Source organism: Rhamphochromis sp. 'chilingali' (assembly GCF_963969265.1).
Source record: "Rhamphochromis sp. 'chilingali' genome assembly, chromosome: 18".
Taxonomy (NCBI): domain Eukaryota; kingdom Metazoa; phylum Chordata; class Actinopteri; order Cichliformes; family Cichlidae; genus Rhamphochromis; species Rhamphochromis sp. 'chilingali'.
Genome location: NC_137945.1, coordinates 8,229,142 through 8,373,320, shown reverse-complemented (window position 1 = coordinate 8,373,320; position 144,179 = coordinate 8,229,142). Strand labels below are relative to the sequence as shown.

At 38.6% G+C, this 144,179-nt stretch overlaps 1 protein-coding gene across 1 annotated transcript; it reads right to left on the bottom strand.

Annotated features, from left to right (window-relative positions):
• Positions 1–28,273: 28,273 nt before the first annotated feature.
• LOC308385800 (cadherin-12-like) lies at positions 28,274–131,696 on the bottom strand. Its single transcript, XM_080864944.1, has 12 exons — positions 131,210–131,696; positions 97,990–98,400; positions 79,108–79,402; positions 74,749–74,868; positions 72,398–72,565; positions 69,787–69,974; positions 51,699–51,952; positions 44,790–44,926; positions 41,301–41,422; positions 35,229–35,346; positions 32,513–32,764; positions 28,274–29,530 (listed from the first exon to the last, which is right to left on the bottom strand). Exons 2-12 carry the CDS (start codon positions 98,233–98,235, stop codon positions 29,019–29,021), a joined length of 2,412 nt encoding a protein of 803 aa, XP_080721070.1. The 5' UTR covers positions 98,236–98,400; positions 131,210–131,696; the 3' UTR covers positions 28,274–29,018.
• Positions 131,697–144,179: the final 12,483 nt, after the last annotated feature.

Below are 144,179 nucleotides of genomic sequence, written 5' to 3'. Positions count from 1 at the left end.
TTAAAAAAATGACTTAAAAAAACAAACAAGAAAGGTCTTATTTAGTGATTAATGCAAATACATTTTCATCAGTATGCCTGGAGGAGGTCAGGAGAGTGCTACAAATTTGAGTGCCTACAGATATCTGCAAAACACAGTGGATGATATGTCTGGTTGGGGCTGATTTTCACTCTGTGGTGTTGGGGATTTTGTCAAAAATTGATGAACACAGAAGTACTGTCAGATTCCATCTTTAAAGTGTTTAATTACTAATGTCACCATGATGATCCCAAACATAATGCCAATTTACTCAAAGTACCTGGATAGAGAAAAAACAAACAAACATAAACTGTCACGCTAACTGGCCATGCAATTTGACAATGACCCCAAGGACGTGAACAAATCTACAATTGGTTGGCTGAAAAAAAGAGGAAGAATCAGGCAGTTCCAATGGACCAGCCAAAGCCCGACCCAACTGAAATGTTTCGTATAAACAAATGCCTACAAACCTTGATGAACAACATCATAAAGAAGAAGGGACCAACATTTGTACACAACAATGACCGAGATTGATAAAGCTGTCCATAAAATGTTTTAGTTTTGCAAACTACTGCATCATTGGGCATACTTAAGTTTTCACAGGACAGCACAGAGTCCTACAGAAACTTTTTCACATGACTCTATAGATGTTTTCAACCTGTGTTACTCTGTCTAATGACCATACAAGTAACCAACATTCAACATGCATTTCCTGGGAAAAGAGAGATTTATGGAGTTAATTTGCAGCTGCTGCTGAACCTCAAGGAACCCTGCTGCACCATACTGCCGATCCAATTAAAAAGTTGTAATTATGATGACCAACATATGGGTTCAAAAGAATGCATAAGCCCATGTGGTGTAAGTGTTGATGTGTGAGCACAGAGTCTCTGGGAGTCTTGTGGAGTTCCAAACCTTGAGGCAATGCAGGTAATATCTCAGTTTTTTGCACTGAAGGTAATATCTTAGTTGTAGTCTGATATCAGTATCTCAATGCTTTCTTCATCAACTGAGCAGACATAAACACATGGCTTGTGAAATTATTTATACTAAAAAATAAGCAGTTTACGACTGCACATTGTCTAAATAATTATATAACAACAAAATGAACTTGACTCTCTTTCTCATCTCATCTTGTAGATTGTTCACTGTCAGAAAACTGAATGCTAAGCTCTGAACCTGTGACCTGGTTACATCACAGTCTATCCAACTGAAATGTAAAGAATGACACTTGAACAGTCTTTCAATATGTTAAATATGTGTCTGAAAAAAAATGCACTTCTTGGACTATAGTGTGACACCTCAACAAAATAATCCCACACATGTTGTTATGCCTTGAATGTCATAATAAGTTTCATGTAAGGTGAATTTGGTGTAGCAAATCCACAGACATCAGACAGGTTTAAAGCATGCATGCATAAAAGGGTTATATTTTCACTTTCTGTCTTAAAATACATGCAACCCAATGCACTGCATGACTTTTTATTTTACTTTACTGTTTTTCAGAGTAAAATCAAGCATCCTGTTACCCTTTAAATGTAGGTGTTATTAACATATTTTTCCCCTTTCTAATCTGTTTTTTATTAGATTACTGGGTCAACAGCCTATTTATGACCTTTTTACATTACAATAACATTTAGTCACATGGACCAAAACAATAGTGTCTACTCTTCCTAATGAAAATCTCAGTATATGAATCAACCCACGTTGATTAACCTTAGAGCTGTCCATTTGTGTGCCAATGACATTTCACATGTTTCTTTGAGATTTACTCTTCATCTGGTTCAAGAAGTGCCCATATTCTGGCACCTTCTGCACTCTTTTCTGCAGAACCCATATGCTCTAGTACAGTCTATCCTGTCTGAATGATAATTAAGCATCTTTACACATCTGAGAAGAGGTTGTTGGAAGCTAACCTCTTCTGTGACAAGGTCCAAGGCTGTATGCTTATTTTTCCAATCTGCAGTCCACCTACAGTGGATGGCCAAAATAACAGGAAAAAGCTTGCAATAAAATGCAATCCCAAGCAATGCTATAAGCTATGGCCACAAAAATCTCATCACATTTTTCTGACACAGTCTCAATAAAATCTAAAACCTGCTTGTTATTGTAATGCTGCTGTATGTGCTAAATGTTAAGCCTGTTTTCCACCTTGTGGTCGAATCCTCTTCCATATATCTTACAAATGTTCTTAGACATATTTACATAAGCACGGGAGACTGGTTTTATTCTAGTGTTTCATCTGGACTTGAATTCATGCTGATATGCGGTGGCTGGCATTCTGAAAAAGCCCCTCAGTGAATGATTATTGTCCATAGTGAGGCGAATTTTAATTTAGTTTGCTTTGCAAAACAGCACCAGAGAGATTTCCACTGTTCAATTAGATACTTCACACCTCTCAAAGAAAAGGAAGGATTCAGGAAACAAGGGACCTAAATTGTAAAGGGAAGATTTCAGATTTATTTTGTGATTTATGCAGCGTAGCAGGATACCGGCAGGTTTATGTGGTTTACATATTAATGAAAGATTTTCCAGATTGTAAGGCTTATGAGCACCGGGTGTATCTCCTCACAACTTCTAGACATTTTTAGTGTTACCAGATTATGTCAGAGTTTCAATATTTGTAGAAGTTTGTCTTTTTTTTTGTTTTGTTTTAATATAGATATATTTAAATAAGGAGAGATTACTTGGAAGAACTGAACATGATTTATTGAGGTAGAGAAAATAATGTATTTGTCGATTACACTCCGATGAACCAGAAGAGAGTCCCGGCAGTGACTAGATTTAGGACAGGACCCCCCAGAATCTAGAAACAGGTGGTGGTGAAGATGAAGGCTGAGGCTTGAATAGAGCTCTGTCTGAGGTGTCTAAAGGTTGAAATGGGGTGAAGGTGGATTGCATGAAAGAAGTTTGAAAGTGGGAATGACAGAGAGCACAGATTTAACCATGTGAAGCAGAGGCTGATTGGCTCAAAGAAGGCATGTATGAAGAGGACTGGAGTAGAGTAATGAAGTCAGTATTGAGATTAAGGGGAAAGTGGTATTCATGTAAAGAACAGAAAAGCACTCAAACTCCCAGGAAGGCCGGCAGATGAGATCTTCCTTACTACTCTTACACATGAGCTTCATATAAACCAGCCATGTGAATTGGTCTTGAAAATAGGCGGGGAAATATAAAGCTAATGAACATTTGTCATGCAAAAAATAAATAAATAAATAAATAATAATGCTGTCATAAAATTAGATGTCAATGAAACCAAAGACAGCAGACTTGATGTTTAGGCTATCTAAAAAGTAACTTCACCTGAGGTGTCATGTATTTCAGAGAAATCGGTGTAAATAGCAATTGAGAGATCACACACAAAATATGCGTGGCATCTCTTTTATGTGAGATTTATAGCCGACACTCCTTCAAGTATAACATGACATGAAACACCACTTTCAGTTTAAATAAATCCAAAAATGCTTTTCTGTTATCAATATTCAGACACCAAACAAGCCATACCTGTCAACGCACAAAACAAGTGACAAGTCTTCACAACAAGCAACAATTGTGCAGAAGACTGGAGATCATAAAGGTGCTCTGTTCCCTTGGAGGAATTTATAGCTCAATAGGGCAGGGAGCTTGCAGCAAGGCAATTTCCTGGCTCCACCAAAATGGTTCGAGACACGGGTGTTAAAGCACCTGTGGGGGGAAATTCGGCCCATCACCAAAATCTCATTAGCTACAGCACTGCATGTTGGCATTACAATGAAATGGCAGATACTTCCATTTTAATTATTCAGTGTTTGCAATAAAGTTCTTTAGTATGTCCAGCGAGGAAGATCATAGAGCTTAAATGAGCTGAGCAAGTATTGAAAGAAAGTGTATTGCAATAGCATGGTTGCTTTTTATTTTGTGTAAAACGCTCAGTACAGCAAGGTTGAGCAATAAAGTAATATACCTAATGATTGATGTGGGGGCTGTGGTGTATTTTGTTATTATTTTGCTGATACACAATAGATTTTATAGATATGACCAATTTTCTTTTTCATTCAATTCACTTCAAAAGTAGCTGAAAACGTATCTAGTATATCATATATTATTAATTTACTGTCATTGTCTTTTGACATTTTGCGGGTTGAGAGGTCACATAAATTGCAGTGTTTTTGTTTATAGGTTGACCACCTCACCTTTTTGGTCCAAACTCAGCTTAAACTTCACTTATCTGAACAACAACTTAGTTGTGATTCTCCTTGTGCTCCAACATAGCCTTTAAGGAACTTTGCAACTCCTGAGTTTTGTTGGTAAAATCTCTAAACTCAGTTTCAGTGTTGGGGTCCTGAATTTTTGAGTCTTCCTCTTTCTCATTGATGACCTTTAACCACCCAACATCTATGAAAAGAATAAAAAGGAATAAAGAATAAAAGAGATGCTTACACCATTGCCAAACCCCAGTCAGTCTTTTTTTTTTTTTTAAATAAAAAAAATTTTATTCATATAAATTGCTGCTATAATAATTAAGAGGATTAATTTGATTTAATTAAATTGCAAATTTTTTTGTTTTGTTTTGTTTGAGGTTTTTTTGTTTTTTATTCAGGAATAATAATAATAATAATAACAATAATAATAATAATAATAATAATAATAATAATAATAATAATAATAATAATAATATATATTATATATATTATTATTATTATTTAATGACAACAGTGCACTGAAAGCAACTAAAAACATTTAGAATATGTATAAATAAGTGGACTTTCTTTGGACACAGGCTGGTACACGAGTTGAGTGTGTTGAGTAGAGGATGCACCCTACTCCTTCATTGTGGTTGTTGGAAATCCAAAATAACAAAGGTCACACAAAATTTCAAATGAAATCCAAAGCATGAGGTAAATCCAGGAACACTAGGCAATAAATAGGAATTAATCGAAGGCAGAAGCATGCAGGAGTAGACACGATAACACAGCAAAAAACAAAGGAATATAGAGCTACTATAGTGGTAATATGGAAAGTACTTGTAAGATTTAAAAATAATACACAAACTCAAGGAAGAGACTTAAATATAATCCAATGACATGGGGGAAAGCAAACACAAAAGAAAACCCAGAAGCATCCAAATATAACAACAACACTACATCATTGCAAAGGCAAAAAAAAACCTCATGCACAAATCAAATATAGGACAGCACAAGAAAATAAAAATACATGAGCAATCATTACAAGACTTATGAACACTGTCTTTGTTTGTGATTAATAATGCTGAAATCTTTGAGTTTTAGGATTGGGCAAAGATTTTCACGGACACTTTCAGATCTGCTTACTGTAGGTGATTACATACATCTTTTCAAACAGTATGAACAAAAGCCCAAGATGCTTGTGTAGTTGGAGGACTTTTTTTTTTTACATCTAATTATTGCATCTTCACTCTGAGAGTGTAGTCGGTAGTCATAATACATAAATTATAAATAATAAAACTTGCAACACCTAAAAAGTTTTTAGCCAAGGAAAGTGGAAAAAAGAAAGGAAAAATATTTGTTGAGTAACCTGAGGCCTTTTCTATTTTGAGAACTTTGTTCCTGACCTGAAATCCAACACTTTCAGTCAGCCCATATAAAATAACTTCATCCTAACTTATTATTACTATGAGAAGCACAATTAAGAAGTACTACCTTAGGATTTTGCAGTAACTACAAGAAGCAGTGACTGTGTCACCTTTTTTCGTGTCCTAAGAGGGATAGTGTGCCTCTCTATATCTTTTTTTTACAAACATCTCTCTGTTAAAAAACCAAAGACATAACATTGTGAAAACTTGTAACACATGTTACATGGATAACAGCATATTTCACATGGTGATATAATTGGAAAAAAGACTTTATATTTACAACATTCATCAAACAGCAAACACAATCGACTTGTTTTCAGCTGTTTCGCCAAAACCACTGAAACACTTTGCTTTCCTTTATTTTTTTCTTACCATTCAAGTGTTGCATAAGAAGAACCCACTCGGGTCACCATGCTCCAGCCTCTGCAGCCTTCACACAGAGAGGCTGCTGCCCTTGGCTCACACCTCCATCAATAATTACTCGGCTTTAAAGCTTACTTTTGGAAAGCTGTGGTCTGTTGTTAATTTCCTTCTGCATGAGAAGCATGTCAGTGGGTACCCTGTGGTGTAATTCACTGCAATGAGGTGATTTTCAGACTAAGACTAATATGGGGTTGGGCAGGGTGAAGGTTTAGGAGAGGACAGTGATGACACATCAAAAAAGGGCTTTACAGTACAGGCTAAGTCAGCTGTATTTGCTTTCAATTAGTTCCAAAACTTTTATTTGTATCCCTCACCAAGTCTGGATGTTAGGAAGTCTGACTTAAAATAATAGCGCAGTTTAAATAGCCACCGACAGAGAAGGAAAGGAGCCTAGCTTTCAGAGATTGTCGGTTGAGTGAAAGGATCCCTTCTTGACGTCTAAACTTTATTGAGGCTCAATCTTGTAGTGTGGTAAGTGAATCTACTTTAGCACACTCACAACTAACAAAAAGACAGTACTGAGAGTATCTCCACAGCGGATCATTGTTTTTGAGAAGAATACTGCTCCCTTGCCTGTCTTGTCACTAAAATAGGGCAGCATCAGCCTGAGATGCTTTGAACACTCTGACATGATTTCAGGAGGCATCTTAAGGGAACAGAAATATAAGAAATTATCTCTCAAAGGTGTCGGAACAAAGACAAAAAAGTTGAGGACTGTTGAAAGTTTATTGCTCTGAAGCCAGTGTATAACTATTTTCAGCTGCACAACAGCTGAACGTTGTCAGTGGCTAACTGAGATATACAAACCTGCCCACAAGCATAAACATAACATGATCGTCATTACAGAGAGAAACTAGATCCCATCTCCACAGAGAAATATATTGATGGGGAACTGTGGAAGATAGCAGCTAGCATTTTCCCAGATTCATACGTCCCAGACATACAGTATTTGGAATACTAAAGTTTTGTAGACACATGTTGATTCATCTTTTTTTTCTTCTCCTTCAACAAAATAAGATGCCATAATCTGCACTTCTGAACAGGCTTGATTTTTGCATCGTGCAATCTCTCATTCTGCTCTCTTCATTATCACCATTCACAAAATCTGCATATCTCGGGGAATTAAAAATAATTTCAAAGAAACACAAACTCAGGACCTTCTTGCTGTGAGCCAATGGTGTTAACATCCATGCCCAATATTACAAGAACAAAACATAGCAGCCAATATGTCACTCTCAACAGATTGCATAATAAGGTAATCATATGACTTTCATCGAGAATGTGAGAGTTCAAGCATCATCTGTCTTTTGCACTTTTCGAGGTTCTTTATTTGTCACATGCATAATTACACAAGTATAACACACAGTGAAATGTAACCTGACACGCTCCTCGACATGTGCAAAAATGGGGGGGTAGAGGAAGAACATTATTTTTATATATATATATATATATATATATATATATATATATATATATATATATATATATATATATATATATATATATATATATATATATATATATATATATATATATATATATACGGAAGAACATCTGTCAAGCATCATCTGTCTTTTGCACTTTTCGTTTACTTTCTCCTCTCTCTTGCTGTTTAGTCACTAAAATCTCTGCTTAGGTTTAGGTAACAAAACCCATGGGTTGGGTAAAAATACTCCTTTTCAGTACAATAAACACGCTTTAAATGGCAAGCCTTTCCCATCTACAAACAGACCTCACTGACATTTCCATTGGGAGCATCAACACAGATTCATCGTGTCTATTTCAGACGTTGCGGTCTCCTATTGAACTGTGTCTGACTACTACACTCTGAAAAATTACACCAAAGGGGTACTCAGTGCATTACAATGTTAGGCTGATGGGTTCTGACCACGAAATCATGTGACAACTAAGTCATAAGAGTAGGTTGTAGCAAGTTCTTTCTTTGAAGAATGGAAAGAAAAAGTAACAATCACTCATGCACCCACTGTATCTGTGGCAATAACTAGAATACTATTACTGAATTCAGCCTGTTTCATCATGCCATATGCACCAGATTGACCTTTTTAGTCAAATATAGCAAGCGCACAGCACAGCAAAGCTCTGCAGTCTTGAGCATTTTTTTACCATCAGACTTTTCTGACTCACATTTTTGGCCATCAGACATTTCTGACTCACAAAACTCCAACTGCAATATGACTAATACGAACTTGTTATAAATGTAGAGCAAACAGGTCTTAATGTGTTTTTTGGTACAGTAGATAATTCATTCTCAGTGGAATTTAAACCATGATTATAATCTGGAATGAGTCTCACTTCATTAAGCAAATAACCATCTGCTTATGAACACAGCGTCTTAGAAAAAAAAAACAAGACAAGACTTTGTGGGGAATGCAAAGCAAACCATACAAAATGTAGCAGTTAGACTGCAATTGTTAAAAAAGGAGGTGTAAAAAGTTGGAGACTGGCAGTCATGGATGACCACACTGATCTCCATATCTTCCAAACACAGCCTTGTTCTCTGGGGTCACCTTGTCTGACTGCTCTGGTGCAAGGGGCTTCATGCATAATCCACCATTTACTCCCATGCTCTAAAAACACAAGGCTTATAGACACACAAAGCTTGAGTTACGCCAGCAAAGCTCATGTTCCTGTGTTGATTCACAACTAAAACACCCAGGTGGCAAGTTGAACACATGAGGGATAGACACAGATAAAGCTGGAATTACTTGTGTTCTTACAATGTGTGATGGATGCATGCAACCACACAACTGAGATACTTAGGTAATATTCATGTGGTCTTTTGTATTATGTTTACGTTATGCTCTAAAGCTTCTGTGATCATAAGTTAACTAATTTGATATTTTGAGTTACCTGTAATGCATGACAGCACTAGCTATAGCCCAAATGGTGGCATAGACTTTGCTTTGCATTGTTTGTTATTTTATATAGGTATATGTTATATTGATTATATTTCTGCTCTTTCTGAGTTACCTGACCTCCGCTCCAGTCCTTCCTGGTTTGGCTGAAAGAGGAGGCTGAGGGTGGAGCTGGTTTAAATGCAGAAGCCAATAAAGTGGACTGAACCATCTATTGTGATCATGCAGGGGGAATGGGGTTCTTCTTGAATGATGGTTGGCTGTTATCTCTTTAGTTTTCACCTTTGGTGTATATAATGGTTTATTCATTTGCTATATAACTGGAGCTGTTTCTCATTTGAGCAGGTCAGTTTGTTGAGTTATGTTTTTGTTAAGTGACTTTTGAGTAGCGTTATGTTATGTTAACCTCTTTTACGGGCCCACTTGGTTCTTAAAAACTTTATTTTTGATATCTTGAATTTTTGTAATCATCTTGTCCTTTTTGGGGGTATAATAAAACCCATTTTTTGAAGATTACATTTGTGCCTGTGTGTTCCTGGCTGCTTGGATCATGACACAATGACATGATTTGCATGAAGCCTTGGAGAAGAGAAAACTGAACAACCTGATTATACTTTATTTATTTCTTGTTTTATAAAAGGGTTTAGCACGAGCTGACAGAAATCCAACCAGAATTGTTTGTTGATGTAACTTGTTATGCAAGTAAACAAGATTCAGGTGCTTGAAAAATTAATTAGATCTCAAGATTGAGTCATTTTTTTCATAACTGCGGTATAGCTTCAAAATGGTAAGGGGAAAAAAGAAATGCAACCTTGGGCTTTGTTGGTAAGAGACAATCGAGAGACTTTTGGAAAAACAATAAGTCCCCTCATCCTTCACCGGTCTACAGTGACAATGGGGAAAAATACTTATTTTATGATCAAAACTGTGAAGTTGAGAGTGAATGACAGCTTCATAATGCCTGAGTGTCAGTGGTCTTATTGAACCTGTTCTAGAGATTTCTCCAGGGCAACTCTACCAAATTCATGCACAGCAAATCCTACATTTCTTTTAGTCACAACAGTACCAAAAGGCCTCTTTGGTAAATTTCTCATGCTTAGAAAACCTTCATTAAAAAAAGCCAGTCATGTCTGTATATTAAATACAACCTGATCCTGATACAGGCATCTCTGCAGTGGATGAGGTTAACAGGCTTTAGTAGTGAGGTGACAGATACTTAAGAGAACATTAGCTAACTTTTTTTTTTTTTTTTTTTTTGGCCTGTCCCGTTTGGCTCTTTTGCCATCAGAATTGTTGTCTAAAGGCAAAGAAAGATGCCCAACGGATTTACTTTACCAAACTGACCATCCCAGCCTTGCCGTAATGGTCCATTTGATTCACCTTTTATTGTTTATTTTATTTTCACTTACTGAATACGGGACAGACTTGACTGGGGGAAAGAAGGGGAGAAAGAAAGAGGGAAAGAGAAACAGCTGAGAAGAGGGACGGGGGAGAAGGGCAAAAGACAAAAACCAACAGAACGGGCAGAGAAAAAAAAATGCATATATCAATCACCTGGATCACCTGCTGAGAAAGAAAAAAGAAAGCAAGCAGAAGAGAACAAGAGTAATAGAATAAACAACATCACAATGATAAATGGGAATATGACAGTAAATACTAAATGTTAAACATTATTGTGCAGCACATAAGATCAACAGAACACAGTGTGCTTTGAGGTAGGAGCCAAAAAGGGTGTAGTTTGTGGGTGTGATCACCCGTGTGTACACCTGTGAGCATGGACGCGCTTGTTTTTTAAAAGGTTCCTTCATGTAATAATCTGCTAGAGGGTGTGGGGGGGGCCACAGCCCCGTCCTCCAGGGCGTGAAGCAGGTGACAGATACTTAAGAGAACATTAGCTAACTTAAAAAATGCATAGCACCATATATACAGCACAAAGGCAATGGCTTCCAATATCAGCAGCAATTTAAATCCAATATTCCGGTATATCCAGGAATACTTAAATTGGTTATTATGGACATGATGGCATATATTTATATATTCAGTGTTTTGAGGTACATCAAGTGCTTGTTCCTGTCTTGGCAGTTCTCTGGAGATCATTGTCATGTGTGAGCACTTTATATTAAAAGGACTGTTTGTGCTACTGTTATAAATGTGTGTTTAATCAACTCATGAAATAGATTCTGCACAAAATTCAAAATAAGCAGGCCAATGAACATAAGGAAAACACTGGGAATGATAACAGGCAAATAAGAAGACAGGATGACAAACAGCTATGATCATGGCAGAACTACACCAGCAGGTTCTCATGACTAAACCATCATACCATTCATTCGTTCCTAGGGTTTGAATGTCACCTATACAAGAGTTTTTGAAATGTTTATCTCTGAGTGTATCCACTGTTGGTGATGGAGAAAGTCTGTATTAGCAGGTAGGAGGCCTTGATTGTTGGCTAGGTAAGTGGAGTGCAATTCTTTTCTACTATTAAGGTTCACTTTGTCTCAGTTTTTATTCACGTTTCCAAATATGGCTCGACCAGGATAACAAAACGGCCTGGTTAGAAAGCAGTTTTGTTATCAATATGGGAAAAGATCAATAGTTGTTTTAAATGATACCACATTGACATAGACAGACAATCTTTTGAGTTCATTTTTGATGAGGATCATATCATGGATACGCAAACAATACACAATTCCATGGAGGGTCACACAGACACAAAGGTAAAAAGCAGAGGGTGAAAGAAAAACTAAACCATAAACCTAGCACCATGGCCCTGTTTTGATATTCATCTGCTTTTGCCCAAAGTTAGATGTTTGTCTAAAGTAACTCTGGTCTAAATCCAGTGAAATGAATAATTTCTAGGCCATAACAATAATACATGCTGAAATAGTCAGTCGAATCCACGGAAAGCACTAAGCATGTCTTGTAGGAGTTTGTAAACTTAAAACTGGCCCACAAACTCAACTGGCAAAAGTCATTATGCCACAACCGACTGCTATAGTTGTTTATCAATTTCTATTGATGAATTATCCAAAAAAAGAGTCTTCTGATGCTTTGGATGTTCTAGTGATAGAAGGCAGGCAGAGTTCTGTATTTGTCAAATCTGATTGAATTTCATACTCAACCGATGCATTAAGACCATGGAGAATCGAGTTATTTGATATCACTGTGAAATAACTGTCTAATTTTGGAAACCCAGTTTTATCACCATTTTTCTTTTCAGTTTAAAAGGCTGAATAAACATCAAAATGACCAGTTATTTCTAGAGGCACTGACCAAGGAAAGAGTGCTCAAAGCTCGATCTTTTTGGCACGTTTACTCAGAGTGATTCATCCACATGTTTCATCAGTCTGAGAGAATACTTGCACCATTATCTTAATCGCTATTCAACACAGGTGGTCTAGTAGCTCACACTGTGCATCCATAAATACAAAGCCAAACATGTTCTTAAAATTCAAGGGTGTGAACTAATCATGTGATTTTCTTCTCATGCTTCATCCCCTGTGTTATTCCATGTTATACCATTAGTTTTGTTTTTACAGTCCACATCCAACCATAAGTATTGTGTTTTTATGGTACGGTATAGCTCATATAATATTTAGCATCTATAAATTCTGAAAAACAGGCCGAACAGTGTCACATTTTACAGTTGCCAAAAGTGCATCTCAAGGGTGCAGGCGTGTGAAACAACCTAAAGCTTTATTTTTATCTTTTGTTTTTGATAGTGAGACGGGTTCTTTTATTACAGCACAGCCAGCATTCAAGGACAGAGGATCTGTCTCCATACAGTGTTTTCTTTTTTTTTTGTTTTCTGAGAGTGGTTTATACGTTTTTACTAAGTATGGCACTGTGATGATATGCTGTCACTCTTGTTTCCTTTGTCCCGATCAAATCAAGTTTCACTCAGCCTTCTTTTTTCTTTTCTTTTGGTTTGTTTGCTGTTTTCTTTGCTGTTGTTTCTTCACAGAGTGCTTTAGATTTTCTGTATATGCACTTACTATGTTTAAGAAATTTGAGGTGTCTATGTGTTTGAAGAATGACAAATTGAAAAGAGACTGGGGAACTAATCATAACCGAGCACCAATAGCTGCTTAAAATCTTTGCAATAACAGCTTTTGATAAAAGTCCTTCAGACATTTAGACAAATGCTGCAATTCAGTCCTAAGCAAAATTTGTAAAACATCTTTTTTCCAACACCAGTGTTTGATATGTTTACCTCTATTCTTCTCCATAATTTACTGGCTAGTTCTCTATCATTGAATTGGAGATTTAACCTTGTTTGTTACCACTTTAATCTGCAGATTCCACTTCACCATTAAGAGAACTGCTTTATTTATGCTGCCTGTGGGATGCATGAGATTCAAGCCATAACTAAACTCCCGTTTTCCTCTTTGAAGTTGATATTCAGGGTCGACCAACTGTGCACAACAAATTTATGCCTGGTTTGCTTTGAAAGGCACCCTGTTGTTCTTTCTCATTTTAGAAAGGTGTTCAATGCATATTTCCTCCCTTTTTATTCCTTTCATTTACTGAAGAGGGAAAATTAGTTCGCTGATATTAACACATTTAAATGTAAACACAAGTATAACATTCAGGCTCTCTGAAAAATAGTTGTGATTTAATGTTTTGAATGAAACTTAAATAAAATCTTCTGTCCTCATCACATTCTTCTTTGCACCTAATTAATTGTTGAAAGTCTATAAATGCTCATCCTACCATCTCAGAACATTTACATGACCGTATCCTTGAAATGTTCAGTTTAGTTCCATCACATCTGAAACTTGATGGAAATGTGCAGTTAGACTATTAATAAAAATAAAAATGAAAAAAACAAACAAACATGTATGTTCCCTTTATTTCTTAGTTTTCTGTACATTTGTCAGCTATGTCACACTTAAATGTCAAAATCATCAAACAAATGTTCATTTTAGACAATGGTAACAACTGAGCTTCTGTGTTATTAGTATTTATACAGTAAATATACTTCAGAATGACTCACAAGGTAAAACTAATGTTATATATGAAATGCTGCATAAATCTTTTTTTTTTTTTTCAAAATTAGACAGAGGTGTTATTTATATGCAAGACCTCTTTAGACACATGGTTGCAACCACAACATCCGAGTAAATCACCTGCTTATTACACCCCCATTTGACACAAAAAGAGATAAACTAGCATTTTGCAGAGCAGCATTTCACTCTGTCTGAACCCTGACACAAACCACATCTCTTTCAAACAGCAAATATCAGTGAGACAGGGACTGCTTAACAAAATGCTGCCAACCACAATAATTTCAGGTTTGTTTGTTTTTTAATTTTTCTTCGTTTTTTTTTTGGGGGGGGGGCACACCTTAAAATTGTTTACCTTGTACTTGACTTAAAAGACTTAAATGAACTCTGTAATTACAGTGCAAACCTTGCATAAACATTGGCTTTTTCATTCATTATAGAGTGAGGCAGTTTGCATAGGATACACGGTTTGTTGAGTTTGATTACATTCTTTTTAAAGCAATAAAAATTAGTTTCATCCTTTTTTTTTTCTTCTTGAACTGGTAATGAGAGTCTCATCATGCAGAACAGAGTTACACTGCAAACATCTGCACTTATACCTGAACGAGGTGGCCGGTTTCGAGGTTACTCTAGTCTTCCATTCCCTCTTTCTCCCCCTGGCAGTTAGTTGGTAGTAGTAGTGTGCATCTCATCAGTGAACAAAACTGACATGGGTAATGAGTTTCCTCATTCCCCCTTGGCGAGTATCTATTTCAGCAACGAAGGTGCTTTTGGCAAAGTCGAAGTCATGTCTCTTTGTGCTCTCTGTATCATTGTCTCCAAACAATTGAGCCAAACTAATTTTCAATTATCCCAACCTAAATAGAAATATAGAATACCCGTAGTAATGACTCATAAACCCTGATAAATGCTTTGTTTCTATACTTAACACGAGGCTTGGGGTGTTTTATGTGGTCTTATTTTCATTTTATTCCTAATAGGACCAATCAGTATTGGTATGCTGCACACACAGGACAGCTTCCTCCTAAAAGGTAGTACCTGCAATTGCTGACAAAATATCATATAAATGATTATGACTATGATTATGTATGATGCATACTGCTGCTAGAGAGATTAAATTAATTAATAAACAGAAGTAGCCTGTATAGAAAGACTTTCTGGGAGTATGTTTGATGCCAGGTCAAGAACCTAAAGCTCAAATCTAACCACACCACGCTGTCCATCTCCAACGATCAAGGTCAAATAGATATTACACCTTGAGCGTTTTAACGTGGAATCATATAGATCAAAATCTGCAACATGTTCACCTCAAAACTATCTTAACTTTTAGAAGCAGACACACTTGAATGAGAATAAATGTTTAAGTTATCTTCCATATCTATGTACAGATTTTTAAGTTACCTCACATGAATACAAGATAACTTCTTAGAAACATTACAGATGATTCCTGGTACTAAAAACTGACACAATTCAAAAAGGAAAAGAAAGAAAAACACAAACAATAGTTAATTAAATAAATAAAATACAAAATAGATGACACACTAGACATCACAATAGTCGTCATGTCATCTGAGACACTTTATTATATACTCCTTCTGTTATCAGTCCTTATTTCCTTCATAAATGCCTTAGTTCTTGGTGCTGGAAACATGCGTAGAGATTTTGCTCCATATTGATACAATGGCATCACAAAGTGAACATGACAGCGAGTGAGCTCATTGTCATGTTCAAGAAACCAGGTTAAGCCTTATGACAGGGTGTGTTATCCTCCTGGAAACAGCCATCAGAAGATGGGTACATTGTGGTCAGCAAGATTACTCAAGTAAGCGGTGATGTTTAAACATTGATTATCTCATATAAAGCTTCCCAGTGGGTGTCGCGAAAATCCCCCCCCCCCCACACACACACCGTTTTTACCACCACGGTCAGCTTGAACCTTTGATATGGAGCAGGATGGAACTTGCTTTAATGTTGTTCATGTCAAATTCAGAGTCTACCATCTGAATGTTGCAGAAGAAATCAAGACTCATAAGACCAGGCAGCACGTTCCTATCATCTGCTGTCAAACTTTGACAAGCCTGTGTGAAATACAGTCTCAGTTCCTGTTCTTAGCTGAGAGAAGCAACACCCAGTGTGGTCCTACGCTGCTGTAGGCCATCTTCTTCAAGGTCAGTGGTATCATGTTCTTCAGTATACATTAATCTAAAAAGTGGAAAGACAAGAGGATGTTGCCTTCCTATTAGCTTGAGGTAGTCTAGGCATTTTCCTCTGATTTTGTTTTTTTTAGAACTGCTGCTCACTGGATAACCTGAAAGCTATGACATCTTCAAAGTCACTCAAATCACCTTTCTTCCCCATTCCAATGTTTGATTTGAATTATGTCTTGATTATCTCTACATCCCTAAATTTTGCATGCGATTGGCTGATTAGATATTTGTGTAAACGAGCAGTTGAACAGCTTGAACGAGTTTGCCTAACAAAGTGCTCAGTGAGGGTATATAAATTCTTGCATTTTGTTGTCCATAAATTAACTAAACTAAATGATCTTTTTTACTAAAATATGAAATATTAAATTGTCAAAGTGTGCCAAAAAGATACATGTATTCAACGATGAAAACATAATTACTATTATCAAGCTGTCTGAAAAGCATTGACAGTGAATGTCATTTTTCCCAGCAGCAACTGCAGAAAAGCAAACACGCCATGTCTTTGTGCGGTAGCTGGGAAAGGCAGCTATTAGCAAAATAATGAAACAAGGTAAATTAACATCACTTAGTTTCTTTACATAGCTTTTATTATCAGATATTTCAATAATTATCGTAAAATTTCTCTCACAAGCAATGTTCAAAAGATTCCTAGTTTCTTGCAGCACATTCAGAGAGATAGTAAAATAAACACAAGGAGAGAAATGTGGTGAAAATAATCAAATAAAATGAATGCAAACACATTGTTTCACAATTCACAGAAACACAACATCTAAAAATGCTATGGAAGTGATTAAACACATTTCTTTGATGAGACACAATGGGAAAAACTGAATTTTAGGTGAATAACAAGCTCAATAGATTCTAAAAACATGCACAGTGGCAGAGGAAGATAATTAGTAAATTTGATGCACCTATTGTTAAGGTTTTCCCCATAACATTTATTTAATCCTCGATGTAGGAACCAGGACTTTGGTTAGAAGAGCAAAGGCCTTTGAAGCTAATATATCCAAACAGGCATTTGTGATGTAAGAATTTTAAATTAAATTATTTGGCCTGAAGCGATAAGAGGAACTGACAGACTCTCTTTTGAGCTTTTCAAAACTTGTTTTGCAGAATTCTGAAACATTCAAAGACAAGATAAAAAGACTGAGTCATGCCAAAGTATAACAAGTTGTCCAGAAGGATATGAAACCAAGGATTAGTTTCTCTGTTGCACTTTGTTGCATAGAGTTTTACTGCAAATACCCTGAATGCTACTCTTCAGCGATGTTACATAATGTGGAAATAATAAGCTTACAAATGAATTACTTTATTCACAGTTCTTCATCAGAAATGTTATTTTGCTCCTGAACTGGTCATGATCTCTAAGTGGTCCCAGGGTTTTGATATTGTTGGATTTAGGATTACTTTTTTTATTATTTGTTTTTTGTGATTTCTACTTGGGTCTTAGATCTGTTTAGTTTAGGTTTGTTTAGGTTTGTGTTAAGCATTTAAGTCTTGGAGTATTTTTAGTTCTATTTGCTCTTTGTATTTGTTGAGTTTAATTAGTCCCCTTAGTTTTTCCTTCAGTGTCATCCTCTTATAGATTCACTTTCTTAAGGTCGTTCATGTTTCTGGGTTTTGGTTTGGTTGTCACGCAGTCATGTTTTACTTGGTACTCTTGGCCTCTGTCTCCTTGTTTAGATTTAATTTAGTAATCCTTCCTGCTTCCACTTCTCTGATTACTACATGTGTATAAATAGTCCAGTCCTCCTCAGTTTTTCCTTGCCAATGTGTTTCCTACTATTTGCTCCTGCAAGACTTGTGTTGCTTTGATTATGGACTTTACTGACTTTGTGATTTTTGTTTTGGACTTTAAATGTCCTTTTTGTAATCTGATCACATTTTATGTATTTTTTTAAATTCAAATTCAGATTTTATTCGCCACATACACAATCATACACGGTATGACATGCAGTGAAATGCTTGTTGCTGTGGAATGCCCGACCATACGGTAAAAATTTACAGAAAAAAGAAATAAGAGTTACATAACAAGATTTAAAGAATAAATTAGGAATTGAACCCAAGAAGTAAAGTCTGAACTAAGAATTAAAGTTACATTTTAAAAAAATGTTCAAATAAGCAACTTGAAGATTTTTTTAAAATATACGGTGTGCAAAGTAATAGTTTACAGTAAAATAACAAGTTACTGAGGTATAGTAATAAGCTACATTATTGTTATTAGAGTGCATGTGCAGTGGTGTGATGTATGTCCTACACCTGGTTCAGAGACCAAGTAGCCTGAGGGAAGAAGCTCCTCCTCATTTTCTCTGTTTTGGCCATACGGGAGCGGAAGCGCTTCCCAGACTTTAACAGTGAGAATAATCCGTTGTTGGGATGGGAGAGATCCTTCATAATGTTCCTGGTTTTGGTCTTGCACCGCTTAGTTTAGACAGACTGATGCAAATGATGCGTTCGCCCGAGCGCACCACTCTTTCAAGAGCTCATCTGTCTTGCTTGGTGCTGTTCCCACACCAGGTGCAGATGTTTCCCATCAGGATGCTCTCAGTGGTGCAGGAGTAAATGCGACAGGTAGAAGTCTTGAAGTCTTCTGAGGAAGAAGAGATGCTGACAGGCTTTCTCGACCAGGGTGTTATTGTGACAGGCGCATGACAGGTCCTGGGTAATGTGGACATCCAGGTACCGGAAGCTGTCCACTCTCTCCACTGGCATGCCACTGATGTTTAGGGGCTCATAATTCCTCGCCTGCTTTGTACTGAAGTTCACAATCAGCTCCTTAGTCTTGCTGACATTTAGGAGGAGGTTGTTCTCCTGGCACCAGTTCTCCAGGTTCCTAATCTCCTCCAGGTAGGCCTTCTCGATGTTGTCAAACTTGACAGTGGAGGTGGTATGTGATGTGGCTACACAGTCATAAGTGTACAGTGAGTACAGCAGGGGGCTTAAAACACAGCCCTGAGGTGCTCCAGTACTGAGTGAGATCAGGAGGGAGACATGTCTTCCCACCCTTATTGATTGGGGTCTGCCTGTGAGGAAGTTCAGGATCCACTGACACAGTGATGAGCTGAGTCCTAGGTCCTTCAACTTGGTGAAAAGCTTTGAGGGAATTATTGTGTTGAATGCTGAACTGTAGTCTAGGAACAGGACTTTGATTTATGTGGGACATAAATCAAATAATATAACACAACACTGAAGCTGGAAATACTTTATCTAGAAACTTATACACTTTAGATATAAATTAATAATAAATGTAATAATAAGGATAAATAAATGTTTTGCTTTGTCGTAGTATCCTCAAAGAGCTGAACAAAACCCACTGCCATCTAAACTTGTTTACATTCCCAAACTACATTAGCTTGAAGCTTTACTGACCAGTAGCATCTCATGTGTTAAACAGATGTAGCCGGGGGAATTTCATTGAGCACAGGGGTAATCACAGAGATTGTGTAATCCAGTGTATATTATGTGGCTGATATAATCATTTGGTTGTTTTTCATTAGACCGCCGTGTTTTCGAATTTTGTGCACTGACCTCAGTGGGTGTTGTGGGAAATCAGCAGACCACTCAAAATATATAAAGCAAGGGTCATCACTATAATAATTCAAGCTCAGTCTTCCTTCATTCTTCTACATCATATGCGCCATATCTTTAACATTGATTCAATCTGTCTCCATTTCATTTTCTCTATCCGCTGTGAGCCTGCTATACCTACAGTAGATGTAAATAAAGTGTTATTTCACACTTCTTCTTTTTTTTTGTTTTCAATCTGTCAGAGTTTTTTAATTTAAATCAACATCAGATAGGAACTGTCAGACAAGATCTATGCTTATCAACATGAAGAAAACTGTCAAACGTGGGAAATAAAATGTCTATCTTATAAGAATCTGGATAATATCACAACACATACTGATGATGCAATGTCAGTGCTGTAGTTTTGAAATACAAACAGAATAAAGTGTTACTAGACAATTAGAGCACTAAAATGAACAATTCTCTCCTAAGCAACAACCAAATCTGACACAATCCACAGAAGACTGAGGAGAGACCATTGAAAATAAGTGTCTCAACACTCTATTCCACTTTATTCCAGTGCCACAAGGCTTTAGGTGCACGGTAACACATAAGTGCATAGCCAATGGTATTTTTTTTGGCAGAGCTGTAACCAGAGAGTATGAGAAAACTGTCTCACAAGAGGTACAGTAAGTCTTCAAGCAATTTGTGAGGAGAGACTCTTCTGACTCTACAGAGGCTGATGACTTGTTCCACCACCAGGAAATCAAAAAAGTCTTGCAGAGATGGCATTAGTAGTCCTTCTTCATCTACAGACTTTATTAAACTAGAGGCAATGGATTCATAAATGCTAAATAACATTTTTAAACCAATAGGAATGTGTATAATTTTAATGAGGGCATGATAGTTGCTTCTGGGAATTACAGGTATGATATCATTATTGTTTGTTTCTGTGTGTTTTTAATTAAATTGCATTTGAAATGAGAGGTTCATCTACACACACACACACACACACACACACACACACACACACACACACACACACACACACACATATATATATATATATATATATATATATATATATAATCCCAATAGAATGTTTTATTAAAAAAAAACAAACTTAGAGGTTTGCACAGCCTTGACACAGTCATGTGCTCTTGGAGTGCTCTCTGGTATTAATCAGTAATCTGTTTAATTTCACAGATCTCTGGTCAAATCTCTTCAAGGAGTCTGAGTCTTCCACACATTTACTATATCAGCGGTGCATAGAAGGAAGGCTTCAGGCAGGATGCTCTGCAAAATTCAATACTTTTGGAGCTCTCACTGTCAGCAGACCCACATCCAAACTGAGTGTCATGGTAAAAAGGTTAAATGCAGATTATTTGTACTTAAATACCACAAGCACCTCTGTGGTTGAAGAAGAAGTGAGAAGTGCATTTTTAAAGCATCTTGGCCCAGTTCTTTGGAAGCTCCACGACTTGGAACAGTATAGAGGAGACATGTCTACAAAGTTGGAATAAACTCCTTCGAGCATGCAAAATGCGCGCATCCCTACCATAATCCTGTACTTTATCAAGCAATGTCAGGTTTTTGCACAGGGAACCAACTTCAGTCCCTCCCTCTTGCAAAAGACACAAATGAAAATGTATTTATTTTTTTCAACATTATGCAAACATTCTAAGAAAAGGATGACAGTAGACACAAATCTGTGGGCAATGTTGTTTTATTTGATACACATTACATGGGGACAGCTTTGTAGTAGCTGGCTTGGTAATAACATGCACATTTGGCTCTCACCAGCCTAACCTGTTTTGTATTGGCTTTAAAAATAGCAAGCACTCCACTCCCTTGGGGCAGATACCATGTAGAAAATGGTCTGTGTCTGTTAGTGTTAGTAACGCACACAAGGAGCCGACTAAATGAATATGAGTTCAAGCAATGTGTACTCTACGTTCTAAGACTGAACAGAGCACAGAGTATATGGCCCTTAAGTCATTCAGTGGTGAAATGAGAAGGTGCTTCTCCTTAGTTAATGAAGTAGCAAAGACAATGGGGACTGAAATATTGCTATTTAGGGATTCCTGGTTGTAACAATTACATTCTGTGCCTCAATTATATGAGAACGTATTAAAACACTGACACAATAACTTTCCCTTTTAAATCCAAGCCTATTTAACTTTGTATTTCTTATTGTTTTTGGATTGTCTTTTTTTATGCTTTTTATTGTGTTTCTGTCATTTGTGAGGTAATGTCAAACAGTATTTTCTGCTTGTCAAAAGATGGACAAGAAAGACAACCATTTGCAAGAAGAGGTAAAAGGTATGTGTTACTGGCCTAAAAGTTGACCTTTTTAGGTTGCGTTGTACCATATTGACCTGCATTAGAGATACACGGCCTTTTTTTCTATTTATATATAGTGTCACTGCCTTGAAAGAATGAGTCAGGGCTGGAGTAAAGTACTAGCTGTGTGCTGAGTCATGGTGGCATTTAATGTTTAATGCATTTGTTTCCATTCTTGTTTATCGCCGAGAGCAGTAATATCCAGGACCTTCAGAAATCAAGAGTAGTCATTGAAGATTGAGCTGAAGATCAAAAATAGAAATGGAACAAACTTTGATATGCTGGTTGTCAGATTACAGAAAATCACTGAAAACAGCTTTCGATGTAATATATTTGTTTTTATACGGGAGATGTGAGAGTGCTTTCTCATTTTATTCAATTTGATTCTCCTTTAATTGTTTTTATTTCCCTTGCCATTGTTCTAATGTACTTTGTAGCCTCTGCATAGCACTTCAATTTGGCTCTGTGCTTATTTTATCGTATTGGATGTCTGTTTATCTTAGACTCAGTCTATTCATTTTCATTTCACACTAAGTAAGCAGCAGTGGGATTACAGGGACAAGACAAAGTTTAGTAGAAGGGACTGTATACTACTCCATAAATACATGCAATCGTGCCATATTTAGCTCCCCGGGTTAGAAATTGAATTATCAGAAATTTTTTCGATCAAAGTCGCCACAGAATTAATCCTGATTTTTTTTATTTAGGTTTTTAATTTTCTTGGCTTTGGTGCAGTCACGCTGCCATTTTCACAGAGTAGAACATGTAACACACAGAGAGAGACGATTTAGTTCGACTTCTTATGAATCACACCACAGGTGGAGAACAGTGACAAGCTGGAAAATAAAGATACTCCATACAACAAAAGAATTCAGGTTATTTTACACATGGTTTTGAAATTTGTGGATGGGTTCAAAAAGTTACTTTGTGGCTTAGTTTTATAAAACCATCAAAGGAAAAAATTACTGTGGTCTTTGTTTCTATTCACTGGCTGACTTTTTCACCCAGTTCTTTTCAACCCAACTAAAGATAGGAAGCCTCAAACACATCCCTATGTTAATTCCAAGTAGATGATCTGTACATATGCCTAGAATTTATAGTGTCATTTATGGTGCAGTCTGTCATGATTCGGGATAAAAATAAGAGCCGTTTTTCACCCTTTTGAAGTAAATGGGATTTGATACCCATGCAGTACAATACAATTAAGCATAAGGTCTGAACCTTTAGACAGCAATTCTCCAACATCATGTCAATAATCATTTTCTATTTGGCTGCGATCAGCTTCACTTTCTTAGTTGTGCCATATATCTGGTACATCTGGGTGTAAACTGCCTATTTAAAAAGTTATTTCTGTTTCATCATTATGTCTTAATTATTCCATAACAAAAGCTAAAAATGTTCTTAGAGTGCAATAATGACTGCTGTGTTTACCTATATTCCTCTGTCTCAAGGTTAGCAGCAGCTGTCACTGCATAATTAATAGGGTTAACAAAAGTAAGTGGCCAAAGATGCGCAGCTTTGCACACTAAGATCAGCAAATTCCTGTAAAGCAAACCTGTCAGCTTAGTGAGAACTCAGTGGCAGTAGTGACAGGCTTTTTTTGCCATGTACATATGAAATCCACTTTCTAAAAGCATCCTACATGCAGAATAATACAAAGTGACTGGTATTAATTAGCGCACGTGCATCTTTGAGCCTTATAATCCCTGAGGGGTTCTTTAGTAACCGAGGCATATTTCCATAGCCAACTCCAAAGTAATAACAGTACTCTTGGTGATGTGTATTCATTTATTTCGTCTAAGCAAATAGTTTAGTGCCTACAACAATAGGGGAGTTGATTTAAAAGGTGTCTTGACAACTCATGATTGTTGAATCATGACAGCTATGCTCTCACAGGCTAATATGACTCAGAAAGTGAATGCTGCACAAACATCTTAGTTCAGAGCCAAACAATGGTCCCAGAGCATGAATGTCCCGTATATTGTGATATTTTTCTATGTTCCAGAGTTACAGTTTTGTTATTGAAGTATTGACAAGTAACTTGCAACCAAGGGGACATTTTCATTTTATGGAGTTACTTAACTCATTGTGGAGTACTGGCAGTAAAAAGAAAAGAGGAGCAAGAACAATGGGACTGGACAGTGTTCTTCACCGGGGCACAGAAGGCTGAACCCAGTCCAACATAAACAGTATCAATGCCATCACTTTTTTTTTGTTGGCGGTAGTAATGGCCGCTTTCCCCTGAGCTATAGCATAGATTGTGCCAGTTCTCTCATGTTTATGCAGGGGATGGCATCCCCCTCATTCCCACACCCACCACAACCCCCTGTTAGTCCTGATGTCTCTGTTTGGTTTGGTACACAGACTGTGCCACAAGACAGAGTGAGTCACAAGCAGTGTTGGAAATGCCGTCCTTTTAGAACAGCCACACAGGGGAATGGGGTGTTTATTGATCACAGTTGGTTACTGTATCCGCTCAAATACTGTGTCACCAAACTGGGGTTGTAGCAAAGATTTGTTTTCATTACTGGGTTTTTTTTTCAGTTATCCATTCATTATCCATTCATTTCCTTTTACTTTTCTGATTCAGGTTTGCGGTGGAGGTGGAGCTTCTCCCAGCTGTCACTGGATGACAGGCAGGATACATCCCAGACTGGTCATTCGTCTGTCACAAGGCTAACACATAGAGACAGACAAGAATTCACACATATTACAAATTTAAAATCGCCAGCTAAACTACAACAAGAAGAATGCACTTTAACTGTGGGTGAGAGCCAGACTACCTTGAGATTGTAAATGTAGTGAACATGCAAACTCCACACAGAAATACCCCAGCTGGCTCTTCCTGTGAGACAACAGTTCTAAGTAGTCCACCACCACCATAGTATTTGAACTGCTGCCACCAAATTGACCCCTGGCATAAGAATGCAGCTAAGATTTCTTTTCATTTTCTTTTTCAAAAATGAGCCACAATTGCAATAATTCTTGCATTACACCATCAGTTAATACAGTACAACAAAAGTGTCACGATCCTGGGTCTTAGGACCCAGTGTTTTGAGTTTTAGTTCATTTTGATGTTTATAGTATGTTTAGCTCATTAGGCCTCCTATGTTGATTTGCTTATTAGTTCCCCCTTGTGTTTCAACCCATGTTAAGTCTCCCCTGCCCTTCATGTCTCTCTGTGCCCCCTCTGTTCTGTTTATGGTGTGTCTTTGCATGTTTGAGTTTCTTGTTTTCTGTCACCCTGCATTGTGCATTATGTTCTCATGGTTGGTCTTTTGTTACTCCCTCTAGTCTAGTCTCTTGTGTTCAAAGCTGAGTATTTCCCTCTGTGTATTTTGGTTCTTAGACCTCTGCCTTATGGTTTGTCTCTGTTTCTTAGTTGCTGTCTCCACTGTGTCTAGTTCGCGTCTCTGTGTGATACTTCCTGTTTTACTTTGAAGGTCCATGCCTCATGTGAGTGTTTCTAGTTTTGCGTCTCTGTCCTGATTTCTCCCAGCTGTGCCCTCCTTCTGTGTCTCATTCCCTCGTTATCCCTCTGTGTATTTAAGCCCTGTGTTTCTCTTTGTCAGTGTCGTAGTCTCCATCATAGCTGTGTGATTTTTTTTTTTTTTTTTTTTTTTTTTTTTTTTTTTTTTCTTCTTTCTTTCTTCCCCCTGTGGCTCCTTGTGCTTTAGTTTTCCCAGTTTAGCCTATTTTGTATTGTTTTTCGTGTCCCACTCCACGCCAGCAATAAAGCTGTGTTTTTTGAGTTTACCTTTTGTCTCTGTGAGTTTGCGTTTGGGTCCTACTTTTGCCTGCACACAGCCGTACTGTGACAAAAAGTGCACAGCCTTGAGCCTCTGAGGCTGTATTTAATCATTATGCATATATGCTCATAACTGTTCACCATGTAGAATTCATATATTTTAGCCTTTTAGGTAGAAAACATTTCCAGTTAGCACAAAGCACAGTGCTTCTGAAGCTGATGGGAGGGCATTACTTTAGGACATAAACTTTAAATAATTAAAAGACATAAAATGGCAATATTTTACCTAAAAATCAAACTCAAAATGGACCTTGAAAGGTAAAATTCAGATGGTTTAGGAATAATCTAATGTAATATAATGAATACCAAATAGTTTGTACCAAATTAGGTGCCAATCCATTTGGTAGATCCATGGCTAAAAACCTGAGGCTGTTATGGTAGTAGCAATAATGTGAGCTAGATGAGAATTATTAATCGTAATGCCAGAGTCTGCAGTTTCTGTCTACTAAGCCTATAATTTGCAGAATATTTTTGCATTGCACTTGCAATTTTGCAAATGAAAAAATTCACAGGTTTTAATGGTTCAAAAACTTGTTATATGACAAGAGCACAAAATTAACATATTGCATCATAGGCATAGTTGGAGTAAACTTCAGTGGTGCAGCTAAGCTGTGAGGAAAGCTCAGTTCTATAATTGACAAATTGCAAAATGACAAGCACAAAGCAGCATTATTGTCATCACTGTCAGTTGTGGACCACTATCCGTAAAAAGGACAGAGAGGGTGTAGGAGTTAACTTATATCACTGTCGTTGCAATTGCTGCTGCCTGCAAGGATCATAGATTACCTAATGTCCATTTAAACACATCGCTACACATTTACTGAAGCTCTACCTTGGTATACCTGTTGGATGTGACAAAGAGAGACAGAAAGTGGAATCACTTACATCCATCAGTAAAAGATCTACCTTGTATGTCACTGCTTTGGCTTTCATCCAGACCTTCCATTATGTTGTCACCAGAGCATGCCAAGAAAAAAACCAAGCCACCTCATTCAGTTACTGGAGGAATAAACCATTCTAATACCCTACTGAAGTCTCTGTGTTACTTGAAATGCTTGCACCTTGATTACCTTTGTTCAGTATGGCCAAATCCAGAAACACTCTCTTAAAAACCTTTATTTCAATCAAATGATCAGAAAGTAATTTCTCAGGTGCAGGAAGGTTGTGTTACTTTGGTGGTGAGACCTGGTAAAGAGACATGAAGTTGTGGCAAAAAGAAAGTCTTTCAGCTCTAAGGTTTTAAATGTTGGGACATATTAAAATGGTCTGGTCCTTAAAAGGTCTTAAAATTAGTGATATACAACCTCAGATTAACATCAACCCATGACATACCACACAGTGTCATTATTTATTTAACAGAAACTAAGCTGACATACTGAAGCAGCGTGAAACAAAAATAGTGCACCGCTTGATTCAGTAACTTATAGAATCACCTTTAGTAGAAATAACTCCAATTGTTTGCCGTTTCACCAACAAGTTTCACATTGTTGTGCAAGCCCACTTGTATTTATAACATTGCTTTGGTTCATTAATCTTTATTGGCATTTGTTTATCCATACATCTTTCTAAATCCGGTTGAGGTCTGGACTTTTACTGGGCCATTGCAGCACATTTGTTCTTTTCTTTCCCAGCCATTCTATTGCAGATTTGCTGCTGTGCTCAGGATCATTGTGCTGTTGCATGACCCAATTTCAGCCAAGCTTAGCTGTCACACAGACGGTCTCACATTTGTCTCTATAATACTTTGGTCACTTGGTTATAATCTTTTTCACTGTGAAAGGATGGACTTGAAATGGTTTGGAAACAGCTTTACAACCCTTCCAAGACTGATGGCCATCAACAATTGCTTGCACAACCGAATGCTCCAAACCAGCAAATTGCCAAAACCTCTGCTTTTATAGAGGTGCTCACAGTTGATGATGATTAATCAAACAAGTACATTTGATTAGCAGCACGTGGCTTTTCTTAGTTTTACCACACACTGTTTCTGCATTTTGTCTTATCTTTTCTTAAAAAAAACAATGAAACAATATTGTATTTAACTCATTTTAGCCCTGGTAAGGAGTAGATGATTTTATGTCCTGAAACATAAACTCTTTGAATTGAAATAGGGTGCACTTTTTCACCATGGCTGTATGTATGCTATTTAAACATAATGACATTTGATGGCTAAGTTAGTTAGCAACTCACATTATGAATTTGCCGGTGCGTAGTACTGTAACATCACCCACTGATAGCTAGAACTTACTATTTACACATGTATAATATATACAGCTTCACAATTACACCTAATGTACCTACCAAGAGTGCTCAGGTCCATTCATACAACTTCTAAGTTCACCATAAATCAGACAGTATTATTTTAATCAGTGGTAAGTGAACTTTCATAAGTAATAAATAGATGGAGAGGGATTCTATCCAAGTGTGGTTTATTTAACAAAACAGTGCTTACATGACTCAACTGCAGTATTTAGCCCTAATTTCTCTCTCTCTCTTTTTTTTTTTTTTTTTTTTTACAACTCTAGTACAAGTCTATTCACAGGACCCACCTAATAGAAACATACATTTTCAAGTGGGCCTCGATTAATTACAAAATCCTCAAGTGTCTCCAAAAATAAAAATACAGATTGATGACTGAGAGATAAATAGATAAATACACAAAAATCGAATCAAACTCAATCAGCCAATAAATAAATATAACAATAAATAACATTCAAAACATCTTTGGCCAAACTTGGGCCACCTCATTGTCCCCACAGAGTTACATTGGTGTTGGTAGATGCTTCTGCCAGTCAGAGCGCAGTGCTGACTGAATTTATCTATGGGGCTCAAAAGAACATCACTGGACATGTGGCATGAAATAGCAAGTGAAAGAACAATTATATTGAGGCACTTTAAAGGATGTTGTTGGAAACGGCAACATTTCCGTGTCTATGCGTAATCCCCGAGAGGAAATAAAATGTAAGACAAGAAACAATATTCAGCCGAAAGGAAATTGAATGACTGCTTAGCTCATGTACTTATGTTATCATATGTTCTTTCTTTCTATTTTTTTATTTTATTTTTTGAGACAATTTGGGGACTGAGCATGGTGAAGCACCAATGAAATAGAAAACAGTGAGCTGAAAAAAAAAATCCCCAAAACATTAAAAATGGATAACATGGGAAGAAAGTAATGATGAAACATTTGAGCCAACAAAAAGAATATTGTTACATATTTGCTTTTTGAGTCTGTGAACAACATCAATGTGCGTTCTCTGTGGTTGCTGAGTTCGACTGAGTTTCTGACTGTTCCCCGAAAATCCCTGCCAGTGTCTTAAAGCGGGGCCCCCAGTCAGTGAGGTAATCATAGTCCTCCTCGAGGTCTATTGCGAGGGACTCAATGGAGCTTAGCGACTCAGCTACAGAGCCATCTCCTTCGTAAGCGTATGTCGCTAAGGAGTCGTACGGCGGGGCTGAGTTGTCCGTGTCATGCTCTTTCAGACGCTGGTTGATGAAGTCTCGGATGTCTGCGCTGTCCTGAGAGACAGGCGGCCTGGTACCTCTTTTCATCTCAGGCTTGACATCCCTGCGGTACAGGTTGTCTTTGACAACCTTGGGATTGCGAAGTGTCCCCATGTCAAACGCGTGCGTGTCCTCTTCTCCTCCTCCTTCATCATCGTAGTGAATCACATTATCCCGGATGTCCTCTTTGGATGACATAAGGGTTTCCTTCTTCTTCTGCCGTCTCAATCCCACGTAGAGAACTACAATAACTAGGAGAACAAATCGAAATGTTTCCATGTTAGATTTCCCAAAAAAATCAGGTTATTTGTGAGAAAAGTAGAGCCTCTTAGAGGTATAGTTTTAACCATTTACAGCTCAAAATATGTGTTGATCAGAGGTATGAATTTGGATTACACAACAGTAAATGTCATTTTAAACAGGACCCCTATAGTCAAAAAAAGATGATTTTGGCATGTCTTAATTTTTACTTGGCTCTACATGAGAACAGATACTGCAGCTGAGATTGGCTGTATGGCAGAGTAGCATGCAGAGAAACTGTGGCAACTTAAATATTAAACCCTATATAAAATTTACTCGACTGGATGGACAGAAGGGTATCACCTGAGTCTCCCTCCTTCACTGAGTCCAGCTGGTTTTATGCTTAATCCTACTGAAAATATTTAATAGGATCAAGATTTATACACAGTGTGGCCCAGAGTGTTCTTTTTTTGAGTATTGTGTTTTAAAAAAATATATATAAAATGCTATTAACATGCGTACACATGAAACAAAGATGATGAGTATGCTAGCAAAGAGGATTAGTGTAGAAATGTGCTCGGCAAAGTGCAGGTAGTATGACTCTAGATGTTTAATCTCATTCCAACATAAGCCATACGTTTTGCCATGCTGTGTCATACCCACGATCAAAAGCAAGTGGTAATATAGAGCACAGGAACAACAGTTATAAGGGGTAAAAAAGAAACCCACGATCCCTGTTATCGTTGTCATTTTTTGTCTAGACATCTGACCTGCAAATCAATGCCTTCTTTTGCCTTGGCATCTCAAAGAATAAGATGTACTCACTGCAAAACATGCTTAGAAAAAAATAGCACAGAGCTGTAAACATTGTTGGAAGTGAAATTGTACCGCTGACAATATACCCAAAGCAACATTTTGTTTTTTCACACAAACCATCAGAGATTGCTCGAGGTGCTGCATATTTTAGACACCATAGTACCGCTGTGTTATTTTCAGCACGGTATATTTCCTACTCTCTCTTCACTCCTGTCAGTGCAATCTGTCTCTCTGTGTCTGTGTCCCCTTCTCAGCCTAGTCATTGAAAACTGCAGTAAAATGTGGGGGTTTTTTTCTCCTCTGGGCTTTTAATATACAGCTGCATCTAGGAGTAAGAGCAATGGGCAGGAAAAAGTGAAATCATTCAAATGAAATATTCCAATAAATACATTCAGACTGAAAAAAGCCCTGACTAGGTCGCCTCTTTTCAACCTCTCTGTAGCTCACTTTCTCTCTCCTTTCTTTTACTCTCAAGTTATTTTTATCTTCCTTTAAGTGGTGTTCCAGCTCCCCCCAGTGGCTCATTTGTAGACTTTCACAACAGACGGTTATTACAGGCTTTGTCATTAGATGCAGCCGATCCACATCGGTTTGGGAGACATAGCAATGCAGATGAACGCCTGGCTTGTTTAATTTCGACTCCTCGGTTTTTTTCCCCTCACAGGACAACTGGGTCATCCTTACAAATGCTGCACAGAAACTAAGTGGCTCTATGGAAATGTTCTCAGTGGGAGTGCTGATTTTCTCTGCCTCTTCCCTTCTCAGGGACAGCATGACAGTTTGGCATCAGCCTTAGCCTTGGGGGTGGGTCGACTTGGAGCTTTGAAGACATTCTTCTCAAATGAAATGAACACACCGACACAGCTCTACAGCACAGTGCCACAATGTGCTTTTATGTTCAATCACATATAAAACAGTGGAAGTTGGGCTGATATTTCACATGAATACATTCATGAGGGTAATGAAAAAGGATTAATGATTAGGCATAGGTGGAATTTAACAGTGGATTCTTCGTGCACCGTAAATTAGAAGGAGATAGAGAAAAGTAAATACAGCTAAATTCAAAGGGCATGGACTTCCAGTTTAAAACAAGGTCTTCTTTAACAACCGACCATCCCACGCTTATAATTCAGAAAATGATGCCATAAACCTACATTTACTTCCTCCCAGCTATGCAGATGAGCTCAGGCATTAATAGCAGAGAATTAGGAAGGAGTTTTACAACCATGACCTTGTGGGAAATGTAAAAGCTGTAGCTTCTGAAACAGCCACAGGGCAGCAAGATTGGATTTAGTTTATAGAGCCGAGCGACCCTCCCTTTAGTCTTTAACATCTCATTGAATGACAATATTCACATGGGTTTGATAATTAACTGCAGACACTCCTGGAGAAATGCCAGCCCAACTCTGACGGTCAGCTCAGCATGTTTGGAACCAGGTATTGCCAGACACAAGGGGAAGTATATCTGGAGCACATGCATCAATATTCTTTGATGCACATGCGTCTAGTCTCACAGGGTTTTCTAAAACATTACAGTTTTCTTTGGTTACATTCAGATCAGAATTTGGCTACTAAAATCGCAGGAATTAAAAAATAAATTCTCAACTTTTCAGAGCCTGCACTAAAGGAATAGTTGTAGAGTGGAAATGTCAATAGTTTGATATTTCATAAAATGTCAGCCCCTGCTTTTCTTTTCTTTTTCTCACCTCAGAAGTTAGAGAAGATCAATATTTCTCCAAGTCCTGGCCTCATTATGAGATCGCCAGGCAAACAATGAAGACTCCAGACTGTCGCTGAACCCAGCCAAGAAAGAGTCCAACCCAGGAAAATTGGACGCAATGGTTTTTCATACAACTTAAACATATGCACACTGTGTGCCCTTGAGCCTCTACAGTGATAAGAAGCCATCAGACCTTTGGACGGAGCAGTTTTGCTGGACTGCCTCCAGCTGTTATGAAAAATGATGTTATATTTCCCAAAATGTCAAACTAGTTCACATTTTAATAGAGTTTATAGTACAAAGGATAAATATAGAGCAGACTAGGACTTATCCTCCTGAAATCCCATGAAATATTTTCCACAAAGAAAATGACTACTAACTATAACTGCCATAAATATAGTCATATTTCACACAGTTTGGAGTTTTCAAAAGTTTGAGAATAAAATCCGAATCTCACCGAGCAGGATGATGATACATAGAAGTATAGCAATCAGCGCTCCTGTGCTTAGACCCACAGGAAGAAAGATGGCCTCTGCACTGCAAGTTAACAGTGAACCGTCCGATTCACAGCCGCATACACGGATGGTCAATGTGCCCGTGCTGCTTTTGGGTGGGTAGCCATTATCTTCAATAACCACAGGGAGGAAGTAGATCTCCTGTAAACGTCTTCGAAAGCCGCTCCGCTTTGTCACGATTCCAGCTGTGTTATCTAAAAAAGACAAGAGCTTTTTTAAAATGTCATCAAATAAACAAAAGAGCTTCAAACACAGTCATTGATTCTTTGACAACATATGTAGTCTTGGATTTAAGAGATCTTTTTTTTTTTTTATGGAAAGGCCTGAAGTAGTGCAGCAACTGCTTATTCCTTGATCTGTGCAGGCTTGAAAGTTCTGAAATATTCCTCCAAGTATAACCTCACATCAGTCAGACAATCCTCTGAGCTGAATTACAACTCTCAATGTCCAAGTTTGAGAGACGAAATTTTGCCATGTCTGATAACTCTTTATGTGTGATATCAAATCCTCTCAATTTGTTTCTCTGAGTGAGATGAGAAACTTCAATAATTTGCTTCGAGCCACACCCGAGACAGTATTCCTTGAAACACCACAAAGGGTTTTCTATCTAACTGCAGAGAGTTTGTAATTATGTATGCATGTTTTATTTATGATATCTTGTTTTACAGGTAGTAGATAATTTTCTATTATAAATAATTTGGGTCCAGGCTGACTGGAAGCATTTGCAGATCTCTGTCAACACAAGTAGGATTTGGGAGAAACCAGGAATGTTAAATATTAACTTTTACGTGTTCGCTGAAGTTGACTTGCTGGCTGCACCAGTGGGGGGAGACACATGGTTTTCAGTATACTCTCTCACATCTTGATGTAATGACATCACATGTGTACAGCTGAGGCAATAACTCAGATGTACATGTTTTTGTCAAACTAAACTTAAAGCAAAATAGATTAAATTATGATTTAAAATATTGTTCTGCTAGCTTTGCATGTATTATCAAATACTCTAAGTCTATAATATACAGGCTGACTATACAGTAGCAGTTCAGACAAGTCTCACCATCGACGTGTCCGATTACTACTGAAATGTGATCGCTTTCTTTAAATCATCTGTAACAGTGTTGGCAGCATTTAAATGGAGACGTCTAATGATTTAAAAATTGTTACTATTATTTATGAATGAGTACACTTGGAGAAAAGTTAAGTACGCATTAGTGAGTGTGCATTAAGAAATGTATTTTCTCAGACAACTGGGAAATTCCTTTTATTTTTTATCTATTTAAATCAATAAATATTGATTTACTTTGTAATGTCAAATCTGATGTATCAGTTGACTTTGTAACCATTTTTTGGAAATTACTTTGGGGCTGAAAACTATTAGAACAAAGACTCCGAGAATGAAACTATGAAAAGAAACCACTGCAAGCCAAGCTGTTTTTGAGCTATGTGCAAAATTGTAAACTTCATTTTGATAGTGGCACCTCCGTGTGCGGCACCTAAAGTTTTGTGGTATGAATATTCTTGGCAACAGGGAGCCTGTCGTGAAATGTTTGTTTTTATGGTTCTGACTTCATGAACCTTTTGCAGCATGGATAAATAAAGAAATAAAAAGAATAAAATAAAATAATAAAATAATCTGAATAATTCCAGTGGGGTTACTGCTGCTTTGTTGATTACACTCCTAAAAACACACAAAGGGAACAACTTGGGATGACAGCCAAAGGTGTAAGAAATTCAACTTGAATAGAGGTCGACAGTGTATACGAGGGAGAGGGAACATGTCAGGTTAAACCTGCCTGCTTCTGTCTGCTACAGCTAGACTGTCTGACCCCTGTCAAGCCAGGTTTGTTCCAGTGACGAAGCCTAGCACTTTCTCTTGACAGGAGGTCAGGCGTTTTAGCACACCTTGCATGTTGCGCACAAGCACGATTTTGTTTGTGCACTCTCTCCCCCTGTCTTACCCAACCTGTCCGCAGAGCCTGTGGTGTTTGCATTTCCTGTCCCTACCTATCAGATCTCACTTTGTATCTGGAGAGTGTGCTTCTGAGGCTTCTGGCAGTCAGGATGCTGCAAGACACTGTGTCCAAAAGGTAAAACTGGATCAGAGGTTCGGACCAGTGCTTGTCAAGGATGGTGAATGCATTCGTTTCCCTGGCCTCATCCTGCCATGTCCCACTTTTCACTTTTCATTACCCGTCTTTCTGGTTAGACTTCAAAGGCCTCAACCGGTGCAGACTGCAGAGCTTCACATGTGATATGTGGCCTTATCACAATACAGTGTCTGACTGCATGTGTTTGGGTTATTTTTAGCACTGAGACATGCCACTCAAACCTTTCAATGAAAAGATGATCTGAAGTCTCTGTGCTTTTGGGTTTTGTTTGGAGACAGGTTTTTTGCAGGCAGCGACTGAAGAGTAATATCTCACTTGAATGTACAACCCAAGGTGATTTTTATGTCACTACCCCAGTATATTTCAGTATCATCATTACTTTCACTGTCACTTTAAAGTGTTTCAAGTGCAATTTCAATTTATCTCTGAAAAAGGTCATCTGCTTTCTAAGATTATGACCTGTTTGTCAGTATTTCATAAACTGTTAAAGCAGGAGACATGTTTCAAACTGTACTCATTGGTCAGGTATGTCAAAACAGAGAATACGTACTTCCAAAGTCTCGGATGGTAAAATTCCTGTTTTTCAGATCTTCTTTTGGTGATCTGAAGGAGAACTGTTGTCCAGCGCTTGGTAAGTCCTGGTCTTTTGCTCTGAAAGATTGTATCACCTGCAAAAAAAATAAATAAATGAATGCCACAGGTTGACAATAAAACTATTCAAATCAACTTTTTTCCTTTGCCATTTATGTGTATTAAACGTTGGGGGATTTTAAGAGGCTTGCTCTTCTCCTGCCTGTTGGTTAGTGGAAGACTGGCAAACCGCACACGCAGAAAATTGACTGAATTTGCACAGTTTGGAGGTGAAAATTATCCATCATTGAACAACGTCTAGTCGTTTTAAACTGCCTGTGTGTCAGACCTGCCACTGAATTGTTTTGCCGGACGTTTTTAGCACTTGATTGAAAACTTGTTGAAATTGCTAGATCACCTCATCACATGAAGTGATGGATTAACTTCATTCAAAACTGCTGGAGCTTGTGCAATGGTCATGGAAAGAGGCCAGCTATTTTAAATTGCATTTCTTTTATAGTGCATCTGCTTTAGGCATAGACAAATGCAGGAAAAAGACACAGTTTGATCAGTCCGACACCGACTGTTACGTACTACTGCACCTCAGCAAACTGGATCACTTACATGTGAAATAGAGTTTACTAATAGAACACCATGACAGCCACTATCCCCTCTGCACTTTCCTGTTAGACATAGACTGCTGATTTAGCCACCTCTGTGCCAGGCGGCTGACTGCTTTCTACTTTCTTTTGTTCCCCAAACATTTCAGAGATATGTCTGGAAATGGCCTTGCTGCCAATCCAGCTGTGCAATCAAGCTGCTCTTCACTTACTGGATTTAACCTGCGGGAGACCCAGTGCCCTGGTGCTGGCTCCCCCACCTGCAGGAGCCACGACTCGGCCCCACTGCCCTGCTACCCTGGCTGCGTTGTGTCTGAGGTTTTCCCTTCTCAGTATCTAAATGAAATTCCCTCCAGGGGAGTAAACTTGACACTAGGTGTGATGAGCACTCTGCTGAGGTCCTCGCTGCAGATGTACAGTTTGCACTATTGAACCCCTGCAACCAAATTAGCTTTTTTATGAATAAATGAAGCTACAAACAGACCCATCTTTTTTCAATAAATATAGGCAATTTTGTCTAATGGCCATCAAAAGACTGGGAAATCGTGTTTTGCAGTGTATTCCAAAGGAAAATGACTTAAACTATATCACATAAAACCTTCAACTTTGAATTATGTAGGTGTACTGTGATTGGTCCAGAAATATGGGCAGGTTGTCTAATGAATTGCAAGAAGAGAACCCAAATGGAAACTCCAAAACAGACTACATAACAAAAGACGGGCCTTTTATTGTGGCTGATTCAAAGTCCACCAGAAAAATGTAAAACTGAATCCAAAGTAGGCAGAGAACACAGTGTAAGTTTAAACAGACACTGCAAGAAAGAGTGAAGGGAAGCCATGAAAGTCATGGTCATGGAAGTGAAGACAGCTGGGGCAATCGACACAGGTGTAGACAATCAAGAAAATGAGACAGGGGAGGAAGTAAAACTAAGCACAGCCAAAGTAAAACAAGAACTAAATCCACAGATAACTGCTACACTGAACAAAAGCAACATTAAGGAAAATGAGCACAAATAGAAGACAACAGAAACATTAACTAGAGCATGAACACAATATGAACGAAAACCTAAAAATGCTGATGTGCAAAAAGTTCAATTATGCAAGAGCGAAAAACAAAAGCAAACTGAGAACGCAAACTCAACAAAACCATAATACACGCACACTTCTGGCTCCCTACTCTCTGCAGAGAGGTCAGGTGGAAAAACAGGGAAAATCTAAACCTATATGCGACAGAGGAAATATAAAAAATCTTCACAAGTAGCTCCACTTGACCTGCTGCTGGGCATCCAACACAAAGCACAGTAATGTGGTACATGTAGAGAGAAAATTAAGAAGTTGAAACAGGATTACAAGAAAATATCAAAAGTAAAAGGTGACTTTGCATTACCAACCATTGGCCAGGTATTACATCATTCCAGATTTCACTATTAGAGATGCAAGAGCAAATAGGGGGGGAGGCTAGGAAGGTATGTCGTTCCCAGGAGACCTCCCTTGTGGATACTTATCCCCAAGTAAAGGATGAAAGAGGTTACGGTCTTTTAGCATCAATTGAATTTTAAAATGCATAAAACCTTAGTAAAATAGCCTGTATTAAATGTTGGCAAGTATGCCTCCATCAGCTTTGGCTACACAAAATCTCGCTCTTATTTAAAATGTGTTTTAGTGCACCACTATCCCTCTTCTTTACCTATCAAGGACCACAGTATCTACTACTACTGTAAATCCATGTCACGCAGTATTAACTGACAATTAGCTTCACTGCTGAAACATCAGAACCTCGTATCACCTATTTAAAACAGCATTTATTATATTTTTCACAAACAGAAAATTAATTATAATCTGTCAAGTGTAAATCCACCTTACCTTGCTCTCAAAAATGCTTCACCTCTCCTCTTGATCACAAGTAGAGCTGTTGCTGCAGTAACCGCTTATTATTAATCCTTTATTTATCCAGGTAAAAAATCTCATTGAGATTAAAAATCTCATTTCCAAGAGAGACCTGGCATCATGGCAACAAAAGTCACATACCACATAGGTATATAACATTTAAAACAAATACAATATCCCATACAAACATGTGTAGAATATACCGGGCTCTATTATATATATTTTAATGGTTTTTAAGTGTATCCTGCTTCTGCACTTTTGCATACAGCAAGATGAGGGTGTCAACTAAATGCTGTAAATGCAAATGTAATTGTTCCAGCGAATCAGTGTGATTCATTAGGTCACTGTTTTAATATAGCATTATCAAAAACAAAGTAAATATAACAGAAGGAACACACTGTAGCGCCAGCTGCGCTAATATGTAGGAAGTCATTTGTTTTATATTCCCTTTATGGTTGCTTTTCTCATTTCACACTTGACCAGTTGACTCTGAGTACAGTAAATTATGGGATGTGGAAACGACCTGCTGTCTAACTTTGCCACAACCCTGATCTTCTTTATATGCAAAACTCAGTTGAAGGTTTCAGGCCACTCTCCTCCCTGCGTTCTCCACACACTTACATAAAAACAATCAGTTGCTTTTCCTGCTTGCTTGGTTTCATCCAAGTTACCAATCATTTTGAATTGGATGTTGTGCAGCAGCACGAGACACTCTGAAACAAGCTGTTTTTACATGTTTTTAGCCGTGTGAGTGCAGACAAGGGGAACATATGATGGATTTTACAAGAGAGGCTCTGCGGTTCTTTTTTGTTAAATCTTCCAGCTGTGCTGTGCAAAACACCTGGAAGGATCATGCTGTGGAAGAAAAAGCATGCTCCGGATTTGAGGAAAAAGAAGCTCCAGAGAAATAGAAGTGCCAATTCAGGGTCACTGGAGCCTTTCCCAGCTGTCATAGGGCGAGAGGCGAGGTATGCCCCGGACAGGTCGCCAATCTATCACAGGGCTAACAGAGAGACGAGGATAACCATTCGGAACTATGTTCGAATTAAAATCACAAATTAACCTAACATGCATGTGTTTGGACTGTGTCGGGAAGTTAGAGTACACAGAGGGAACCCATCCAAACATAGCGAGAACATGCAAAGTCCACACAGAAAGGCTCCGAGGTGGATTCAAACTCAGTGAAGCAGTAATACTATACACCACGATACCATGCCACCCACGGAGATGCGATGTTGTGTTTTATATACAGGACACTTCTTGCATGATGTGACCAGTTCACCTGAATATATGAATGCCTTGATATTATTTCAACTTGTTTACTTTCTTTACCTCCCTAATACATTTGCACATGTATAACAGGTCTATATAGAAAAATAATAAATAAATAAAAATCGTAATCTTAATCTTGTTAAATAAAGGAATTTCAAAACAAAAAAAACCCCAAAACAACAGACCGAGCAAAATAAAAAGCTGATTCTATCGGTTCATCTGAAGCAGAATCAAAGCAGTCATATAATTGAACATAATGACCTCCTAATCCTTAAAGCTAGGGGCACAACCTCAGGAAAGAGAAACTATGCTCAGGGCACCAGATAGCCACTCATATCTGCACATTTATACACTCTCCTTAAACCTCCCATAAGCCACCCGCAAGTCCACAGCCGCTAGCCTGAAAACCTTTTAAAGGACGCATTGTACACCTCATTTCTTTAGAATGTGGATCGAAAAAAAAAAAAAAAAAAAACACCCAGCACGCCCCTGCGGGCGGTTTATCCTTCAAGCTCGGGTCCTCTACCAGAGGCCTGGGAGCTTGAGGGTCCTGCGCAGTATCTTAGCTGTTCCCAGGACTGCGCTCTTCTGGACAGAGATCTCCGATGTTGTTCCTGGGATCTGCTGGAGCCACTCGCCTAGCTTGGGAGTCACCGCACCTAGTGCTCCGATTACCACGGGGACCACTGTTACCTTCACCCTCCACATCCTCTCGAGCTCTTCTCTGAGCCCTTGGTATTTCTCCAGCTTCTCGTGTTCCTTCTTCCTGATATTGCTGTCATTCGGAACCGCTACATCGATCACTACGGCCGTCTTCTTCTGTTTGTCTACCACCACTATGTCCGGTTGGTTAGCCACCACCATTTTGTCCGTCTGTATCTGGAAGTCCCACAGGATCTTAGCTCGGTCATTCTCCACCACCCTTGGGGGCATCTCCCATTTTGACCTTGGGACTTCCAGGTTATACTCGGCACAGATGTTCCTGTACACTATGCCGGCCACTTGGTTATGGCGTTCCATGTATGCCTTGTATACATGGCGTTCCATGTATATATATATATATATATATATATATATATATATATATATATATATATATATATATAGTTTTTTTTTTCAATCTTTTTAGATTGAAAAAAAAAAAGTTTGCTGCCCGCACAAAGCCTTGCACATCATTGAACATGCTATGTGTATCTGTACTACTGTGCTCACATTATGCTGTGAAGTGTAAATTGCATATTGGTCCAGAACTGCCTTCCGATTAGGTGTGATTAGATGAATTACATGCTCACAGGTACATGCTTTAAACTCTAAAGACAAAAACTTCAAGACAAACATTTTCCATGAGGAGATAAATGATAAAACATCCTTCCACTATCAAATACTGTTCATCATCCTGCACAGTGAAGCCATGAGCAAAACACGCTTTTGAGTGAAGGTTAACTTCAAATGAGAAACCATTCACGTTAAATTTAGGAGAAAAATGACAATTTTGTTTTAATTCAGTCTGGCAAGCAAGAAACATGACAAATTCACATGCCAAGGAAGACACTGATGTCTTCAAATGAAGGGCATGGGCGTTTTGATTGCAACAGACCTGACGACCAGCAAAACATCCTTAATGTGATGAGGTGTCTACGGTGATTTGATAGACTGCCAAAGACGCTGTTCCCTCACAACGCTAACTGCATATAGATGCTAGTTAATGGGCTAATTTACAGGCACAGGTGGTTTACAATCCACACAGGCAAATTCTCCACTGCATCTCAAATATATTATCCGAAATGTGCTCGAGGTTGCTGATATGCAAAGCGCCGCTTTGCTTTATGAACTGAATCCAACTCCATGACTCAGTCAGTTCGAGATTTTGATTCATACTCTGTACTACTCTGTAAGTGTTCTCGGAAAAATCCCCTGAAATAAAAGCTTTTATTCAAGTGACCTTGAGTAAGATGCAGTAGCTGGTTAGATATCAATGTGAGAGCGAAATGTGTAGCATTCCAAAAAGCAAAAACTTCCTCTAAAAAGTCTGAAATTATTTCTGCCAAAGTTGAAACAGGGACACTTTGTCACTATTCATAAAGAAGTATCCTTCATATTCAATTTGACATCTTTAGATAACTGTCAGTAAATGCTGTAAAACCATACCCCCCTCTATGGGGGAACACATATTCCAACAAGCAGATGTTATCTCACTATAAATTAACACAATTTAATGAGTTCTGCCTAATTCCTTCAGCACCTGTCAGACAAAAGCAGCAGCTGTAAACATACCTGTCCTGCTTTAGCATTTTCACACACAAAGGTCTCATAAGGACTGGCGAGCTCAGGGGGGAACTCGTTGATGTCCAGCACTTGGACAGTGATGGCTACTCGACTGGTCAGAACTGGACTGTCTGCAGAGAGAAGCAACAAACAATTACATGAATACAGAAACAGAGACATTTTGGGTGTTTTGTTCACAGCACTGACATCATGTGGATAAATTAAGTACTACCATCTTATGACAAGCCAGAGCTCGAAGGTTTATCACTGTTGCAGTAGCATGGTCAAGTGGTTAAAGAGGCTTTCATGCTTGAGTCTCCTTGAACAGATGTTATAGCTGCTTAGCCACTGCAAGTGTTCAAATTCTGGAAAACGTCTTATGTGTGTGGAACACAGTGATGCATAAATGCTGTTTTATGATGCTTTTGACTGACGCTGAGAAGGAAAATAAAATAAATACATGCACTAAATTCATCCCATGTGTTGCTTCTAAAGCACACCTCATATTATTGTATACGGCCCTTTCGAGAGGACATTTTTTATTACAAGCCTTTTTTTAAAGGTTCTGTTATGGGTTTGAACCATAAGATGTGCATCCCATTCTAATTAGTGTGTGAAAGCCCCTTCGAGTGGGAATAGCTTGAATCCACAGTTGTTTGTTAGTGTTTCCTCACAGAGGGGATACAATGGGGAAATGTTCTCTTTGTGTGAGAGCCCAGTTAAGGTAAACTTTATGGATTTGATGTGGGAATAGGCTTTGGTGCACATTGGGAGGCTTAGCGTGTTCTCGTTTGTGTGAGTGCCAGTGCATAGGTTGGTAGGTTTGTGCGTTGCTGGGTGGTTGAGAAAAAAAAAAAATGCAAGGGCGGGGGGATTGGAGAAGCAGCCACGGCTCAGTTAGCAACCTGTCTCTGACCTTGATGGAAAAAGCAATCTTCCCACCAAGGTAAAAATGACACTGATCATGGGATTTGCTGCTTTGCACTGACTGAACTACTAACACGGATGCTCAGTTGGCAAAAAGGCACTATCGCTCGCTTGTGATCGAGAACTCTATTTATAAAAGTGGGGACAACTTAAAATATTTCCATATCAATAAATTCTATATTTCTATATAGTCTCAGTGGTTTGAGCTAGTTAAGTTTACAGTTTTCCCTCTCATCTAATTTTAAAAACTCATCTCCATAACTGTTGTTATTATGAGTGATATATCATTCAGCCCACTAGATGGAGCAATGGCACAGTGGTTATATTTGAATCTGACTTCGAGCAGCAATTTAGCCCAAACATATGCTCTATTGATTTACTGAGTCCTGTATAGTTGTACAATGCTTGAGTGATTTGCCCTGAAGTTACCAGCTTATACTGTTTTTCTAATGCACATTTTGCATTTTTTATTTCTCATTTTAATTTAAAAAAAAACTTTATTATTGCAAGCAATCAACCACGGATCTATAAAATGCACTGCAGAACACTAATAAAAAGAAATCATTCTGAGTATCTGTCTGCTAAAAGTGTAACTGCAGATAACATAAGTAACAAAAAAACAAATTGTGTTGACTGTCATTTTTTTTGAAAAAAAAGAAAAAAAAAGAAGAAGAAAGATAGTAAGTGTGCTTCCTAATTGCCCCATGTCATGGTTATTACAGCATTGAATATATCTCTCCCTTGCCTTAAAATTACCAATGAGTTTAAATGCCAAAACACAACCAGTTAATCTAGCCCTGGCTCTTATTTAGCACGCCTTCTGTTCAGCCCAGTGTCTCAGGGGAACAGCACGCACTGCTCTCATTTTGCTGCATGACTGCAGTGTCTACAGACGACCAGACGGATCGCCAAGGTCTCCGAACTAAAGTGTCTCCAGCTCAGGTGTTGTGACCAGGTGTTTATCGCCGACGAACAAAAGCATAAATGCAATCCAGCAACTCTGTCGATACTGCTGGATGCTTTCCACCAAGTGTAACGGGAATAAAAGGTGTGGGCGGATAAATGTTAAAAAGCATTAGCGGCAAGAACACTCGGTAGATACCGAGGCAGGTCAAATACAGAGGTCTGCAATAATTTACTGTTTATTGAAAACTGCTGTGCAATACTAAATAGGGCTGCTACAGACTGTAGATAAGTTAGAACAATTATTTTTTTTCTCTGTGTGTGCGTGACCTCTCCTCAACAACTGGATTTTTTTGTATGGGCACTGAAGGCATCCTTGCTTTAGTATTTATTGTTGTTATCCATGGTTTAAGACCTGAATAACAGACAGCAAACATGCCAACGATGACAATAGTATCCAGAAGAGTGGAGCCATAACAGCCATCCAATACCCAGAACACAAAGTACTGCCAAATCTAACTCAAGGTCAAACACAGATTTGAACTCAAGCTGGGACACAAACTCTGGGGTGCTGGTTTTATCTCTGTTCTTGCTGCACCAGTCCAACTATTATTTTTAAACACTGGCTCTGGAAGTTTTGTTTATTTCTTTTTTTGTTATTGTCAGTGAGTAACATTGTCTGTAGATGAACATTGATCCTCTGAGAGGGGTGGGCAGAGGTCTGGATCAGAGCCCGACTTGTAGCGAGGTGATAAGAAAGGAGTGAAGCGCAGGTGGGTGAGGATAAAATGAGCAGAACTTCCCCCTGATTCCTGCATCTAGTATGACACACTGAACATGTAACTGCCTATTAAAACTTCCATCTCGCTTCTCTTCCTCTTCATCTGTGCTGTTTCCTCTCAGTCTACCTCATCCTGCAATTTCTTGGCACTTATGCACAAAAGCCACACAAAGAAAGGCGCACACACATTGAAAACAAAATTAGCATGTCACTTCCATGACCTTGAGGGGAAGTGACTAATATCAGTTTCCAAGGCAACAATGACTCAAGTTTTAACAGCCCATATTTCACAGTCTGTCCTAATGAATATACAGCATGTGTAATTTTGATTGAGCACCAGCCTGCCTCTGGGATAATGACTTTGACGGTTCTTAGCAGATTTGATGACTTGATGACGATGGATTTGCTTATTTATCCAGAAATTTGCTCCACTTCCTTCATAAAAACATAATTAGCTTGATGACATGTCTTAAAGCCACAGCTTCACATTAGTTCCATCCTTTTCCGAGCTTGGCTCACAACATGCTGCGATGCCGCTGCGTCGGCGGACTGTTAAACTGTGGAAGGTTCACGTTTTATTGCGGCGTAAGTAAAAGTTGACTCTGGCAAGACAAGCTCTCTTCCAATGCCAGTGACATCAAACGTGCTAAAAGAGGCAGTTAAAAATGAAAACAGAGTTAAGGCAAGTATGCTAGAGGAGACAATGTCCTGAAGACACATCCCTCTGGGAGAGCTATCATAGTTTATAGATACCTATAAACCTTTCCAGCAAAATGGGATTGAGTATTGACTTGAGTAAAAGTGCATTAAATCCTTCACGCAGATTAAGGTGGGGGAAGGACAATGACACCTGCGTGAATCATAACTGATCTCATTGTCATACTTACTGAGTTTTGTCGCTACGATGGAGATATTGTGTTGGGCGATGTTTTCTCTGTCAAGAAGTTCGTTTGTAGAAATCGTTCCCTCCACTGGATCAATGTCAAAGTAGCTGTCCAAGTCGGTCTTCCAGTCAATGGAATATCTGAAAGAAAACGTTAGTTTAAAGACATCCATTTGCAGCACAAACCAGCAAATTAAACCACAGCGATTTTCCTTCTAGCTTCATGTATATGAGTTAGGTGTAATGTAATGTTGGCGTAGCCTTCATTACTCATTCTGAATGGTCATTTCCAGGAAATGTGCTGAGGATCGCATATACATTCCAATCTAGTAATGGGGCACACGTACTTTGGCCATGCTGAGCTAACGGTTTTCTTGGGAACATAAATGAATTTTGGGCACAGTTGAAACCGTATCAATCTCTCATGCTCAATGAACAACAAAGGCATAAAGTGTTGGTTCGATGTCTGAGAACAGAAGGCATGATGTCCTCTCTGTGAAATGCATCTTTGGTCTTACTGAGTTGCTCTGAATGCAAACTATGAAACACAAAAGAGATCTGAGAGCAGACCGCATGGCAGTGACAGCGCCATTCATCACTCCATGCTATTTGATCTTAAAAGGCTATTTTTCATTAATAATTTTGTGATCGTCAATGGCGTTCCAGCAGGAATAAATAGATTGTCTTTTTTCATTCTCATTCACAATTAGGTCAGTTGAGATGTAATGGGAATCTGGTGCCTTACTCATGGTCATTTCTACAGGGCTGATAGTTAATTTTTCATGGGAGTGAGTCCGCATTCACTACATACAGAAAAGGCTGTCTTTGCCACTATCCTGGTAAAAAAAAAACATTTTGTTCCATGCCAAAGTATTTGATCTTAAAAAGCTATTTCTCATGAATATTTATAATGCTTGTTTTCCACACTACAGAGCCTCAAACTGGACTTGACTCAGTCATTAAGAGAAAAAAGCCTGGCTTACATTTACACCCTCAAGTCTTTTACTGTAATCAGGTTGATAACAACACCACTTGAGTAATATTTTCTATGAGCTTGGGTTCCATTAAATTTTCAGTTTAGTTTTGGGTCAGTCGCCATTTTCTCTTTAACTCTGCATTGCATGCGGCCTTGAAGCGAACATGATCGTGTCAAAATAGTTTAGTGTGAGTCTCTTTGATAAATATTACAGCCAAACTCCCATCAAAAGTTCAAAAAAATCAATAGGTGTAATTTTTCCTCAGGGTAAAACATTTTATTTTTATGCTTTTTGTGGGGAGAGGGTATCATTGTTGTCAACCTGCTAGTCAAGCACATGTGTTGCTTTCACCGTGGCCCATGCAGTTGGTATTACAAGATATCGCATGTTCATTAACAAACAGCGCTGGTATTCAGTTCAACGACACAATACGTATCAACACATCAGTCACAGTTTCTAAAAGTGCATTACAAAGATGAAAAAAACATTAATTCTGTATTCATGTGGGACAAAAAGCATGTAAAATAGTTTTACTTGTAATTGTCCTAATCTCTGAGTTATCTTTAAATAGAATAGAGCTCATCAACAGCTAGGAATAAGAAATCACAGATATAAAGAGTCTATTTAAGATCAACTCAGTGCAGACAGCTGTAGATATGAAAATTAATTATGGCGTTATATCCTTCTTTGAATTGCGATGATGTTAATTCACTTCAGTGCACATTGCACACAGTGCACAAGGTGATTTAAGGGAAAAAAGGAAGGCATGTTTCAGTTTATTTTCTACAGTCGTTGGTTTTTAGAGTTTATGGTTTTACTGTGGTAGCATTTTAAAGTCCATGACCAATGTGCCTCTTCAAAGTCTTGTGATCTGTGTTACTGCCTTTTTTAGGCAGAGGCCTTTCCATCTTTAAGTTCTGAAAACTAACACAAGCTGTAGGAAGCTCTATAGAATCAGCCAACAATGCACTATCCATGATGCCCTTTTTGTCCCTGCAGCTAGAGATAGCTTGACACTATACTGCTAAATAGTGTTACTGGTCGAGTCTAAATGTCTAAAAGCATTATTCCTTATGCATGATGGGTCACTGGGTCCGTTGTTTTGAAGTGAAGAATGTATGGCTCTCTAAAGGCACACAAATGAACAATGTCAGCTGTGGTATTGATGAATATTTAAAATGTTGGAGACAAAGTGGAGATCCACAGAGTAGAGGGCATTCGTTTTTTGTTGTACAAATCTTTGCTTCTTCTCTTCTTTTGTTTTCCCTGGGATGAAATATTCATAATAAAACAACTACTGTCCATGCAACATGTTTTTTTTTTCCCATTTTTTGCGTAACACTCTGGTAATTCATCTCTGAAATCCATTACTATAAAGCAATCCACCTGAATAAGAGCAGCTAATATGTTTTAAAAAGCGAAAGGGTTCTCATACATTTTTAAGAATGCACTCTTTTGTCTTTGCAAAGGACAGTCTATTGTTATCCACCACTGAGGTTTAATGGTAGAAAATGGGGCAGCATGAGTAAGTGTGCGTTCTATGTATGTGTGTGCGTGCAGTGGCGGGTGCATATCGAGGCAGAGAGATTGAGAAAGAAAAGGAGCGTCTTGCCTTGATTATAAATCAGAAGATGAGTGAGGCATGTCAGATCTATAAAACTGAGCTGTAATGTTAAAATGTCTCACCTGATAATTACCCAGGAGAGAGCAGCAGCGCCTTATAAAGGACCCTTCAGCTTTCATAAACTAGGTGGTTGATTTCAGCGTTCAACAAAAAACTATTAAAGAGGAAATTAAAACCTGAGTAATTAATTCTAATAATATAAATTAGCAAAGGGAATGAATTTCCATTTGTTTTTAGTACCCTTGTAAGGTTACATGGATATATTATGCTATGGTTTACACTTTTCTTTCATCTAACACATTCTTAGATCTATTACTTCTGAGCAGTATTTAATGCAAACATGTCATCTGCATTGTCCAAAGCAGACTTACTACAAGCTACAACACTGTGAAGTGATGATACTGTATGCATTTATGTAGAATCCACAGCCATGTATGTAAACCTTGATTTATTGAAAACATGTTTTGTTCAGAATGTCTTGAAAATACTTTATCAGCAATACTAAACTGATACAACAAAAGGGATTAGATTTGAGAAGGTAAAACGTAATTCACTGTACAATCTGGGTTTTGATTGCATGATACAGTAAGTATTTCCTTCACTGTTAAAAAAAAATGATGCATGCAATCTTAAATGTTTATATAGAAGTCTATGGGAAAACAACCTGCACCCGACAAAAATAAAGCAAAAGAAAAAGAAAAAAACAAACAAAACAAAACAAGGTATGAAATCTGTTTTGTAAAATCAATTTTGTAAATTATGCAGATTTTTAAGGTCCACTCTTTGTCACCTACAGTTTTAAAAGTGATTGGTGAAAATGTTCGTCCTGTTCCTTCTTAACTGGACTTAAACAGTATGAAAGGTGTCCAGTAACAAGTCCAGTGTCTTAGTTGTTGCTAGAACTGCAATCTTCTGGACAGAGACCTCTGATGTTGTGCTTAGAATCTGGTGGAGTCTCTCTCCCAGTTTGGGGGGTTACAGCTTCTGATGTAACTAATACCACTGGGATCACTTTGGACTTTACCTTTCACATGTGTTCCTACTGTCTGCTCTATCAACCACAAGCTGATGCTTTGGCAGTCTGGTGGGTTTTCCAATGCTCTTCTGAGCATTGGAAAACGGTCATGTTCACGTGTTGACTTATATACCTAATCGGCTTGGTTGCTATAATGCCTGATAGGAATTTGTGTTCTGTGGAGAGGCAGGTAATTGGCTGTTACCTGCCTTTAGGGGATCCTTCATGATCAGGATTGTTCTGCCTTGTCTGGATGAATACCTGCTATTAGCAGCCCCTTATTCGTGCTGCCAGGCAATCATGGATCGCCAAATCCTCTTGAGAACAAAGGGCAAAAATATCTTCCAATTTAACTTTTTTTGTGATTTGTATGTCGACTACAGGGGCCATAAATGAACAGGCTGGATCTCAGGAGGAGATAGCTTTTTCATAGGCTGGGCTTGTGCCGGGTCCCGGTACTGTCCAGTTCTTCATTCCAGAAAGTGGATGTCTGTCTTTGTGAAGTTGACTGGTTCTTGTTCTGGGAGGTGTGCTCTTAGGTCCAATAGCCACTTGGAGTTTGTGTTGTGTGACAACTCTTTTTCCCACATATTCTTCAAAATTGTTCCGTTTCAGCTCCGGATCGTTTTCAGTTGGGTTGATACCTTGTGTTTGGCCATAATCTTTAACCTCAGCTCAGTAGATGCATTGGTCACTGCATTGCTTTCTTCTGTCAGGGCTGGCTTATTATGTCCATACTGCTCACTATTGTTCCCAGTGTGCTATCGCCTCTCAATGTCCAGCTTTGTAGTGTTCTTTCAATGATGTTATTACATTACTGATTTATTCCCAAATTGTCTGCCTTTGTTGGCATAATTACATAGGTTCCTGCTGCTTTATCCCTATTTGTTATCTGCAAAAGAAATTAAACATAACAACAGGTATCTCTAATGTTCAGCTTGAGAGGCAGGGATCAATACATTCAGTTTAGTTTAATGAGTCATTATAAACTATTAAAAACTAAAGTCACTAATTTTTGTTTTGAAAGTACACAGAATATTTAAATATACTTAATGACAACTCTTACAAAGTTCAAATAGGCTGCTTATGTTGTGTAACATTACCGGCAAGTGTAGACCTGCTAACAGATCATCCTAGCAGGATTTTAGATGGCAGTGTCAAATGTTCTACATAGACTGATTGGGCTTTAGACTGATGAGTAAACCTGACAAAACTCTCAAGATTAAAGCTATGATGACACTGATGAATGAAGACTGGAAACACCGATGAATAGAGATCTAAAACCTTCAATCACCGGCTGCAGAATGACAGTACTTCCCTATTTAACACTTTTATTCTCAAGAGAATACCAAGGGCAATTTGGCTCAATAGCCTGAGCTCTTGAAGATGGATGCGCGTTTAGATCCTACCATACTTTACTCAAGTATTTAGTACAAATTATAGTCTGAATAATGTCAACCAATGTGTTTCTTTTAATGGCAGGGATTTCTGAATCACGGGAAACACTGTAATGTAGCTGTGTTGTCAAGGTTCTACATAAAACCATCATGACGATGCAAATTTAGTATAATTAAGTTGGCACAAAATGCATAGCATCTTGACAAGTCTGTTAATCTTAGTAATTAAGAAAAGAAGTAAGTGTTGTTCATTCAGCATCATATTCGGTCAGTGGCATAACTGATTGCATGAAAAACTGATTTTCAAGTGCAGTTTGTCTCTGAACATTCCTACAAAAGAGAAATATTTCGAATTATATACAGTGCTGTGCAACATTCTTCAGGCACATTTTTTATTTCTTTTGTTCTTATATTTTAAAAGTGTCTGGACTTCTTTAAAATTTCTTGAAGATATTTCACCTCTCAACCTCTCATCTGAGAAGTTTCTTCAGTTCTAAGAGCAACTGGTGGAGAGTCCCAGATTTTTAAGTCCTGTTGGGAGTGTCCCTAAGAGGATCCTGGACCCCCTGTTGTTCCTCTTCCTAATCACACAAGCAAAGGTGTGAAAACAGGTGTGGGTCACAATCAGCCAAAGTTTTGGGTGAACCTGTTGTGAGACCTTGCCCCACCCTATCATGTGACTTACTGAGAACAAATGACCTAAGATGTGAGTGGGCATTAAAGTGTCTGGGAAGGGATCTCAAAACTGGATTATAGATGGCAGACAGTTGGTGTCGTAAGCCACCGCCTCTGTTTGAAGATGGTTGTTCACAGTGGACATAGATGGCTTTTTCACTCCTCTTTCAAACCCTCTGTCTTCTCTGTCCAAGAAGTGGACATTGGCATTCTCAAAAAAATGGCCTTTGTCCTTTAGATGCAGGTGTACAACTCCAGATGCTCTTCTTTCCAAGCTCCTTACACTACGATGACCTGGATGACTGAGAAGCCTCACAGATATGCTTCTTATAGTTTATTAAACTGTGAATAAGTATAAAAACACACCTAATTCATGTCTTCACACAACTTAACATAGAAACTATTTTAAATTGTATCTTTTGGTACCTTGTTACAACAGTTTAGTTGACTATACAGAAAATTCCAAAATTCCAGGCTATATTTTACCCAATGGTAGTGGGCATGTGATTAAAATTGATAGAATTATGAATGCAGAAAAGTCCAGCCAGATTTTAGTGGATCATGCAATACCATCTGGAAAGCATCTAACTGGCAACAGCGTTATTTTTCCAGCACAAAAGTGATGCCTTACATGTTATTAATGCAACAAAAGTGTATCCTGCTCGAAAAATGTGCCTCTTCAAAGTCCAGACCTCATCATGGCAGACAACATCCAGAGAATTGTATTGTATGCCCTTTAACAAGACTGGAGAACTATGCCTGAAAACTGCTTACAGAAATAACAAGAAACCTTGCTTAAGAGAGTTCAGGCTGTACTGGAGTTACTTATACTATCTGGTTACACCAAATATTAACCTTTGAATTATACTCATGTTTTAATAACTCAGTGCACATATTTCCCATTTTTCTGCAGAATATAAAGAAATGAGAGGTTACTCAAGACATTTGTGTAGTACTGTGGAGACATATGTTTGTGATTTAAATACAACCACTTCCTGGGGCATTAAAAACAAAGGTTTTCCAGACAGTTTCCACTGTGTGCAAAATATTTGTGGCAGTTTAACTTGAAAGAAACCTGAGACTGGCTTACCCTTTGATAAATCAGATCACTTTTCCCACCACTGAGATATAACAAAACTGATAAAACTGAACTGTGATTAAACACCATGTGCAGAAATATATGTCTACAGGATCTACTTTTTAATCCTGAAGAGTTTAACTTTACCTGACTGGGCTGCTGCTGGCATCCAAATCCTGTGCAGTCACTGCTCCGATGATGGTCCCCGCAGGTGTGTCCTCATACACATCCATCACATAGGAGGGCTTATTGAACACCGGAGGCTCATCCACATCCAAAACGTTAATCTTCACTGTTGCTGTGTCTTTGAAGGCCCCAGAGCTCTGAAATCTTGGATCCAGGTGAGCGTTGGAAGCATCTACCTTAAAGGTATATGCCTTCTTTGTTTCATAGTCCAGAGGCTGAGTGAGGGGAAAAAAGAAGTAATTTTTACCTCCAACTTGTTTGCAAATCATAATTGTGTCATGTGTTTGCACTTCTGATCTAATGCACTTTTGGTGTAGTGTTCATCATGTACGTGCTAAGAGCTCTTGAGGAAAATGCTGCAACTCGATATCAGCATCGCTGTTGACAGCAGTTTCCTCTCACTTCATTTTTGTTATATTATCATTTTCAAGCATGAGTAACTGCTATCAAATGTCAACATCAGTCTTCACATTCAATAAAAAACAGCATTACGTGTTATTTCCTGTATTTATTCAGTTTGGCAAAACACATTCAAGCGGCATTGTTCACACCTGCCTGTGAAAAAAGCAACAACTGATATGATAGGAAGGATAATGATTGTGTGTATGCTTGTTGTTTACATGACAGGTCAATTGGCAGTTAATAGTACAGTAGCACCAAGTTCATGAGACACATATTGCAGGTCCTGACCAGGTCAACGTTTCCCCCCCCTCAGGGTGATTAAGTCAAGCAGCACTTATTTGGTTCAGCAGGACTTCACCCCACATACAAGAGTTCTCAAACAATAGCTTCAGAGTTCATATGTTCTTCCTACTTGAGCGTCTGACATATCAGCTCAAGGTCAATTAGTGAAAAGCGAGGGGTGGAATGAGCGGCCTCGGCATGTCTGCGAATGAGGTGTACACATCCGACAGCAATGACACCCGTGTTCGTGCTTCTGCCTGTCTCCTGCCCTCTCATGTGTGACCAACCGTACTTGGCGAGCTTGCAGTTGGTCACGCTCTACTGGCCGGGAGTCACATGAGAGACATTCCTTTCTGTGTATTTCAAATTGACTAACATGTAACCACTATGGCAGCAATGCTATCTCCCTGCCTCAGGTCTTTGGCTTCTCTGGCCTGCTGTTTCAGAAGACACCAAGTGAAAACAGCTGGTAATAGGGCTGCAAAATGTTCTTATGTGAAGAGACAGAGGCTGTGGGAGAGTGGGTAAGCTGGAGGATGCCTAAAATTGAGGATTTTTTTTTTTTTTGCCATGCAAAATGAATATGACTAAATCATCTGTCCAAATTAAATGCACATGAATTAGCAATGTAATTAGAGTCCAACCACTAGAAATAATCAGAGGCTGTGCAGTCATGATTTCACAGTGATAACAGATGCTTCTCAAGCCCTCTGTCTCTCTTCCATCTCCACGGCTTCACAGTCTTGCACTTGCAGCAGGTGTCCATAAAAAGAAAAAAAAAAGAAAAAAGAGAGCAAGAGCACTATGTGAAGGCAAGCCAATCTGAAAGCAATCATTGACCATCAACCACCATGATTGGTTTGATTACAGTACACCAGATGCAACTGGCTAGGCACAGCTATAAGATTCTTTAACAGGAAATACACTCTGTCCCTTTCAATCACTCTCAAGAGGTGACAACATCAAGGGAAGACAGAGCTCCCTGAAGCAACAGTCTGGTGTAAAAACTGAATTAATTGTGGGTGTCAGTCAAATTCTGATCGCCGCAATCAAGCGAGAAGTTTCCCCAAAGTTACACCGACACCTGCAAAGTAGTCTGAAATGTACAACAGTCAGTGTTTACTGAGCTTCCTGCTGTGAATTCCTGGAAACCAGCATCAAAAGGAAATCTCTGTGCTTTTGTTTCTTAAAAAGTATGTTTGAGAGAACTGAAATAACTGCACCAATAAGATATTTAAAACAGTTCTCATTACCTGAATTTATACGATTCAAACCCCGCATAAACAAAGCAAAATGAATAACATACTAATAATAGGCCCTCTGGCATAGTACATCATACTGTGCCTGGACCGGCATCTGTAGACAGCCATGCATAGTTCAACAGTAATACTTGCACAGGTGGAGAAGGAGGAGGGAAGGCGGTGGTGGGCCTGTGGACAGCAGGAGGTGTACGCCCGGCCTCATTAGCCAGAATCTCACTGGGGATAGGGAGAAGCTCTGCTTTCCATCTCAACATGCTGCATCACCACAATTAGGATACAGGCCCAAAATCTCACCCTTTATAACTGTCTAATTTTCTTGTAATCCGCAGCTAGCTGAGGACAGTCTTGCGGGATGCGATGAGGAAATGCTCCTTTCACACACCGACTTTGCCACAGTTTTGACACAAATCTCCTAGCAAGCGCAGCTGGTGTCTTGGAGCTCCAGCTGACAAATGACTTTGCATAAATAATGCCTGAAAACAGTTGAGCATGAGCAATGCTATTTAATTGCATGTGGATTCAGGCATTTTAAATGTGACTGTTTTAATAAGGCACTCTTAAACTGCAGCAACGCTTAGCCAATTTTGTCAGACTCAAAAAGTTACCTTGCTATATCTTAAAACTGCTGGTTGGTTTATTCGTTATTACTACATATTTATCACATATGAGTTATGATTCACATATTCTTGTTTCTTTTTTTCTCAACTTCTTTGCTTCTGCAGTTATACTCTCTGCATTTGCATATTTGCAAATGTTTTAACATTTCTCACAAGCCACTAACTACAAGGTGCTCTCAAATCTGTGCATTCACATTCACCCTCCCATTCACAACAGCTTTGTTTGACAAAAATTCCTACTTATTAAGATGTCCCAGGTTTTATGCCAAGAAATTAATAGTATGGTGCATTTCTTTGAAAGATGTGTGTCTTTTCATAATTATGAAACACTCACCTTTGTTAGCTGAAACAGCCAATGTGGCAACTAGAAAGTGTTTTAAATGTCATAAAAATATTCCTGCCCTGAATCATTTTATGCAACATTTATCACATTTATAACATTTTGCTCATTATGAAACTTAATTAAGTTCATTTGACATGTTTATTCAGTGTGTAACAATTCAACAGAGTGGAAGACTAAAATATAGTGCACAGGAGACCAGAAAAATAATATAAAAAATCCAAACCTTTTAATACCCTCCCCATCATATTGTTTTAAGCTTACCAAACACTGCCAATAATATTTGATTGCACAAAGACCCCCCCAGGATATTTTCTTCTACAGTATCAAAATAAAGAGCAGAGCTCTCAAATTCTACACTAGCATTTGAAAACTAAAAACACACAACAAACACCCCGGCATGATAGAGCACCTATTAGTGCTTTATTATGGCTTTATTATTTTTTCTTTTTATGGAGTACTATGGCAGACGACTGAAAGGTTTTGATATCGAGTCTCCTATTAAATGAAAAGAGATGACAACACGGGGGCAAAGTGCAGTTCATTTACTTCACAAATGGAAGCGGGAGATTAGACAATGCATGGACAAACCATCGAGCAAATTCCACAGTGCAAACAGTAATGTTCAGAGCTTCACGGCCTTTTAAATATGTCTGAGACACATGATGGTCCAAGTATGTCTGGGATAGCTGTGGTTAAATTGGAATAAAATGGGACCAGGAGGGGGTAATGAGAAACTCTGAGTTAATGAGAAGACGTACTAATGTGTCAACGCTTGACTTGGGGAGAATCAAATCAGACCTGCAGGCCATAGGGGAAATTTCCCAAGAAGGAAAAAAAAAACAGCCATTCATTCTGTGCCTGCATGTATCATTTTAGGTTTTTTTCTCCCTCTCCTTCGAAGATGACCTACTTATGAAGCCAGCTCTGTATTGCTAAGTATTACCCATATCCACACATGTATATTGTCCATAAACAAGTTGCATACCATTCAATTACATGTTTAAAGTGTCTCATTATTGCTTCAGTTGTTATGCACCTTTTTATGGGTGACTGCAGACGCAACAAGGAAGCGTATCAACGGCGGAATTTGTAAGGAGGACAAACCAAGTTCCTCTCATGTCAGTGCTACTGCTCTTCAACATCACAACAGAACATACTTGAAATTCTAGACATGGCGCAGCGCCCTTTGATATGTAAATGTGCACCTTCATTGCACTGGCAGTGATACTGAATGAAGGAACTTTATTTATTTTTTCCTTGCCAATTGAACCTGTTATGTTCCAAGGGAATTTGTTAATTCAGAGCTGGGGACTAATCACAGCATCATAGTCTCACAGGTACAGTATTATCCTTCACACACGTTAAAAAGTCCTTACATCGACAGATTCCCATGTGTGAATACAGAACAATGGATGAGCTCGTTGACGATTTATACTGAGATATTATAAGGGCAAGTCCAACAAAAAAAGTAATTTACGTCTCACTTGGCACTCATTTCTGTTTCTACTCGCGCCTTCGCAGCTTTCTCTCTTAACAGCATAAAGTGTTAGTTGCAGCTGTTGTTGTTTTTTTGTTTTGTCTTGTTTTTTTTTACCTTGGTGGTTATTTTAGGGATGTGAGAGGCAGGATGATATGCATATTTAATAAGTTCACCGTTTGTTTGTGCATTCACTTCAGTATACTGTAACAATAGCAGAGTTCAATACTCTTCTTCAACTTCAGCTATGCTCACCTGCTAATGGGGGGGGATAGTTTTCTGCCAATAGCCGGGACTGTATCTAGTCTTTCCCACTGACGAATCATTATCACAGCACAGCAAGCCATTAGAGGGCTGATTTTATTTGTTTGTGCTGAATGCCTGTGTTACCTGAAGAGGGCCGAAGATTAAATGGGTGAAAAATCCAACAGTGTTGGTTAATCTGTGATGTGCAGAGCGGCTTTAAATCCGTTTAACCACAGTATTATATATTTACAATACTGCTTATGAATCACCAACCCCTCCAACCCCCTCGAGAGCAAATCAAAGTTAAGCCAAACATGCCCAGAATATTACACATTTCTAATAGCAGCCGCGTGAGCCAACATATTTCTCTGAATAGCAAAAGTGCGTGTTGTCTGGATGCTTATTTCTTGTGAGATCAATACCTTCCGAGCCTACATGACAGCCAGTCCAATAAGCTAAACACATTATTTGTTGGATACAAAGTCGCTTCAGATTCCACTGAGATTGTGAGATGAGCAGTTATGAGGCATGGTTTGTCGCCGGTTTAGTAGGGCTGTCTAAAATGAATGACACCTTCATGAAGTCACCGCAATCATTGACTGACAGTTCGGCGAAATTCGGCCATGCAGAAGAATACTTAAGCCCTGGGGCCACAATTGTGCTATCAGCAGTCAACTGACCACAGAGCACAAAGAGCTTATCATCAGTAGAGAAAAGCTTACATGCCCCAGAGAGCCATTTCATGTCCCTGTGAATACCAGGGGGTCCTAACACTGCGGAGAAGAGCTGCTCACTTTATTGTGCTGCCATCAGTCACATCGGTTTGTGTCCTTGGCTGCCTCGAAGCATCTCCATCCCCCCAGTGTTCACAACAGTGGAGTGCCATGTGAGAGCCTTGCCAGCAGCTCTGTCCACACTGCAGTTGAGTAGAGTGACTGTGAAAGACTCGCGCTGCCACTCTTAATAGGACAGGGTTAGCCATGAGATGAGCCCCGAGACACTAGTTTAATCTATAACACCCACGCCTCCCCAGGCCACCGGAGAGAGAAGGCACTTCATCGACTCCTAGCACCACCTCAGCCACCTCTTTGTCACTCTCTCTCCTCTTTTTCTCTTGTTGTACGTATTTGCTCACAGACGGCACATGCAAACACAGACGTGCACACACATTGCTCCCTGCTTGGCGTCTCGGCAAGGTGTTATTCATGTGTTGGACACCTGAATCTCCCGCTGTGCTGACATATTGTTTCCTGCTTCCCCCCATCTCTGGACTCCTTTTACACCAGGCCTAAAATAACTCATTTCACCTCCTACTGGAACATTCGGCACGTTAATCAATAGATGAGTTTCAACTCTTGTCTTTGAGCAGGACTAGGTAGTATCATGCCACTCCGTGGTCTCTGTTTTTTGGGGGATTCTTTTTGGCGTGTATGTTTGTCTGTTTTTGTTTTTTATTTGTTTGTTTGTTTGTTTGTTTGTTGGGGGGGTACTGTAATTATCCTATACAAATATATAGGTTATGAGCATTATATGTTTCAGATGGTTTTACAATACAATGACATGTTATTTCAAGACATTTGAATGAATGTGCCTTTGTCTAATCAGTCTTCTTTGTTCTTTTGCATTCAACCAATATTCTTCACAGTTTTTGGTCCTTCAAGCAGCTTGTTCATTGTGTTTGTCGTTTGACCTTTTTTTTAAGCTAGTATCTCAGGGAGATTGAAAGGCGCTAACAGCATTCATGCTCTGAAATGATTACTGTTCAAACAGCACAGTAATGACATGTCTGATGAAGAAATTAGACTGCAGTCACTTTATGGCTTCAGTAAAATTAAGTCCTTAATTGATGGCAGGAAGGCTGAAAAAAAAAGGCTTCTTCTCTCAGTACAGTCAATTGACTATGGGGAAGTCTAAATATGGACATTTTGAGCAAAGGCAAACCAAGCAATCAGTCGAATTTGTTTTGCTCCCTATTGGTGGCACACTCTTTTCTTAAATGCCATGCAACACTATAACATTAATCACTTGAACATGCTGTTCTTTGGGAGCAGAAAAAACATGTCACCTTATGCAAGCTGGATGACTTTGACTGCTGCTTTATTAACTCAAAATCTTGAAAGACATTCTTTCTATTTACATTTAAATACATTAAATAATCCAGCTTGTATGCTAACATAGCATCTATAAGCAAGAGTGATGGAGTCTTGAATCTTATAGACTTCTTGTATGAAGTATTATCTCAGTTAAAACTTTTCAGATATGGTCTGAAATTTGCTTGTGACAGCATCAAGCATTGATGCAGATTTGTCAGCCCCAGAAAAGTGCTCTTTGATTTGGTAAGTTTGGACGCCAGTGAACTTACTTTCATGTTCAAGAAACCAGTCTGAGATCATTTGAGCTTACTTACAATGTGGCCATAAAGGGACAGACACAGTCAACAACAACAACCAGGGAAGCTGTGGTGTAGTGTTTAAATCATGCTGAATTTGTACTAAAAGTGTTCAAAGTGTGCAAATATTGCATCAACACCACCAGCAGCCTGTTGTTGGCAATATGGATCCCTATTTTCATGTTTTTTGCACCAAATTTTGACCCTAAATTTGACTGTCAGAGAAGACATTTTTTCAGTCCTCCGTACCATCCAGTTTTGGTGAGTTGTGGCAAATTGAAGGCTCAGTTTCCTGTAATTAGCTGACAGGAGTTGTACCTGGTGTAGGCTTCAGCTGTTCCATTCAATCTGCTTTGTGTTTTAAAGATGCTGTTCTGCAAATCTCGGTTGTAACAAGTGGTTATTTGATTATTAGCTCCAGGCAGTTTGTCCAGTCTCCACTGACCTCTGGAATTAGAAAATGATTATTACCCTGAGAACTCCCACCCACTCAATGTTTTTTCACAGTCTTTCAGATTCTCTGTAAACTGAAAGATTTTTGAATGGGAAATGCCTGTCTGATACCAAAAACCACAGCACATTCCCCTTTATTCCCTATCCCTATATCCCTGTTTCTCAGTTTGAACCTCAGCAGGTCATATTGACTTTGTCTACATGGCTAAATTTACTGAATTGTGGCGATGTGGTTGGTAACACAGTGGCTGGTGAGTATATGCTAAGTTTGAAACCTTCAAGCCATTTTTTTCTTTGTCAGATGTTTCAGCACCAAGGACAGAGTGACAAATGACACCTATGTTCACGGACTCTGTAAAACTAATTATTTCTTTTATAGTAAGCACTAAACTTATTTCTATGTAAAGTGTACTTTTGCTATTGTTGCATGTATGTTTCTATAAATGTGGCACAATGCAGCACAGAATTTAAGCACAAATGCCTACAGCGTGGACACATTTTCTGTGTATTTGGTTTGTTTGAAAGTTGGTATTCTTAAGATGAAGCTTGTCTAAAGAGTGTCTAGTTTACGCTTTGTGCTGTTTATAAGTTTTCACTTTTTCTGTGCATTTTTATGCAATGATCTTCCAACACTGCCTTGACAACCAACTTAAATATACTAACAATAATCTAACAATCCTAACTGATGACTTCAAAATCCATGGCAACCGATTTTTAATAGACTGGACCATTAAAGCTGAGGACAAATCTCTATACAATATGTATTTCATTAATCCATTTTCACCCTCATGTTTGTAGAGCTTCAGCGCAAAGGTGTTAGGCTTGCCACAGAGAATAATTGGAGTTCAACATCTTGTAGCATCAAACCACTGATTAATAAACTTACTCCACTCTTGCTAAGGAATAGCCAGACCATGAACATAAACTATAGAAAACCTTGACAACCAATCAAAAACGATGCCAGACATGACACCATTGTAACAAAATATCCAACAGCAGCTCAAAACACTGTAATATCCAAAGAACCATATCATATTTGTCTTATCTAATGATGTGTTAAATTTATTTATTTTATTTTATTTTGTCTGAACTGCCAGGCACTGGAGATGAAACATAGCCATTTGGCTAACTCTGGCATATTTACATTGATATGTTCAATAATATAGACTGCCCCTTTTAAATAAAAATATTTCAATTCAAATTTATTTAAAAAAGGAGATTTGCCAGTAGGATGCCCAGATACATGTAGGTGTAAGGCAAGATGGACTGGCATGGAAATGCTGTTATCATCTGAGGTTACAGGAAATCTGGCTGAGCTGTCCAGATTTTCCCTAGCATATTGCATACATATGGTAAATGGTAAATGGTAAATGGCCTGTATTTATATAGCGCTTTTCTAGTCCCTAAGGACCCCAAAGCACTTTACATATCCAGTCATCCACCCATTCACGCACAGGTGATGGTAAGCTACATTGTAGCCACAGCCACCCTGGGGCGCACTGACAGAGGCGAGGCTGCCGGACACTGGCGCCACCGGGCCCTCTGACCACCACCAGTAGGCAACGGGTGAAGTGTCTTGCCCAAGGACACAACGACCGAGACTGTCCAAGCCGGGGCTCGAACCGGCAACCTTCCGATTACAAGGCGAACGCCCAACTCTTGAGCCACGATCGCCCCCAAACATATGTTCTAGATATATTATTTTACCAACCCCAGTTGTCTATATATACTCATGGTTAAGCTATAGATACAGCAGCTTGCAACTGAAGTCGTCTGTACTTCTCTACAGTGGTTTATGGACCACTGTCGCTCTCTGTGGTAATGGATTTGGAAGTGGTGCCAGAGGTTTGCAGCAAATGCTCTTTATTCAATGCACTGTGGCCGCTGGGGGCATTCAGTTTTTACAGGGAGGAGATAGTCCTGTATTAAAATAGATTCCCTGAATGTGAGCCAGCAAATATTAAGCCACACAAGCTGTCATTAAACAATGCTGTTCCGTTAGGCCTCGCACATTTCAATTACACATATCTGCCATCTTTTTTTCCCTCCCAGGAGAAGGCAAATAAACAGGCAAATGGACAAACAGCATTCAATCTGACTGAAAACTATTCTAGCGTCGTAACCCAAGGTTATCATGCAAGATCTCTCAATGTGTGGGTGTGCGAGTCTTCTCCATATACCTATAGTGGTATTTGAACACACTGTGTGCCACTGCATGCTTTTCCATGTACAGTATGTCCCTCTGTATGCACACATTTGTCAGTACGTCTCTTTGGGAATTCATTGGTGGATTTACCTATTGTCTCCCATAATCTTATGCTTTGCAGATGGGATGTACAAATTCCCCCTATGCCTCTGTGCCTCTTTTTTACCTCTCTCCCTGTATTGGTAGACTGGGAAACAGATGATCATCCTTTGAACCCAACACTCAGCCTGATCCTCTTATCATAGCCAACCTTCCTGAGTCTTTAATTTGAGGTCTGCCAAACTCTGCTCTGTGCACAATGTGGCTCTTGTCTCTACCCCACTGTTTTTAATGTGTGTGAGAGGAAGGGAAGTAAAAAAAAAAAGACAAGAAAGACAGAGAGGGAGGGGAAACGGTAGAGTGAGGGGTGATCTGTGCACATTTGCACACCTGTCTCTAGGGATAGTCTATCAACCTGAAAAAAGACAAGTCCGTAGGCAGGTCAGTATTCTGGGGAACACAGTGAACAACTCTTAAAGGCTTCATCTCTGGCTACCTGCTTCCCACGCCTTTCCAAGGCAATGCTCATTCTTCCTCTTTTCTCTTTCTCACTCCTGCTAATATCGTAATACCAGATGGGACGGAGCACGTGTTGTTTGGCAAATTACCCTGTGGGGGGTCTGGTCAGTTAGAGGGGCTCAGAATGCCTCCCTTCAATGCTGGCTTTGTACAGAACCATGCTACTGTAGGGGATACATCACAATGCTGCATTGTTGTTATGGCAGCATATCAAACATGGGAAGTAAAACAATAGCAGGAAAGATGCATCCCTGCCATCCATCGAGGCTATGCCTGATGTAAACAAATAACTGTCTTCATTTACATTATAATTGCCTCCTGTTTCATTCTGTTTTTCCATTACTGTCAATGAGAAGGTCACGATATAATGATCTACAGCTATGACTATATCCACTATTCGCTTTCAGTGTACAGACGCGTGCCTATGATCTACACACACTGGTTTGCACATGTTCATGCACACACGTATAGAGCATACTGAGGGAGCTCTTACACTAAGCAGTGAATCAATTACTCACTCAGCTGCATATTTTTGGAGGATCAAAGGATCACACACCTTTGTGTAGTCGTGTGCTGGGGCATGTACTAAAAATGTACCAGTTAACGAATACCTCAGTCTGATAGATCAGAAAAACAAATGCAGATTCGCATTCCCCCAAAGAAAATTTTAGACACTTACATCAGAAAAAGCCTGAAAGGCACAAAATACAGACAGAATTGGCTGCACCTTTTTTTCAAATACTTCTGCAATCAGATGAAATAAATGCTCCGTCCCTGAATAAAATGAGAGACAAAAACGGATCTGTTGTAACTCCTTAGCAGTGATTTTTTTTTAGTGAAGAAAGCAAGTTTTAATGTGAAACCCACTTCTTTAACTTCTACAAGTGATTTTTCATGTGAAGGAAGACTCTTTTTATACACAATTACACACAACCAAAAATAATTACGAGACAAGAAAAATTTAATGACATCAAATGAAATTAAAATTAAATGTTGCTGTTAAATAAGTATTTAAAAAGAAACAAAAAAACAGAAAAAGTTGTGGCTTATCGATTACATATGTTCCAACACATTTAAATGTTTTCTATAAAAGCATGCTAAGCATAATCTTTAGTCACTGACATTTATATTGTCTTCTTTTCCACAATGCTGACATTTTCTGGCTTTTTCATCATGCAAATGTAGCTTTCCTTTGCACTTTTTTCCCCCCTTTTCTCTTGAATCTCAATACCACTGATAGAAAATGCCATTTAAACTCACCACAGGGGTCTGCTGCATCCTGCTAAAGTGAAATGACTAGGGACTAGGGAAGCACTTGGAACACAGGAACACCTATGCACGGCTCCTCTTTGTAGACTACAGCTCGGCTTTTAATACCATCCGGCCATACAAACTCCGTCCCAAACTCCACCAACTGGGACTTAACTCCTCTCTGTGCAACTGGATTGTGGACTTCCTCACTAACCGTAGACAGAGTGTCAGAGTGGGTAAGAACACCTCTTCCACCCTTGTGGTCAACACCGGTGCCCCTCAGGGGTGTGTTCTGAGCCCTCTGCTATACACTCTCTTCACCCATGACTGTATTTCCTCCTGCGCGTCCAATCTCATTGTTAAGTTTGCAGATGACACTACAGTGCTCGGACTTATATCCAACAATGATGAGACAAACTATAGGACAGAGGTGCAACAACTAGAGTCATGGTGCCACGACAATAACTTGGTCTTAAACACCAAAAAGACCAAGGAGATCATTGTAGATTTCCGGAAGAGGGGTCATAACAACCATCTGCCTCTCTTCATTGGCAGTGAGGCGGTGGAGAGGGTGAGCAGTTTTAAATTCTTGGGGGTAACTGTGACCGAGGACCTGTCCTGGGGCAACCATATCACCTCAGTTGTACGGAAGGCCCAACAGCGCCTCTACTACCTGAGGAGACTGCGGAGCACACACATTCCCAGATCTCTGATGTTGAACTTCTACAACTGTGCCATCAGCAGCGTTCTGACGTATGGATTTCTAGTGTGGTTCCCCAGCTGCACCAAGGCCGATCAGCAAGCACTCCAGCGGGTGGTGAAAGAAGCTGGCAGAATTATTGGAACAAGTCTGCCAGAGATCAGTAATATCTTCCCCACTCGCTGTCTGAGGAGGGTGCACAGTATCCTGCGGGACCAACATCACCCTGCGCGCCACCTTTTCCATCTGCTGCCCTCAGGGAGAAGGTACAGGTCTATACAGGCCAGAACATCCAGACTGGCCAACAGCCTGTATCCACAGGCTGTGAGGCTCCTGAACTCTCTGCCCCCCTCTCACGGACAATAACCATATCCAACTTCTTAATAGCAATGAACTGGTCTGCATTGGTGCATCATATCTTTATTCTCTTCCCCCTCCTGCCCCCCCCCCCCCCCCTCTTTCTTAAATAGATAACTATCATATCTGATATCATATCTCACAGTACAATAATATTGAATGGGTTGCATTGTTGTATTTTGTCATGTTTCTCAGGTCTTTGTCTGAATTTCTACGAACATTATTGCTAAGGATTGTCTTATTGCATTGGAGTCACACTGGGTTAAATATGTACACTTGGGTTTTAAGGGGTATTTATTATTTTCTTCTTTTTTTTGGGGTTGTATGGAAGCCCCAAACGCAATTTCATTGTTCTTGACAATGACAATAAATAAATAAATACTAAATACTAAATACTGAAATACGCAAAAGAATACGAAGGTATCAGTGTAACAATAGACTTGTGTCAGCTGCTAAGTGATTGAGAGCTGATATTTCTGCATGTTTCTTTGTCCGTGCGTTAGAGAGAAAGCGAGAATGCATGAAAAACTTTATATGAGTGCATCTGTGTAGTTTCTTGTGTGGGTAATTTTAACTTTTACACCTTCACATTATTTGTTCTCTATTGTTACATGACACTTTCTGAGATAGTGAGCCAAACATTTGCCAGCTGTTCCAGTGATACTGGCATGATGGCAGAATTGTGGAAGCGTGAGCATTTCTGTTTATTATTTATTGTGTTATGGCTCCAAATGGCAATGAAAGGTATGAGTTTGTGCACTGCTGAAAACAACATATTGCACAGTATTAGTTAGGCCTGTAATGCTTGATGCTTTCATAAAACAAAACAGAGTGGAGAGGCAAACAAATCAACATCAGGAAGCTCGTGTTTCTGTGTACATAGGCACTTTGACTTTGATTTTGATTAATATGGCCCGATGAAGGCAAAAAATCAATCCAGTGGTAATTAAAGTTATATAAAATTCTATTAATGCACTTTTTTGTGATGCATGCCATCATTCTAAAAGCTGTACCTTTTAAGAGATGGCCGGTGAAACCTTAATGAGACTGCAATGTGACTCTTCTCTGCCCATGCAGCACTCACCCACCCACGGCAATTGACTTGAATGCTTTCAATGTCCAAAGAGAAATATCATCCTTTTGCTGTGGGTGTAAGAGTGACATTATGTCTATTTATGTGTGTTAACATACGTTGTTAACCAGATTTATCACAAAGAAAGGGTCACAACAGAACAGAGCATAAATGATTTTAATGAGGATATTCTGACTTGAAGAAATTTAGAGGTTTGCTTTTTTGTGTCACAGCTCTTTGTCTAAATCTAAAATTGGATTTTTCTCTCTACAGATAACACAGAATGGCTGAAAAAGCAAAGAATCAAGGTGCTGGAATGACCAAGACAAAGTCCAGAACTCAGCCTGATTGAAACACTTTGCTGGGACCTTGCTTTTGGTTCCTTGCTGGAACCAAAATTCCTCCACAAAGATGTGACGAGACTGATAAAGTCATAGAAAAAAATTATTACTTCAAGTTATTGCCGCTAAAGGTGGTTCTACAAGCTGTTGAATCATGAGGTGTACTCAGGCGTTAAAGTGGACCAGCAGAATCCGGTACAGCGTTCCTGCACCTTGAATTAATGAACATTTAAATCTGATAGACAGGTTAATGCATATTATTGCTGAATGAGTTCATTTTTGTGTCCTGCAGCCTGTGTCCTGTAGCTGGCTGTTGCTTTCAGTAATGGCACGAAGACACTTATTCAGCAATGAGAAAATAATGAAAAGACCTGGTCACACTCTTTTTTTTCTTCTCATCTTTGTGATGTATTTAAGGTGCAGATGTAAATACACTCGATCACTATACAGCATCTAGCTAACACCACAGAAGTGGAATGAAAGTAAATGAGAGTAAAGGAGGTAAATTGTTTTAAGTAATTTCAAATGTAACTTTTCAACCTGTTTAAAAATGACAAAAAAAAAAAAACACAAAAATGTTTCTGCACAGTTCTGCTTATTTTTTCAAAGGGTTTTAAAATCAGACACTGGACATTTGATGTATACTAATTTTGTGTTATTCAAATCCAAAAAATTGCAATGGATATTGGAGTAGCAGCACAGGTCACATTTTTTTTTGGTGGTCTTGAGCAATACTTCTGATGGTCTTTCAAAGTTTCCCTTTGGACATTGGCTGCTTCTTCATTTGCTTTCATTTGCTTCTACCTGACTGTTTACAGAGGAATGTTTATTTTGGTTTCTTAAGCCACTTACCACTTATATTCAAGTATAAAAGAGGCACCTCATTGGATAAACCAGTGTTGTCTCTATACATAACAAGCAACTTTGTAAAGACTTAAATTAAATCATGCCAAATTTGTAACTTGCTCCCTGTTACAAAAACACATCATTTGTTCTCATGTTTTGTTGGATTTATGATACATTCTGTCATAGTTTTGCATTTCAGCCAGTGGTGTTATGGATCTAGGAAAAATGAATGGAACTACAAACGTAGGTTTTAATTTACCATGTAATGCAATGTGGAAAGCATCTGGTTGGCAACACCTTGATTTTTCAGCATGGCAATGATTCTAAACACACTGCCAATTCAGTCGAACTATACCTGCACAGAAAACCCCACAATGGTAAGCTTTTGGTCATGGATTGGCCAACACAGAGCCCGTATCTCAACATTAATGTAGCAATGTGAGATCATCATGACCAACATCCAAAGAAAAGCTTTGAATGTCCTTCAAAAACTAGTTACTAGTCCATGACAAGAAAACTTCAGGTTCAGACTATCTTAAAAAGCAAAAAGCAAAATTACATAATTTCCTTCATTAGGGATTAAGAAAGTATTCTGATTCTGATTCAAAGCTGGTCATGGGAAATACTGACTTTCATACCACAGAGTATCAGGACCACATTAAGAAAAAAATATATACATTATTAATCATTTTGAGAATAAAGTCAAAATTCTATTTCAGGAAAAAAGTTGAAATGTGAAGATTCCTGTTGTGGTTTTAAGAAAAAAACCTGCAGCTGTTATGCTCTATACAAAGTGCCCTCTGTAGTGAAATCAATTACACTTACAGTTACAAGGAAATTATCCCTCTTTTAGCACATAAATACTATGTGGTGATAATTATAAGGACGTTGAAAAAACGGTGCAGAAATCTGCATCTGCTCAGAACAAAAAAAGCACACAAACTCTGAGTTGGCCAGATTTGTACAAAGCAAAATGGCTGGCAATGGACAAATGCAAGGAAACAACGGTTACACTCTTCTGCAATAAAGAGAATGTATGTTGTATCACACAGCACGACAGTGCCAAGGCATTTTGCATTTTGTTCTTAATGTGGCCCTAACACTCCTTTGTACTTTCAAGCTAATCAGACTTGTACAAACTCTGTTTTCCCCTAACATAGTGTGTCTCCATGTATGCACATTTCAATAAATCACTGAACTTATTCCCCATTTCCATTCCCCGTAGGTGGCTGAAGACTTTTGCACAGCACTGTCTATACATATTTAAATGTAATAATGGATTGCATAATCAGTCTTAATATAGCTTCATTTTAGCAGATTAGAAGTGATTGCGCTGGCTGGACCATTCTATTTCTCTCTCTAATTTTAGTCTGTGGCTGTAATGGCCTTTTTTCACCTCTTGCAGTTACAGGCCCCCCTCGAAAATGTGATGACAGATCTCAGTGGGTTTATCCTAGGAGTAATACATTTCACTAATATCACTATGTGCCACTTACCATTTTGTGAAGTGATATCATGGCCACTCTAATGCTGTGTGTGGTGAAAGAAGTTGGTATTAAATGAGATACTTTTGCTCTGTGGTTCAAAACAGCCAGCAACCAAGACCTCTCGCTGTGGGTCACAATGCTCTCGATGTATTAATCCATTTAGCAGAAAGAACATATGGCATACTAAATGAGCCTTGACGTACCTGAACATTTTCACTTATTTGAATATTGTTGCTATGGCCTAAAAATGCTACAAAAACCTTTTGCAGTGCTCAAAACTCATAATCACACTACTAAAAATATTATCCATGTGGACATCCTGGGTGTAAAGATAACAAAAAACAATGCATGATGGCAGTAACGCGTTATTTGTAACGCGTTACTGTAATCTGATTACTTTTTTCAAGTAACGAGTAAAGTAAGGGATTACTATTGCAAAAACGGTAATTAGATTACCGTTACTTTCCCATAGGAATGCTGCGTTACTAAAACCGTGATTTTTTTGCGAGAATGTCTCATGACAGTGATGTAAGCGAGTGCGCCGTTAGTGACAACAGCTGTGTGCAGATCAACAATGGATAATATATCGAGTGCGGAGAGAGTATGAGCGTGCAGCGTTTAAAGCGTGGAAGTACTGACCTTACTTTGAGTTTGATTCCATAAAAAGTGACAAAAACATTAGCGTCCGTTGTGCGTGGGAAGAAAACTTCTTTTTACAGCGAAAAAAAAGCCCTAAACAAGCACTGAGTGCACAAGGATATAATGGGAAATTCACTCGCGGATTCTTCCACTCACCGCTGCGGCACACCTGCACCAGGGGAAACCTCCGCCTCCCCACTCCTGCTTTACAGGTGAAAATAGAGCAAAAGGACCGCTGAGTCTTTGACTTTATTTATTTTCTGCTGTGTTTTACTTGCTTCTATTTGAAAGACTGAGTGTAAACACAATAAATATTTTATTTTATGTGCTGGAATGTGCAGAAAATAGGTTTAAATGTTAAACTAATTTATTCAAGTCAGAGAATGGTGCATATAATTAAATTTTTTGCTTGATGCATAAAGTTTTAGTATTTTTTAGTATTTATTTATTTATTGTCATTGTCAAGAACAATGAAATTGCGTTTGGGGCTTCCATACAACCCAAAAAAAAGAAGAAAATAATAAATACCCCTTAAAACCCAAGTGTACATATTTAACCCAGTGTGACTCCAATGCAATAAGACAATCCTTAGCAATAATGTTCGTAGAAATTCAGACAAAGACCTGAGAAACATGACAAAATACAACAATGCAACCCATTCAATATTATTGTACTGTGAGTTAAAAGATTAAAACTGATAAAACAAGTAAAAAAAAGATACTTTTCCATTTGATTACATTTTGTATGATGGATTATGCAGAAAAAGTAGAATTGGGCTGAAAGATCTATCGCTTTATCACCTCTTCAGGTTGTAAATTGTGTTTTTAAAAAGTAACTAAGTAATTAATTACTTTTGAAAATAAGTAATCAGTAAAGTAACTGGATTACTTTTTTGGAGAGGTAATCAGTAATTAGTTACTGATTACTTTTTTCAAGTAACTTGACCAACACTGGTAACTAAATATGCTCAGGTTACTGCAACAGCCTGACCCGTAGAGATTGACACAGTCCGGTCTTTTCCCATTTCTGGTAACTCAACGCTTCCAGCAAATGCGTGTGTTAATGTCATTAATAAAACACGCAACCATTATTTGAAACAATTAGCAATTCTGAGAAGCTACCTTTCTGAGAATGATGATCCCCTCCTGGTTGTGTTCATTGGTAGTGATATCAAACATGGCTCCTCCATCGCCCGGCACAATTGTGTACTCCACTTCTGCATTTTTTCCGATGTCCAGGTCATGGGCTTTGATTCTCCCAACAGCAGAGCCCACTGTAGACGATTCAGGCACTCTCAAGTGAAAGAAACCTGCCAACAACAACAACACAAAAATGTGTTTATATAAATCAGACAGGACTCATTTGTTATCATCTGTTGTCATCAAATGGAAATGTAGAGCTCCTTACATCCTCTGTGCTTTAAGTATTCTCTCACCGAGCCAAGGATGTCTTATCCACCCACAGGCAAAGCAACTGATATTCTCTGTCTGAAGTCAGGCCTGTAGCTATAGGCATGATATTATTCAATTTTGACGTGTTTGGACATCAAGGTTGCTCGGCTCCTTGAAATTGGTTGGCTCAACCTGTAAGACCAACATACACAAGAGTCCAGGGGCTTTGATACTACCAACAGCAGACATTTCTGCCGAGGATTTGGGAAGAAATCCATAAGCAAACAAGCAGCAGGTTGATTGATTATCACTTACACCAGGTGGTGGATAGAAATTCATCTCTTTTTTTTTTCATTCTAAATTTCCCTACTCTGGCTCAGAAGGATATCAGTTTGAACTATCAGTTTCTGCTGCTGCCAGAGAAATTAAAACTTTACTGTTGCATTAAAAATCAAGTGCCTACACCTAGTGACTTCAAGGAGGTGGTGTGGGCGATTCAGTAGAACACTGAAAGTGGACCTGGAACGTCTAAGGGTAATTACACCACTGATTTTGTCCTTGCAATCTATATAAGTTTAAGAAATCTCAGAATGATGCAATGTCAGAAGGCACTGCAATATTATTCATGATGACTGGATTAGCAAGCACGTCTAATCAGAGTCCAGCAGCTGAACCTGACCGCTGCACCAGCTTCACTGCTTTGCCATTTTAATAAGCAAATTCCAATCATACTGAATCAATACTTTAAAAAAAAAAAAGCAGCAAAGACCAGTTACACGTTTTTTATTTGCTCAGCCTTTATTTGACAAATAAAATCTTGCTTGAACTTGAGGATTAGAAAGGATCAATAAAGAGAACAAAATGTGCAGAAGAAATTGTGTGATTGTGCTTCTGATAACAGTGGATTCCTACTTTGGTTCTCAAAAATAAATATGCTAAAACAAAACCACCAACTGTCCAATACCACAAGAAAATAATAGCGTACTATCTTAGGACTCATTTGTTATTCCTCAATTTTACTGTGGATCATAGCTTTTTCCTTCATATTGATCCAAGGATTGAGAGAGGAAAGCTGCAGCATATGTGTGAATCCAGGAGCTGTGATTAAATATAATCAATAAATAATCAAATACTCTCAAGAACATCCTGTCATTTCAAAGTCTTTTCAGGTTCGTGTCCTTTCAAGGATAGAACAAGAACTTTTTGTAAACCCCAGAGTGAAAAAAAAATCAAGTTATAAATTATTAGATGGTAACAAACAGCTGTTATGTGGCACTGTCATTGGGTTAACAAGCTTCTATGATTTAATTCAGCTAAGCCAGATGCAGGTACTATACACCGCTATTAGTAATGGCATCTGCTGGCTTTCCATCACAGAGGTTTAGGGGATTGACAGTTCCCAAACACATAATCTATAATAACAAGCAACGGAAAGACAGATGTGTGGTGGGTTCATACGGCAATATATTACTGAATCAGACAGAAAGAGTGCTTCTACTCATGACCACTGCACATTATTTAAACCTGCAAGCCCCATATAAATGGAAAAAAGAAGAAGACAAAGGCAGGATTTAGGACAGGGCAGAGGAGCCACCATACTTGGCCCAAACCTCTGTGCTGTGACAGCATTATGGAAATATCAGCTTTTCCTTGCAGCCAAAGGAGCTTGACCGTCTGACTGCATCTATTTACATTCAGAGGAGGCCATTCAGTGTCACCTGAAATACCGAAAAAGTCTGCATCAATACAGAGCAGTATTTGTGCTTTCCTGTCATACAGTTGCTGGCTTGGAATAGAAAACATTGTGCAGAGAGTTTAATATTTATGCTCAGTATATGCAGAGAAGCTTTCACAGATCAATGATTTTACAGAATTGTGGATTTTTTTCCCCTGCATGGCTTCTTACATGACCTGGTGAACGCTACAATTTAATTAATCTGTTTAGCAGCTTATATAAAATACTGAGTAAAATACTGAGTTTAAATACACTGGCTCAATCCCTGATGCATCAGCGACATGCTCAAATCTGATCCAAATATAGAAGGATGCCCCATGAGCGAAATAAAACCAACCCCGGTTTATTTGCCAGGAGTAGTAGCAGTAGATGCAATCATGCAAAACAAACAGGCCATTGCTTACGACTGCTTACGACAGTAAGGCAGTAATGACAAATAATGAAAAGCAATTACAAAGAGTAGATATGATGAATACCTCCTGCCCCGTTGTAATTGCACAGTGTTTATTTCATTATCAAAAAAATGTGTGAACCTGTATAAGGTCATCTCCATCATCATTGCTCTACATAACAGCCAAGACGTTGTTTTCTGCAAAGTGCACTCACTTTTAGAGAACCTGGGTGGGTTGTCGTTGACATCGCTGAGGGTGATGTTGATGGTGGTGGTCCCAGCCAGTCCCCCCAGCTGGCCCCCCATGTCCTTGGCCTGGATTAATACCTGGTACTGTTCCTTCACCTCTCTGTCCATATTGGGCAAGGCTGTCTTTATAACCCCTGGTGTACAGCAAGATTGATGAGAAATACAGATAATAAAGAAGAGATATAGCGGAGAAGGAAGAGCAGATAGTGAGAGACAGAGATGGAGAGATAGAGAGACAAAGGGAAAAAGAGTGGTGAACATAAAATTCTCAGAAAAAAACAGTTGATGCCAGATCCACAATTTACTACAAAAAGCACAATATATTTCCACCTAAGCAGCTGACTCCCGTGTAAGAAGCTGCATATGTGCTCAGACCAAGGCTGAAATAGAGGTCATCTTACAAACTGGAAACACTTGACATTCAATAGGGAGCTCTGGTGAAGCCATATAATGATTCACTTGAGGATCAGAGACCCTGAGATCAGAGAGCGTTTGTACTGCAGATTAATAGCTAGGTCAGTGGGAGGTTGGCAGGCTAAAAAGAGGCAACCAGCATAGGTGGGTCCACACTTTCTCCTTTTCTCATTCTACTCAATCTGGTGAGGATGTCCCATTTGATCCGCAAACATCTAACATGTAAGAATCCAAATCAAAGACTATAGTTATTTTTTTTTAAACTTCTGTCATCTTTTTCTTTTGGGAAGAAGGAGAGTGTCTCTCCCTGTGACATGCATGGTGATTTATGTATATTGTTGTCCTCCTGCCTTTGCTCACCTTTTACCTCCTAGTGTTTGTTCCCCTTGTTTATGTGCGTTTGTAGATAGCTGCAGACCCAGCAGGGCAAACATTTGCTTTAACAGTTTGATTTTTTTCCAGCTTCAGTTTGAAATACAGTCACAGTAGGTGCTCTGTAAAGCTCTGGGATGAGCAGCATAATCAGCAACAGATTCCACCATATCTGGCTGTGTGATATGTATGAACCTATTTTCATATGCTTTGAACAGTTCCAGAAAGCAAGCCAACAGCGGCCTACTACCAGCAAGTACTGGCAGTATGAAAGTACAGTATTCTTTATTTTTTTATTTCGATTTTTTTTTTAGATTCAGAGCCATCATCTGCCATGCTCCCCCTGCTGCCACTCCACAACCTTTTTAGTGCCATTTCCTTCACATGAGACCAAAGCACACATATAAATAAGATGGAAATAACCAACACTCTTAATGTCTCACCACCAGAGACAGATAGATACTGGTTAAAATTACCTACCTCTATATGCACACAACACTGGCTAGCCAGCATCTATATGCCTGAGATTCAGTAACAAAGTAATGACATTCACCATATTCAAGGTGAATGTGTGATGTTAGAGCAGTTTGGTTTTAGTGTAGCACATCCTATAATCCAATTTTAAACCTTCAAATAAATAATTCAGATTCTCATGTCTTATTGCCCCAAGGTTAATTCTGAGGCCTGTTTTTCCCGAGTGTTAAATTCTCACACATGCTCACACGTTTGATAAAAACCAAATTCTCTTGGGACAATGCAAATCACATAAAGCCATATTTTATTCACAGTGGAAGACAGAAAACATAAATGTTTAAACTGGACATTTTACCGTTTCATTAAAATATTTGTTCATTTTGAATTTGATTGCAGCAACATATCTGAAAAAAATGGGGTCAGGTAGCGTCCTGACTTAGTGCATTTAAAACAAACTTTGGCCAAGAGAATTGGGTAGTGTTTCCTGATTATCTTCACTTAAGGCTTCTTCTTTGCGTGCTAGAGCTTTAAGCTGCATTTTTGGATATCGTGGATAACAGCCAGTTATTTCTGGAAGTGTTCATGAGATAATTAAGTGATTTTCATAACACAATCATGACTATTTTTAATGCTATATCTATGCTACAAATGTTCAACAAGTTGTAGATGCAGTTTTTTTACAAATTGGTGAACATCTGCTGATCTTAAATTCTTAGACACTCTGCTTCTCTAGAAGCTCGTTTATACCCCGTCATGTTACTGACCTGTTGCCAATTAATAGAAACTTAATGCAAAAGGTTCCTCTGGCTGTTTCTTTTTAGTACCACTTAGTTTTTCAGCCAGTTTTTTAGTCATGTTACTGCCATTAAATTCAAAATGAGACAATATTTTTTAATGAAATGATAAAATGTTTCAGTTTAACATTTGATATGCTTTATATGTTCTGTTGTGAATAAAATATAGGTTTCTGAGATTTGCAAAACATTGCATTATTGTTTTGTTTAAATTCTAAATCTGTTCACAGCACACACAAAAAAAAAAAACACAAGTACTTTACCTGTTTTGGGATCAACAGAGAAATAGGGTTGCCCGTGGAGGATGCTATACACCACTCTGGCACTGTTTCCATAGGTAGGGTCATCTGCATCTGTGGCTGTTACTTGCGTCACATATGTCCCTGCAGACAGGAGTCAGAAGACATATTGACTCGATCTAATCGCTTTCTTCATTAGACCGAGATCCAAACTCTTTGAACCTCATCAGTTTGCTAAACAATCTCACCTGACACTAATGAATGGTGAATCTCTGCCGAGAAAGCCTCAGCTAATGCGCAACATTCAGAGCCCCTGATGGAGTGCAATGAGCAATGAGGAGGAGTGCAGAGGAGAAATAATGTGCTGGGAAGTTGTTCAATTTTCTTGTTGTGTGTGTTGATTTGTGCATCGCTAAAAAGTAGCTGTTCTTTAACAATAGAGCAGCAGTTTTATGTTTTTGGTTATCAAAAACTCTTAAAACTCTTATGTGACTATTCATTATACAGTGTAACCATTAAGAAAACAAAGGGGCATGGCAAGAATAGTATTAAGATGGCAGTCTTCCAAACTCCTTCAGTAACAGGGACAGAATAATTACTTGTTGGATGTTTTGCTCATCCCTTTTAACTAGCTGGCAGTGAAAACACTATTTCACTAACACAATCCTGATTAAATGCATTGGAATTAAACAGATTTAATAAAAAGTTTCTAGTGTGAGGAAACAATAAGTGATGCCTTGACAGCATGACTGTTTGACAACTCCACAACTCATTTCTGGGGGTTCTCGTGCAGATGGACCAATTGTTTAGGAGGACTTGCAGACAGGTTGACATTGATGCTTCACTCGCAGTGCACATACGTCCACGTCTCAACCGCATGCCTACGTCTGGATAGCTGTGCACAATATAGCTGAAGCATTTATGGGATACTTAGTATGATCAAGAGAGGCTGACCACGGGGACTGTATTTACATAGTTGCTTGGAATTCTGCTAAGATTTTAGCTCTCTATAAAGAACTTGATGTATACTAAATAGGCTTTTCAGTCTGAGGAGATGGTAACAATGGAATTAAACATGGTGTGAGGGATTAGTGTTTCAGTCCTCCACATGTGCCTGATTAGACATACCTGAGAAGGACTGCATCATGTTACAACACGGTATACAATAGATGAGATAATACACTTAACACCTTTTCTGTTCATCCAAGGAGAGGAAATCCGCTTCAGTAAGAGCTCAGATGCAGAGAGAGTTTGAGAGACTTTAAGCACATCATACGCCTACGCAGCAGGCACCAACCTAGGTGTAGGGCTATAAACAAGTCAAATAAATTCTACTCATATTATTATTATTATGGAAATTCAAATGCATAAGTAGGAATACGATGAAAGAAGTGACTTCAAAGGTCACTGCTGGTAACATTTTGCAAAAAGGAAATATATTGTATTTATCTAACTTTAAATATTCAATTCGTTTCAGTCAGTATTCAAAAAAATGACGATGATGTGTTTCAGTAGAGTGTAGAGGAAGTCAAATGACACTGAAATGAAATATGAAGTAAAAAAAGAAGAGAATGAATACAGTGAGCATCAGTCAAGAACTCTGGTGCATGGAAAAACAGTATATAAGGCAAGAACGGATTTTAACGAGCTTGAAAGTCAATGGTTGGTATCGCCACCTTTAATCTTCAACACAGCCTGAACTCTCTCAGGCAAACTTTCTTGTCCTTTCTTTAAGTAGTCTTCAGGAATAGTTCTCCAGGCTTCTTGAAGGACATTCAAGCCTGACAAGTGTCTTCAAAGAAACACAGACAGCTCTTCTTTGTATGTTGACTGCCTTTTGTTATGTCCTCTGTTAAGTTAAAGTTCAATAATGTTGAGGTCTGAGCTCTGGTAAGCACTGTGTCTTCTATACAGATATGCTTTCACTGCATTTACAATGCTTTTGTAAGCATGGCCATGCTGAAAAAATAAAGCTATTTCCAGTCAGAGACTTTCCAGATGATATTGAATGGTGGATCAAAATCTGATAGTAGTTTTATATGTTTGTAACTTAATCAATTTTGACCAGGTTCCCAATACTGCTAGCTGAAGTGCCTGCAAATGGCTGCAGACACACACTCTTGTACCTGACTCTGTACATATGGATAACAACTGGAACCAACAATTTCAGATTCATCACTCCATTAGACCTATTGACACTACGGTCCATTTTTGTCCACTTCGTCAGTGATTTGGCATACCTCAGCCTCCTCATTTACCTCAACAGCATTTAATCCACTGAGACTTTTTCTGAAGAGGCTTTGCAGATGCATCAGCTTAAGGGTCAGATATATCTCTCAGGTCTTTCATCAGGTCTTTGCTGGATTTTGACCTTCTTAAGGGCGTGACTTTCAGATACTGTTCAGTACGCAGATTTATTTTTTTTAGGTATAACAATTTTGTTCTCCTCTTGTCTAGTTTCTTCAGATTTTTTAAGGACACACTGCACACAATGCCCAGATATGCCTAGTTTTTAGCTCTTTAAAAATCATCTTGTTGGTGTAATTGGGATTTTTCAGAAATTGAACTAATGAAGCTGGAACAAATTATGAGTTTTTGAGACAGGCTGCAAGTAACATATTGGCTAAAGATACAATTTAAAATTGGTTCTTTGCTACATTTTCATATATACTGTATGTAGATACAAAGGTGATTCATCCCTTGGGCTAGGTGCTTTGGTCTGGCTCCTTGGGAGTAAAATATAAAGAAATTAGAGGAGACTTTTGCACAGTAAGGTACAGTCGTTTCAGCACATTAACTTTTTCTAAAAACTTCATGGATAAGCTAATAGCTAACAAAGGATTATTACCACGAGGGCAAATAGATTACTTGACTCTATCTGCCATTACAGTGTTTATGCTCAGCATCTTTTAGCTTTTATTTTGCCCTGCTAACAAAGACAACAAGAGAGATGTAGCAGTTAATGAGCCCATTGATCACCCAAGTCTTGCTGCTATAAATATTGATAATGACTTCATTTGGTTTAATGCTAATCCAATGGTTGCAGCTCAGTATAGGCATCCTTGTGGGTTGTTGTTTACACTGGCCGCTGCGGCTGAATTCACACAGTTGAATTCTCAACAAAGACATTTCTGGTAGTAATGTCCCTCTGTATAAATTGGTACCAACTTGGTTTCACCATTACTTTTTAATGGGACCTGGAATAACAGTTCTATCACCCAACACACAACTAAACCTTTATACAGACTAGATATTATTAAAAAAATATACATATACATATTCTTCAATGTAGAAATAGGTTACTCTTACTATTTTTACACAGAATATTATACATTTAGATATTGCCTTCTCCTAAAACAGTAATCAGTCACATATTGGTTAAGCTTATTCACATTGCCATTATCAGTTAAATGGGCAGTCCAATAAATGGGCACGAAGGTCATTTTAGTCATAACACCATAGGGAGTATTACTCAAGCTGTAAAAACAGTTGGAGTATGTGTTCTATGGATCTTGAGGGAGCTCTGCAAAGGCTGAAAAAATGACTATGATGATACCATCAGGGGTGCTTCACCAATCATTTTGCATATGATATCATCAGGGGTGTTTCCGCTTAAGACTTTCCACTTATAGCAGGAAGCTAGTGTTACAAACAGGGTGGGGGGTGGGGTTGTTGCAGATGTAATCACTGATTTAATTCACAAATGAACTGTACTATCCAGTCGCTTGATGGAAAGTGAAGTTTTCGCTAATGCTTTAGAATGAAAGTCACAGTATAAATCATCAGTGCTTGTTTGACTTTCTTTTCTTTGGACCTCAGAAGCCCAACAACTAGCTATTTGTAAGCAACGCCATTAATCCAGTGTGTGGGTGCTGTTTAAATTTCATATCTGTACACTGTTTCCATGGTCACAACAGATGTTTTTCTTTTGATAAACTTAAAAGTCGCTTTCTTATTCTACAATAAACAGTTACCATGCAGCCTGTGATTTGGGAGTGTTCACTGGGGTTATGCTGCGTTGTTCCTGTTTTTCCTACCAATTCTCCAAAGAGTGCTGATTTTGGAGTTTTGAGGGTTTTATTGCAGTTCACATCAAGAGGAGCCTTTTTCCCCGTGAATTACCTTGATCTGTTCTCCCTGGGGATAACGTTGAAAGACAAAGCAGTGCAATTCACTCGGGGCACACCAAGAATAAATGGTCCTCTGAAATGTCAAAATCTGTTGGGGGGAGCAGTCTTACCCTGTGGTTGTAAAGATGTGCCTGAAAGAGAACTTTATGTGTTTCCAAAGTGGAAAAAAGAAAGTTTTCAATGCTGAGAATTGTGGTGTGCCGATGATGATACTGATCCAAGTATTTAAAAGTAACTCTGAATGATTACTTACCTACTGGTGACATCTCGGGAACACTGGCTGTATATGGTCCTTCCAGGAACTTGGGCTCATTGTCGTTGATATCTTGGACCTTGATTACAAATTCTGATTCAGGTTCCAGGGGCCTATTGGTGTTGATGTCAACAGCCTGGGCGCGCAGGGTGTAGTAAGGCTTCTCCTCCCTATCAAGACTTCTTAAGGCATGGATGTCCCCCGTTGTTTGGTCAATTGTGAAAATGGAGCCAGCCCCTTCTCCTGAGAGAGTGTACTTCACTGCACTGTCCCCCTTATCGAGGTCAGTGTGTAGCTGCAAGACAAAGCAGAAAAAAACGACAGGTTGAGTGCAAACATTGGCACATATAATGATTCATTGAATGCGCCGGGGAAGGGCTGTCAAGGAAGACTATTTCACAAAGACAGCCAAGGAAACTGACTGCGCATCAAAGAGCAAATTCATTTCTCTGCACAGATCTGCAAAACACTAAGTCATGAGAAAAATAAAATGATCGTGCTTTCAGAACATTTCACAGATTAATGAGGCTAAGTCGCTCATAAATAATGTATTCTCTCTGTGCAATTACGCTGCAGTGATAACTCTTCAACATCGTGGATCAATTCCTAATCATGAATGACGAAAAAAATTTCTCTTATATAAAACAGGAGATGTGAGGGTTTCTTTTTCTTTTTCTGTTTTTTCTTCCAAGTAGCAAAGTTCAAACTATAAATCCTTGAAGTAAATACTCGTTTTCAACCTTCACCTTAAAAGTCTTGTAACCAGAGGAGTCAGCACAGTTTCACAGTATCACAGCTCCAGCAAGAGAACCTCTTTGTATATAAACCCAGGACAGTGGCAGCTCTCTTTGTACAAGACAAACAAGTTCTGGGCTGGTGTTCGAAAGCCTATTGACACAGTTATGTTTTCCTCACTGCAGCGCTCATTCATACAATTCAAAGCCTTTTAAATATTTAAAGGCTGTAATGCAATGTGATCATCACCATATATGATTATGGATTTTTGCTTGCTAAGGTATGGAATTTCCATAGCCAGCTAACTACTTGTGGCTTGGGGCAAAACATCTTTTTCATTTTTATTCTATCAAAAAAGGGATCTGAGTAGAGGTTGCTACATTTCTGGTTGTTTTTAAACCTGTGAACTGATTCCTGTAATCACCCTCTTACAATGGCACTACCTAACACGTGGATAGATCCACACTCTAACACTCACATTTCTCTCGATTAAATTAGCCTTTCTTCAGCCTGTAAATATCAACCTTTTTGCACATAGATAATTCCAGTGAATTTCCATGGCAATGCCCGGCATAGAGCCAAGAGTAAATGTGGGATGAGGCCATGAATTCTTTGTAGATTATGGTTCAAAACAACCCAAGACACACAGACATGTGCACAAACACACTAGAAGTAATTTGAGATTCAGAGCAAATTCCCAAGCTCACGCAAGCATAGCCTGGCATTATAATGTTATCACCCGTGGTGCATTATTTATTTCTACAGAAATGAATGAAAATTAGAGTTAGTACATGACCCCTATTGGATGGCAGCAAAACCACATAATATTTTCTGCAATGACCAAAAAAAATGCAAAAAGTATTATTATTGTCTAATATACATAAAGTAATAATGATAAAAGTATGATCCTCAGGCACAAACTAGATATTGTAACAACAAAATGTGTTTGCATTTATCCTTAGTTAGTAATATAAGGTGATTCTAACTTATGATTGGCATGTACTGTAACATCGTAACAGTATATATCATGATGTAGCAGAATGTGGGCCACAACCAACGTTAAATAATTAAAAAGTACCTTTTTACTTGGTTTCCTATATGCAGATGTGCTGTGCTTATATTATACCCTTATGTACTACTGTTAATTTAAAACTACCATCTTATGTCAATTTAACCACTAACTGACATGTGAGTTAAAGCAAAAGATGGTAACATTTATTGGCTGAAGGCCCTCTTGCCGAGGGACATGTTGGTCTTATAATGAAGAGAAACCAGTGGATCAAGTGTCTCCACATGAAGAGAATTCAGTCCTTGAAAGAAAGGGATGTCGTAACGTGCCTGTCATAAAGTATTAAAACTAAACAGAATAAAATGAAAACTTGTTGCAAGTGCTTACAATGAAACAATAGTGTCAGTATTTGCAACTGAAAACTTCTTTCCAATCATGCTTGAATGGTTGAGCAGTTTCATTTATCCCAGAGGGTCTCTTAATTTTAATGATAATTAATTGTGATTTTTCATGTGTCTCAAATTAACATTGTAAAAGGCTTTGGGGTATTTCTTTTGTTGCTATCCGCCTACAGGGCAGCACTGTAAGTGTACAGAAAAACTCATTTTTAAAACTTTAACAATGCATCTTCATTTCATGTGAGGATGAGTGCCTGCACTCAACCCAATGGGCAATGACACGGGGTTGAGGGTGGAAACTTCTAGTTTGGAAGATATGTTGATAAGGAAGGAGCCTCGCTTTGGGAACTACAGGGACAGACAAAGCAACCACACAGAATTAAAAAATTAAAAAATAAATTTTGAACTGGCCAGGCAACAGACTGGTGACCTGTCCTGGGTGTTCCCTACCTGGGAAAGCGTCCAGTCCCCAGCGATCTTGAACTGGTTAACAGGATGGTTGGATGGATGGAATGATAGACGGTAACTGGAAGATGTTGTGGATGAAGTCAATAGAACTTAATGTGCAAAATGCCAAGTAATTAGCAGCTTAAAAAGAAAAGCACACTCACACACTTACACACACACCTATGCCATCAGAAACCAGGAATAGTTTTGCTTAATGTTACAATGCTTTGCTGCTAAATGGAGTAACATGAGCTCATGAGGACTGCAAAGACCCGAGGAGTTCTGGGTTTGATGAAAATATCGTATTAAATACCACATTAAAGAAAACACTGTGATTACAAAATATAGCATATGATTCAGTGACTCCATTTGTCATTTTCTCCATTTCTGGGTGCCATTGTGCCTCTGTGCCATTTGTCAATCTCAGGCTCGCTGCAGTTTTACTTTTGCCTGTGTATGTGTATGAGTGCAAGGGCTGGGTGATGCATAATATATAACGACGTATTGACTGCCAGTGTATGTCAATTATTTCACCAGGTTTCTCAAGTCCAAAATTAATTAATTAATTTAAATCATTACTGTTTTTTTGTCTGAATTCTTGCTTCCTTTCTTTTTGCGTCTGACCTAAAACATTTAAGAGGAACATTCTTATTTATTATCTATAATCATCTATTTTACTTTTTGCTGTGATGTTGGGCTATAGGCTGCTGTGCCATTATGCCTGGCTGATGTCCTGCTTATAGCTTCTGTGAGATTTGTTTCATGTACACTTGAATTTTGTTTGTTTCCTGCTAGCATGTGTGCAGGCTTGTGCAGCATGTGCGTCATGGTTTTGGCCCATCTGTTCAGCTTTTTCAGATATCCAATTGACATTTATTTATTGCAGCAGAGAAGTTGATGAAATAGTTTGAGTTGTTATGATTCTTTTTTTTCCCCATCATTTTGAGTCATGCCATGTCTCAAAAATGTAAAATGTGAATCAGTAATTATAAAAATCAAGAAAAGACAGAAGGGTTTTGGTTTCAGTGGCTATGAAAAAAGATGTGGTTTACTTTTTCTCTGTTCGGATTATTGATTTGTAAAACGTAGAATCCATGTGGGAAATTCTGTGATGGCTTTGCTTAAGGATGCAAAGGCAATAGGTGCAGATGCACCTATGCACCTAGATGCAATAGGCTTCCTGATATGTTTTCTGTCTTTATAAAGTATAATTGGGCTGTTTTATTTTCCTTTGTTTATATTCTACTTTGGTTTAAGCCATTGTGCTCTTACTTTGGCCATTGTGCTTGGCTGTGCATTTCATCATTTAGTAAACCTGCCATGATGTTGCTGGCTGCAGTTCCCTGCTTCTTGTCTCCGCTGTTGTAGGATGCATCAGGCTCTTGTAAAATCAGCTGGGCAGAGAGCTCCCTCTCTAATTAAACTGTCTTCATCACAAAATCTGGGCAGCACTTTTTGGAGCAGTAATGATTACAGTTATTTATCATTTTCTGATGCTATATGTAACACAGTACCATGTCTGCGGGTTAAACTACATTCAGATACCCTAGGGCCTGGGGTATAAACACAGTCCTTTGTGGATATACGCACTCTTATGTGGAGAATTGTATTTTGTTGAGCCAAATGAAAGGCAGCCATTTCTTGTGGATCTTTTGACTGACAGCAGTATGGTTTAAGTGTTGTTGCCCTCCAGTGCTCCCCAGGAATTTGTGCTTCAGAGTTTGCTGGTCTTTAATAAAACGCTGTGTATTCTAGTACCTGGTGTTTTAGTTGGACAGTATCAGAGCATCAAGAAGAGTACAAGATGAATAAGGGTTTTGTGTAACTATGGTTCATGCATCTTTCACCTTGTGTCCTGTTTTGCAATCTTGTAAACATTCAAAATCTATTCAAACGGTTTATGAAATCACTTGTACTACAGTAGATTTCCAACTGTGGGAAGATGAAATTAAATTAATAGTGAACAGCGAGGGCTTGAAATACATATTTCAAAATTGCGGAGGGAATTCTTCACTTAAATGTTTTCCGCAAGAGGGTTTTTGTATACACTGTGAGCTTAACTAAAGATTTTATTGCCCTATCCTTGGTAGAGATTGTGTTTTGATTGTGCTTTTCCTTAAACTACATGATTGCTGTAACATCTGCTCTGTTTATATTTGCTTTGGAAGTTTTATATTATTCCATGGCCATGTCTCCATGGCATTCTGCATTCTTTCAGTTTTCCTATAACTATCACCACATCAGCCCTGTGTATATTAGAAATCGCGCAACTCATTTCACCATTATAAGTTCAAACCAAGGGTATAATCTCAGGCAGCTAGTCTGAAACTTGTTTTAGGACTGCTTAGGAACAGGAAGAGGCCATCACCAAACTGCTGGGAGCATGAAATTATCCAAACTGTCTTGTTAAGCTGCAGCATTAACAGTTCCTTTCACTGGAACTAAGGGGTCGAGCCCAACTCCTGCAAAAACAACCCCACACAATAATCTCCCCTTTACCAAAAGTATACTTGGCACATTGGAGTCAGACACGCACTATTTTCCTGGCATCGCCAAACCGAGACCACTGACATCAGATTGCCAGTGATATGGTATATCAGAGAATGCTGCTCTAGAGTCAAGTGGCATCATGCTTTACACCACTGTATCTGACACTTTTTTGTTAGTGTTGGTGATGCATGTGACGTACATTCACGACTGTTCCCAATCGCTTCAACTTTATAATAACACCAATAACAGTTGACTGTGAAATATTTAGCAGTGATGAAATTTTAGGGCTGGACTTGCTATACAGGTGTCATCCTATTACAATACCACAGTGGAATTCACTGAGCTCCTGAGAGTGATCCATTCTTTCGAAAAGGTTTTTAGAAGCTCTCTGCATGCCTAAGTCCTTTATATTACCTGTGCCCATTAAGGTGACTGGAACACCTGAATGCAATGATCTGACGTACGAGTGAATGCTAGGGCTGGGTATCGTCACTGATTTCTATAACTGATCCGATTCAGATTCACAAGATCCCAATTCGATTCAATTTTGACTCAGACAGTCAGAAATATCATAATACTGATCATTCATTAGTGTATGAATGATCAGACATATTCAGATTTTTATATCCATGTATAAAAACAAAGTTGACACTTGTGAGACTTCATCAGAGGTGTTAGCATCACAGCAGATGCCTTTGTGTTAAAGCAACTGAGGATCAAATACGGAAAACCATGAAGAAAATTTTGCTGGCCTGGCTTTTTATGGCAGATAACCAACTTAAACATGTTCCACAGGAAATCAAAAACAGAAGAAAACCATGAATCAACATATGAACATTACCTGATGCTGCTGAAGTGAAGCAGGGCAAAGTTACAAATATTTTGTTGGAGACACAGCTAAGCGTTTTGCAATTTGACATAATTTGTTAAAGTTTACATTTCCTTGGTATTCAACAGCAGAAATTAGGCTTTCTTGTTGGAGGTCATTTTTGGGGAAAAAAAAAAACAGCTCCCGAAGGCATGGTACACAACGGTAGACTGGCGCATAATCAGCACGAAAGCACAATAAGCAAGAGAATAATGCAGAAAATAGAGATTTTTGATGGTAAACTGGTCTCTAAGTACACTGACAGAGAGCTGTGCAGGAAGTAAAAGCAAAATTAAGAGGGAATTCATAGCAAAGTTTTTCAAATGTGAAGCGTAGTGTTGATCTTCTTTTGCTGCTGGTTCAGTGAGTTTTGTTTGGAGACTGACGAAACCTGCAGCTTCAGAATCTGTGAGATTTCGGTTTTCAGGATTGTGGTGTTACTGAAAAATACATTTATATTTAAAAATCAATTCAGGTTTTAATGAATCGATATGGCATAATTCAAACTAAAATCGATTTGATTTTTTAAACCCACCCCTAGTGAATACCTAGTGAATATCTGTACTTCCTACTAGCGGTGGGCTTATCAATCCAAATATCAATACCAACTCTAGTATTGGTATCGGATCGGTACTAGCACGATTGGATTGATACTTTGCTTTTATCCATTAAGTTCAGTATGTAGCCCACTGAACTGTGTTAATTATTTCTTTGCAAAAAATGAACCGCAAACATGCACTATAAAAAAATGTCTGAACGTTTTTGTGTGCTTTAGAGACAGAAATATTTACATCCCAGGTCAACAAAAACCCAGTCTCAGAACACGTGAAAAACTGAAAGGTGTGTTTTGTTGTGTTAACTAATTATTGTGGAAAGTAACAATCACAGTGATATAGTGGTGATTAAAACTGTGCAGAATTTGCAAACTGAGAATTTATCTCATAAGTCATGGCACCTACTCTCCCACAATTAGCTGCCTGAATAACTTAAAATAATTTGTACTGATATCGGCAATCCTGGCCCTGTATTTACTTGGCATTGGATTGATACCAAAACTTGTAGTGTGGCACAGCACTGCTGTGAATGAGGGAAAGTGTGAATGTTGAATGTTTTTGCTGAAATGTCCAGGCAAGTATACATGTTAAATGACAAGATACCTGTTCAAATAGCATCAATTAACACACAACTTTAGTTCTTTTTACATTTCTTTATGATAATTCTTCATAATTGAACAATAAGAACAAGTAGTCTGATGTCCTGTAATCATTATAAAGCTATAATCTGAAATACAATAACACATTAAGTTTTTGTACAAAGTATCGGATCAGTATCGTTGATAGCGCCGTGAATTTGACTTGGTATCGGTTCGGAAAGGAAATCCGTGGTATCTCACAAGACTACTTCCTACTCTTTACATTTTCAAAACAGGTTCGTAACTTTTGCTTTAATGCACTTGAGAGGAGTTATTTTATGTCACTGCTGGTCTTCAAACCGATTTGAGCCTAAACAGTAACATATGATAAGAAATCCTGTTCGTGTATTAATCGCCAGAGGACATCGCATAAAAAGAGATGAGATGTGCCAAATTAAGGGGCTAAAAGTGGGTTGGTGTTTTTATTTATTTATTTATTTTTTGCCACAACACTGGAATGACTAGCCCTACTGAAGAGGAGCGAGCATAAAAGGAGTGACCTTTTTTAAGTGTCAGGTAATTTCAAACGCAATGTTTCTGTCAGCTCAACAAACGTCAGCAAAGACAAACTGTTCATGTGCGGTTTGTCGCACATTGTGTTGCTAGCTAAAGCCGCTGTATTTCACAGGGAGAGAAAAGAAGGAGCGCTAACTTCACTCAGAGATGGAGAAAGATAAGAAAAACAGGACAGGAGCGGAAGAAGATATACATTTAAAGGTAAGAACTGCTCTGTGGTATCTGATAAACTGGAAAATTAAAGCTTACATGTAAGTCCTCATGTTTTTAAATCGGATATTGGGTCTGTACATGTGACAGTATGTTTTGATTTTTTTTAATATTGTGGAACATTGCTATTTAAAGGTTGCATGAAAATCCTGTGCATAGTGAAGGTTAAACAGGTTAGTTTGCTGTACTGTGATGGATTTAAAGTAAAGAACAGCGTGTGGTGCACAGCGGCTGTGGTTTCATGGTCAGAGTTACAACGAGTGTTGCAGAGATTCATATGAATTTTAGCAGATGATGCTTAGATTCACTGACTGAATTCCACCGTCATACCAACTTATACTGTCTAGAAAAAATACAGCATAAACAGTGTACTGTCAGTGAGGATGGAAATCGGCCAAGACAACTCATGAAACATCCGCTGACATCTTGCTGAATTCAGTTGTGTGCATCCACAGAGAGAAGCAGGTCAGCTGATCACAACCTGTACATTAAGAAAATCTACTGGAGCTCTCAGTAGAAATTACTGTGAGATCCTTTTCCCCACGCTGAGCCCCTACAGCTAATTTTTTTGGACTTAAGTTTTTCCATTCCCATCTCCTGATATTATTTTGTCATTATGTTAATACAGCACAAGGTTCAGTTAGCTTTGCACAAAAATAGATATGTCCCCCAAAGAGCAACTTTTTACTTTCTTTCTTTGATTACATTTGAGAGCTTGTACATTTTTACTTTTGAGTAAAGAAATTGAATCAGTACTTGGACGTTTACTGGAGTGGTTTTTAGCACTAGTATCTGCACTTCTTCTTGTACCTCTAAGTATAGAATGTCTGTACTTTTGCCACCTCTGCTGACAAGAAACATACAGGGTCGCACTCAGCACAAACACCTGTGTTCAGTCATCATCGTCTAATACAGGTTCTGCAACAAGCAATGTAAATATGATAATGAATTTTAAAATAATTGTTTTGATCACACATGAATCGCACAATGTGATTGCAGTTACATAACTTTATCTGCCACAGTTCCAGTGAACAAAACAGGGAGCACTTGAAGTCTGTAGTCAGTAGTGCTGAGCCAACATCTTCACACCACTGTCTCTTACAGTGCACTGTTTCAGATTGCTTAAGGTTGTTTAGTTGTTTGCGATAGCTTCCATGTACTCTACTTTGTGATGTGATGGTGTTTAATCAATATACTAATGACTCAATAGGCTGCCCTATCATCAGTCAACACAGTACTACTGTGGGCGCATTCATATTTTTGTGTACTATTGAGCAAATAATCACATTGTATTTATGAGAGTTTATATTTAATTGTCATTTAACTAAGAAGAGAGTGGGGAAAAACAAGCCTCTTCTGGGTATTGGCATAAAAAGAATATTTTTCACATTTGTAGTTTATTCAATACAAGTACCCAAGAGAGGAACCTGCACATTGATTCAGAGCTGCAGAATTGGAGATGAAAAAGAAATGCAAATGCAAAATGAACAGGCTCATTGCCCCATTAATTATAAGTGAAACTTGACTGATATTAATTAAAAATTCCATTGCACTAACAATGGTAATCAATTATGTAAAGAAAGTCCATTAATAAGAAGGGAGACAAATGCTTTGTTTAAGCTATAAAACACCCACAAGACAAGAGACATGATCGTATCCATAACCTTTTTAACAATATGGCTTTTTAAAAATAGAGACGGGGAAATTCCTTCCATTGTTGTAGCACTGCTTCCAATTTCTAACACATGAACAAAACAGTTACAGTTTTCAGTAATGCCATTATTTCATTTGCACACATTAAGTAAATTAACTTGTGGAGAATGAGTGAATAAGAGCTGGCTTGTGATGATATCCTTCCTCTCCATTTTTCATGTTAAGCACAATTAGTAAAACTCTCTGCTCAAGGTATCAGGTGACATGGCAGCTATAAAAAGAAACTGCTCGTGTGTGGAGCTGAAATGAGATTCCTGTTGCCATCCAAGCTCACACTGTCACTGCACTTACATTTCATTTGTTTACATTTCTTTTTTTTTTTTTTTTCTTTAATGTCCTTTAGTGTTCACAGACTGTCAGACAAATGTTTCAGTGATCACGAAGCAGTTCAGATTTTGTTGGCATAGCTTTTAAAGGGGAAAAAAAAGATTAGATTTAGGGTTAAACCTTTAATTTCCACAGTATTGAAGAAATGATGAGCAGCCAATGCGCCAGCAATGCTTTGAAAACAAATATGGCTAAGGCAACTACTCATCTATTAATCATCAGGGCAAAATACTAATACTGACTCAGACTACTCAACTACTAGCAGAAATGATGGGAAATGGTAGCTCATCTTACCGGCTGTAAAATAGTCACATATTTGGAATTTGCCTTGCAGTAAATTCTTGACTGTGCAAGAGGTCGGTGATCCCTGTTCCTTTTAGGATTTGCAGTGCATGGTTCCTCATTGGCAATGCAGTAAACCCTGCATATTGATTAATTTGAGTGATTTCAGAGAACGTAACCAACCTCTGTAGAAAATGCTGTAATTGGATTTCTGCAACCAGGATTATGTGGAGCTCCTCTAAGGAATGCATATCACAGCCACAACCCTTTGCTGATAGCGAGCCAACATTGTTCCCTGAATGGTCCAGCAATCCCGCACCACTGAGTGCATTTACAAAACTGTAAACAAGTCGAAAAAGAGTTAGAACGTACTTGCTCTTCTTGTCTTTAAATGCAGTTAAATGTCTCTGTGGATTATTCACATTTCGTGGTATACAAGCGAAACATGCTTCCTGACTGGTATCACAAAGCTCTTCTTTGCATATTTATTATACTTTATATTTATTAAATAAATTGATTCTAATCCATATTTAATTGTGGATTATGCTTTGAGCAAGACCAGGGCATATTCTATATGTCACCTGTCAGAATTTATACTGTGCACTGTTAATGAGAGTAAAACATTCCACTGCTCTTATGCGCCCCTGTTCTGTTGCTGTCTTGTATTCATTAGATAAGGTCTGAAACCACCATTCAGTTCAGCCATTCAACCACTGTCCTAGCAACTCAGGAGTATGATGACAGTATGGCAGTCTGTTGGCATTGGGGTACGTTGCAGGTGGCTTGAAGTTCGTGTATTGTCAGGGCACATGATGACTCCTGGTTGCATTGTAAGTTTTTGCAGGTAATTTTGGTGAGCAGCGGCTGATGGAAGGAAAATACTATGCCAAATCCTGCAAGCTTATTATAGCTGATCGATACTGGCCTCCGAGCTATTTCTTTGCTGCTGACAACTCGGAGCTCCCTGTCTGGTTTGTGTCATACCTCAGTCAGGTAATGGGGACGAAAAGCTAACAAAAAAAAAGATATTCATACAGGAGGCTATACTGGTAGATACGCAATCTCAGAAAACACGTGTGAGGAAGGGAGAGAGCGAAAGCAAGAGGCAGTAACAGAGTGACAGATATTGTCGTGGGTGTGCGACAGCAGCAGTCAGAACTGAGACAACTGCGTTTACCATTTGTAAATGGGTCAATTGTAAATTGTTTTTGATGTAAATGTTTCCTAGGCCAAGAATCCGAGGAACTCGTGCTAAGATTACTGGTTGTATACAAGGCTACCTTTTGCAAATAACATTATGCAGTACTGATTTTTTTCTTCTTCTTTCTTTAAATAAAACATTGATATATATGATTCTGTTGATCCCAGAAAACAGGGTTAAGGCTGCATTCCATTTCCTCATATCACACATGATTAAACGATATATTGATGTGTGATATGACATGCACAATGCGATTTTCTGCCTACAGTGCCAACAATACTGCCCATCAGTGTCATTGTAAACATAGAAAAAGTGGACTATGGTATAAAGTGATACTGATTGGGGCATTAGTGCACCATTTGGATATATGGCCCAAGCAATTCAGGGGAAAAAGCCCATTACCCATGAGGACAAAATATGTGAAATATATATTACTTTGGCAGGACAGATGAATGGCATCATTAGCTTTTATTTCAGCTGTTCTTTTCAGAAATCCCGCAGCATTCATCACTAACGTACATTACAATTGTAAATGCTCTCAACCTCTTAATATGTTGTAACGAGCAGCTGACTCACCGACACACTCCATGCATACTCTTCAGGAGAGCAATCCTTTCAAATTATGCAGAATGTGACAGTGAATTAAAAAGGTGGCAAACTTGAATTCAGAGGTGAATTCAGAGACCGGTAGGGAGCATATGTACAAGTTGGACATACTGCATAGAAGTCATGCACAATTCAACAGGATTCTTGAAAGACTCTTCAAATTGTAGCTTTCTGTAGCTTAGCTGTTGATCACTGGCTACCAGTCTTCATAGCTTCATGCAAAACAGTGTTATGAAGGCTGAGAGTTTTGGAGTTGAAGTTAATTATCCGCTCGCTTGCCTTGTAGTCAATCAAAGTATTTTATCCCAAGTATTTTACAGCAGTGGCTGTCATCATCAAATGATGTAAACAGGTTTGCTGCTTTTATATGGCCATCTTCAGGTTTTAGCTTTACAGCTTAATTCCATAGCATTTAAAACAAACTGTATTTAACAGTGTGGAACATACTATCGCAGAGTAAGGCTTGTAAATTTCATATGGTCAGCTGATGGAATCGCTCTCTTTGTTGAGCCTGGTGCATAAGTCTTGCTGAAAAGGTTTTTATGTCCTTCTTATAGGTCCTCATTGAAAGATTAAATTGCAGGCTTCACATCAGTAATAAATCTCAGCCAGGTGTGGGGTGGTACTGGGAGGAAGAGCCATCAATAAAAAGAAGGATGGTCATTCCTTGTCAGGCAGGAAACAAACAAGTTGTGGGAGAAACAGCTCTGCCCTTTCTAGAAAAAGAGGCTTATTGACTTATATGTAAATAAGTGACCTTTTGTCTGCAAGTGTGAAAAGCAGGGCATTGGGGCATGTCCTGCATGTCTTTGCATACACTGCATATATTTTTTCTTTCCTTGTATGGGTTGTAAATGTGACTCTTTAAATTGATTGGCTTTCTCTTTAACCTTCAGTGCCGTTACGGGTTAAATAATTGCTTTGTGCCACCGTGTTGCTGCGTTTTTTAAATTTTTTTTTTTTTTTTTTTTTAATGAAAGCAATTCCCTGTCTGCTTTTTCTTGCCAAGTGTATAATTTGTTGAGTATCTTTTGAGACTGTCATTGGCAGCACATTCCATTGTTGTCATTTTCTCATGACTTGCATAAAGAGAAAATAGTGGATTCCCTATCATGTCTATTTTTTTCATCTTCAGTACAACTGGTTAATTATCTCTTAGAATGAATACATGGTAAAAAAAAATATATCATGCATGTGAATCAAGTTTGCAAAAGCATCCAGTGTCACAAGCTTTATACTGTCATTTTACAGTGCACTGCTTGATTTAGAAAAAACAACAACAGCAAAAAAACCCCCCCAAAAAAACAATTCAGGCGTACAGTTCAGATGGATTTGATAACATGAAAACATTTCTTATCTGGGGCCAGTACTCAGTTACAATTCTTAGATAATGTTGCACTGAAAATACTGAAAACAAAGTTTTTAGTTTAGTATCAGTGTAATAATCTCTCTTTACCTTCCTCTAACTGTATATAAGCATATTGTCTTGAGCATCCATATGCAATGCAATATAAAGTACTCACAATATGCATGACTTTATATAAAATTGGAGCATCAAGCTAGAAAAATCCCAGCAGTCTGGTTGGCAAAAATAAGAGATACATTGGGTTTTGATTACATCTCTACTCTTAAGTATTAAGATAGTGTTGTCATTCAGAAGACAAGTGCTGTTTAAGTGTATTCTGAGTTTCCATATTATTAAAAATCTTAGGGAATTGCTTCCAACATCCATAGCCATCAACTTTAAACAGAAAGTGACATGATGTCAGAGGAAAAATCTCGAAAATAGCTCCCGAACTCATTGGAGAGTTTAATCGAGAGTGAGAGGAAGCAGTTTGACTTGATATGCAGCCACGCTGTTAATAGTTTTTTTTTTTTTTTTTTTAACGTCAGGTAATCACTGCTTGGCACACGAAAGGCCTCAGCATTATCTTATTGAGGGTACAGAGGGTTGTTATATTAACCCCCACGAGCCCTCCGGGCTTCGTTGCTAAACTGCAATAATGATGCTGTCAACATGAGTCTTAAAATTTTCTTGACGTATATTCTTGAGTTAAGTGCATGGTTAGGTGTCGTTAGGATTTTATTGATGGTTGTATTAAAAGGGGTGCAGCTTATTGACATTAGCAGTAAATTTATCACTATGCAAATGCACATTTAGCGTTGCATTTATTAATGATCATGCCTTTCTATTGGTTATAGTTTAGCGATAGAGATTAATCAATTAATTTACTATTTGCTACATTGGGCCAGCACATGAAGTTCCCCTCCAGCTCATGTTTTAATTGCACCGGACTGATACTGAATGTACACGAGTTTCGAAACATCGAAACAGCCAACGCATCAGATTTAAGAAAACATTTGCAATGTGTGCCAAACATTCTACAGCAGCTATATCAAGTTGTCAGCAAGAAGATGACGTGGCCACCACAGCTGGTGTTGTAACTGTCCCTCTGTTAGTGACAAGCTCTACCTGCTGGTGCAACTTTCAGTAACTGTCTCTGCAAACGTATTGTCGGTGCAGCGTATTACTTTAAATTTGAGGGAATGAAACCACATTGATGATGCAGTCTCATTAGTAGACAATTACACTGTGTGGAAAACTTAATTTAAATTTAGGTGCCTAACCATTCAGTGAATGAAAAGTGCTGTGAAAATACTAATGGAACAGCAAAGAAACAATGCTGTACACACAAACGCTGACACAATACTTTATGTGCTATCGTTATAAACAGCAGAGAAAGATGGTGAAAATATATTTGTTTTACTTTTATGTTTATGGCATTAAAGCTTGTTTCTTCACATTGCTGAGAACAACCTCACCATAAAAGTGAACGACGAGCATGACATGTTAATGTGGTTTAAAACCTTTATAATATCCTTGGCAGACTATGTTTCCTTTATTTACACTACAAATCAAATCTGGTATTAACATGCCCTTTTTTTGCTTTTTCAAATGTAAATGTGATTCACTCTAAGTGCATCTTTAATAGAAAAAAGTCCATAAAGCATTGTGATTGTATGCAGAAAAGTAAAAAAAAAAATGCAAGAACTCAGAGCATTTGTTAATACAAGCAGTTGGGACTAGTAGTAGTAGTGCTAAAGACCTTGCTGAATCCGGTGACCTTACTTACACCTCTGGGAGAAATCGGGGTAATTAAGTAGTGGAGGTGAACCTGCAGTTGTGACTGTAGCGTTTCTAACATTCCTCTCACGTTTAGTGTCTCCTACCTTAAGTTCCCGAGCATGTAGCTGTTAGTGTTGGAGTGTATAAAATCCTATCTAAATATTAAGATATATGATGTGTTTAAAAACAGTGTGAATATTGTAGCTCTGTGGTTCTTTTTTTTGTCACACACAGTTACACAGTTTGTATTTTTAATTTAGATGGCATATATTAAACGGTATATAAGCTGGAGTGTAGATTCATTTTCTTTATTTTGTACTCATCTGATAATAACAGAACAAGTGAAAATGCAGACATGGCATATCTTTCTGCTTGTGGTGCAGAAGAAAAGAAATCTTGCTTTGCTTGCACTCATTAATCCAAAATAGATCAGGCAGCATTTGATGTGTTTTTTTTTCATGTGTTTTTCTTCTGCCCTTTACAGACAACCTAGTCTCACAAATTTACATAAGTCTGTCACCCAGAACCTTGTTATTTATTTTTAGTATTATATCATGTTTAAAAGACCTTCAGTTGCTCTAGCTAAACCTTATGTAAGCCACTAAGACAGGACTAAGGTAAATTAAATCAAGCAAACTAAAGCTGGACCAGTGAATCATCTTTTTATATCAGTTATATCAGGTAACTGTATCCATCCATCTTCTTCTGCTTATCCGAGTCACAGGGAGGGGGGGGTGGAGCCCATCCCAGCTACCACAGATCGCCAGTCTGTCACAGCTAACACATGGAGGAAGACACTTACAGTCACATACACACCCATGGCATATTTAGAACCACCTAAACCCAATAACTGGACTACGGGCAGAACTCAGAGTACTCAGAGAGAACCTTGCAAACATCTGAACTCCACACAGAAAGGGCCAGGCCAGATGTCAGGACCTTCTTGCTGTAAAGTAACGATACTAATCACCATGCACATGCTGCCCCAGGTAGAAGTACAGAAATGCCCAATTAGGTTTGTTGCATCATTATTAAATGGATTTGCAACTAGGAAAAATAAATACATTTACCAATATAATAGAAGAAGCAGGATATTCTGAGATACACAAAATGATTTGGTTATTTATGTCTGTCAGATGCTTTGAAACATGAGTTATTTTAGTGGGAATAGTCAAGCAGTAAAACCAGGTAGAATTGCATGTTATCCAGTTATGTTTGTGCCGATTGCATTGGCGCGGATATTGTTTTGGTGAAGTCTAAAACTGAGGTGAGCGTGTTCTGACAATTTGACGTACAGCAAGGCAGATGTAAGCACAACTAAATGTTATCCCGCTGTGCTTTAACATCTTCCTTCTCCACAAACAGCTGGTGTGTTCAGGCAAAGGCACTAGTTAATAGGCAAACTTACTGATCCATAACACCAGTACTGGCAATGTCCCCATTCCTCGTCCGATACGTGTCTGCATTCTGTGCTGTCAGAACAACTGGCAGAAATACACCTTGTTTGTAATGTGACTCGTGTTTTGTTTTGTTTTTTTTATTTATTGGCCAGCACTAATTAGTAGTGATTTGGCTGTCAAAATTACAGTTGGCAGTGATGCATTTAATGCTCTCGAAATAGATTTTGATTATTGCTAACAGGGTCAGGATTTATTAGTGTTTGTCATTCGTCTCACACATGCATGGATGCAAGTCGTTCACCTCCTGCTGTCAGAAGTACCTTTTTCTGAGCTTCCTCTGTGAGCGCTGTTCCTACAGTCAGATCGTGCCATTTAAACTTTAAAAGGAAAGATTAATTGTCTGCATTAATCATCTCCTTGATAAATTGGAGTGTGGCATGTAAAATCCCCCCCCTTATTAGTCCATTGTTGATAAATCTCTTATGACAGCATTTTTAACAATCACGTACTAAAGTATAGTGATTGCTGTATTCAGAATTCAGTTCAGCTCCTGGTTCCTTTTCATGTTTCATTCTCCTCTTTGCTTTCCCCACATTTCCCATAGATCTCTGCTGCAGCTATCAAATAAAGGCAAAACAATAAAAATAATAATAAAAACACAAAAAGTAATGAATAATAACAGCACTGTGTACGTTATATACCTAAATAAATGCCAGGTAACATACTCACAAACCATGTCTCATTAAAATACCCTTTTTGAGCTATAGGTGTGCATTTGGATAAACTAGTCACATGTACACTACTTGTGCTTTCTATATTACTTAGCGTATGTTAAAAAAATACCCCAAACTGCTTCAGCTGCTTCACTAAACTTTTTCCTCTTGGGTTCAGTTGCCTCTCTGTTGTCAGATAATTACTACTTCAATTGGTCCAGAAGGACACTTCTGCCACAGAGGATAAAACAAAAGTGTCTTGAGCTCCAATTCACTGCAGGTCACTGGCTGGAAATCATGAGTACACTCTAAAGTGAAAACATTACCACATTAGATATTGATGTAATATAGAACACGCATTCATTGCAGACTTATGGTCAATTATAGTCCATTAATGTGCCCTGTAAACAAAGCTGCTTCCTAAGGTCCTTGAACCCTTTCACCTACATCTTTATCTCTTAGTATGCTCTCTGTTTGAACATTTCTCACATTACCGTTCAATATGATATCACAGAAGTGTGTGTAAATGGTAACCCACTCCAGCGCTCCCCGTGCCATTTAACAGTGTACAATAAAAAGGTTAAGATTCAAAGGGAAATCCTCTCCCTTAAGATTTTCCCAACAAAGGTCCGAGGATCTCCAAATGCTTTTCATATGTTGAAGAATCAGTCAATTATTTTGAAGAAGAGCAGCCGCCCAGGATTAAGTGATTTAGGAGTGCAGTAGACAGCTGCTTCTCTGGCCCTGCTTTAGCCTCAGAGACTTCCACAAACAGCGTGGCTTGTCAGGGCTGATTGCAGTGGCACTGAGGCAGATAAGTCAGTCTTACTATTATCCTATGTAAGCTTGGAGTGCCAAATTACAACTTTAGCCTTAAACCCCCACAGAGTTTGCTTACGAATGTCTTAAGCCAGAACAGTGAATAAGAAATCCTGTGCTAAAAAGCGGGGACGGCCAAGGTTTGAGGTGACACAAAAAGATGTGAGTTTGATGGGATGTATGTGTATATATCTCCGTCTGGTTTCGGATCAGGCTGTTGGGTCTCTGCTGTCTTTTTATTGCTGTCAGCATCTTCCGTGGCTCATAACTATGATGTTCTGACACCTTTACAAGGACTGTAATTTAAATTTATTTCTACCACACCATCAAACCTTTCACCACTTCAATGTCATGTGTGGCTGGTCTAACGTGGAAATCTTGTGGCACAGCTCCATTATTAGGTCTGGATTTTTTTCTTGCGTGATGCTGGTCACATCATAAAACACTAAGAAATAGGAGCAGATTTACAAGCCTTAGGAGCATTATTAGATTAAAGAGGTAAAGTTCTTGGGGATGAATGAAAATAGGCAACTTCTAGTATTTGCTGTTACTTGTATAAGTACATGGTATTAAAATAGTCAATAATTAATTATAACCTCAAGGAATAAAATATTTCCCATCTAAAATACTGGTAGTTTTAGGGTAGTTTTATAGTTACTCTAAACTAGAAGGTTTTTTTTCTGTTCCCTTCCTCCCATTTTATCTTCCTCATGTTCTATCGCTCCCTCCATTTACTCCCAATTCAATTTCTCCTAGGCTCCTTACTATGTGATTTATGACTTCTGCTGCACCATAAATAACAGGGGGGAAAAAAAAAAAAGTTTTTTACCTTGCCCACGTACTGCGGATCTGACCCCATGTACTCCTCCAGTACAAAGAACTGGTTCCACACCCAGCCCCTTTTGACCCGCTGAAATCCAGCTGCCCCATTCCTCATTGGGCCCACCAACCTCCTGGTGTGCTCCCTTCCCGTCCTGCTCCGTCCCAATGGTGGTAAAGGTGGACGTAAATAAGAGACCGAACCCTCGTCGACAAGAATCCACAGGAACAGCAGCAGGCAGTTCCTTGTTAGCATTGGCGATCTGTGCGGTTCAGGTCCCCAAGTTAAAGTCCAGTGACGAGAACTGAGCCACAGTGAAACAATCTGCGATGGCGTGTATGGAAAATGGGTGAGTTGTGAGACTCTGCAGCTCTCCCCGGTCTGTCAGGATCCCCCTTAGAGAGTTGTGGAGCTCATCACCTGAAGGAAAGAAAACAAATGTTTAGTCGAAAAGACGTCCTTATCCTCCACACCTGCACCAAACTGTAATAATACAGCTAATTCTGATTAGAGACGGTCCAGGAATGTCTTACAGCACTTGTGATTATCACAGGTTGATATGAAGTGCTGTTATCCTGCTATTCATAAATGTCAGTGAATCGATAGTACAGCATAGCCTTTATTCTTCCCCCAACCTCCATGCTTTACTTTTTAACTGCACAGTGATAAATGAGACTACTTTGATTCTCAAGCATAAAAATAATTGTTGTAATTATTTGCCTGGTGATAGATTACCTCTACACCAGACGGTTCTTATTGACGCATGCACTAATTATCTAGACTACTCATCTCTTTAGTGAAAACTGAGACTTTATTCTTGCTGTCAAACCACTGTGTGCCACTGTGCTGTGGACCTGTCACTGCCATGATTTCCCACAGAAGTTCAAAGTTATGTATTATTTAGTGACGCTTTAATGAGAGGTTGCTGATTAGCTTTATGTTTTGCCTCACAAACCTTGTCTTAGTATGAAACCCAATGAAACTTGAAAGTTGAACTCTACTGAAAAAAAAAACAAAAAACCTGACAAACGTTGCACGCAGCCATCTGAAAATAAAACGTGATACATTGGCAGTTCATATATCAAATTGACATGCGTATTGTGTAAAATGTCAACATGCTCTCAGTGATTTCTTTAGGATACGTTGCTTTCTTTCAGACATCGCTCTTATGTGGAGTGCATTTTGACAACTAGTGGCCACAGGAGATTGAACCTATTGCTGTAGCGTGTCATTTGACAGACATGTATTGTACAAAAGTGGCACCTCATGTAGAAGATATTCATTATACATATTACCACTCAAAGACATATAATGTTAGATTTCATTAGAACTTACAGTATATCCAAGAGGTTTTGTTTGCATAAAACTCATTAGAAGTTCATTTGATCTGATTTTGCATCAATGAGTGAAGGAAAAATGTAAAAACGGTTAAAACAACAATGGTTGTGTTGTGGTCTTACTTGTGCTATAGCGCCAGATGTAAAGTATGAACAAACCTAAACTGCTTGGTAAACATAAGGATTTAAGTTGCTTAAATATTTATGTTCATAAATTATGTTAATGAAAATGCACCTTATTTTGCCTGCCTTTCTTAGAGAAGTCTTAGACTTTTTTCCAGTACAGTAAACATCTTGAAGTATTACAAATTGTTTTGACCTGTACATTGGTGCATTGGAGAATTATTTTACATGTATGTGAAATCATTAATATAAAGTACCTCGCTGATCACACACCCTCTCTCTCTCCCAAAAGTAAGTTACCACGTGTTGGTGACTTTAACGGGGCAAACTGGTGCGTAACGAGACTTAATGCTGATACATGGACACTTGTATTGATTAAACAGAGGAAACTAGAAATAAAAGCCTGCCTCTAATTCAAGCCAGCTTCAAATGAAACCTTTCTTGTTGCAGTTCAGGTAAATAATGGCCCTGCAGTATTTGCAGAAATATGGCATGCAGATTTTAGATAATATTGAAACGACTCCACAGCGCATTTTTAATAGTTTTTCTGACCGCTCAGCCCCTGTGGTATACTTTAGTGTTGATCTAACACACATATCCACCAGTCTTAAATAAACAAATGAGAATGGAACACAAAAACATGACCGTTTGTGTGTGTCTAGAGATTATAGAGAGAAACAGGATTGCTAAAGTACATAATTTAGAAACCCCATTTTTGTCTGCGTTTAGACAGACATAAAAAATATACAGTTTCAAACTAATTTACTTGCAATTATGGATGTCAGGTGAGTCTTTTTTTTTTAAATTATTATTAATAAAAGGACTGAAATGGTATTGTAATTGAACAATCACTCATTAGTCCATTGCACAGAAGAGAATGAAATATTACACAAGGAGCCTAATTTGTTAAGCTCATTCATTATTGAGCAAATGACTGTTGTACCGAGTGTTGCTGTTCACACCTTGTTTACAATCTTGACTACCATATCAACACTCACGCATTCAACTCTGGCCTTGTTACAAGACACTTAATTGTGCTGAAAACAAGAGAAGGCAACCACAAATGGTGGGAATGAAGAATGGAGCTAATGGTTTCCACACCTGGTTTATTATTCCTCTTTCCCTCCTAATGCACTTATAAGCTGTACAGTAATGGAAGACAGCGTGCCTCTAATTTCATAACTGGAGCCCTCATTGACATCATTGTCTTTGATTAATTATACTGACTTGGAACATCGGCTTCAGAAGAAGATTACTTCAACAAGGTTATGCGGTGCAACTGGATCCATTTATTCTCTCTGTCACGACAGTATCTTAAAAGTCAAAACTGATCTGCAAAGTTCTCTGTGCAAAATTGGCAGGAACTGTCTTGACATGGGTCAGACATGCCTCTCCCGCAGGTCACTCCTCATTTAGCATCGACATAATGGAAAATGACTGTTCCCATAATTCCTGGAAAATCACGATCCTTTGCCACTGTACGGTCCTGGGAGGGCTTGATGCATATTTTATGAGATAAGTTAATTAGCATATGTCTGGCTTCGGTTGTGAGCCTTGACCCAGGTGTCTACTTCAGATAACACAACGCAGTAGGCTGACAGTGTTCTCGCACATCACCTTCAATAATCAAACAACATATGGCTGGCCGATCTGCTGGTGCAGATTACCACCCACAAGAAACTCCCACAGAAAGTTATTAGTCGTCAAGGCTGCTATAAACATGACAAACGAATAAGTAGGCATTGACTTTTGGAAAAGGGGGGAGAAATGAGTCATCTGGATCAAGTTGTTGTTTTGCAAACACATTAATGTCTTGGTAGACAAGTGGGCAGAGATGTTTGTTTTCATCCTTCTTTAAAAACTGCAGCGTCTTGCAGTGGCGGCCAGCAGAAAATTTGTACTTGGAATAATAAGGTTAGGGATTTAGCTACGTTTGATATACAACGGAATTGATCTTGATTTCATATTTTAAATAGAGTGCTACCTGTGTACGATACACACAGGTAGCACACAAGGTCACCTTATGAAAGAGGAAGGCTTAACCAGTAACACAATTGCTACAAAGCATTTGCACAAAGCACATCTTTTCTTACACTCTACATTGTTATTTTCTCTATTAATATCTTTTTTTGTCAGGCACAGTATTCTCCATGTGACTCTGCAAATAACAAGTAATACTACAATATTATAATTTTACGTTTTTATAGTTTAGTACTGCATGCTGTTATTTTCCTCAGACGTACCTGTGTGAGAGGTTTTACCATCTTGTCCAACCCTAACAACAGCATTTAGATTTCCCGAATGTACAACTACCGAATGAGATTTCACTAACCTTGTGTAAATGTTGATGATCATCTACACGAGGTTATCGACTTATACAGAGATGAATAAATATTCCATTGATTATAGAGCAACAGCATGCACATTTCACTGTAGACAGAAGCATCAAGTAGTGCAGCCTAAGCAGAACAATGCAAGAATGTAATACATAATTTATTGTCGTATGGCTTCTTTTTTCGTAAATCTTCATAATGACTTTTGCATTTAAAAGAGTGATTTTGAGTTTATGGATAGGAGGTCACAGACTGTGATGGACACATGTTCTGCCAGTCCAGGAATGACCTGGGTCCTTATCCCTAGTGCTACAATTTATACTTTACAAATTGAATTCTGTGCATAGGAGTAATGAATCATTCTTGGCAACGGGGGTGCAGGGCATCTCAGAAAGCTTATCGAACTCTGGTCTCAACATATTCTAGACTGGCTTCCTGTAGCTCTGCAAAGCTCCGAGGCTTTCACCAAAGATTTCTCTTGTGGGGACTCAAGCAAACTAAAACAAGTAAACATTTTTCCCCTATTTAACTGTTGTGTTAAGGGTAACTTTCTAAACAGAACTGAAAATCCTTTTGTAAATACTGGACATTGGACAATATTTAGATTTTATGTTGAATGCCATGTCTGGTCTTCCTTTTAGACCAGACATGGCTGTTCTAATAATCTCAAGAGTTATATTCAAGTAATTTGCTGTCAGTTTGTTTTACTTATTCATATATTGTTTGAGAATGTTATACTGACATTTTTTTATGAACCTGATTCACATTCCTTAGGTCTTTTAATTCCTCAGTGTGTACCAAGAATAACCTTTTTAAATGCTGTTTCATGAGGGATAATTTGTCCTTTGAATATAGGTGTTTCCACATAGTGCTGACTCACTCACTTCTGCATTATTGTTAGGCTTTTCACTCAATTCCCTGAGAGCACCTACATGTACATCTAGATAAGGATTAGTCTCCCTCTGTCTGTGCTTATATTTGACAAACTATCAGCTGGTGATATTAAAAGATATAATGGTATTAGGATCTATATGTGTATCTGTATTAAAGCAGTGGTCCCCCAACCTTTTTTGCGCCACGGACCGGTTTATGCCCGACAATATTTTCACGGACCGGCCTTTAAGGTGTCGCGGAAAAATACAACAAAATAAAACTAGTACCGGTACTGAAAAATAGACGAGTTATTCATAACACACGTGAAAAGACCCAGGAAAACCAAGTTAACGATAAAAACGATAAAAACGATAACAAAATAACGCTGAAAACCGATTTAAAAACCCTGAAAACCACACATTTCACACCTGAGCCTCAACTCTCGCGGCCCGGTACCAAACGACTCACGGACCGGTACCGGTCCGAGGCCCGGGGGATGGGGACCACTGCATTAAAGAATCTGTAACATACAAGGAGTTTTGTTTCCAAGTTTTAATAGGAAAGGACTTGTCACAGTTCTATCACTACAGTGTTCAAGGCAGAAACCTCATGTCAAGTACAGCTCTGACTGAGGAGGAAATATGTGCACTAAAGCTGAGGACATGTGAGGGGAAAAAAGTGTCAGGGAAATAACTGGAAGAATTTTTTTGTAGAGCTAAGGCAGAAGAAGACAGTAATATCATTGAAACCCTTGAGGGAAAGAGTGGGAGGAGAGAGGTGTAGGTGGAAGCAATGTAATGAAAATGGGAGTAACAACACAGCTGGCCAGTCAAGGTAAATTATCGAGGAACACCTCATGCGTAGGTTATAGCACAACCTAAGTAATGAATAGTGAACAAAAGGGCTCAGTTAGTTACTCAGATAAATGTACTTATTTACCATGCAGTTGGCTTGTCTGAAAATACAGTCCTTTATTCATGTGTAAAATAACACAGCTAATGTTGGAAATGGAAACATTCTTCACTTTGGAGGGCGTCAGCATGTAAGGTCTATAACACAAATGTACAAGCAGCACGAAATGTTGTTCCCTGAACAATGAAAACATTATTATTATTATGATGTGATAAGTCATCTTCTTTACTTTAACGCGTGTTACTCCTGGAAAAATGTTACATTTTGTTGTCGATATGAAATACTGTGGGCATAACAGGAATATGATGAATTTTATTTTCCCATAGGTAGCCCGTGGCATTCTGTCTGCAATAAATTCATGTCCACATCCATCAAAGTTTGAGTCCTTCAAAAAGGTTGCGTACATATTTTGCTTCCAATCATAAAACGTATTGAAAAGTTTTCACAAAAGTTTGGCACTTACACTTTAGTCTTGTCGGGAAGTGTTTCTCCAGTTTGCATGCACCCTCAATATGTGTCTTATTTGGGTATCAACAACTGTAAAAGCATTCAAAAAACTACCTTGCCAACAAATAGATTCAGCAGCAAATAACCCCATTGATTTAAAAGAGGTGATACCACTGTTAAATGCCAGTATGCATTTTTAAACTAAACTGTTAAATTGGACTGTTGTAATAAACTCAAAGGATTGAGTTCTTCAACTACTAGACAGTAGCCGAAAACACATTCTTTTAATAGTGACAAATGGCAACTATGCTTGTTGCCAAGACTATTTCTGTGATGAATGTGCTTTGATGTTTGTTAAAGTGCTACATCGACAAAACCAGAAAGTCATCACTACAAAGATACTTTGCAGGGGTTTTGATAGAAGCTGCTTAGGAAGTATACTTTTACTGCTTTCCTTGCTTCACATATCTAAACATCTCATTGTTTATGTATCACAACAAGGACAGGGAGTTCAACAGCCTAAAATGACACATTTTGTACTGTACCGCATTGTCCACCTTGACTCTTTGTCATTTGCAGTATTGCTTTGTGTGCACCGATTTCTGTCAGTGTTCCCTTTGAAAGGGAAAAATAAAGTTATAGATGCTTCAGGTAATTATTTTAAAATCTTCTTATGTAATTAAGTTTGTCTTGTCAAATTATTGTAACATTGCAAGCTGGTGTCTGAGATGCTCTACTCTAAGACTATTGTACAACCAAGAGAGTGAGACGTCTTCTCTCCAGCATTTCAATTTATATCAACTTCAAGAGATGAATTTGCCCACTAAAATGTTTAGTCATATCAATAATTTAAGCTCATCACCTTAATAGTTTGGAACAAGGGCCTTCACTATTTGGATGAATTAGTTTGGGAAGTAAAAGGTGTTCCAACGAAATAAAAGGCTGGTATTTCAGTGTGTCTGATACACAATTAGTAGTAGTATCTGATCAGACGAGGAGTCAGCAGATTGCTACTTTGAAAGGACTTGGAATATTGATCTAGGTGTGCATGGATTTGGCAACATGCAGTGTTTTTATAATGATAAAAACTGACAATTGATTGCCAAAAAGCAGAGTTTTATAATAAAGTCAAACAAGACAGGCAGGAAATGCAAGAACAGCTTATTTTGCGCCTTTGATGTCTGTCACCCCGTCACTTCACTTTGACACAAAGTGTCAGTTCTCACATTGCCTTTGTTAAACAGTTGAATTAGAGACGAAAGACTTCACTTCAGTCACACCTCGATTGTCTGTCTGATTTAAAATTTAACGTGTTGGTGTACAAAAAAAAATAAAAAATCCCAAATACTCAAACTATTTTTGATTACATTTAATATATATTAATAAATATATATATATATATATATATATATATATATATATATATATATATATATATATATATATATATATATATATATATATATATATAATATTTTTATTTTTTTATTTTTTTACTCAGACTTTTAATACCCAGGTACATCAAAGAATCACAGTAACAAATATATTTCCCCTATATCCTGATAAACCAGTCCTCAGCTATCTTTTATCACTTTTTTGACATCTGAGGTTTTGACAGATACAAATATTCAGAGTCAGGAGACATGCCTGATCTTATTCTGGAGCAGTGAAAGACAAGCAGCTACTAAGATGAAATGAAACATCCCTGTTGCCCCAAGGCAGCCATGGTGCACCAATGGTACACAGGCAACTGTCGTCATTCAGGCAGACAGTTCTCAGGGATGCCAGACAACAAGTTTTTGACCTTGTGAATTTGAGCTGCTTGAAAACAGCACTTAATGAGGGATTCACAACTCTGTCTTGTGGCATTTGGTATCATTTAGCTTTTTACATTTTTTTTTAAACATAACTGGGTATCTTGGAGGATCTATTTAGAGTAAGCAGGTAGAAAGTCACTATCTTGATGTAGAGTAGAAGTCTGCGTTTCAGAGGCATGACTGCAGCAGTGGTCCTCAGAGTTTCTCATTTTAAACTGCATGCATTCTGTGACAGTACCTCTGTATGGGCCTCTGTCTCTAAGAAATAATCACAATTCAATGGATGATTGTGTTTATGCCAAAAGAAAATGACTTCCAGAAATATATTTAGGAGCAGACTTTTTTTTAATATTTCTTTTAAGTAGTGAAGCTATTGATCCGATGACCATTAAAGTGCAAGACTGGACCAACACACACACACACACTAGCTGAGGAGTAGCTTAAAACAAAATTTGAATCTTTAGGATGATTTATGTCTGCCTTGTGGAGTTTGAGACTTGATGGAGCTCTGTAGTGAATACACTTTGTGCAGGACACTGTTGCACTAGTCTAGGTCCAATTTTGTATCTGGGAATAAAAATTCTCCATGAACTTTTGACTCCAGCTGTCTGTGTAACACTTGATGAGCCATCTATGGTAAGCAGTGGTTAAATTATACATGCAATTGTTTGTGGCTATCTGGTCCTCTTTGTTTCATACTGATCCCAGTTAGCTGCTTGCAATGTAGAAACTACAATTTGTGTTGATTACCTTCCATTGTGGATATTGATGAACCATGAAATTTCAGCAGCAGTGCTCATAATTCAGTAATGGCTGTGCACTGGTGAATGCATATTTGGGATATTGTGGTGTCGATTACAAATTAACCATACCAAGTACACGACAACCAAAAGCTAAAGATTTATGCTAAAATGTGTCCAAAGCTGTGGATACCTGATACTTTGGAGATTATTCCAGTCATAAATCTGTCACCTCCTTATCAGTTCAGAGACAGATAGGGGAAAACTGACGATGTGCTTGCTGGGGTGTTTTTGGAATCCTTGATTACGTCGGTTTCCATGGCTTTCCATTGTATTGTCATTTAAGACAGGTAGACTAGATTACAAACTAAGACATCTTTTCACAAGTTTAGTTCTGTTCATTTAGGAACTCTTCATGCCACTGAGTACTCTGTGAGACAGTATAACACCTTGAATATAATCCAGTTATTATGAAAAATAAATTAGCTATGTGTCCTACTGAACGAAGGTTGCCTCTCTGTTAGAAACTGAACTTTTCCCCCCTGAAGATATGGAAGGCTTAGCTGTAGAGACAAAACTGGCCTGAGGCAATAAAAAAAAAAGCTCCACACTGACTCAGCTCTCCCCAGCGTGAACATGTCTGGATCCCCTGCCAACAAAATCTATGATGCAACAGATATCGCTCAAATGAAAGGTTATGATTAAAAAGGAAAAATGTATAAAACTTCAGACAGGCACCCAGGATCGGAATTCTGTATTTTCTTTCTAAAGTTTAGATGCTATGGATAATCTGTGACATGCTGCACACATACAGAAAAGAAAAACTGGCCCTAAAGGTGGAACGGCTCAAAAGTGATTCCTGGTTCATGCTGTTTTAGTCAAAGCTACTGCTGTTCTCTGATCTGAACTCAATGAAGGTACATTAAAATAAAAGGTGTGACTGTGAAGACCTGTCAGTGCTCAGCTTGAGCACAGACCCAGAAGCCAAATTGGCAGTAGGAGGAATCTTGCTTTACCTCCCTACTGTAGTGTACGCTGTAGAAGCTCAGATAGTGCTTCAGCCCCTGCTGCTTCATTTTGAGCTATGGAAAGAAATGGTCGAAGGCTGAATTTTGAACTCTTTTGCTGCCTTACAGTGTGTGCCATTAAATTCTTCTGAAGGCAGCACCAACTATTGGCAGACAAGGTTAGAGAAGGCAAGTCAGATGATAACAAGACTGATAGCACCAGAGAAGTGGCTAAGTACCGGTTCTCTTTAAGGTGAGAGAAGAAAATTAAGTTTCGAGTTGCAGAAAACCATATGTAATCAAAACTCATGAAAAGAAAAAAAATCCATAATTGTCATGAACAACACTGGTAATTTAATGTAAATGTGTTTGCAGAAAGGCAGATTTTAATTTCTGTGCTAGAAAAGTTTAAAGTTAATTGAGGATAAAAAAAATGTCTAAAACATCATTTTATGAACTTCAAAAAAATGATTTATGCCAGATATAGAATGCTAACTGAAATGCCAAGAAGCAGAGTACATGCGGGTGTCAAATAATGCCATTATTTTCTGTTTCTGCTTCCAGAAACTGCATTGCAGGTGTGCATTGATCTCCTATAGTCTCACTACACACAAGAGTTTCTGTTGAAAGATTAACAGTACAGTCAGCTGGCATTAAAGTATAAAATAAATTCATCCAGCTGTTTGAGTCAACTGTATGAATTTTACCTTTTGAGTCCCAAAGCCCAAAGGACTGGTAGATGCAAGAAATCCACCATCCAAACACATTCTTATCAGCTATAACAGGGGATTGTGTAGTTTTACTAAATTACTAGATTACTCTATTACCTCTATACTAATTGTAATTCCATGCACGAGATACATTTTTTACATGAGACAACAATTAACCAAACTAATGCTGTTCAACATTGCAAGCATTTTGGAAAATAATTGAATTGATAGAGCTTAAGAGAAGATTATTTATTGATTTCTGGTTTCTTTACTTGTATTTATATATTTATTGTGACATTCAATTTTTATACTGTGAAACCATCCGAATTTCAAGAACTACAGCGATGAGAAGATTTTTGGTCAAACTGTCCGGTCCTAGTATACACTTAAACATTAAACTTCCAGTGAGGCAGTAGGAAGCCCTTCCTAGATTTACCTTACAAATTGGAAATCTTTTAGTGAGGCAGCAAATACAGCACATTAAAGTCAGTCATGGGATAAACTCATTAATGACACTCAGGAACAACCATTTAGCATTGCAAATGTGTTACTTTTGGTCTGTTAAGCATTATTTAGTTGTTTGTTGACTTGAATTACCCATCTTGGGACATTTCACTCCTCGTGTAAGCTGAGAGGAGTTTTAAGGGATTATAAGGGATTCTATGTATAGACTTTTTTTTACCCCCGTAGAGGGCACCTATCTTATAATTAAATACTGGTTTGACAACATGTAAAAATGTCTAACCAGTAGAAGTTCATTTTGCTATGTTCACTTGGCCATAAAATAATTTTTGTTCATAAAATTGAATTCTGACAGCTGAATTATTTCCAGATGGTTGTTTTTACTTTGGTTTCACACGTTTGATTGGTGGGACAGGCAGAGAATCGTCAAAATATGTATTGTTTCTAATGTATTTAAGTATCCAAATGAAATAATATTTGAAGGCCTATGGGGCACTACGGCTTTAGCGCTTAATTCCTCGCTCCTTATCTTTGCTGTTGCTCAACTTTGGCTACTTCAGGATACGCCAACTTAAAGCCCTGATTTAGCCAACTTAGTGATGATTACTGAGTATTGTCTAGCTGAGCCAGAAAAGTTAATTACTGTTGCATTCATCAGATTAGAACATTTGTTTTAATTAAAGCATTTGTTGTCTTTGTCAGTAGGTATGTACGGTGAATGAAGTATGTTGCCTTTTTAGTGACCTTCATCAGCAATTTGCACATCTGAAACTTAAAAACGAAGCAAGCGACGTACTGCAAGTTGGCCTCTTTAATCACAGCTGAACAGCTTTTGCCTATTATAGCTGTTGTCTTCTTCTAATTACCCTGATCTAATAAGTGCATTTGCTTGCTGTGACAGACACGTATCCCAAACTGTTATGACTGTCATTATCCGGCCGCAGCATTTTTCAGCCAACGCACTTCCCATTTTTGCTTAATTAGACATTGCTAAATGTTAACAGATAAAGCTTGGGCGAGCAAGTCAGCCTGCGTTCAGATTTACACCCGAGCAGAGCAGATGGCAATAAATTAGAAATGAGTGAGAGAGGGAGAGAAAGAAAGAAAGAGAGAGAGAAATGAGTCTAAACAGTTTCTGAAATCCCGTTTGATGGTAGCAGAGAACGAACCAGCCTTTGCTCGCTTTTGTGGTATTTTTGAAGGCGTTTCTGTAGATTCTAATCAACAGTTTTGGAGCTGATATTATGAGCAGTTCCGCCTCTTCCCACCCTCCCTCCTCCTGTTTATTTTGTTTTTCATGATATTGTGGTGATGTACTTAAAAGCATAGCTATTATGGAGGCCTGCTTTAATGTTGCATCTTCTATTCAACAGTCAGATCAAAAGCATTTTACTTAATAAGTGTCTTCACATCAACCGCAGCGTCTCTCTTATGCTCATCATGTTGATGCAGGGGATGGATCATATTTCTCACACAGTGAGAAAAGCGTGTGAGGTTGAAGTGGGGGGGAAAAGTCCATACTAAGTCAAACTTTTAAGTACTTACAAATGTATGAATTGCAAGCTTGTGCATATTGTCACATGCTGAATCTTTAATCTGACTCTCCACCTCTGCAGTCAACTGAATGCTAATGGCGTCTGACAGTTCACTGAAACATCTGCTGTGCAACAAGTAAGTCTTGGACAGAAATTAAAAAGTCCCAACTTCTGTTTGTCACACGCAGTTAATAATTCAGGCGGCCTGGAGTAACAGTTGGCCTGTTGCCATCCTGGGCTGCAAAATAAACTTCTCTCAACTTGAGAAGTAAGTACAAAATAAGTTCCCTGAATAAATTTCCTCCAACTTGTGTTCAATTGTGTTTCCTGCCTTTTGTTTACATTTTCCCTTCCACAGTAATGACTACAGTCATCGGGGGAATTCTCACCCAAAGAATGCCTTATTATTTGATTATTTGAGACAGCTCTAAAAAGTGCGTGTGTGTGTGCTCGGCGATGCTTAATTAAGTGGCTCTGATGCTGCAGAGCCGTCACTTTTGCAATTGGAGGACGGGGGAGAACTGAAAACAAATTAAGCCCTTTTGGTATGCACTATTGACAAACAATGTGGTGCTCATGAATATGAAAATCAGTACTTGTGTGGTGTGTGGCAAATTCATCTCATGACTGAATTTCTCGTGTCTTTAAGTTTTATTTTACAATTATATAGTTATTCATGCAATGTTTGGAGATTATGCATGTTGAAGAAATAATGACTTGTCTTCAGCTTTTACTGCTTTGCATTACCATTAGTCCATTTTATAAAGTACACATGGCAGAAGTAAGCATCAAGTTCACATAATCTTTAGCGCACTTGATAAACAATGGTGGTGACACATGATTTGGCTCATCTCCATTAAACCACTGCCATCTTTTCCTTATGGTAGTAAGTTTGGCTTGGCTTTTATTGTTTAACCCCGATGAATTAATTATGAGGATTACATTGTACCTCTTTTCATACAGCTTACCACAAGTATTTAACTCTACAATTTTATTCAAAATACAACCACATTAGTCTCTCTTTCAGAACAAGATTCATCACTGTGGTTTTTTTCTATTACCATAGTAATCTAAATGCAAATTTTAACTGCCCCTTTTTCCACCAGAATGATGCTTATGGCACAGCATGTGCACTAGAATTGACATGTGGTTTTCCCCTTCCCATTCTACCTTTTGTTACACATAAATTTTACTTTCAGCGAATAGAGACTGCTTATCAGGTTGGCATATTGTAAAAGATGTCACTAATTGAACCAAAATAAAGCTTTTTGGTTAGATGCTGACACATTTTTGCCTGTACTTTCAGGAGAAGCGATAAAAGTAGCAAGGAAATGTGCAAGGATGCCTAAATAGCGGAATATGATACTGAACTAAACGATGACATGGAGCAGTCAGTAGGTGAGGAATGGATGGCGGTTGTCTTTGGTGATGCAGATCATTTTGAAGCTAATCAAATTATAATTTGGGGACTTTACTTTTACATAAAACATGCATTTCTTAGCGGATATGCTGAATTTATCATTTGGACTTAGATGGAAGCTTTTCAGAGGTTTGCCTACTTTGATTGCACATGGAATGAGGAAACAGACACGCACACAAACACGCAGTGTGGTGGCACAGACATCCCAGATACACTGATATGGATTGGTGGCAGTGAAAATCTTCATCATTCCTGCCTTCCTTCTTGTGCCATCATCAATTTTCCCTGCATGGATATGGTCCTGAGTGACACCTGGGAAGTTGCTTTCCCCTATCTCCCCTCTTCTGCAGCACTGTAAATACTTCCACAGCGTAGGAGCTGAACGTGCCTGTCCTTCTGTAACTTTAAACCCACATGTTTGAGGTCTGATACCAATAATCTACCTCTGCACGCTGCTGCTTTGGCATTGCCACTCAATTGTACTCTACTGACGTGGTCAGGGATACTCATGGCCTTTTCCTATCATTTTTGTTTCATTAGAAGCTGTGGAATATCAGAGTCCATATCATTCATTTCTTCACTCAATTTCTGTTTGAGTTTATCTAAAATGAAACACATCTGCCTCTCACAATTCGAAATTACAAAATTAGTCTGCAAGAAGAAAATGCTGTCCAGTCCCTTCTATTTATTTTTCTTTCTCATATCATTCTAGCAGGATTTTTCCTGCATACCAAAAGAAAAGTTTGTTTGTTCAGAAAATAAATAGAACATTTTGGCCTGATGTTTGGGGAAAAAAAAGAGCTGTACTTATTTAGGACGAACCTGGAAGAAAAACATAAAAACTAAATAAAAGGTTTACACTCTGTGGGTAATGAAACCCCACAGTCTTCTACTCCCCTGTTGCAGATTTAAAGGCTTAGGATGTTTAAATGAGACAGGGAATTTTATTCTCTTGACAATCTTTCCTGTTAACAAGCAGAGTTTCAGAAAACTGAGTTCAGTAGAAGCCTTTTTGGTTTTGTTGTGAAATTCTAAACAATTTTAATCTCCTCAAAGCTGTCAAAAATGGGGAATTTCGAATACAACAGGAAAATTTCCTGAAACAAACCCCACAAAAATAAAAATGAGAATCAAAGAACTGAGTACTGCTGACACTGTGGGTGCCATCGGTGCTTGTTGAAGTGCCTGTTAAGAGGCTGGTGAGTGCAAGAAGGCTCTCCAGATAAGGTTAATTATACACTTTTATAGTGTTTACTGACAAATTGTATTGTCTGTGTATTAATGTTCTAATGTAAAGGGGATTTAATGTTTCAGTTAAAATGTTGTTATTTTCCACTAATTCACAACAGCTTAGAAAGAGGCAAAACGATCAAGGGTCAGACAAATGCACAGGAACAAAAACCTGTGCAACAAATACTGATGGTAATTAATGTACGCCTACACCGATGGAAGTGGAATCATTTTTTTTTTAATTAAAAATGCTAAATTGTAGAAAATTATTGCATTTTTACATCTGACACTGTGTGAATTCATTTCTTATTTATTCTTCCAGTAATTTTGTGACACAGACTGGTTTACTTTATTCTTGAACGGGCACAATGATATGATTATAGAAATTCCAAATCTTAATCGTCTGGTATTAATGCTCTGCTGTAATGTGTGTGTTCGAACAAAGGGATGAAGTACTGACGGCATCTTAGAGCGCTTATCTGCCTCTACTATTCAAGAGAACAAGCTTGTATCAGAGGCTGGCGTTTTGTTTTAAATTTGGGGTGGGTGTGGGGGGCACTGTTTCCTCAAAAGGGATTACTCAAATTTATTTCAGTATGCTTTCATCAACTGCACTCATAGTGTCACAGCTTTGCTGGTCTGAGTTGAGGTTAAATAAAACACATCATGAGCCACCAAACGGTAAATGAGGGGAGGGGGTGGGGCAAAACATGAAATTACTTAAAACGACTGAACGCATTAGTCCTTAAGCTTGGCTACTGTTAAAACGCCAAGTTTTCTGACATGCAGTCTGAATGCAGTATAAGTAATTTTAACACATTGTGTAACTTTGACTTTTAACTAAACACAGATGTTGCGTTATACTTTTATTGAGACTTTGGCAGGTTTAAATTATGCAGAAATAGCTCGTCTGTTCTGTTTTTGTATTTTTTTTCAACACACATGTCAACTCAGCTTTTAAACTGACTGCTAGTTTTTATTTGAGGAGATACAGTAGTCTTGTTTTTCCTATCCTTCAGCATTCTGTCCTGCTGATTTCCCTTTTTTCCCCCCATCCCAGTATCATGATGGATGGAAGCAGAGCCACACAGCTTGTGGTGTTCTGGGTAGATCTGAAACCAGATGAACAGTCCGCAAGATTGCTAAATACAGCATACAGTGCAGCATTAGCACTGAATGCATAGTTAATAATTGATTTTGAAACATTTTATAATGATCATCAAATACCTGCACTCACTTCTTTCTTGCAGTCAACTCTATATGAAACTTGGGTTATGTGACCTCCCAAAACAACATGTAGAAACACTGAATGAAACAATAGCTCTTAAAAGTTAGCAATTAGAGTATAATGAGAAAATGCTATCGCAGAGAGGTTGTTTTTTAAATTATTTATGCGCTCAAATGGATTCAGTTGTGTACAGCAAATAGATAAACACCGGCTTGAGGTCACATATATGACTGTTATTACTACCACAGAAATACCACAGAAATTCTGCAGAACTCTATAGAAAACCCAGTTGAATATGTAAGTAGAAAACCTTTTTTTTATTTGCATGCCCCATCTAATGAATTTGAAATACCAGCATGTATTATCAAATAAGCAATAATTATTTAAGATATGACCTTTGTGACAACAAGGAGTAATGAAAATGATGTCCCAACTAAAAGAGCACAGGAAAGAGCACGCACAAAGTGAACAGTCTCTTCACATTTGGACAGACTTAAATATGTGGCCAAACCGCAGGTATTTCTATTGTTGGCCTACATGTGTTGAAACAAGTGATAACAAAGATGCAGTGTGACTGCAGGGAGTCCGCTACTGTTCTGGCACACTGAGCAGCACATTAACATTTAGATTTATTATGCAGAACCGTTGTATACATAGGTTCAATGTGTCTCTTAATCAGCCTGTGTGAGAGAAGGACTAAACTATTGATTGGTGTTTCATGGATCGAACACTTGACATTTTATTTTGGGACTATCAGGACAACCTCCAAGATAAGGAAAAGAGAAGTGATCCTGACCGCATATCCCCATTTAAATGTTCTGAGGTGGTTGCTGTCATTTGAGATCAATGTGGATGCACACCTATTCTTCTTGAGTCGTTTAGTTGGACCTGTGATCACAAGACAGAGGTGGAGGATATTGCATGTAGTTTTAAAGTTAAATGGTTCGTACTAAACCTGGTATTTCCTGCCCTGTCTGACCCTAATTACTTGGAAGCATTGCCTAAAACATAAAAAGAAAAAGGTTCTTTAAAGCAGGGGCATGTACATCACATCTGTTCCTTGGTCGGGAAAGGTCTGGCATTATGAGCATTAATGAACTGTTAAATTAAAATCCTCATCAAAGGCCAATTTCACATGGCGAGCAGGCCGTTTTTATGTAGCTCACCCCTAGTGACCGGTGAACATTGAATTTCTGAACCCAACCTTGACAGTAAATGCAGCCTGGAGCTTGTTATTTATATTATTTATGTTAGCTTAGTAAATTATAGTTTTACTCTTGGAGTAATAGTTTCTGTTGTGTGAGTGACTGCTGCATCATTAAAAAAAAAACATATCAGGAGTCTGATTTGTTGTCTTTTCTTCATGAGCAGTGCCTGTTGTGTATCTGCTGATGCAATTGACACTTTCTTTGTTGTCTTCCTCTTCCTGACACAGACGAATAGCCTGCATCACTGCAACAGACTCCCCCATACCACACAGTTGGTGATGTTAACTTATGTCGGTTTGTTTGGGGCTCCTGGGCAACTTTTATTGAAAAATCCTGGTTTAAGTGTTGTGAAACAATAACATTTTCAGAACTGTAAGACAAGTGGAAGAAGAGAGAAGCTGGTTTAATTTGCATGCAAAAGATAAAGTGTAGTTACTCGTTGTTACACCCCGGCCTAGGCAACCGGCGTACAACTTCCACAAAAGTAATCCCGGACGACATTTAAAGCAAGATACGGCATTTATTTACATCACCAAACACAAGGCGCCAAACTATTTACAACGGGGGGGGGGGGGGGGAAGATCGCGACCATGACATACAGAAACACAGGGCTTAAATACATAGAAGGAGCAATTAGGGAATGGACCACAGGAGGGATACACAGCTGGGGCAAATAAGACCTGACGAGACAAGGAAACGTAAACTGAACACTAAGATAACACAGACTTTCAAAGTAAAACAGGAAACACATAACAGTCACGCCAAAACAAAACGCCTAAAACAATACACTGCCAACGCCGAACCGTAACATACCCCCCCCACCCAAAAAAACAATCATTTAAAACATACAACCCCAACGAAAAATGTTTGTTCCATGTCCAACCCATATGACACCGGCCGCCGTCCCGCAGGCGACGCTGATGGCTGGACGGGTCCTCCAGTGGAAACGGAAAACTGGAGCGGGCCCTCGGATCCTCCAGCGAAGACAGACACGCAGCCCACCAGCCGCAAACACGGACACGCAGCCCACCAGCCGCAAACACGGACACGCAGCCCACCAGCCGCAAACACGGACACGCAGCCCACCAGCCGCAAACACGGACACGCAGCCCACCAGCCGCAAAAGGCCGGAGCGGTCCCACGGATCCTCCAGCAAAGACAAACGAAGGCTGGAGCGGTCCCACGGATCCTCCAGCGAAGACAAACGAAGGCTGGAGCGGTTCCCCGGACCCTCCAGCGACGGCGGATGAAGGCTGGAGCGGTCCCACGGACCCTCCAGCGACGGCGGATGAAGGCTGGAGCGGTCCCACGGACCCTCCAGCGACGACAAAGGCTGGGGCGGTCCCACGGACCCTCTCCTCAGCGAAGGCAGACGAAGCTGATGAAGGCTGGAGCGGTCCCACTGACCCTCCAGCAGACGACGAAGGCTGGAGCGGTCCCTCGGACCCTCCAGCGACTGGACGAGCCCCCATATGTTACACCCCGGCCTAGGTAACCGGCGTGCAACTTCCACAAAAGCAATCCCGGACGACATTTAAAGCAAGATACGGCATTTATTTACATCACCAAACACAAGGCGCCAAACTATTTACAACGGGGGGGGGGGGGGGAGATCGCAACCATGACATACAGAAACACAGGGCTTAAATACATAGAAGGAGCAATTAGGGAATGGACCACAGGAGGGATACACAGCTGGGGCAAATAAGACCTGACGAGACAAGGAAACGTAAACTGAACACTAAGATAACACAGACTTTCAAAGTAAAACAGGAAACACATAACAGTCACGCCAAAACAAAACGCCTAAAACAATACACTGCCAACGCCGAACCGTAACACTCGTGTTTTCCCAGTTGTAGACAGCAAAACTGATTTAAATGAGCTTCATCCTTTTCTGAATCATTAATCGATGAAAAGCATAATTAAAACATGCTGTTCTTAAATGTAAGGTGACACATCTAACTTAGATTAATTAGATAGCTTATATAATCAATGCATCTATGTAGCTCATAGATGTAAGCCCTTTAAGAGAAACCTTTAAAATAGAAAAGTAGAATATCAGAAGAATGGAATGGAAGAATATCATATCAGTAACACAGCCAGGTTTATTTCTCCTTTATTGGAGTTATGTCCTTGAAATGAAACCTTGACAAAAAAAACCAAAACTCCGCACCTAATTTCATTAACCGTTAGGTTTTGCCAAGTCAGTGAACCTAAAATGATGCAGTTGAACTTTCTGGTCTCCACTATCTGTCACGGGTGGGCAGGTGTGGGAGTGAATCAACCTTAGACCAGGTTACTATTCTGTGGCCTCCAGTCAACCTCCACTCCTCCACAGCTGGCTCCATTTTATCCTCGGTTTTAATGGCTCTTTTATTTTCTCTTGCGTGGTGCACATTTTCTGCTCAACCATGCTGCAAAATAAAACTAGAAAGGGAGAGACAAAAGCAAATATTTTTGTCATGGTGTTCTGGGTTATTAGATACAGAATCACATTAAGCTGAGTCTCATTATCAGGGTAAAGATAAACACAAAGAACATTTGGGTTGGAAGTCGCTGATGTATAGTTATGATCATGTCATTGGTTTATGCTAATGGGCTTCTGTGTTTTTCATGTGTGTCCATGTAGCCAAATGGTCATGCTGGTACATATGTATATTAAAGTGTGCGAGTCTGTAACTGAGTGCAGAGTATCTCACTGTTAATGCAAGAAGACACAGAAGAACTGAGCAGTAAACATTTCTTTAGGCTTTTCATTGACTTGCAAGTGTTAGAAACCCAGTAGACCAATCACATCATCCCAAACTAATGGTCCATTATGCGCATTTCACACGCTTGAAATTTGGTGTAATAATTATCTAATTAATTAATGAAGATCAAAGAAATGCAAGTAAAAGAGAATGAGTTCAGGGTTTTGCCTTAGGCGGCCCCTCGGTGACCACACTATGTGATATAAATGATACGCCTCACGGAATCTCATCTTCCTCCCCTTTAGCAATTTGCACTGCAAGCTATTGATGTTTGCAGCATTGCAGGGTGATATTACTGTGCCGGCAAAAATGTCCACTTTAACCTGTGATACCTTTTTGTGCAAATAGAAGAGGGAACAGTTTTGTGAGTCAGTGACTTTGAGGTGGCTGTTTGGTGGGATTATCTTTTTGAAACTGTTGTGATCTCATTTATTTGGCATTTCCCCTGCCTGCTGTCGTCTGCCACTGATTACTGAGAAACAATACGAGACACAAAGCTGTCAAAGAGCATTAGGACAGGCAAGGATGATATGCTTTCAGTTAAAACAGAGGTTGTTTTTTGGGTTTTTTTTGTATACACAGCACACTTCCAGCTCAGCGTAACTTCACGGCATATAAGCCTGCACTTGTCTGAAATTGAAAACAGATTTTATAAGTAAATAAAAAAAGCTGCTACATGCATCTTTATTTGACTGATAATCTGTTCCTTTGAGAGTTTTTCTCAGGTTTTTTGCTCACAGTTTGACTTCCATGTCGCTCCCCTGTCCTGAAATTCCTTTTCAAGCTGTCAAGTTCTCATCTCAAAGCACAGATAATGTAATGGACCCTCAGCTGAGCCTCACTATTATAATAGAGTGGCCTGACCTCACAGGCATTCAGAAAGCTACTTAAGCCCCAGTGTTTTTCAGCACTTAATTAAAGTGACACGAGCCTCATTCCAACAGTGTGCAATCAAAGCATTCTTGAAGGTATGACAGTCTTTATTTCATTGAAGTGGACTGCTCATGCTCTTCAGTTTCAATGCAGATGAATGAAGTTTCACAGGCAGCAGTAGCGTGTCTTGTATGAAATGGTAGAATTACACAGGGACTAAACAAAAATGTAAACTTCAGAGTCAATCTGAGTGCACGCTATTAAAAATGAATTGGCACTGGGATTCCGTTTGTAGTGTTTATTGATTAATATTTAAGAATTCTGAATGCTGTCAAAGAGGCCCCATCAGCATTTGTAATCAAGCATCGCAGTTCAACATTATTAGCCTCAAGCAGTGCTGGCATAATCACTCAGCCAGGTAATATTAAAAGGTGGGCTCTTTCAGGGCCTCAAGTGACATAACTGCCTTAATCAAACAGTTATCACGCAAGAGGCCAGAGGGAGAGGGAATAATGAGAAAGCAATATCCTAGATTAAGAATTAGTCTTTTCTGTAATGGCCCTGTCTCACTGGGTCAATGGTGCATAATGGTATGGCATACAAAACTGGAGAAGAAGATCTGAGGTTGCTGCACTTGAGTTTCATGACTCACACTGATGGGAAGAAAACGGGAACATTTTCCCCCGCAACAAACCAAGTCGAAATAAATAAATAAATAAAGAGTACAGGTCTCCGGCTTTTCCTGCTCATAAACAACACAGTTAGGTTTGCCTGATAGTCTGTCTGTGTCACTTTGTTTCCTCTGTTTTGAAGGCTCTTCATGTCCTTTATGGCATTTGTGTGCATCTATGTTTGTTGTTAAATTTGGACGTTAAAGCTAATTGTCAGCAGTTACTCCTCTATTTAAAAGCAGCAATATTGACTGTTTAATTGCTGCAAAAAGTGTATTTATTGACTTCGGAAAAAGAAATATCTCTGTGCTGGTTTATTTTATAAAGGACTCTTTCAGTATTTAAAATGGTATAATATCTTTTGTCTGTTAAGCAACAGCGCTGGACATAAAATTCCCTTTGGGAGGAACTCTCTCACTTGCTTTCCTTCTATTGTACTTTCTTCTTTGCAAGCTGTATTGAAATATTGAAAAGATGGAGTCTAATGCTGACAATAGCTATAAAAGGTTTATGAATAACTTCACATACCACATTTCATCTCCTCTACATTATTCTGTTCCAGTTAGCAAGTAAACTTTGGGAAGAAAAGGTGTTGGCATGTGCTGAAACTGGAGCAGGTTAATATGAATTCCGTTAAAAACAGAAAAAACCCTTTGCCAGAAAATACAAATTATTCATCCATCATCCATTGAACTGAAGTGAATATAAAACTATTCTATACATAGGTGTTTCAAAGCAGTCTCTTACTGTAAGCTGTATACCAGGTATGATGTTATGCAACAGGAAGAAGATATTTTTGCTCTTTGCTGGCTGTCGGCTGCAATACACTCAACCTCTACTTCTTCGTCTGAAAAGCTAAATGCAAATATATAGATAAGCTGCAATGTTTACATGTTTATAATCTATTATTTTAATCACACGTAGCCGATTTCACTGCTTCAGCATGAACAAGAAGTATTTTCTTATTTGGTTATAAATGACTAGAAATTGCATCCATAAAATTCTAAAAACAACAGTATAAGCGGGAGGAAAATTAATCTTCATGTGGATTTTTTTTTCTTTTGTAGAGGAGAAAATTAAGTGTTGATGAGCAGCTACTGTGAGGCATCGTCTGTATAATCTGACAGCGCTATGCGGCTCCTTTTTTTTTTTTTTTTTCCCCAGCTGCTTCAACCATCAAATCATTATTTTCCCAGAGTAACTGTCAATTATGTAATCCCTGTTCGTGTGATAAGATAAGAGATCAGCCATGTGTTTCTTGAATGAGTCACATGTACCAGTTATTTGCCTTTTTTTATTTCTTTCTTTCACAGTTATCGTGCGTAACGTGTAGAGACATAATCATCACCCGTCACCCAAAAACATCTGCAGAATGTTTTAATTATGTTTCTTTGAGGTGGAAAGTAAATGGCTCTCTGTAGAGTGAAATAAATGGATTACATTTTTGTACGCAATGTTGCTACACCAGTTCATACTCGGATTACATGGAATTTTATTGTTTTTTTCTTTGACTAAATCCAAGTTTACAGCACATTTTGTTATCTTAACCACAGTCGCAAACCTTGTCATATTAGGTTTAAGTCAAAACTCTGTGCACCATGCAGTCCCGAGTACTTGTACTGTGTGTACTTTGACTCTTATTCAATGATGCAATCAAAGTGCCACATGACAAAGTGCATTAGTAGTCACATAAAATTAATGAAAATAAGTGCACTGGTCCACATGTCGGGTTAATGTGCAATACTCCAAAAACAACAGAGACCGCCACTATTGTTGCACGATACAAAAACATTTTGGGGAATAATTCTCACCCTAACTCTTAAAATCACACAGTCTAAAACAGATCATCTCTGCCAGTAAGAAATAGTTCTCTTGAGTCATGACACTAACATAAGCTGTTGTATTTTTTTTGTTTTTTCTTGGATGCAAGCACACACGAGTGTTGCCAGTCACTTGAATATTGGCAGCAGTCGTTAATGACACTGACAGAGAACCAAAAAATTAGCTAAATCTTCAATGTCAAATTTCTTGTTGAATTATAACATATTTCAGTTGATTTAATTCTTTAATTAAAGATGTTACTCAAGTCTTCAGATGTTTGTTTAGATACAGTCAATATCCTTTACTGCTTTTCCAACTTTGTGAGCCTGGAGTGTATACACTGTCCCTGCTGACTAATGGCGAAAGGTGAGCTGCACCTCAGAGTCCATCACAGGGCTAACACAGAGAGACAGACAATGACCAGTTAACCTGACAAACATGTCTTTGGGCTGAGTAAGGAAAGTGGATCACCCAGAGGAGACCCGTGCAGGCAGAAGGAGAACAGGGACAAGGCCCCAGGTTAAAACCTAGGTCCTTTTTTACTGTGAGGCTGCAGTGCTAATGGATAGCGCTATATAAAGAAAATATAGCCTTGCCGGATGCTTTGTTGTCCTAGTTGGCCCAGTTACTTGTGCAATGCATGTGGTTTTGATAAAGAATACAAATTGTATTTAAAAATGTATGAAGGGACATTTTTTTTTTTTTTATTTAAAAAGAAAAGCCGTGCCGTGTGTGTAGCTTAGATTTCCCTTTCATAAATTATATTTTGTAAACACTGTGAACCTTTTGTTACTGCAGGTTATTTGATCAAACATGTAACCAATTTTAAGTTACTAAAACATAGCCAGAGTGATTTATAGCTCTATATAACAAAGATGATAGATCTGTCAGTCTAGTGGATTGTGCAGACTACCAGAAATGGGGTTCACAGAGGCCTTGCTTGGAGAAGGGTGACTGAGCACATTCTTGTTTATCTTCTACACAATGAAGTCTTGCTCATCAGGAAAACTCAGCAGGCTAGGCCACAGCTGTCAAAGACACAGGCACCAAGCCTTTGGGGTTTTGTTTTGAATTTTGCTTTGTGTGACTCATTGTTCTGCTCTGCAGAAGTAAAGTACAGCAGAACCTGTGGAAGTTTGGAGCACTTCCACTTTGAGGGTAGTTAGAATTGGAAAAAGCCACCCATGCTATTTAAACAGCGACCACTGATAACCTGCTTTAATAGCATGTTCATATAGATTCAGGTAATTACTTGTTTTATTTACATCGGACAGAGCAGTAAACCACAAAATAATGTCCTTACAGTTAGGGCTGCCACAAACAATTATTTTGATAGTCGACTAGTCACCAATTATTTTTGCGATTAGTCGACTAATCAGATCATGCATCCATTGGACGTACAGCGTACAGCTTATTGCACCAGCAGCATCTGCTCTTATATAACTATCATTAGCTTACAGCTTTAAGTGTTTAAGGTATGTGCTAACTAAAAATAAAGACAAGATGATAGTTTATTAAATTTTAATGAAATTTGCAGATTGTTTCGGTGAAGTTTAAGAAACTCCTTGCTATCTAAAATCTAACAGGACACCGGAGTATATTCTCCAGCATCTCACACTTCTGATAATCAGTTGTCTCCTTGACGTTTGTTCAGCTGTGTAAAAACTATAACTATAATCTCAGCCAAACCGATTTACTCAGGAACAAATAAAATACAAAAAAAAAGCCAAACAATAACATCAAAATAAATGCTTTTTATTTATATTCTTTTTTTTTTCTAGTGTACTCAACACACTTTCAGAAAAAATACATCCCGTAAACACAAAGAAACTGTCTTGTTCCTCTGACCATTTCACCGTGTTCAATGGGTTATTTCCAGATGAGACATTGTGACATAAACCTGTCAAATTCTTTTGGCATAATATATTGATTGTAGAGAGGGACTTTCCATGCTAATCTCAAGTATTCCAATCAGCACTTTTGATGTAGGTCACCTCAGTGTCACACTGCTTTTAACTTCCAAGTTTAGCATGAAATTACTTTGAAAGCTTTTCAACTTTAACAATGACTCACGCTTCTTCTTAACATTTTTAAGTACTGAATCAAACTATTACAATCTTTTTTTGATTTGTTGTGCTCCTTTTTGGACCTTAACCGTAACATTATTAGAAATCTTTCAAGGGAATAAAAAGGGAATAAAAAGAAAGCATAGTTAGTTACACAGAGATAATCTTTGAATTGGTAACTAACTTGACAAACTGTTGGTTTTAATAGCTGGTGATTTGTGCCTGTCCGTGTAGTGACATTAACAGTTTATAAAGACTGGGACATATCAGGGCACGCTCTCTCAAAAAAAAAGTTCTTTGTCACGTCTTTGAAACCCGTGGCCTCTATTTACAGGTAAACACAATACATTAACCCTCGTGAATCTTCATCCCTCACATCCTTTTCCCGCATACACTGTGTCCTATTCATCACAGGTGCTTGCACACACCAAAGAAAAGTACCATCATGCTGACCTTGAGGAAGTCTCGCTCATAAGAAGACTAACCCAGGCCAAGATCTAGGGTCTGTCAGGATGATTTCTTATTCTATTTAATGGAAGAAGTGCAACGCTTTATCACTCCCCAAGTTCATGGTTTATATAAGACATAAGAGGCAAACCTGTTTGAAATGGCAAGCTGTTAAGTCAAAAACCCTGTATACAAAAAAGACATGTCCTTAAGAGTCACAGTGATTTAAGTGTGTTGGGAATGAATGGGTAATTTCAGATTGGATTGGCGCTCTTCTCAATAGTAAACTAAAAAGCAGACAACAATGTTTGCCTATCTCAGGGACCTTTTTCACAGAGGCATTTACTGGAAGATAAGCACGAACGAATACGATAGAAACAGCTTCTTTGTCCTCAAGACGTGATCAAAGACGACACTTCAGAGTCTTAATTCTTTTCCTCCAAAGGTTTTTGATTTGGCTGAAATCTCGTAGTAGGCTAATTTGAACAACACCTCCTAAATTACAGTGTCATCAGTTGTTTAATATGAAAGTTTACTAACTTTCTTTTTTCTGCAGCTAATTAATCAAAGATTGCCTAAAATGCATGTTTTTGGTCCCATTCAAAAAGCCAACTTTTGCTAACATCAGCATCTTTATGTGCTGCACAAAACTCTAGAAAGTGTGTCTTTAATTCCAAAACCCACCAGTTTTAATTAATCCTAAAAAACCAACAACAAAAACTCTACAAAGTTTCATGTCATGTTTCTGCAGACACTGAGTGCAACCTCCATCAGCAATGGTTGACAGGCCTAACAGCCTGACTCTAGGATGTACCAATACTGTGATAACATGAATGAGTGATAATTCAAGTGATTTTTGTGGTTAGCGCCCATATCAAACAGCAGCCTGCAACTGTGCTAGCTCAGCCCCTGTTCTACTTCAGTAAGTTATGATGTAATTTTCCTTTCTACCACAATAATGATAAGAGGAGGAGATACCAGCGGGAGCAACTTCCATGGGTAATTTTATCAAATCACCTTGAACACCTACACCAGCCGTTTTATGCACACAGGACTGAAATTACACCTCAGATATTATAAATCATACAACTGTGTTTATATGCCCTTTTTGTTCTTTTAGTTTGTGGCTCACCTGTAGTTTGGAAGATCTTAGAAATATCTATACAATATTCTCCAGTGTCAAAGACTTATGAAATTGATACTGTGATAGTATTGCTGGACATGGGAAACGGAGTATAAAACACTTCGGCTTCACCAGCTGCATTACTGAAGTCTACTTTCCGGATGATTAGCTTCTTCAGGTGTTTTAAACAAAATGTATTTGCTGAGGGTACTTCATGAAAAAGTAGTGTTTGCTGCACTTGGATATTGTCATTGAAGGAGCTAATTTCATTTTAATTAAATACAAAAGAGTTATAATTAATAAAGTAAAAATTTTATGCAGCATGTAGTAGAAGAATGAATGAATTAATTGCAAAGTTTTCTTGAAAACTGAAAAAGGAGGCATTGCCGATAATATATACTGAACCAGACAACAACACATTCATCTCCTTAAATCAAAATTAAGCTTGTATTTAGCATTAATAAGATTGACCATGTAGCCTCATTATATACTATACTAAGTAATGAGCATTAAAGTGAGACAAATATGTTTTCGAGCTAAATGTGTATGACTGATAAAATGGTGATGCTAATTGAATGAAAAGTGGCAATTAAAAATAACCCAACATACCATCAGGTTTTTGTATTGTTTTAAATCCTTTTACAAGTTGTGACCAAAACTGCAACCAAATGAATAAAATAAATAAAGCAATACATACATGAATAAATGTTAATGCCCCTAGTTGCCAACTTTGGTGGTAGCCTGTGAAAACCCTGCCATTTTAAAATCTATGCTAATCAAAACTCATCACTCTTGTTATTTTTTTTTGCTAATGCTCAGCTTAGTAGTGTTTAAATGTGATGCAGTCATTCAGTTTTCCACTGCTTCAGCAGACTATATTCTTTCTCTCCATATCCTCTTACAGCCGGGTTCGTAATGGTTGCAGATGGCTAGGAGGTCCCTCGACTTCCTTGGCTCATCTCTTATGCTTTCATTACCTCAGCTTTGAGCACTCCATCTTTGGCGTTATTGAAGCTAAAGCCAATGGCTTGACTTGGCTTGGGATCACGGGCCTTTAAAATACTAATGCCTGCTTCAGGATGTTCTGTAGGGGAAAAGTCCCACACTTTGTAAGAGCCCTCTGTGGCGTGTGTGCCTTTCAACTCTGTATCACGTTTTATTTTTTGTCTGGCCTGGGGATGTCACTGTATTTGTATCTCAGTGCTCATCTTATCATCACCGACGGATTAAGTGACGGATTGCCAACATAGAAACGATTCCCAGTGTTTCCTGAAGAGCCGAACTCAAATGAAAATAAACTTGCGATAATTTTATTGACCCGTTAAAGCCAAGGGGTTGCAGTCATCTGCGAGATTTAATCAGTTCACCAGAATAGAGTATTCCATATCTGCCTTCCTCTTTCCTGCAGGACTTCCACAGCCCTGTTCAGCCCCTATAATGAAAGGCCCCCCAGCACCCTCTCTAAAAATCATTACAATCTCCCTCTACCTCTAGGGTCAGTAAACTAATAGTCATTCACCTGTGTGACAGGAAATCTTTCCCACGTCCCCCCCTGGGGCGAGCGAGGTTGTGTTTAAGGTTATAAAGTCGAGTCCAGCCAGAGATGACTGTTTATTGTTTGGACGACTCCCGGTGATTAAATGTTTGTCAGATCGAAAGTATTTCATCACAAATGCAGAGGATGGAGATTACATATATAACCTGCTAATTGCCTGTCTGACCAAGACTGAAAACAATGCAACCAGTTATTCAGTGCTCTTCGAATATGGAGACACAACAAAGAACAACTTTTATAAATGGTGGCGTAAAAGCGTTGGCACAAAAACACCCTCAATCATCTGCTTGTACTTGTGCCTGTGCTTTGCCTCTGGTGATTTTTATAACCCCAACTGTTTCTGCCCACTGTTGGCTGAGAATCTGTGGTGGATTTCTCAAAGGGATGGCACAAATACATTCAAAGACGCAAAGGCCCAGGGGCCTCTTTGGGATATTTAAAGACTTTGCACTGCAATGTTAAAATCATTTATGAAAGAAAGTTCATAAAGCAATCGAACAAAAGGAGAGACAATGATGTGACCCCACTTTCCTTGAAATATCTTCAAAGGGAATACTTAAAAAATCAGAGGCATTTAGGTGAAACTCTTAAAGGATGTGGAAAAGCAGCTTAATAATGTCAATGAAGAAGGAATAAAAAACTGTTGTCATTTTCCTTGATGCTTCCAACTGTGGGCATTTGAAGATAAGCCACAGCAGTGCTCAGATATGAGTAATAATCAATGTTGAAACTCGGCACAGTTGAGTCTCGGAGGACCTGCCTCACCTTTTATCTCACACAGAACACCACACTGAGCTCACTGTTTTGTATTTTCGTAGGGCAAAACAGTTGTGTCCTCTATAAATTGTATCGTCAGGTAACTGCATCCTTCCTACTTCTGTTTTCACCATTGCTTCAGACAACAAGCGTATACCACAGGGAAGGTTATATTCGTTTTCCTTCCAGAAGGAGAAAAGAATATATATTAAAGAAGAAACACCAGCATCAGACGGCTGCAGAAACTGTGAGGTTTTACCTCTGCTGGGTATTAATACCACAGAGAGGAAGAAACGACACGTCTCAAAAACTGACAAACGAGCAGAGACAAATCCATATAAATAATTACTAAGTAGAGTGAAGAGGAGTTGCCCATCATTCAGAGTAGAAGCGTGCGCAATATCTCCTAGAGATTGAGAGTCATCCATCACTGCAAGACTTTAATTTGAGATGTTTAGGACTCTTGCTGATGAGAGCCTGGTCTTAGAGGTCTGCAGGGTTCTTAGTTGAGAGCGGCTTGCGGGAGGGGGTGTGGGTGGATGAGGGCAAGAAATCACTGCCTTACACAAAGCGCATTTATGCAAGTACAATAAGGACTGCAGACAGAACAACTGAATCCACTGTCTGATTAGCATTCAGATGCTTTAATCGATGGAGGCAAGTTTCTGACAGATGGCTTATTACATCTTGGGGTGCTACAGAAATGAACACAGACACTTTATTGTCACACAAACACACACACACTCGGACACACCTCATTTAGAGTGGAATGATGTCAAAATGAGTCCGTTGAGTGAGGGCGGAGATTGAAGAGCCCAAGGTAAAGAGAGTCTGGGGACTTCAAATAATCTCAAGTATTGATTCTGTTTAAGCCCAAGGCTCTTGATGGACACTTACTTCAAAATGCAGTGATAGGTAGCATATCTGTATGACTGATCACCGTAGTTCTGCTTACGGTAAAGGCTGCAGACTCTCCATAAATAACAGCTCAGCCCTAATCAAACAGAGCAGTGGATCCTAACGTATGATGACAGCTTTGTAGACCTAATGCTGTAATTTACCACAAAGCACTCAGGGTTGCCATTAAATTTACATGGACACAGTGCAGAGAAAGGCATCAGGAGCTGCTTGGCTTTACATTTTCCTGGGCTCATGGTCTCATACGGACAGCTGACAAATTAAAGGAAAAACCTGAATGACTGACCCTTAGAGTGAGTAGTTAGAGGTATTTTGCTGGTGTGGTTTGGATCCACTTTATCTCTTTAGAGTTAGCAAATCAATACAAAGTTGTTCTGAGTGGTCACCTTTGTTCTGTACTGAAACATGTCTACCCTGATGTGAGCAGTCAGGACTCAGAGCACCAGGATGAAGATGCTCTTGTTCACAGAGAATGAAAAGTCAGTGAAAGGTTTGGGTTGTGGCTCTTATGCTACCCTCCTCATAGACACCAGATCTCAGCAGTACTAAACACCTGTGCAATATTTAGACCACTCAGTGCACTTAATGCAGACGATAACAAATGTTGTCATCAAAACTCTAAATTAAAGAATACATGTTCAAAAGTTGCTGTCCCATGCCTCCTTTCGAGTTACAAAGACTTGGTGAATAAAACAAATCAGAGTGAGGCTTACTAAGTCACTTGATGTCCTTTCATTTGTCACCCATCTATCAGGGCATTTAGGAAACTAATCATATGCATTACTCTGGACATTCCACATTTACATTTACAACAAATAGAACAAAGTGCTAATATCTTTTTTCATAGTGCCTTGAGCTAAATTAATTCTAAATCCCAAGAAGTAATCAAACATAATTGTCAGTTGTTGTGATTAGAAGAGGTAGTTAAAAAACAAGACATGCTCATCATAATTTTGTTGGTCATTGAGACCTGATTACATCCATGTAAATAGAAGGCAGTGTGGGGATCTGAAATCTGCAAGGATGCCGCTTATTCCCGTTGCAGACAAATTTCACTTATGCAGGGCAATGCTGAAAATCTAAAACAAAATATGCAAACCTGACATTGTTTTATTCTTAAAAAAAAGTTGTTCATTTATTTCCTATAGATTGCCTGTCGTTTGGAAAGTGTTTCCTTCCACCTCACGCTGTCTCCAAAGTGGCTAAAATAATTGTCCTAATATGCACCCGAGTCAGCAGATATCACTGTCATCACTTAATATACCATAAGTATACTGCATGCCTCTTCATTTATCCCCTCTAATGCAGTTATAATACCTGAGTGGTTGGTGGCTGCATGCCCTGAATGCTCATTTTCTGCACAGTAGCCTCTGTGTACTCAGAGGGTCCAGCTCCTCTTTTTCCTCTGGAAGTGGACTCCTTGGAGCGTAATTTGATTATTCCAAAGCAGGTGTTTTCAGCTGAATGCTGATAAGAAGACTCAGCTCCTCTGACACTAAAGTGAGTTACATTAGACGTGCTTAAAGTAGAGGAAGGCAAGAGACTTTTTTTTTTTAATCTAATCTGTAAGTAAAGATGGGATTGACTTTGAAAAGCTGTGCTTGAATTCAAAAGGTATCGCTTTAGACTGAAATGATGTTACACAGAGAGATTGGGAAGTTTGCGATCTTAATTACTCCTGCTGCAATAAAAATGACGCACATTGCTTCAGAAGTCCGGTAAGTCCATTGTGTCTGTGTCTGTCCACTGCATGATCTCGTCTGAGAAATGCAAATTTGATGCAATTACAAATCACAGCGGAATTGCCGATGTAATGATCAGATGTATATATTTAATGCAAATGTCTCAGCATTGCTGAAGGGTACATTTCCATATTTTGTGGCCTAAGATTTCCCTTCTAGCTCATCCAAATAAGCATCTGTTATGCAAAATGGGGGCAAGGTTGCATCTGCGATCCAATGTTTCTCAGCAAATCAGATTCTGTCAAGCCTATCTGATATCCTCTTAGATTGTTCTCTCTAATCCCTTTCCACACCACAAGAATGGCCTTACCAACTAATGATGTTGCAGATATACACTATTCAAACAAAAAGAATAATCTCAAGCCTGTGATTGAGCCATCAGACCTTGCGTGCTCTTACTCTCAGCTAAAAACGTTGATATTAGTGCTAATTTGAAGCTATTGATTTAAATATTTTACCATAGTTTGATTTTTTAAGAAGGAAAGCATGGTCATGTTCATGTTTTTCTTTTTTTTCTTTTTTTTTTTGGGGGGGGGGGGGGGGGGTTGGTATTTTGAAGTCGCAAGGAAAACTTGCCAAAGCCACTTGACACACCATGGTGTGTTAATCAGTGTTGAGCACCCTCCAGTACACAGAGTTGAAAAGCTTCACAGTCTTTTGTATGTAGACGAGCTGAAATAACGGAGACCTACAAATGGGGTTAGCACATTTAGAGTGAAGCGTTCCCTGACATGTGACTAATTGACACTCACTGAATTCTCATTTAATTCTGGGAGACGTGACAGAGTCCAAGAGGCAGACAACTAAATGTCTGCCGTCGTCAGAGTTAAACGGCATTACAACACTGTCAAGGGCACTGCCGATCCAAATTTCATCCCACTTAACTAGCTTTTGCAAAGAAGAGTCTCAACTGTGTGTCTCAAAGAAACGATGACAGTGACTTAATCGAATAAAGCTCCGTCTATTCTGTGAAGCTCTGTCAACAAGCTGTAAAACGAGTCTCAACTAAACCAAGTAGCTGCAGAGTTGCTGGAAATCAGTTTAAATTAGATGGAGGCGAAAACTAGGATGTGAAATGCATAGAGGCAGAGTGAAAATATCTCAAGGAGAAGATGCACTTACCTTTAGTGGTAACTTTAGAGCGGAGTCGTAGCCAGCTTAATCCAAATTCTCACTGAATCAAACTGTCCTCCCACCTTTATGCAAGAGCAAGCTCTATCCTTCTCTTCCTTTTAATTCCCTCTCTCACCCTGCCTTCCTCCTTGGTGCCTTTCTTTCATTATCCCGCTCTCTGTGTACACTTTGAGCCCACGCTAGATCAGAACAGATGCTTATGAGTGAACGCGCTACGCGAGGCACTGAGACAGCAGCTTTGGAATAGCTGGAGAATTACACAGGAGCTGTAGCAAAGCCGAGTGTGTCCGTACCGTTACAAGGTGACGACTGAGGGAGGGCGAACGAGTCAGTGAGCAGTGAAGTTAGCTAGTGTGCGAGTCTGTGTGTGCGTGTATCGGAGAGTGAGAGAGGAAGTGTGTGGAGGAGTGAGAGAGCGAGGGAAAGAGACAGGGAGAGCGTTTGTGAGCGCTGCTGGCTTCAGTGGCGAGCAACGGTCGTGATTGCATTGGTGCAAGACAGTAGAGCAACACCTCTCTTCAAAACCCTTTACCCTCCCCATCAGGTCCCCTGAGTACCGGAGATCTTCATCATCAAGCAGATTAAACCGACCAGTAAGCACCCCACCCCCAAAACTCCCAATGACACACGCACACACACACACACACACAGAGGCAATGATGCATGCTGTGGTCCCTGGGGATATTCTAATCAGAAAGACGGTTGGAGATGCTTCCTTTGTCCAGAGCTCATGTGGATGTTGAGCATTTAAAGTTCAACTGAAATTAGATGACTTATTTGTATTTGCAAACAGAAGCGAGTTAATCATTTCTTTAAAAAGAAGATTCACGTAGATCTGTGTGTTTGGTTTTCTGAAGTTGTTGGGACTGTTGGGCAGTGCTTTGAAGAGTATAGTGTTGGGTAGGGCCATTATCCTGGACTGAGTGGCAGCTGAACCAGCCAGATGGAGGTGTAGTGTAAATAAACTCACAAGCTAAAACTGAAATTTGCCAAATCACCAAAACTGCATTTGATGATTCATTTTAAGAGGTGAAAAGAAAGTCTTCATTATTATCGTTTTTGCACATGAAATCTAGCGTTGTTCATACATAGCAATGATGTAGCCTTCTGCAAATCCATCAAGCTGGTTTTTGCAGTGTATGGAAAAATTTTATTTAATTTTAATTTAATTTAATTTATTTAGGACAGTGCATGTTAATGCTCCACTGCGGGGCAACCTGCATGTGGCCAATAAAGCCTTTCATTCATTCATTCATTCAAAAATCAAATGGTAAATCTCTATATAAAACAAGCATGTCAAAATCAGGAAATTGAGTAAAAACTGCAACTATTAGATGGCATTAAGTGGCTCAGTATATCACTGTAAAGTATAGTAGACCTTGTAGTTCAGTAAAGTGTTGCAATGAAATAAAAACTACAAAATTAAAGCAATGAGTTGACAGAACTATTGGGCTCTATTAACTAAATTTGTTTTTCTTTTTTTTGCACCACCAGACCCTGATCATATATGACTAGTAAATGTAATACCATGGCAACATGTTAAGCTTTGTAGAACAAAGCACCATTGTGGAGGTCTCCATTTTCATGTCTGAGCTAGTAGGCTACCCCCAGAGCTTGTACTGGGTAAGCTAATCAGTATAAGTTTATACTATGCATCAGTGTAAATATGTGCATCTTCAGGGGTAGATTGTGGACGAAGTTGTGAAATATGTCTTTATGTGGATGCCACCTTTCAAAAAAAGCGATAATATACAGCGGTACAGGGAATGCCCGCAGTGAAAATAAGGTGAGGGAATCCAGTCAGAAAAGGAGGCATCAGCTGGTTACTGCTAATAGCCATAACCACTCAAAGAGAAAAAGCTAATAAAGAACCCCAACATTTCCCGCTTCTATTCCCAACAGATATCGCCAAAGAAAAAGAATTACATCATCTAAACATCAAAACTTCACAGATGCCTCTGAAGTATAGCAGTTGTCACTGACGGTGACCTAAATTCTCTTATTTTCATGTGTGCATGTTTTTAATGCACTTATGCTTGGCTTTCTTGGCCACGCAGAGCGCAGATGTCATCTTGCCTCTCTCAGGCATATTGAAGAGCAACGGCTCACTTTAACCTTTAAAGTTAGACCGAGATATGGTGGGAGAATCAAAGGTGACACACATCACTCTATGGAAAAAGGTTATTGAGGCATTAGCATTTAGTCCTCTCAATATTTCATTTTAAATGTCTTAAAGAGAGACAGGACTCATGGTAAAACTATATTTCCTTTTCTGCCCATTTCATTGCATTTTTTTTTTATTACAAACTCTAAAAGTCTGTGCTTTTAATTTCAGAAAAACAAAGATTTTTCAGCATATACAAATACCTTCTGAAAATACAGGATTAAGATCGCCCCCTTTAAGATACCCACGGGTAGAATAAATTCTAAGTCACATTAAAACAAAACATATCTCAACTTAGACACATTGATGGGTTTTCATATAATGTGTCACCTGTCTGTAGTTTAGCCTTATTTTAGAGAAAGTAATTGCCTTCAAAGTGCAAAACAGTGCTTTACATCAAGACTCCCCTGTTAACCGTAATTAGTCAGTCATCCTGTTTCAATTTCATTTCATTGTTTTTATACAATAGGTGGCAATATCAAACTAGGCAGAAGAAAGTAAAATAAATAAATAAAAATAGTAATAATAAATGACAACAAAGTCGTTGTCTTCCTTTTGACCATATTTTGTATTACTTCCTGAATGCACAGAACAGTCACAGAAAAAATGTGTTTCTTAATGTCTTTCTAAAAGGCTAAAGGCTGTGTTTGAATATAGTTATGTAGTATTTTTGCACTCAGCACTCCTGGCTGACAACCCTGCTCCCAGATCAACTCTGTCCAGATGGCATGGCATGGCCCTAGAGAACTCCATTTTTAATCCTCTTGGCACAAGCTTTGCAAAGCAAGAGGCTGAACGGATGCTTGGAGTCAGGCGTCAATCAGGGCATTTCAGACTGCTGTGTGGGACACAAAAGTGTCCCACGGAAGCATGCATAAGACAGAGGAAGAGATAAATCCATTGGTGTCATAAAAAAAAGTAACTGAATGTGATGATACATTCTTACTGAATAGACGTTCAATATATTATGATGAATAAGGTTTCAACATTCCATTATGCTGTAGATATACAAGAAATCAGAATCAGAATAGAAAGACCATACAAACACTGATTTAATGTTGTTAAATAGGAATTTTATTTCTCTAGATTTTCTTATTGTGTTTCACATGAGTAGATACATGTTTATGTATATGAGTTAAATATACCTAAAGGGGAAGAAGAGGATAAATAAAGTTCAGAAAAAATATACAAGCGATGTAAAAATTGAAACATTAAAAAGAATGACCAATTTAAAGAAAATATCTCTGATAGAAGTTAGAACTCCTTTTGACCAGGTTTGGGCTATTTAGACCACAACAATTTAATAGAAAAGCAGTTTTCAGTACTGCTATGGCAATTAAACATTTTTAAAGATTCAAAGAAGATGTGGCAAAAAGCCCCGCCTTGCATTCAACACAAATAAAGACGTAGTTATATTTAAAAAAGGAGATTTTAATAGTGAAATTTGGTTCCTTTGTGAACCTAATGGAAACCAAAACCAGACATGAACTTGTGCCATTCAAATAAAGTTAAATTTGTAAAGCTCCTATAAATGGCAAAATGTGCTTAAAAACCATTTAGTTTTGTGCTCAGGGATTGATAACTTATTATATTGATTTATTCTTTACAAATATTAAATGATGGTGTAGCTATAGTGGGCAGTTTAAGGGCATGAGATTTATTCATGAACTTTTCTTTGGCCACCAGGTCTGATGTTTCATATTATAATGTTTTTATTTAAAAGCTCATAGATTAACAATGTGGTGTATAAACAAAGGCAGGGTGATATTTCAGATATTTTCAGTAATCTTTTTCTTTTTTTTTGTAGAAATTTGTCCATATTACTTACAAAATATTTAGATTCATTTGTACTTCATTTTCCTGGAGCGTGACTAGGATGAAGAGGGTCACATAGAGAGGGATTTGTTGCAGGACAACAAGGACCCAGGTGTAGTTGTTATTAGAGGCTAAGCTAATGGAAACACCAGTCTGCTTCTTGCCGGATCATGAAGCCGAAGAAGAGGCGAGCCTGTCCTGAGGGAGGTCTAGCCCAGAAGTGGGCATCTGGAGCCTTTGTCTGCCTCCCCCACTCTGACTCACTGTATTTACTAGTAGGAGAGAGGCAGGCTTTATCCTCAGCACAGCACATGTGTAGATACGGATTTCTGTAGTGCATCAATAAAACTGAACCTAAATAACCTGTTTTTTATTTACCTGTGATATGTTCTGTGTAGAAAGAATACTTGATCCAGGCTCCATCTTTGCTCATAGGCTGTGACATTCTCCCTTACAAAGAAACAATGATTAGTTAGTTTAATATATATTCCAGTGAGAAGCTATTTATGACAATAATGCAGTATACCTTATAATATAGGTTTTATTAAGAAAACATTTCATACCTAGACAAGGCAGTCTACATTCTAGTGAACCAATTTGAAAGCATTTTTTTTTCATCTCTTTGCCTTTTGGAGTTGCATTTGGTTCTGAGATCCACATCCACAGTGTGAAATCACAGCGGAATAATCTTTCATTAAAGCTCTTCATATAAAGCAGGCTCTTCACAATCAAGACCAGAAGGAAAGTGAGGGGAGTTTTTAAGGAAAACTCAAATACTGAATACTGATCACAGTAGCAATGCTGCATTGATCTGAATGGAGACCTAATTAAAACAGCCATGTGTTTCAGAAAGTTGCTTGAACAGAGTGAGCCAGGGTCTGACAATGCCCCTGCAATACAGGTTGCCATTAACAACAATCAGTGCAGCCACTAGGAATGAGGCATCTAATCAGTTTCTCAAAGCTCTAATGCCAACTTAATGAAAGAGATTAAAAACGCTTATTTGAGTGAGGCCGGCACGTGTTTCCCTGATGTTTTTCCTCCTCTAGAAGAAGATAAAAGGTAATAATACAAGACAAATTATTATGGACTGGGATTTAATACACTGGAACTGGAACTCGTTTCCTAGAAGAATAGTACGAGTTGTATGAGAGAAAAACCCATAAATTTTGATTTGGAGTCGCATCAGTCTTTGTCTGCAAAGCACAGATATTACAGAAATTGCCCTGCAAATAAAACCGGGTCACATTTTACTAGGTGGGAGTGAAAACTGTCTGAAAGTTTGGGTGATTTGACAATTTGATCAGCAATCTTGGCAAGTAATCAGCTCTGGCAGACACAAGCCCACTCCTGTCAGTGCCACAGGCTGCTGCAGAATGAGCCCATATTACTTGTCTGCTGCAAAAGCTGCGGGATATGTTGTCAGGCAAGCGTTTGGCAAAGGTTTGAACTAAGAGTGGGAAGGAAGGAACACATTAAATACTGTGGAGAGATGAGGCGGGCAGTATATAGGCTCCAGCCTGCAGAGGTGGAGGTATATTGAGCGAGTGAACGAGGATGATTTGAACAGCCAGCAGGGCTGTGGTGCAGAAACTGCCTCAACTCACTGCAGGCTCTGAATTGTGCTCTGCAGCGACAGTATATTACGTTTCCATGTTGTCCACCTGAATGCAGCCCGCAGCCTCATGCTTAAGCCTATTGAGAGCATTTAAGTATTTCTCCCAGACTACATAATTGTACTTCAAGCTTAGTGCTGTGAAAAGAATTCTATGTTGTTTTCGCATTTGAAAAGAAGTGATATACTTAAACATCTCTCAGTAAGCTTGCACTGTGATGTCATGTTTTGCATTTGTAAGTCAGTGCTGTGTAGATGACACAGTTCCTCTGATGCGGTCTGTGTGCCTGGCCTGTTGCAGTGGGGAAAAGTACTGAGGTCTGTCCTATTAATGGTCACAAGCCAACTTGGATGTTATGATGAAAACGAGAGACATGTAATCTCTGAGGGAAGAACGGTGCCAGGGAAACGGCTTTCCTGGATTTTAGATCCCTTCATCCCAGCTCTCTCCCACTGCCGTCACAGTTATTATTCCCTGAATTCCCACTGTGTGGCCAATCAACAGATGTGTTTAAACTGAATTTGTCATCTCTCCCAACAAACCCCTTTTCCCCTTAACTGGTGATATTGTATTTTCTAACAAATCACAGCTAATTCACTGTAATTGCCAAAGTATTGTGAATTGCAAAGGGTACTCATGTATCTGACAGAAATTATTTGACCTGCATCGAAAACATCAGGTGGATGATTTTGCTGTAGGCGATTTAAAACTGGTGTCATTAGGAGAGAAATTAAAGGTAGCACTTTAAATTAAGTATGACCATTGTTTTCAGTTGTAAGTTTAATATTATAATTATATTCAAATAATTAAAATGCTGTATGATCTGTATTCCACTGTGCATGGCCCCTTCTGGCTAGGGTTGATTGTAATGATAAAATGTTAGTCATATTTAACACAATGTCGACATTTCTTTTGCTCTTGGTGGTCTATTAAAGAAATATTTAAAAGTCCGTAAAGCAAATTTGACGTTTAGCATGTCAGATTGTGAAACCATCTGTAAATACAAACAGAATTAGCATGTTTGTCTAACATGGAGCTAGTTTCAAGAGATAATGGAAAGGTACAAATATTAGTAACTCTTTTGTTTATGGTTGTTATGGTTTTCCACCAAAATGACTATTTACCTGAATAGTTAAAAAAAAAAAAAGAGGATCTACTGCTTTAGTTTTACCCGCGTTTTGAACTTCAGCAGCTGATTCACAGTGCAGATCAATTGCTATTATACTGTTCCCTGTTGTTTTGTTTAAATAGGCTTCTTTTCTAGTAAGCACGAGAGGAACTTTAAAAAGTATAGTTGAGTAAATCAAATGAATTGAAAATATTATATGTAGTTCAATTTTCTTTGCTGTCACTTAAGTATTTTTTCTTTCTTGAAATTATTGGATCACTTAAAGAAAACATTAATATAGGAAGAGGAGGAGGGAGATACGCTGCAAAGTTTCCCAAATGACCAAAGATGCTACAACTACATGTGCCTTTCCGTCTAATAGGCCACCAGCGTCCCACTTATTTATTCATTACAAAAAAAGAGTAAATAAAAAATAAAACATAGAAAATAATGAGCCCCTGCACATGATTCTCGAGCAGCTCGGATATTATGAACATACAAGGTAGCTGTGTGGCAGTTACCATACAGAGCCTAATTTGTCACTGAAGATGATGATTCCAGCAATTCTGTTTCAAAATTGGGTCAATAAATTGCTGTCAGTCTAATTCACTTGGCACTGTGTCATTAAAGCCAGAATGATTCTGTTACAGCTCTGCTGCATCCACCACACTTGGCAAGTGGGGCTTAAATTAATATTTAGTTGGACTGGTTTGATTGAACACACACAGACACACACACATAGGGCAGATAAAGAGAGCAGGAGCTAGATTATTTAAAAATGACGGTGCAAATACAAGCAAATGACTTCCTTCTCCTTCAGGAACTCTTTTCACCATGAATAATAAGGGACCCTAAAATTCTGGGAATAAATACATAAACTTCATAAACTTGTATCACCTGCTGTATTTCATTAGTGCAACTCGTAAACACACCAGATTGTCTGCAGCTAGTTGTTTTAGCGACTGAATCTGCCAGCTGCTGCTGTGCTTTATATTGAGCCGCTTCTTGTGACCGTAAAATTGTGTTAAAATTGTCCTAAAATGATTTTTTTCTTTTACAAATTTATCAAATAACACAGAATAGTAAGTTCTGCTTTAAAATAGTCAATTGGCCAATTGGATACTAGAGTTATAGTTTATAGAGGTCAGCATTTTATTTATTTATTTGTTTTTTTTGGTAGATTCAAAGAAAGGATATTTCTTGGTTATATAATTTACATAAGAAAAAATAGTTACAAATGAATTGGGTGCTTGCTATAAATGCCACCACATTTCTTTCTGTAATCTCTACCAGAGGCTCTGCTGGGACTTACTGTTGCCTCTGAATGTGTAAGCTAATAGCAGACTGTCATTTGATATGGACTTTGGATAATTCATGGTTCATAGTGCTTTTCTTCTCTGACGCACATTTGTGCATCATAGCAAGAAGGAAAGAAGCTTTGGATAGTGGAATCAGGCTGTTTCAGGCAATAGTGTGTGATCTCCTTATATGCAAGGGCATTTTTAATTTTCTCTTTGTACCAAAGGAAATCAAGTTTTTAGATGTTGTGCAGTTTATGTGTCGTTGGAAGCGGAAATCACAAAACAGTCTTCAATGTCAACAGGCGTGTATAGGACAAATACCGCCATTCTTGCATGAATGCTATTAGAGACTTGGAGATTTTAATCTGCATGCATTTTCTCATTTAGACAAATCCAAAAAACACACATGCACACTACATCTGAAGTAGACAAAATAAATTGGTTCTGCTGTGAATACTTGCAGTCTCTGCTGGGAGCTTATTATGTGGCACTGCACAACAACTTGAGTGGTTAAAGATCGGTTGTCATCTTTACAGTATTTCGACACATACTTCTTTCTGACCTGTCATGAACAGGTCCAGCCTGCCTGGTAAGGGGTCCAGTCATTATTGGACTTAACTTATGGTGAGCACAGCTACATGATCAAATAGCTTCTTTCAACAGGAGCAGGCAAAGAGTAGTTTTGGCAGCCTTAGGCCTCAAGCTGTTCAACCTTACGCTCACTAATTGCTTTCTGTCAGGAAGGCCAGAATCTGTCAGCTCAACAGTGTTCAAAGCTCAGGGAGGAACTCTGCTAATGAACAAATATAGGAAAAGAGAAAGAAGTGAATAACATATGGGGAGGAGAAAAGAAGTGGTGTTGTTAAGGTTCAAAATTGAGGAGGGAGAGTACAAACCACTCTTGGTCCAGAAGCTCTTTGGTCAAACAATGATTTTAATGAACACACGTGTGGGAAGACACTCTGTACGCAGACAGCCAGTAGTCCTCGACTTAATCAAAGCATGAACAGATATTTTATAGCATCAGGGTTTGTTTACTGACGCCCCTTCATGCGTCACCGGTACATTTTATACATAGATCTATACAAGATGATCTTCTGGCTTTTACCCCAGAAGATCATCTTCTATTTTCATGGCTGGCCCTTCCTGTCTACCTTTCAGTTCTTGTCTTGTTCCTCTTTCTTGCCGAGACAACAAGGAACGGTTCCTCTTTTACCGAGACACTTTTGCAGTTACAGCCAGACATGAGTAACCTCTCTCTCCTCTAAATAAATCTAACTCATGTGTGTGTGTCACGACCTCACATGCTCTTTCTCAATTCACCTGTTGCACTTCTGACCTTTCACCAGGACAGAGGCTCACTGAGACTATGTGTCTGTCTTCTACTAAATAAATGTTTTAACCAAGAACCTCTACTAAAACCTTAATATAAAATGATCTGATATATAAGTGTTTTGTAAGCATGTATTGCAATTCCTTCTATGGCTCCAAGTCACTTGCACAATAGATTGTCCGAACATCGCGCCGAACAAAGCTTCCGACCCCCAATTAATTGACCGAGCTCCAACTCTTTAATAAGCACAGATATGCATTGTGTATAAAATAGTCATAACTGCTTAAGGCCTTCTTAAAGCTATCTGTTACATTGTTAAAGCCTCGTCTTAGCCTGCGGCTCAAAATAACTTCCACTTCTGCATACAACTTCCTGTCAGCCTGCAACTCAGTCTTTCTGAAAGAGACACTGTTTAACCCCTGAATGCAATATAAACTCCAGATTATATTCTTAATGCAATGGTACTGATGACAATTATTTAACAATAGCAGTAAAATAATTTCCCTTCTCCACAGTGTCAAAAATGAATAGATTTTTTATTAATAAACTTTGGATTGGGGAGCTGCAAAACATTATTTGTAATATTTTCACTCATCAGTTACAGACTAGAAGAAAGTTTTCCGTGCAACTGATCTTTTTTTTTTTTTTTTTTTCATGATCCATCAATAGATTTGTTTTCCCATGGTTACAGAAAGAACTATTTTCTTTGAAACGCCAGACAAAAGTGAAAAAAGGTTTTATATGGTAGCGCACTTACAAAACAATCTGTTATTCACAGCATTTTTATAAAAACAAATTAGTGCCTGTGAATGACACATTAACTGTATATATTATATTACAATGTAAGTTATTCTTATTTACATGTAAAATTTACATTAAACAGTATTTTATAAATGTACATATATTAAACACTACATATAATACAACTTCAGTGGTGCTTATATTGCAAGATGTGTGCAGTAGGAAAAAGAGCAGGTAGTAGCGAGTAGTGATGGGATTTCCGGCTCGTTTTAGAGAACCGGCTCTTTCGGCTCTGAACCGGCTCTTCAGGTTGTTTTGTTGCTTTAATTAATTTATTATTAACAATAATATAAAATTATACACAAAAGGAATTACTAATGTAAAAAAAAGTGGTTTTATTTATATATGTTTATATACAGTGGCCCCTAGAGACAAAGCATGTACAAACTCCAAAACACATTTCTAGCGTTAACTGAACTTCCAAAACAGAGCTACCTAGATCACTTAAATTACACAATTGAAAGCATATGTGTATTGTTTGTGTATTTATACACAAGCACTCATATATATATTCAAATAATTTAAAAAAAATGTTAATTTACCTGTTACTACCACACACCAAATCCGGTCGTTGGTACTTGCTGACTTTGGAGTTTCGTACGTGTTTTGGAGTCTTTTTTTTTTCTGCAGGGGCCACCGTAAATATGCTTTTATTTATTCACTCCACATAAAATGTAATAAATAAATCATATAATACAAAAACCAACTAGTCACATTTCAACTTTTAACTATTTAAATTTTCAGCTTTTTCCTTTTAAACAAATTTAAAATGAAACGACACAAAACACTGCAAACCACAACACAATTAAATATAAATTAAAATATGAAAACTAAAAGAAGATGCATATTCCGTCATATGGGCCTGCATGAATAAACTTTCTGAATCCTTTATCATCTGCAACTGAAAATAGTTGATTACTATACTAGTGGTGGGCGGATCGATCCAAATATCGATAGTATCGATCCCAAGTCGGGATCGGTATCGGATCGATACTAGCCTGGTTAGATCGATTCTTTACTTTGAGTTCTGCTTGTTTGTTATGCTGTGCTTTCGGCAAAAACGAAAAAGCCAGGTCGCTGGACTCGCCGCTCCTGTGTCAGCGGAGAGCAGGCACACTTTGCTCCCCCCCTCTTATGTTTCGGTGTTGCGCTGACACGTCACGTGACTTAGACACTTTGGGAGTTATTAAGTTGTTTACATATTAATTATATTTTTACCAGTTGTTTTTGTTGTTGAGAATTTTAATTGTAATTTTTGTATTATAGTTTATCAACAGTATTTGTTTTCATTTGTTTTACTGGTTTGCGTGCACTTAAGATTTAAAAAAAAAAAGAAAGAAAGATCGCCACCACAGCAGATCCGATGGCATTTTCATGCTTCGCCGCATCATTTATTCTTACAATAATCACACGGTTGCTGTAACAGTAAATTCAACAGCTGCAACTCCCCCACCACCAAACCTGCAGCGGCATCGCAGAACACGCCCTGCCACATACCCCCATTGCCCGCTTCACCCCACCCCGCGAACAGGTGAAGGAATCGGCCCGGACCATCGGCGCCCCATGCCCCCGGCCCAGCGACTGGGAAGTGTCCACTCTGGTGGTCGCCTGCGCCTCCAGCGGAAGCCCGGGAGCTGGCCTGATGGCCACCCATATGGCAAGCAGCGGCGGTGCAGCAGGAGTGGAAGTGAGCCGGGCTCAGAGGCAGCTGGGCAGACCATGCAGCCTGCGTGCCGAAGCGGACAGCATGCCGCCCTCAGGCAGGACCCCCGCGCATCTCGACCTCCATCTCCAGCTTGGCAGGTCCCACTGGCGCGCCAGCCTCCGGCTCACCCCGAGCCGCGTGCTGTCCACCCGGTTGCTGTAACAGTAGCCTACATTCAACGGCTGCAGCCCTCCTGCTGCCAGCTGTACACATCAACACCAAAAACAACAACAGCACAAGCAGCGCACAGGTTTATAAGCCGGTGAGGCATGATTGTAGATGCAGTGAAGGTGAGTCCATCTCACCTGCAGCAGCATCGCAGACCACGGCCCGCCACAATAATAAAGCATTTTTTTATTTAATTATAAATAAATTATTTCTCCTAATTATGTCCTGGGTTTTAAATAATTAATAATACAAAAAGAAAAATCACAAAAAACACTTAAGGTCATGAAAATTAATTGCGATTTAGCAATTCAATGAGGCATCCACCTTATTTATTGAAAAGTATTGGTATCGTCCAAAATATGCAGTATTGCACACCACTAAACTACACCTTTCTGATGTGACGTTGTTGTCCCTGGCTCTCTTTCTCTGTCTCTCCCTCCTGCTCTGTTCCTGTGCTACTGCGAGTGTAACTACCGCCCCTCCCCCCTCTTCCCAGCGCTTGGGGGAGGCTTATTTGTTTAATAACATATTAACAAATTTAAAGAGATTTTAATGTAGCAATACAAAACTTATTATAATGACTTATTCAGCTGTCTGTTCATTACAAAGTACAACTGGGGTATTGATCTTTCTCTCTTTCCCTTTGTAAAAAATGAACATGATGCTAGATGTTTCTGTTCTGATGTACTAGAGGGGAAAAAAGCATCCTCTGCCCCTTTGAACTTCGAAGCATTTCACTTAGTGTTTTTATTTATTTTTTAAGTCATATCTACTGTTGTTCAGGATTCACTCATAACTTTTGAGTATATATTTCATAGCTAATTGTGTTATTTCTACCATCACATCTACAGTATGTAATGTTGAATTTCTAAGGTTTTTTTTTTTTTTTTTAACAAGCAGCAAATTGAGTTATGTATACCTTATTTAAGCAAGCAGACAGCAAGAGC

Coding starts and splice junctions, on each gene's coding strand:
- LOC308385800 (XM_080864944.1), bottom strand. CDS start 98,235: ATGCTAACAAGGAACTGCCTGCTGCTGTTCCTGTGGATTCTTGTCGAC. Junction 69,975..72,397: donor CCCACCCAGGTTCTCTAAAA/GTGAGTGCACTT, acceptor TGTTGTTGGCAG/GTTTCTTTCACTTGAGAGTG. Junction 41,423..44,789: donor CATCGTAGCGACAAAACTCA/GTAAGTATGACA, acceptor TTCTCTCTGCAG/ACAGTCCAGTTCTGACCAGT.